Source organism: Ixodes scapularis, unplaced genomic scaffold (assembly GCF_016920785.2).
Source record: "Ixodes scapularis isolate PalLabHiFi unplaced genomic scaffold, ASM1692078v2 PGA_scaffold3__209_contigs__length_174095766, whole genome shotgun sequence".
Taxonomy (NCBI): domain Eukaryota; kingdom Metazoa; phylum Arthropoda; class Arachnida; order Ixodida; family Ixodidae; genus Ixodes; species Ixodes scapularis.
In genome coordinates this window covers 38,034,704-38,177,544 of record NW_024609868.1, presented here as the reverse complement: position 1 = coordinate 38,177,544, position 142,841 = coordinate 38,034,704, and the positions used below count along the sequence as shown (strand labels likewise).

General features: G+C 45.8%; 6 protein-coding genes and 1 long non-coding RNA gene across 11 annotated transcripts in view; 3 read left to right on the top strand and 4 right to left on the bottom strand.

The window, feature by feature from the left end:
* Window positions 1-19,351: 19,351 nt before the first annotated feature.
* LOC121837049 lies at window positions 19,352-21,241 on the bottom strand. Its single transcript, XM_042292378.1, has one exon. The coding sequence runs from the start codon at window positions 21,166-21,168 to the stop codon at window positions 19,384-19,386; it is 1,785 nt and encodes a 594-aa protein (XP_042148312.1). The 5' UTR covers window positions 21,169-21,241; the 3' UTR covers window positions 19,352-19,383.
* A 12,692-nt stretch (window positions 21,242-33,933) lies between these two features.
* LOC121837173 (valacyclovir hydrolase-like) lies at window positions 33,934-37,990 on the bottom strand. Its single transcript, XM_042292704.1, has 4 exons — window positions 37,961-37,990; window positions 37,644-37,797; window positions 36,793-37,048; window positions 33,934-34,135 (listed from the first exon to the last, which is right to left on the bottom strand). The coding sequence occupies exons 1-4, from the start codon at window positions 37,988-37,990 to the stop codon at window positions 34,045-34,047; spliced, it is 531 nt and encodes a 176-aa protein (XP_042148638.1). The 3' UTR covers window positions 33,934-34,044.
* An 8,959-nt stretch (window positions 37,991-46,949) lies between these two features.
* Window positions 46,950-48,213, bottom strand: LOC120846583 (valacyclovir hydrolase). The gene is made up of 3 exons (XM_040503847.2): window positions 48,071-48,213; window positions 47,846-47,943; window positions 46,950-47,149 (listed from the first exon to the last, which is right to left on the bottom strand). Exons 1-3 carry the CDS (start codon window positions 48,163-48,165, stop codon window positions 46,950-46,952), a joined length of 393 nt encoding a protein of 130 aa, XP_040359781.2. The 5' UTR covers window positions 48,166-48,213.
* A 4,155-nt stretch (window positions 48,214-52,368) lies between these two features.
* LOC120846589 (RNA-directed DNA polymerase from mobile element jockey) lies at window positions 52,369-56,318 on the bottom strand. Its single transcript, XM_040218413.3, has one exon. The coding sequence runs from the start codon at window positions 56,194-56,196 to the stop codon at window positions 52,462-52,464; it is 3,735 nt and encodes a 1,244-aa protein (XP_040074347.3). The 5' UTR covers window positions 56,197-56,318; the 3' UTR covers window positions 52,369-52,461.
* A 9,300-nt stretch (window positions 56,319-65,618) lies between these two features.
* On the top strand, window positions 65,619-113,863 carry LOC120846581 (rac GTPase-activating protein 1). Its single transcript, XM_040503848.2, has 13 exons — window positions 65,619-65,775; window positions 66,030-66,124; window positions 74,430-74,571; window positions 75,547-75,607; window positions 82,419-82,540; window positions 85,477-85,648; window positions 94,942-95,137; window positions 96,993-97,246; window positions 100,980-101,228; window positions 105,357-105,465; window positions 109,177-109,415; window positions 110,923-111,058; window positions 113,817-113,863. Exons 2-13 carry the CDS (start codon window positions 66,037-66,039, stop codon window positions 113,861-113,863), a joined length of 1,815 nt encoding a protein of 604 aa, XP_040359782.1. The 5' UTR covers window positions 65,619-65,775; window positions 66,030-66,036.
* A 12,381-nt stretch (window positions 113,864-126,244) lies between these two features.
* LOC120846588 lies at window positions 126,245-138,583 on the top strand. 5 transcript variants are annotated; one of them, XM_042292382.1, is made up of 6 exons: window positions 126,245-126,532; window positions 129,984-130,179; window positions 131,258-131,471; window positions 132,260-132,329; window positions 132,622-132,807; window positions 138,449-138,583. In XM_042292382.1, the coding sequence occupies exons 2-6, from the start codon at window positions 130,134-130,136 to the stop codon at window positions 138,560-138,562; spliced, it is 630 nt and encodes a 209-aa protein (XP_042148316.1). In that variant the 5' UTR covers window positions 126,245-126,532; window positions 129,984-130,133; the 3' UTR covers window positions 138,563-138,583. The 5 variants fall into 5 exon arrangements, 4 of the variants coding, with proteins under 4 accessions (XP_042148316.1, XP_042148318.1, XP_042148317.1 ...); XM_042292384.1 differs by lacking the exon at window positions 126,245-126,532 and adding an exon at window positions 126,580-126,985 and having other exon boundaries at window positions 131,345-131,471; XM_042292383.1 differs by lacking the exon at window positions 126,245-126,532 and adding an exon at window positions 126,585-126,838.
* Window positions 138,584-139,324: 741 nt separating this feature from the next.
* Window positions 139,325-142,841, top strand: part of LOC121837051 — a 9,971-nt gene continuing 6,454 nt past the window's right edge. The window contains exon 1 of the long non-coding RNA XR_006078081.1: window positions 139,325-139,378. This is a non-coding gene — a long non-coding RNA (uncharacterized LOC121837051). The remainder of the gene's footprint in view (window positions 139,379-142,841) is intronic.

Genomic DNA, 142,841 nt, shown 5'->3' with positions numbered 1-142,841 from the left:
TCCTCTTTGGTGCACAGATATATCAATATGAACAGAAAAAAAAAAAAACACAATTTCAGGTTTTAAACACAAAGCAAACACCACACAATATTTAAAGTTCGGCAACAAGCACTTTTACTTGGTTCCTGAACACGTCAATGTCACTGTATATAATCAAGTTCGGCATTTTAATATTGATAAACAGAGATTGTGTCCGTGACAGAGGAGATGGTTTACAGATGGTGTGAACACTGAAAGTACTGCGGGTTCTAATGGAACTAGGAGGGACATGAAGGTTTACATCACGTAAAAGCGAAGCACTGTCAAATACGCTATTTACAATTTTGTACAGAAAAACTAAGTTGAGCTCTGCTCTTCTGTTGGTCAATGGTATCGACGAAATCTTATTAGGCAGAAAAGTGTGGTCAAAATAGAAACGGCGTTGGGAGTAGCGATCATAAACAATACGTATTATTTATTTATTTATTTGTACGTACTGCTGGCCCGTGGGGCCGTGGCAGGGAGGAACAAACACACACAAAAAAAAAAGAATACGATTCATATTTCCAACAGAGCTATGAACAATAAAGTGGTTACAAGATTAAATACAAAACGCGCCGAGAGCGCAAAATAGAAAATAAGAGCACTAAATACACGTAAAAAGTGATAATAAATTTAACAATGACAATATACTGACAAAAATTATCACCAATAACTAATAACTGAGGGCACGTGCCGTGTACAAAAACACTACATACAAAAAAAAGCAGTACAATGTTCAAAGTATCACTTAATATATACATATTTAACCCCAAAAAGAGAAAAAGACAAAATAACACCAGGGGCGATATGCTCACTCTTTAAACAGAGTAAAAAGTCTAAAGGCGTCCTCAAACACTGAAACATCGTTGTGATCTACAATATGTTCGGGAAGCTTATTCCAATCGTTAATTGTATTTGCAAAAAAGGAATACTTGAAAACATCGATTCTGGGCAGATACGACTGCAATGCTTTGGAATGATTTAATCTAGCTGATCTATTGGTAATGTTTCTAAGATAAGTGTCTCGGTTGATCTTTACTTGTCCATGATAAATCAAAAACAAAAACTTTAGGCGTGCAATTTTTCTCATAACCGCTAAGGGTTCAAGCCCGCAAGCATTCAACATTTCTGTCACAGAGGACGTTGATCTGTAATTTGAAGTTATGAAACGTGCGGCCTTCCTCTGCATTCTCTCGAGCTTGTCTATGTCAGTCTTGGTTGCGGGGTCCCAAACGACCGAGGCATATTCTAGAGTGGGTCGTATTAGAGTTTTGTAGGCCGTACGTTTTATTTCTTTATTGCTATTTTTAAGTTTACTTCTAAGCATACATAATTTCCTATACGCAGCTGCGCAGATATTGATGATATGTGGCTGTAATTTTAAGTTTTGGCTTATCGCTACCCCTTATTAGTTTGTGTTGCACATTGTGTTCTTGGTAACGAAGTCCAGGCCAATGAACCGAACTCAAGCCTAGATATAACTAGGGCACAAAATAAACGAATAATGGAGGCCGGGTTCTTGAATGGCTGAGAAATGCGGCATATAATACCCAACATTCTCGTCGCTCTACCTACAAGAAACGACACGTGAACAGTAAACTTGAATGCATTATCGATATGTACGCCAAGGTTTTTTACAACAGATACACACTTGATTGTCACTCTGTCTATAATGTAATCTTAGTGTACTATACTGCGACGCCTGCAGAAAGTCAAAACATTTGTTTTCAGGGGATTCAGTGATAAGCTATTTGCTGACCACCACTGGACAACAGGTAAGACATCATGTTTCATAACATGACAGTGAGCAAGAGACTTTACACTCATAAAAAGCTTGATGTCATCGGCAAACATCAGTAACTCAGCACTATCTACACAGGCCACTAGAACGTTGACGAAGTTTAAGAACAAAAGGGGGCCAGGAGCAGATCTTTGAGGGACACCAGATCTTGAGAAGAAAAGGTCGGAATAATTGTCATAAATGCGAACACTGTTAGGACGAGATGATAAGTAACTTTCGAACCAGTTACAAAGCTCTGATCAACAATCGGATGTCAATAATTTGTGCAACAACAACTCATGATTTACTTTATCGAAAGCTTTCGATATGTCGAAATATGTACAATCAACTTGGGCTCTGTTTAAAACAATGATGGTAGAGTAGATTAAAAAAAAGAGCAAAGATTGGTTTCAACCGACCGTTCTTTCTGAAAACCATGCTGACAAGATGCAAACTTTTGGCGGAAATAAAAAAGAATTCGGGAATTCAGAACCCGTTCAAAAACTTTCGAAAACCCCGACAATAAATATATGGGGCGATAATTACTTGCGGCGGAGCTATCGGCCTACTTTTAAGATATTTAGCCATAACCAGACTTGTAGGGTAAACGTTACAAGTAATCAAATTACCTGTAATCGATTACATTTTTAATGTAATTTTGTACTCATTCGACTAATTTTATTAGGAATTACAGGAGTAACCTGATTGCTTTTGGAAGTACTGAAATTATTTGTATCCGTTACAATGTTCCTCCTCCCCTTTCTAATAGTGCTCTTTGTCCCTACAAGTTACCTACCAAGGAATCAGTCTCCGACAGAAAGAAGGTTTTTCAAAATTGGCAAATTGAGAAGATGAGTAGTCCGTAATTCGGTGATTCTAATAAAAAAAAGATAGACAGTACGAACGACCCGAGTTCAAACCGGCATAAACATGTGTTGTTTTCAAATTCTGAAGCCATCGGAAAAGTAACAGTTACTTTTGCAAGTAACGGCCCATGAATTTTCTGCTCGAGCAATACGGATTACCTCTTTACCCAACAGTATAATTGCAATTGTAATCGTAACACATCAAGTGGTTGGTAAATGAGTTCGCGATCCTGACTAAGACCATGCACGCATGCACCCTTTTGCGCCAGGAAGCGGCGCGGGCTCGTTGGCCTTTTACCCGTGTTTCCTTTCCCTCGAGTTATTGCCCTTCTTCGTTTCAGCTTCGGTCCAGACGCAGCCGATGCTACAAGCGCGAGCATGTGGCCCCGAACAGTACTTGCACTGCACGAGTGCGCGTGCTTGGGAGGGACACTGAGAGCCAAGAGCTCGTGTTTGTATACCATCGGCTGCGTTTGGACTTGAGCTGCAACGGAAAGTCACCCCAGTTGGTGTCGGTGTTGTTCCCCGACGCAGCTTTCGTGTGGAAGGGGGAATAGTACTTCTCTCAGTGACTGAGCGGCTCGGTGGAGGCCACGCGGGTGACACGTCGCTACCGAAATTGGGTGCGCAGGAAAAGGCTGTATGCACAGTGTCTCCGGTAAAGTCGCGGTCACCCTGCTAATACATCATACAAGGGACAGGCTGGAGACACTGGGGAAGTTTAGGGAACCGTTTTCGCACATCCGATGCGGTACGATGGACACTCCGGTACGAATTGCGCATGCGCTACCGCAGAAGGCACTCCCATGCGCAGTTCGTACCGGACGCCTTATCGCACCGTATCGGGTGTGCAAAAACGGTTCCCTAAAACTCCCTAGTGTCTGAGACGTTTCTTCCTTGTATGCCGGTCCTGTGACGTTGGTCATGCAAAAGCTGCCAACAGAAATGTTTAAAGCATACCTGTGTACGAGGTGAGCATGGTTCGAACAAGGCGTGGCCCCAAATGATTATGTCACAGTGTCTGCGTGATGAACAGACAGTGCGATTGCGGATTACGTCTGTACTCGTAGAAGTTCCTCGCGTTCCCGTTTTTCCTGTTACAGGTAAACCATGGGATTGAGTAAGGAGCCACGGCTCCCCAACCTGAAAGCCGTGGCGTGTGCCGACAAAATTTGGAGCATTGTTCAAGGGGCATGCAAGCAAATTTACGCGAATGTGATCCGGAAACTGCTGAGGACAGTGAAGACTTCGTTATAAAGTGCGTATGCAACAGAACGATGGACACGCTAGTATTCTTGTTACACGGGCACACTTAACTGCAGTTACGCTAAGCCACAGTTAGCGCACAACAGTCTGCGACTATGCAGTCAAAGCTATACGGGCGAACGTGCGCTTGTGCACCTTGAGCACCCATCAAAGCAGTGCACGCGCGCTCTTCACTTCTTCTGAAACAGCTGTCCGAGAGTATAGCGCGGTAACTGTGGTGCCGCGTAACAACAGTTAAAGCTGAGTTAACCGCGGTTAAGCGTGCCCGTGTAGCAGGGGTATTAGAACAGGTTCTGTAACTCGTACGCATTTCTCTCCTATGGTTCCAGAGTTACGGGACATATTCTACATAGTCTCAAATTTTGAGCAATTATTCCACGATGACACAAAACACGCAATAAAAAAAATAAAGAAACAACCAACTCACTGGGACAACAGCATTTACCCACAAGCACAGCATATATTAAGCATGCACAAAACCCCGGTCTTTTTTTCCTTTTTTTTCTTGTTCCTTTTCTTTTTTGTGATGCATTTGCTCATATTGTTTAACAGCCTGCGCCACCACACCTGGATGAGCATCGTACTGACATGCGTCATACCAACGTGCGGTAGTGTACCACCACCACTGCGTGGACCCCAGACCGGCAGTGGCACTGGTTAAATTTCTCATCTACAGCGGAGACCTAAGACGCCCAATGGTGCTGGCCGAGAGGGCTAGTGCACACCAGCTCGGAGCACGTGGAGCGAAAGATCCTGGCTTCAACACCCCCCCCCCCCCCCCCCCCCCCCGGCCCGTTTCGATCGATGAGAATCGTATCGGCATGCGGTCGTGTATGTATCACTACTCCGTGATGCACGTTAAAGACCCCAGGCTAGCGGCTGTACTTTACTGGCTAAATTTCTCATCTACAGCTGGGAGACTTGTCGCCCGTTGAGGCGGACCAAGTTCTAGGCTGCATAAACATACACACAACCCATTTTTTTTTCTTACAAGTTTCGACAACCACTGTTTTGAGAACGTGAGACACGTGCCACGAGCGAGTGCTGCGCCGCCATTTGCCTCCAAGGGCGGCTCGAGGCATGGGCCTCGTGCATTGGCGGATTTGACAGACAGACAGAAACAAATCAATGGGGCTTCTGTTGGTACAGTGTTGTAGTAGCCAAAAATGTGGCGAGAACTTTGCAACTGTGATTCTCCTCTTTAATGCACTAGGTAAACCGTTTTGCGTTTACAGCTCCTTACTAAGTTTAAGGTAGTGTAGTGTGGGCTATATAAAAAGTATGATAAATATACGATTTTATGTGCCTGGTTTATTTATGACTCGTCTTAACTTTCACGTCCAACATCAGGAGCGACCTGGCCCGCACGCTCATTGCATTGTCCGCGGCTGTACCGCAAGTGGCCCCGAAACTGATGATTCTCAAACAGGTGACTGGTTGCGGTGCTCGCTGTTATTAATGATGCTAAAGTGAAATGTCGTGGCTCCCAGAAAAGTGTTGACTGTGAAAAACAAAATTTGACATTAAAACTAGAATTACTATAGCTACCCACCGTATACGTGCAGGCTAACAAATTTTAGGGTGGCGGTATTTCAACAGCAGAGCCCATTGGAGAAGCAAACTAAAAGTGTTCGAAGTTGTGCCACTAGACGGGCGCTTTCTTCATCTAAACTGAAAAAAAAAAAACGCGGTCAAGTTTTGTTTTGTTTTTTCTCAGAACGGAAGGTTTCGAGACGAGCATGACCGGCCAGGATGAGAACCATGAGTGGTGTCACAACTGTAACATCAACCGCCGACGAGTTGACGTGTCTAGTCGAGCCCTGTTCCACGTTCGCTTTGCTCCGTCAAGTCACGGTCTTCGAGAGACACTAAAGTGGCTTCCGAATTCACAGTCGTCTGTGGACATGCTGCTGGTGGCATCCTTTCCAGAGATGCCGATACAGTTAGGAGTCCAACTCGTGCACGACGCCCGCAAACAATAGGGGAAAAATATGTCGGTAGATGTTTAGAAAACATGACCTTGATCTTCTAGTATAGCGACACTGTTACTCGGTGTAAATAGCAAACAGCCATTGCGACCTAACAAAACCATGAAAAGTGGGCGGACTCTGCCTTGGCAACGCTGTCAAAATGTAAAGACCAAAAAAAAAAGAATTTTAGTAGATTGTCTTGATAACTCCGTTAAGGATAGCCGATACTGCGTCGACATTTTTGCGCGTGCACCGTATCCAAATATGTTCCAAAAGCCAGAGGTAGTCATAATGAAATAAGTTTACAGTGGCTTAACACACAACACAAATATAACAACAACACAGACGTTTCATCACCTGTCCGGGTGGCATCATCAGTATGAACTAGCCCGGTGGTGGGGAGATTCAAAACCAGTCGACTCTAATCTAACAAGTCCCCGTAAACATCCGGTAGGGGGCCCCGGTTTGTGTTATCGGAGGTATCAGAACGATCTAATAAAACTAACTATTGCTGGTACAAAGGCGGCAGCAACCGGTCCACAGTGTTGCCAGATCGGGCTATATATAGCCAAATTGGGCTACATTTTTTTGCAGTTGGCGTCAAATTTTTGTGGTTGGCTATGTGGCTATTTTGGGCTATTTCTAAGAATGCGGCGAACTTTTGTCGAACCTCAAGTTCGACGCCGAACTTTGAGGTTCGGCTAGTTAATTTTCGTACTTTTAATCAGTTTCGAAAAAAAAAAATTGTTTGTCTTTTGGCTAGTCGAGAGGAGAGAGAGGAAGGAGAAAGGCTTCAAGCTTCTACAAACTTCGGAGTTTTCACAATGCGCAGTGAAGCAATGACTGCAGAGTTCATGCGGTCTCCCTACAGTGCAGTGGAGCAAACCAAACAGGTTGCACTATTACCACAAGCCCGGTAGCGTGCCTTCATCCCGGACACGTATTGCTCTCCCCGGACGTAGGCTGAACTCTCCAAATGCTACTTTGGTACCCATTGTGCGAATTCTTAGGCACCCAACTTCGCAAAAATGAGAAGTCCGCAGTTTTAGCGCGAAACAATTGACTGCCTTCCGGTCGTTGTCCACCCCAAGAAAGGACAACACAATAAAAAATAGCGTGAACATGAATGGGTGACACTAATAGTCTCCACAAAGAAAAAGAGACGGGTGGGATATTGGTAAGGACCTGAGATATTGGGGTTCTGGTTTGAAATACCCAGTGTTCTGACTATTCGGCTTCTGTATTTTGTTTTTTTACTGTATGATCATATCTCCCGGGCTTCACAATAAAGCTGTCTCTGTTTTGTACTTCTGAAAACCTACGAAGGAAGGTCCAGTTTTGTACAGATTTTCATTCTTTCGAAGCTTTTCTTGAAAAATTCATAAGTAACATAATGTACACCAAAGGCCGTGCATCTGAGGGTGAAACAGAGGTTGTAACGTGTATTGTATGAGTGAGAAATTGTCAATATAAGGCTTAAAAGTCATTGTTTTTAGTCTTGGCTATTTTGGGCTATATTTGTTTTACGGCTTTGGCTACATTTGGGCTATACCTCCCAGTAGTTTGGCGGTTTTTTGATGGGACCATCTGGCAACACTGCTACCGGATAACGCTCTACAACAATCACTTGACTCTGTCGCTATACGGTCGGGTGGCGGTTTTAGAATCGCTCGTCGAGTGATGTAGAAGAGAACATTGCGAATGTTTCGGTTATCTTTGTATTTTAAAATGTCAAATGCCTTTTCGACAACATAAAAACAAAAATCTTGTTTACAGTTTTTCGAGATTTATATATGCATATACATACTTCAGACTCATGTGGAGGTACGTTAATAAGCGTAAAACGGACTTGAGGCATGTTTTTACACTCCCGAAGACTGCAGTTTTCGGTGAGGGAGGGCCATGGGTGCGTGCCAGATGACACACATCGCGGTGACGAAAGTTGAGAACACTTACCTCCAGCAACCCAGAGGATCAAGAAGAAGGGGACGACTCGATACAGAGGCCACCACACAGCCATGCGTTGTTGTCTGTGCTTGCAAACAGCCACAATCACGGCGGAGAGAGAGAGAGAGAAAAAAAAAGAACACGGCAAGACACTCGAGTAGGAAAACAATATAAAATAAACAAACACTAGCGACACCGTGCCACGAAAAGTTCACTGGACTTCTTCAGACGATCAGATGACCAGCACCTCCCATCCGACCTCTGCTGCCCCAAGTTCGCGGGTCCTCGCACACCGAAGCGTCACTGTCGCGACCGCGCCAACTTGACACCGGGCAGCACAAACTTTCCTCTCGAAGGAAAAAAGAAAAAAAAGTTTTTCCAGATAGTCAAGAAGACGGCGACGGAGTCTGAGAGAAGAAGCAGGAAGCTCGGCTGTTGTCGTTGATAGGGCGAGCAGAACCGGGCGCAAAACGGACCGATAACTACGGCGTGGGACCCGTCAACTTGACGTGACCGAACTGGTCGGGAGCCGGCGAGCGTCTCCCGGCGTCGACGGAGAGCGAACCCCTCAAAAGACCGAGGGTTTCGTTCCCGCGTTGCTGTTTTGACTCCGATCCCTCTTCATTTTTTTTTTTTTTTTTTTTTTTGTCGTTTGGGAAGACGCGGGGGCGTGGTGGTGGGATCACACGGCACGGCGGTGGAGCGGGCGGATGAAACGGCTTTGCGATCGTGGCGTTGCTGCTGGTGGCGGCATCTGTCGGCGAATCTGAAAAGTTATAAAAATCGATGGGTGGATAAAATAGCTCAGCAAACGCCCATTGAAATGGGCGGCGGCTTACGCTACCTAGTAAGCAAAGTATGTATAATAATACAATTTGATGAGAAAAAAAAATTTCTCGTTTAAGAGAAGCGTTTTTCCTTAACCGGATGGGCGCGCCTTCCGCCCTATACGTTTATTTAGGGAGGGAAGAAGAAACTCACCCTTCCTCTGTTATGCCACGAATCTCATAAAATAAGCTTGATGAACCATCTCCATCTTCCGGAATGACTCTTCTTTTGGGCTTTACTAAATAAGTTATGCTGTGAGCAGTGTGCCTGACCCAACGAGGTAGAGAGCCCTGACCCCAGTGCCGAACTTGCCGCAGAAATAGGCGTAGACGAAGAAGGAGATAACGAGAGCAAGCCCTCAGCCAGTCATCAGCCATGACTAAACGATCGGTTTAGTATTTTCTTTCATTTTCATTCATTAAACATTTTTCTTGCTGCACAAAGTCTCTCGTGTGGCGAAGTCGAGATCTTTAACCTGGTCGATTCATCACCAAGCAAGCCTAGCTCTGCCTTCCATGCCCCTTTTTTATCAGAACGCCGTCAAACACCGAGCCAAGTTATAAGCCTACAAACCCTTTTCATCACGTATTGACATTCAGTTAACCAACAATGTCGTTTATCAACTGGAGTATTGCCACTGCTCAGGATCTTGCGAGCTTGAGTATTACACTCACCAAAGCTGAACTTCAACTCCGAAAGCTCTGCACAACCGGCAATAAAGACAAGTTCATTGACCGGATTCTATCCGCTACCTCTTCAAAACTGCCAGGTCTACCAGCCCTAAGCTCCTTAACGTCATTCCTAACGATGCCAGACTTCACCACAAAGAGCGCGCAGAACATGCAGCGCATGGCCGCATTCCTCCCCCAGAACATGGCTGTCATGGTGACACTAGTCAGTCATGCGAACCCAGTGCAAGATGCAACACTGCATGGACGGTCCACTTCACTATCACCTTCAACGTAAACGGCAAGCTTCAAGCATTGGATAGAAGAGCTCCAGCGTGCTCAACAACTTGCACGTTGGGAAGACGCCAGTCTTCTTGCCATCGCCAAAGGAAAATTAAGTCGTGTCGCAGCAGACTGGAATGCATCAACAGGGCGACAACTTACTACATGAAGCACCTGGAAAGCCGGACTCAACAAACAATTCGGCGAACAACTTTTGCTCATTCAGTGGCACCAAAAAGTCACTGCTCTCACGCAGGCAGCCGACGAGAGCTCACAACAATACGCCTTCGCAAAGCTTAAAATAATTTCCCGTTGTCCAGTCTTCGTCATTGACAAAGAACGCATCGAATACTTTGTTCAAGGAGTTTGTGATTGCCAGGTCGCTACAACAATCGCCGCCCAGCGACACCACATTGTAGACGAATTTTTCGACATTGTATCCGAAGTGGACCGAGCATTGCAACATACCTGCCTGGCTGGCTCTTATAAAACCGCAGCACAGATTAGAACGCTTTTCACCAAGCAACTCAACAACATACATAAGATTGAAAGAATAAAACCTGTGCTGTCCTCTGTGTTTTATTCTTTTAATCTTATGTATTCATGTTCAAACCGCTCGCCTTCACCAGTCAACTCAACAACATAGTCTAATACCACTTCTGTTCCGTCGCAAGCTGGCCGCGCGCGTATCGCAGATCTACCACACGAAAAGCAAGAGACCAGATACAAAATGATTTTGACAAAATATGGTTCTCCAGCGTACCGACCAGGACAGGACCTTAATGAAGCTATCTGCTACAATTCCAAAAAGCGCAGCCTCCTCACAAGCAACACCTGCCACGCGCCACGACAGCTTCTATAATCACACCAGACCGAAAACATCACAGAAGCTAGCAGCTCTATAGTCGGCTAAGTAGGAGACGTTTAGCTTGGTTTCAAGTTGAAGTGCCCGATTGTCTTCGCGCAAATAACTGGACTTGGAATAGCCAGACCCTTTCCTGACAGTGGCTCCAGCGTAACGATAATCGCTGAAAGTCTTGACAAAGACCTTGCCTTACTGCCATGTACAAAACCATCCCTGCTCGTCGTTGGCGGAAGTTCTGTTACGCCATATAGGTTGGTCCTCCTCCAGATTGCGATTGGACCTGCGTCAGCCACAGTTGCAGTTGCAACCCTTGCAGAAACACTGATTTCGTGCTGCCCAGGTATACTAACCTCCAGACTTACCTGTCATATGCCGAACAGCCAGCAACATCGTCGTGCATTTCAAGGAAGAACTTTTACCGAAGATGGCCAACGCCATAATCCTCACAAGATCAGCACTCTCACACTTAGACTTGCCGCGCTCAGCAGTTAAGCCTCTGCAGACGAAGCATGAGCCTGATGAGAACGCACCTTTATTTGAGCAAATTGAACAACGCTGTCTGTTGTCAACAACCGGCGCCCTCCTTACCAACTGAATTAGCTCCAAATGAACTTGGTGGAACTACACTTCAAGGGGCCTTTGTTGGTTCTCAACCTCAAATGACCACCAAGCGACATCATGATGTGAGTCGCATCTTGCATGACCCCATCGACCTCTTTGCACGCGATCCTCTAGACCTTGGCCTTTATGAGTGAATTGAACATCAAATTAACCTCGTGTCAGACGCCAAACGTACGGCCTACAGCCCTACCGTTACACATCAACTGGCGTTTTATGCCTAGAGATGTGCTTCATGTATTTTATGCCTGCAGCTGAGATTCCTTTCAGTTCAATAGACTTCAGAAAAGAAGGCCGACCCGAGCGGACGCAAATTCTATCAGCTCCGTTGGGTACGGTTTTTTCTACCGGCTCTGGTGACCCTAGGTCTCCACTGCCGGCGGTCACCGACAGCATGGCCTCCCTTAAGTGATTTAGAGCTCATCGGTACCGCTTTCGCGTTGGTGAGTGCAAGTTCACTGGACTTACGAATATTTTTCGTGGCAGCCGCGTTAAGCCTAGCAGAAGCCCGGCGCGCCGCGAGCCGGTTCCATCCCGGAGGCGGCCGTCCTGCTCGGCCTGACGATGGTATGTGCACCCGCCGCACCGGTGGCTTCACAAGACCAACTTTCGGCGAGGCAGGAGGACCAGAGCCGCAGAAATTCGATAAGAGGGTACGATCCGGCGGCTCCTTGGCGTTTCGGGGAGGAAGAGCTACGAACAAGCTTTTACACGGTCTCGTCCCCCGGCGACGTTGAGGAGCAGCGCGTCAACCGGTGTCCTCCCCTACCCACGGTGAAGCCACCGAACACCACCCTGGACGGCTTGCCCGGACACTTTCCCGGGTTCAGCCATACTTGAGACCAGTTGAAAGAGAAACGTCCCAGCGAGCAATTCACTAAACAACAGTGGACCTACATCACCCGTAACATCATCCCGCCACCCTCGCCGACAAGCTCCATTTCAACATCGTCAGCACCTCTTTGTCATCTGTACACAATCTCATCCCATCGTCCTTAGATGCGGCGCCGCAGGCCTTCCCGGTATGGGCTACTTGCCTTTCTGCGGCACCGCGGTTCTCCTGAACCAAAATAAATATTATTATTATTATTATTATTATTATTATCTGGTGGTTTGCAAAGCAGTTCAGGTTTTGCCATATCAATGGCGGAAATAAACTTGTATCGGCACCGTCACTTTCGCAAGTCAACGGCAAGCGAGGAACTGTCCAGTGTGAGTTCTTTGTCGATCACTTTCAGTTCGATGGTTACCAACAACCTGCATTCGAAACAAAACTCCAACCCACTCAGATGCCTCGAGAAAATTCTATACACCAAAGTGCTTCAAAGCCGATTGTGTGCCGCCCACAAATTGACTGAATCTGAGGTATTAGAATTAAACGCTTGCGTAGCTCTTGTGTTCCATTCCTACGTCGCGTCGTACTGACCGTCCGAATGGCCTCGCAAGATCCGCTTAGGAGTATCTTCAACGTCTTCCTTCATCAGTCACTAGAAGGCTGCCATTGGTATGGCACAGATGCTGTTTCACAGATGATGATAGTGATCAAAGTGGCCAGACTGAATTTCGGAAAGCGACCACATTACGGTGCCTCCAACTGACAGCAACAAAGACATCCTGAATGTCTTCGCCTTCAGCACTAAATATATTTTACCAGCTGCCGTGCCCGCGACTTCAACGAAAAACGTACTGAAGCACCTTCATTCACTGTTTTACCAATTTGGAACAGCAGACGATTGCCCTTGGGAACACGCAAAGACGTTTGAATATCACCAGTTCAATGCTCGTTAATGGCGTGAACACGCATCGTTATGTAACCCATCATGCCGCCAGTAATGAAATGAGTCAACGTGCAAATGGCGCACTAGTGGCTGTGCTTCAAAAAATTTGCAATGGCGACCAGTCCCTCTGGGTCAAGAAATTAGGCGAAGCTGCTTTTGCAGTAAACACCACACATCATGCGTGTAGAATATTTTCATCCTTTGAACTTTTGTTTGAATTTTCCCCGAAATCCGGCAGCACAAATTTCGCCCTAATCAAGCGTACAGTCTTAGTGAACATTTTCTCAAATCCTCAAACATTAGAAGTGAAGCCACCATTAACTCAGAACAATCTCAAGAAACCCGCAAGACGATGCATGACAAAGCTCATCGAAATGCCTCGCTCGAAATCGGAGACATTGTTTGGATTAGGCGACAGCAGCCTACGCCTTATGTATCTGAAAAACTTACACCGAAATTCGAAGGCTTATATCAGATCACACATTAACGTAACCTCGTCACCTATGACGTTCGCCACATCAACACTTCTCTGACCGCAAACACCGCAGACTCACGTCGTTCATGCAAGTCATGTGAGAGATTATCACCCATCATATGTGGATCCTATCCCAGTCCAGCCACTCTCTCCGCCGCCAGCAACCCCTTACGATTCTAATTTAACAATAGAGCCCAAGACGGACCCACGCGATACCCCGCCGGACCCCGTTCTCTCGGACTACGTCCCCTCAAACTTCGTCCTCTCGAACCCCGTTCTGCGAAACTCCTTTTCCATGTCAAGCCCAAACGCTGCGTTTAAATTATTGACAAAAAGAAATTTGTGAACCATTAAAAAAGGTGGTTGGGGGGGGGGGGGGGGGGGGGGGGGGGGGTATGATGTGAGCAGTGTGCCTGCCCACAGCGACGAATTTGCCTCAGAGGTAGGCGTAGACGACGAAGAAGGAGAGAACGAGAGTCAGCCCTTAGCCATATCAGTCATGACTCAAGGAACGCTTTAATATTTTCCTCTATTTTCATTCATTCCGTTTTTTTTTTTTTTCTTATTCCACATACTCCCACAATGCCTTCAGCGACTGGGGGCGGAAGCTCTTTAAAAAAATAAAAAAAAAAAAACCTCAAGTGTTGAGACGACACGCCCCACACACTGTGTCACTTTCCTGAGACCTATCTGATAATGGGTTCAATCCCCGCCCCCGCCCGTTTCGATCTGGATGAGCATCATACCGGCGTGCGGTCGTGTATCACTACTGCGTGGCGCACGTTAAACACCCCAGGTTAGCGGTTGTACTGCACTGGCTAAATCGCTCATCTACAGCTGGGAGACTCGTCGCCCGTTGAGGCGTATCAAGTTCTAGGCTGTATAAACATACACACAACCCAATTTTTTTTTCTTTTGAGATCTATTTGAGTCTGCTGCAATGAGATGTACTTTGTTACGAAGTAAAAAAGAAAACAAAAAGAACAATATTACCTCATTCATAAAAACAAAAACACACACTAAAAAAAACGTGATAATGGTAAAAAAAATTAGTAATATTCGAGTTCAGTTGAATGTAACTGATATTACTTGCTTTACGCTTCAAACATAGCAACATAGAAATCTGCTTATTCAGAAACTTCAAAAGAACGGCATTCGAGATAAAACGGTTCGAAGGCTCCCACGACGCCAATGACGTCATCATAGTAACCTCGTACTACGGCAACGGCCTGCCGTAGGACACCTTCTGACAACGTTCATGCCCATTGAACACCATGCGCGCGCAACCCTAGCATGAGACACTACCGTGAAGATGGTTGTACCGCACTGGCTAAATTGCTCATCTACAGCGAGTGACTCGTCGCAACTTTAAATGGCAGACCAACTACACGCTGTATAAATATGCCCACAACCCCGATTTGCCGAGGACACCTCACGAACTAAGTTGCCAGAATAAACACGCGTAAATAAATAAATATGCCAAGTGTTTCACGGAACTCTGGCTAAATTGCTCCTGCAAAAAGTACGCGTCGCACAGAAAAATAAAATGGTGTCATATTGGTCTTTGTCAAAGTGCTTATTTCGGAAAATCAGTAACGCTCGGTACAATTATATAGGCTTCTTTTTTTTAAAAAGTTCGCGCCAACGCCTTTCTGGTCGGCACAGCTCGTGTTGAAAACGGGCGCTACGTCAGTGTTCGGCGAGGACTCGGATCCAATCAATCAATATCAATATTTTATTTTATTTCACAAGAAAGATGGCAGCCGGGACAAAAAGCAGCAACAAGTGTAGCTTGACGACGCACCAGCTCCAACATGGCAGTTAGCATTCGTCATCAGTTAAACATGGAGTGACACACAGCCCCAATACAAACAAATATATGTATATATATATAAAAAGGCGTACTTTTAGCTCAAAGTACGAAACAAAACAAAAATTAACAAAATATCAATCATTCTTGTTATTTGGTACACCAGTTAACAATGCACAGCTGAGAAGCAATAGCAAATAATTGACATTCACAGAGTAGATAGAATATCCATTAATACTTCAAATGGCAAATTGTGAGAAAAAAAGACTCCCATTATTAAATGTGTTTAGTAAGAATGGTAGAGTATACCTGATGGATCCTAGCCCATAGTTTGGTTGGAGGGTGGGTGTATACCATTGTTCATTTAAACGCCTGCGATATATGTTTGTATTCTTAAGTAAGTTGGATATATAAAAATAATATTTTTTGCAAGTTTGTATGAAGCTAGGAGGTTATACATGTTTGTTATTCTAACAATCTTGAATCGTGTAAAGAACGTATCTGTGTTAAAAAAAAAATACGATTCATTCGCGACCCCTCTTAAGGTTTTTTTCTCTAGGGTTAGAAGTGTATTAATACTCTGTATGGTAGTGGTGCCCCACACCAAATGGCAATACACAAAATATGACTGGACAGGACCGTGGAAGATGAGCTGCTTAATAAACGGGGTGAAAATAGAGCGATATTTAGAGTACAATCATACGGCCGTTCTGACTTCGTGATGTATATAGTTTACGTGGTCATTCCATGATAAAGTATCGGAAAAGAGTATGCCCAATAATTTAAACGTTTTCACAATCTCAATATCTTCGTTTTCATTTTCGGTCAGTGCTAGACAATGCACTTCAATATTTTGTCGCCTGCTGTACTGTTCCAGATCGTTCGGTTCACGTCTTAGCTGCTTTACTTCGGCATCTTTACTAATCTCTGCTTCCATGAGCAATTTTTTTTTTCAACTCTTTATTTTTTTTTTTTTTTTTTTTTTTTTGAGAGTGCAGCTTGTACTGGTCCGACATGACCTGGACTGACTGCTTGATAGCTTCAGCTGTAGTTTTTATTTCCATTCATGTGTTGGGCCTTGTTGTGAAGTGTCATTATGGCCAGACAGCTCCTTCTTAATTTCTTCGAGCGTATTTTCGTCATTCTGTACGTTGCTCAGTTTCTGTTCTGGTTTTTGGGGGTTCCTTCTTGCCTCCCCCTTTTTACACGTCTGACAATTCCCCGTTTTGTTTTTCTTTTTTTAGATTCGGCATGTTTTTAATGTGTTTCCAGACACATCTGCGCATGTTCCCGAATGATTACTAAAGTCACAAACACAACAACATACGACTGTGCCTTATCCGGAAGTGGTTAATTATGTGCGATACAAATGGGACCACTTTCATCATTGGACATTGCGCCTCAATTCAATAGACAATTTGTCTGTGGCGGCAGCAGCAGCAGCAGGATCAGTAATCTTTACTTAAAGGGATACGGAATCGAAACTTGAAATATAGAGAAAACATCAAGAAATGAGTTCAATATGATCAGCTAAGCCTGTAATGAATAATCGCACGATCGTATTTTGAGCAGATGGCTATATTTTATGCTCTAAATGCCGCGATTTTGGCGAGCGCTTCAAAATCAGCCATGGAGGAGCGCGATGCATCTCGGGAGATCCGGCAGACGTCTTGACGTCATCATGCCTCGGACGACCAAGCGTACCGTAGTGACGAGTTTTGCCACTTGGAGGCGTCAACGCGTTACAATCTCGCTTTGTCGAAGTACCCAAGGGCTGTAGAGATCGCGGGGCCAGCACGCGCACCAAACCTGAGAACAACCGAAGCACGCGTTTGCACGTCGCGCGAGAGCTGAAACCAAGGTGGCTTACTTCGTTTTGGCTCTTTCCACCAAGACGCCTCGGTATTGCGTTCAGGCCTAGGCAATCTATACCAGTGAGCGGACATACCGCTGCGGCGCTGCTTTCAGAGGCATGTTGTCGTCACGACATTCCATTGAAGCTTCATAACCAACTACCAGGTGGTTTTTGATTATCGTTTAATTCACTTTAAAATATGTTTTCTTGCGTTTTCTAGTGCAATATTTATGTTTCTGTGGTTGTGCTGCTACCTGCGTCGTGTTGAAACAAAGAAATGAGCTCCAGAATTTGGTTTCCGTACCCCTTTAAAGGTTAAAAATGCGCCAACCTGTACGTAAAGACGCTGCGTTAGCGCGAGGTTATGTTGCTGCTGCCGCTGCTAACTATCTGATGAATCACGCGCTTCATACCAAAGTAATGGCGACTGCCGACGTTGCCTGATGGACTTTTGAAAAGTGTCCACTACTTTTGAATAACCGACTCTTTTATTCAGTAAATTTAAAGGCATGGTTTCGAATGGAAAGTTTTTGAGACCCGTCGAAAATTACTATATCAGCGCACTTTACAGAATTGTAAGGCAGCGCAACATTTTAAAGCGTTAAAAAAAAAACTAAATTTGAATGCATTTCTAAGTTTAGGTTTTCCATCAAGACAGATCGCCGCTCCAGCTCTCCTGTACCTCCTGGCCAAAGCGCGCTACTACCGCTTCGCCTCCTTCGACAAGGAGGCGTGGGGCGAGCGGGCGAAATGAAATGCTGTGCTGTTCGAGTAGCATTACAAGAATACGCTTTGACTTTTGGGGTTCACCACAATCGTGCAAAGAATGCGCGGGTTCTCACGTTAACTACGCGCTTTGGCCATGGGGAGCAGAACCGCGTTTCGATGAAAAATCGAAACTTAAAAAAAGCGTCCATATGCTGCCGTTTAATTGAAACATTGCCTTTAAATTTACTCATTCTAAGAAATGAAAGACGTTTTCAAATCTCTGTAATGCCGAATTAGAGCGCAGCTCTTGAGGAGGAGGAGGGGAGGGTACGCCCCTCCTCCACCTCCGTACCCTCCTTCTCCTCCTCCATACCCTCCCTCCTACGCCTCCGTACCCTCCCCTCCTCCCGCATTTCTCCTGATAAATTCAGCGGATAAATGGACGCGACGTGAACTCAACACCGATTCAGTTTCCCCGCTAAGTTTAGTAGGGAAAACGACGTCACATGACTTCGTGTCACGTCACGTATGAACAAATTCAGTTTTTCCGCTAGATTTAGCAGGAAAACTTACATCAGGTGACCTCAACACCAATTCAATTCCCCGCTAAATTTAGCGGGGAAAGTGAATTGGTGTTGAGGTCATCTGACGTCAGTTTTACCGCTAGATTTAGCGGGGAAACTGAATTCGCGGTGTCGCATTATGGGACGTCACAGACGTACACACCAATTCAGTTTCTTCGCTAAATTTAGCGGGAAGTGGAGTTGGTGTATAGGTCTGGGACGTCCCATAATGCAACGCGCGCGGTTACGTCGACGCCGACGCCGTTATACGTGGAAACAAGCGCCTAAGAGCTGCACTCTAAAACGTCAATTACTAAAGGGTAATGAAGATCCTACTTACACCAAACGCTACTCATTTTTCTTCTTTTTTTTCGAGCGACGCTTAGTTTTCACAGCAGCGATTTCACCACAGCATTGCGTGATCGAAAAACACTGATCTGGTTTCTGCGCACGCGCAGTATGGTGCCTGGAACGCGTCTCCCGCTGGTGGCTTTCGACTTTCGTCCGATAACTTCATACAAGTGGCACGCTATCGCCGGTCGCGATCCTGGCGGTGTCACAGCAACGGTTGTATATGTGGCGGACGCCTGTTCCGCTGCAAGTCGCTCTTCAGCTTGACAGTCCGCGGAAGCTTCGGCAGGTAGGAGTTGAGACGCCGTGACGACAGCGACACTCGCGTTTGCTCGTGCTTTTTGCCGGAACTTTTAAGACCAACCGCTAGGATCGCAACATGCGACAGCGTGACACTTAGGCAAATTTCGTGACGACATTTTCTGCCACCTCAAGACCGCTTTCAGTGCATGGGCGGAATAGGGTAGGTAGGCGTTTATTTAAACAATGATGTCAACCAGCGCCTGGTGCTGGTTTGCTACATTGTGAAATGAACGGAAGCGAAAATCATAAAGATAGAAGAGAGAAAGGTAAACAGAAAAGGATAGAAGAGAGAAAGGTAAACAAAAAACGATAGAGGGAGAAAACACGCAAAACCAAAGTATTAAAAACTAAAAAAAAAAAAAATCTAAAAAAGCTAGCGAAAATGTTTCACTGGAAATTGTCATCGGCCATTGCTGTTCATCTACTCCCCTACAGTTTCTTCTGTAAGCGAGTAGCTGCTAGAAATTTCAGCAGAGCTTTCGTAGCTTTATACCCCTCAGCAGCAGAGATCCATGGACCAAGCAGAGTACGAATGCTTACGTCTTGTTCATTTTGTAGCCTCAGGTCTGTCTTCATAAGCTCTCTTTCACGGCTGTAGTCCTTGCATTCACACAATACATGTTCGATGTTATGGGTGACTCCGCACGAAGCACAATCAGAAGACTCAGCTCTACCGATTTTATAAAGGTAGCTGTTGGTGTATGCCACATTCAGTCTCAAGCGATGTAGGACCGTCTCGGCTGCCCTTGGTAGTCCCCGAGGTGCCCGAAATCTAAGTTTGGGATCGATATTGTAAAGATAGGAATAATGATATTGAGGATTTCTCCAAAGGGAAGATGCTATTTCTTGGCCTATATCTCTAATTAAGTTATTTGCATCTGATTTAGAAAACGGGATTGACACAGTAATATCGCTCTCATGAGCGTTTCGAGCGGCTCTGTCAGCGATAACATTTCCGGTTATACCAGAGTGACCAGGAATCCACTGTATAATAAACTGGTGCCCTTTGCATGAAGCTTGGCGAGTTGCTTCCAGAATATCCTGTGCGAGTTGCAAGTTCGGGCTACATTTCTTCATCGTAGAGAGGGTGAGTAGAGCAGTTTTAGAGTCCACAAAGATGGCCCAAAAACTAGGACTCTCGGCTCCCACGCGAGCAACAGCTGCTCGAATTGCTGCGAGTTCCGATGCTGTTGACGACGTAACGTGGCTCAACCTTGCTTGTATGCATGCGTCCAGAGACGGAATATAGGCTCCCAGGGTCGATGATGCTGTCATTGTAGATCCGTCGGTGAAGACATGTCTAAATGAGGCATACGTTCGGTTTATGTATTCCAGCACTGTCTGCGTAATCACGGGGGTGGGCATTGTTTTCTTCGAAGCGATTCCCGGAACACTTGTTCTTATTTCTAAGTGAGGGTACCTCCATGGTGGATAGCTTGGAATTACCGCAGCTTCAAAAGAAGTTGGGATGTAATCCTCCAAGAGTGCGATGACTTGTGCAAAGCCAGATGATGGTCTCTCTGTTACTATATTTGTGAGGTGATGCTTGTATGTACGAGATTTGTGACGAAGATGGGCTCTTAACGTTTCTTGCGTTCTTAAAATGGCTGGTGAAATCGCTTGTGCTTCCGCAAGAGATCCCAAATTAGAAGTGCCTTTAGGAAGCCCTAAACATGTGCGAAGAGCTTGTGCTTGAATACTCTCGAGTTCTTTTAGAAGAGTACGTGAGATGTTATGCATAGCAGGCAGGCTGTAGCGCAGAAGTCCGAGAAATAAGGCATTATAAAGGGCAAGGAGTGCGGAGACAGAGCATCCCCATTTGGTTCCACTAATCATCCTGATTATATTGATGAAAGAGGAGAGCTTCTTTTTAAGGCGTTTTACATGGGGGCCCCAGGTCAGCTGCCTATCGAGAGTGACACCCAGGAAGGTATGTTGCGTGACATATGGAATTTCCTTTCCGTCTATTTCAATTGGGTATTTGTCCGTGTGCTTTTTTGTGAATGCCATCGCTGCTGACTTTTCCGGCGATATGTGCAGACCTCGGAGGTGTAGGTACCGTGCGGTAATGTTAATGGCTTTTTGTAGTCTTGCTTTGTTGATATACAGAGATCTACTGCAAGTCCAGAAGCAGATATCATCCGCGTATATAGACACGTGAACGGTTTTTGGGAGAATTTTCAGGAGACCTATGAGAGAAATGCTAAAAAGCATCGGGCTGAGGACGCCTCCTTGTGGTACTCCCCTAGTAATATGATGAAGACCGGTGTTGCCGTCCTGTGTCGATATGTAGACTTCTCTTTCTTTTAGGTAATTGGCTATCCATTTGTATACACGTCCTCCAAATCCAATGGCCTTCATATCTTGAAGAATAGCGTCGTGTTCTACGCAATCAAAAGCCGACTTTATGTCCACAAATACAGCTGTTGTTTTTGTATTTACTACCTTCATTTGTTCAATACTAGTTACTAAGTCAATAACGTTGTCAATGCTGCTTCTTCCGCGTCGAAATCCATTCATGGACGAAGGATATAAATCTCTATTTTCTAGATCCCATACCATACGGGTAAGCAGCATTCGCTCCATTACTTTGCCTATGCAACTTGTTAATGCTATCGGACGGTAAGAGTTAATGTCTAAAGGAGATTTTCCAGGTTTTAAGATTGGTAGAACCCGAGCAATTTTCCATTCCTTCGGTACAGAACCCGTTTCCCACGAGGAGTTAAAAATATGTAGCAGTGCGGTCCTCGCCCCCTCCCCCAAGTGGCGTAAGGCTGAATACCGTACACCATCCGTGCCTGGGGATGACCTAACGTTAGACATCTCGAGCGCCATATCAAGTTCCTTTAAGGTAAAACATGCATCGATAGCCTTGCATACACTTACGGATACATGTCCCTCCTGTGCACTGACTTTGTCATGAGGCCTTGAAGAGCTGGAAGTGATCTTGATACAGAACTCTTCAGCGACGACTGTTTCTGTTACTTGGCGACTCAGACTGATGGCGCAGAACGGGTGAATTTGCTGTGGCCTGGCACGTAGGCTTCGCATTATTTGCCATGTTCGATCGAGTGGTTTTCTCGGGTCAAGGTTGGAACTAAGTGACCTCCAGCGTCTTTTGGAAAGTTTGTCCAGGTGGCGTTGAACACGCTTTTGCGCTCGCCTAGAAGCCCGAACATCCTCAACATTCTTAGTCTTCCTTGCCCGGCGTTCTGCTCGTCGACGAATGGCCCGAAGACGCTCATATTCACCATCGACTGCAGTATGAGGTTTTGTCATGTTGACATTTTTTGTCGCCTGAGAAGTTGAAGAGGTTACAGCCTCTGCAAGACCTTTTGGCTCGGTTACCGCGATACATGCGGATTCCATTTTGGTTTTAAAGAGATCCCAGTCAGTATAACACATTGTGGTACGTCGCTTCGTGCAGTGCATTCCTTGAATCGTAGTGTATGTAGGAACATGATCGCTACCGTGTGTTTCAATATCAGCAAACCACGTTGTTTCCCCAGAGAGGGTTGAAGATGCGAACGAAACATCTAAAGGACTACTCATAGATGCCCCTCTAAAATACGTCGGACTTCCGTCGTTGAGTACTACAAGATCATGTTTTAGAGTGAGGTCAAATAATGCGTGTCCTCGAGTGTTATTCTTTTTACTTCCCCATGATGCGTGGTGACTGTTGAAATCGCCCGTCAGAATATGAGGGGATGGGGTTTGCTGTAGAATAGTATCGAGCCTTTGAACGTCGAAGGGTGCTCGAGGGGGTATGTAGCCAGCAATAACTGTGAAGGAAACTTCTGCTTTTCTAATAGTTGCTGCGATATACTCATTTGTAGGGTGTGGCGGGATGTTATGTTGAACAAATGTCAGATCCTTCCGAACGCCGAGTAAAACTCTGCTGAGTTCATTTCCTCCGTGAGAATGATACAGTTCATATCCTGATAACCTGGTGTTGTGAGACACTCGCGACTCTGAAATCGCAATAACGAGAAATTGATATTTAAACACAAATTGACGAAAGTCCGCTAGTCGGTTTCGAAGACCTCTCGCGTTCCATTGAAGGACGGTGGCTTCACCACGAAGCTTCTCTAACGACACCATAGCTTGATAAGTGGAAGTATTGCATCGATCACAGTTAGTAGTGCTTGGGATAGGGGAGACTCCCATGTACAAAGGATACTACGGATGACATTGACGATTGTTTGAAGCTTGTCCCCTGTAACAGACGGTTGATCTTTGGCTGGTGCCTTGGATTTGTCCTGCCTGGGTTGCCTGTTTTCTTTGACTTCTACATCAGATTTCGAAGCTGAATTGGGGAGTCTCGGAAATTCGTTTTCATTCTTCAACTCCAAGGTGGATACTTGGGCGTCTCTTGGCTTCACATGTGTTTGGATTTGTCTAGCGTTTGACAGCTGTGTTGACGAGGAGGTTTGTGGATCTTGAATTCCCTCCTGTAGAAGTTGGTGAGCTCCCAGGTCTTGTTTCGTTTTTGTACCATCTGTTTTAGAGCGACCTTGGGACACTTTCTCCTTCGATGACAGTAGGGCCGCTTTTGCTGTTGTGTACCCAACTTTAGCTTCGCTCTTGTACTGATATATTTTCTTTTCCCTTTGGTACACAGGGCACAGATGCGATGTCGAGTCATGTGCTTTACCGCAATTTGTGCAGAGCAGGTCAGCCGCTTCACACTTCATACGGTCGTGTGCTCCTCCACAGCGAGTGCAGCGCACGTCGTTTGTGCAGGCGGTTTGGACATGTCCAAAACGACCGCATTTCCAGCACTGACGCGGTTTCTCTATGTACGGCTGCAACTTGAACCTTGTGTATCCCACGGTGACATATTCTGGTAGTGTGTCCGTGCTGAAGACGACTTTGACAGACTCAGATTTACCCAGTCGAGAAATGGAGATGACGGGTGCAGTGGCACGGACTGCCGATTGTAGCTCGGCTTCGGTAATGTCTGCTGGTACCTGGTAGATCACTCCGGCCGCCAATTCCCGTGGAAGTGGTTCATAAGCGATGACAGGTATTCCACCTAATGAGGTGAGTCCAAGAAGCGCTTTCGTGGCTTCAGTGTTTCTTGTGTCAATCGCCAGCACGTTGAGTCTTCGATTGGGCCTAACCAAGATGACCCCATCTGGAGCAGTCATTTCAAGTTTCTCTGTAATCTTCATCGGGTTAATTGTTGCAATCATGCTTACTGGATCTTTGGGCTTGATTATCACTGTAAGGCGGGGATGAGCCTGGGTCATGGTTTTGACTGTCTTACTGCTGCAGTCTGAGCTAGTAGATGGTTTGCGTCTCTTTCGGCCCAGGACCATTTGATATGGCTCTGAATTCATATCTTGATCATCAGAGATACTTTCGTAGTAGGATATGGTGCTTGAGGAGCTCGACATACCCGTTGAATCCTGTTCCATTTCGGTTGGCGTGGCAGCTTGGCCGGAAGGAAGGCCCTCCGCGGCCATGGTCGGTGAGCGATGCGTCAAATTAGAAGATCGTATGGTTTTTCCCTGGCCCGAGCAGTGAGAAACTTGATTAAAATCAAAATATAGCGAGACGCCCACAATAGCAGTGAAAACAGAACAGACTTATTCTTCTTTTCCATGGGCGGAATAGGACGCTAAACACCCCAGTCAGAGACGCATTGCGAGCACCGTACGTGCAGTGCCAATGCCTGGTCAATTCAAACAATCGCTCAAGCTCGTTGGTGCAAACGCAGACGTGTTTGTGAACAGCCTGCTCCTCGTAACGCGTGTGTACTGCGACCACACAAGAGCCAAAGCGAACAGGCGACACGAACGCGCTCTGCTTCAGCGGCAGCTGACGCGGGACGCACTGCCGCCGTCGCCACCTGCAGCAACGCCGACGAACGCCATTAGCAGCGCGGGCCGCAATCGTAATTGAAGCGGACGGGCGGAACCCGTACGGCCACGGTCAATCAACTACGCGAAGCCACCTGGGAGCCCGAAACCCGTCCAATTGTTCGCCTACGAACGCGGCGTTTTGCAATCAGGTCGCTCGTAGGTTTTCATTCGACGTGCGCGCCGCCGTCGTCATTACGTCGGTCGGCCTGGAAAGCGCCCATTGTCAGCCCGGTGGTTAGCATTCGCGCGGAATTAGTTGCCGTCCCGAAAGTTTGGGCCACAAAAGCTATACTCCGCATGGCGCGCGAATGGGCTTGATCAATAGGGCTTGCACAGCGGGTCTGCAGGATGCCTTGCGCGCTTCGTCAATACGACGTTATTATTGGGATCGAGTTTAGAATACACCTCTTTCTCACTCTCATTAGCTGCCTCTTTCCCCCTACTATTTGTTTTCTATCTACTTCCTTTTGTTCTACTCGGGCCGTGGACGTCAACATCGGAAAATGTCACAGTCAACCAGTCCGTTGCTGGTCCTTTTTCAAAAGACGAAACTGGACCGAATACAAATGATGCTGCTTGCTAAACCAACTATTAGCGGCGAGATGTTTTAGTGGCGCCCTCCTACGGTTCCCCCTTGTGACGTCATTACCTTGCAAACAACAAGTTCGATGGTGTTTGTAAATATCATGGTGGAAGCTTGAAATCATTGCGCTCTCAAAGAAACACTGCCAACACCGTCAAAATTAAAGTTCTTTCATTCCTCTTATATCCGTCGACGATAAACCTTTTTCTGACGTCATAGTCAGCGTTCGGCCAATCGTGGAAGGCCGACCACAGCGACGCTTTCGGTCGCACACGTCGCCAATAGTGGATATTCGCTGGAGGTCGCAACCGATTATCTGCTCAGCATCTGCTGACAGCGAGCTTTCACGGTGCTACTGCAGCGTGCATTCCACACCATCAAGACTTCTGGTCTTGGAAACCTATAGACCTTTTCCACAAGGGCGCCGCCATCTTGAATTGTCGTCACTTCCAGTATGGGCGAAAACATTACTTAACCGTCACCACGCCAATAAAAGACATTTAGGATATAAGCCTAACCGTCACACATTCTCGTTTTGGCTCCCCTCTATTTTTTTACTAGTTACAGGTTGAAACGTTTTACTATTTTGTCGTCGCCCATACTGGAAGTGAGGACAACTCAAGATGACGGCGCTCCCTTGCATTGACGTCACATCGCATACTTTTGAACACCAAGTAAAAGGAAGAGAGAGAAGCTGCTTTTTTAAGAATTTTGAGTGACAGGTTAATCTATAATCTTCTGGGAGGAGAATAGCGACGCCTGTGCAAATCCGGGAGGCACAAAAGGTGATCCTGATAATAGGGGGGGCTCCTTCTTTCCCTTTTCTCTGGAGGTCATCGGAAATGACGTCATGTGCAAGCCACGTATTCGCGACTCCAGCAAAACGGACGCCGCCAAGCGGGAAAACCGGGAACCAGCCGGTCCAGGTCGCTCCGCGCCCCTACGCGTCTCTGGTGGCTTTCGCGGAGACGTGTTGTCGGCGCGGTGGCGAACGATGTAATTTGACGAAGGTCCGAATATTTCTTAAGTTTGTGAGTGATCATTAGTGTGGTGAAGCCTCAGTAGATTTTTTCTTCTATTACGTGTTTGAAAGCCCGTTTACTCCACAGCACACGGTCGCGTGCTTTCGATTTCTTGGATGGGGAAGAATCACGGAAAACTTTGTGATTTCTTGTCTGTCTCGAATCACATTCAAAGCGACACTTGGTAACTGATACTGGAGGGAACGTCAATGTTGCAGTCAAGTGAATGGGAAGGTTCGATAGCTGCTTTTCTTGAGTTTGGTTGTGTTCGGTTAGCTTCAAGTTTGAGCCACCCACGCCGGTCGGTGCGTTGGCTATTCATCTTGGCTGCTTTTCGCCGAAAAAGCCTCTGGACCACACTGAAGGAGTTGGTCTGATTTCGAAATTACTTGATTCAGGAAAACTTGCTCACTGCAAATGATGAATGAGGGAAATTATCTGTTTTCAAAAGGTGGGAGACATGTCTCGCAACGTTAGTTGCTGTCACGGCATTTTGACCTATCGCGCCTCCAATATTTATATTACGAGGACGTCGAAGCCAGCAGCAATATACGTTTACATTGGTCAGGTTGACCGGCCACAAAAAAAAATACTAATTTTCTCCTTTCAATGCAGAGAGGTTCTGGGCGGATCTTCAGTGAAGACTCTCTTCAGTTTGTCCCCGTGCTGCCGGCTATAGAACCATTTGGCTAAGTTTAAGTAGTATGTCTCCGTCTGTCGAATATACTTTTATTCAGCAGCTCACCTAATAGCTAGTCAACTAAGCTCATATTTCAACCCGAAGGGTATACTAATATCGCTTTAGTGGGACCCCCCCCCCCCCCCCCCCATAGTACGTAATATAATACATAACCCGCTCGTCAAAATGACTTCTCGATTGCTACTAAAACCTGAATTGAAATACGAGTATCAGCTGCTTAGTGGGGCGCCGTCGGGTTAACACGGTCCTTGGCTCAAGAGGCGGTTGCTTAATTTTCGTAATTTTCCTGCAGCCTGTGTTGTTGGCCGAGCAGACGACTGGAGCTGTTTCGTAAACGCGGATACGCACAAAAGCTCGATTTCGCGGACAGATAAGTCGCATGGTCGAGGCATGCGAGTTAGCTGAAAAGTTAATCTCTGTGGAACAATTCTGTAGTCATCGCCGCTTTCCTTAGATGATCAAAACTGATTAGTATATTACCGTCCCTCCGGAGCCCATAGTTTCGGTTTTGAACGAAATCTCCGAAACGAATGTTTGACACGAAAATAACAAAAAAACACCGGCAAAACAAAACTATGCTTTGCAAGTTTATCTGCACCGGCTACACTTAACCGTCTCAGTTCAAATACCTATAAAATTGGGCATTAAACAAAAGAAAATCTGTTAAATTGAACGCGCCACCTGTTCAGGCGGCCCGGCCGAGCCGCCGCGACCTAGACTCAGCCGCCATGTTTGTCTGGTGGGGGCGCCCCCTATAGGTCGCTGGAGTCGCGAATAGGCTCCTTGCATTGACGTCACATCGCACACATTTGCACACCAAGTAAAAGGAGTAGACGGAAGCTGCTTTTGTAAGAATTTTGAGTGACGGGTTAATCTTCTATAATCTTCTGGGAGGAGAATAGCGACGCCTGTGCAAATCCGGAAGGCACAAAGGAGGGTCCTGATAAGAGGGGAGCTCCTTCTCCCCCTCTTCTCTGGAGGGTATCGGAAATGACGTCATGTGCAAGGAGCCTATACGTGGCTTGCACATGACGTAATTTCCGATGCCCTCGTGGCTTGCACATGACGTCATTTCCGATGACCTCTAGAGAAAAGGCGAAGAAGGAGCTCCCCTATTATCAGGATCCTCCTTTTTGCCTCCCGGATAAGCACAGACTTTGCTGTTCTCCTCCCAGAAGATTGAAGATTAACCTGTCACTCAAAATTTTTACAAAAGCAGCTTTCCTTTCCTCCTTTTACATGGTGCTCAAAAGTATGCGATGTGACGCCAGTGCAAGGAGCCTATACACGTTTGCAAGTCCGGCTTCAGGGCGCTGCCATCTTGCCTGTCTGGGGTGCGCTTGGACCAGTCATAATCCGATTACGAAGCCTTGCTAAGGCGTCGTAATCGGATTATGGCCGCTCCCGAGAGCGCACCCCACTGAGGAAGATGGCGGCGCCCTGAGACCGGACTTGCAAACGTGTATAAGTTCGAAATGGTTCTGAGCATGCCCATTGAACAGTGCACTCAAACATGGCGTCCAGTGCAGTGCCTCCTATATATCTTTGCATCGGTTATCACCCGAGTGAAAAATGCTCAGTCACTGAGCTGTGGACGTATGCGCAGGGTCTGATATACAGCACAACATAGCTACACTGCATGCTCAGAAGGCGGTCCACAGCCCAGCAGACAAAGATGGCAGCGTGCAGAAGGCGATTTTTGCAAAGGTCTACAGACGTGTTCTGTTTCCTGTCGCTCTCAGTCACGTGGGTTCCGTATCTGGTATGCGGGACGAAAAAATAATAAAACATTTTAACCTGGAATATAAAAAGATATATAGGTGAGGCAATGACAATCACGCATTTTTCATAAACACCTTCCAGCGGTGTGGAGAAATCAAAACGATGTTTTACCAGAAGTTACGACATTAAAGATGGCTACGCTTGTGCAGAAAAGCGAGCAAGGCGACTGGCCGCAGCTGTATGTCACTGCTCGTGCGGACAAGCCCGTGCAATTACAAGTTTCCCAAAACCGCGTTCACGCGCAAGCTGCAAGTGCTTGCACGAAATGGGGGACCAGTCAGGGTGCCATGCTCGCAATTGTCTATAGACCATTCCAGAAACGGGCTTCCAGTCGGTGCCATTTCCAAAGCTCGTGCGCATGGAGCGTGCTTCGCTCGCTTTCCGAAGCGGTGACTTTGCGCGTGCTGGGCTGTGATGTTCCCACGCTGACCTGTGATTTTGTAAACATTGAAGAGGTGTATACTCGGTGTTAACTAATTTGCTTTAGACTCTGAAGGCTTCCACGGTGCTCTGAAGGCAAAACACAAAATCACGCGTCCTCGCAGCAGTGCGCGATTGCTGCACAGTAGAAGCTGCTCTAGCCTTGACAATGTAGCAGAAAATATATGACGCACAGAGTCTAATGCTGCCAAAGCCTATTCACGCTACAGCGTGTGCGAATGACAGAAGACAATGCAGAGCTGTTGCTATTCTACGAATTCGCGCGGAATACCATCTTCACATTTCCAATGAATTTATCTCTCTCTTTATCTTTCTCTCTCTCTTTCTCTGTGTGTCCTCCAAGCTCACACACACGCAGGGTGTGTCACCAACAAATGAGAATAATTTATTAAGAAAATTGCGGGACGATCACACGACGTAAGGCGTTTACACAGCGACAGCTGTGCTGCTTATTCGACGAAATGACAATGACGATCGATTAACATGGCGCCGATGGTGCGTCATACTGGGATATGATTTTGAAAGGACGTTTCGTTGATTTAGCGTCGACACGTTGCTCATGAATGAAATATTTTAAGGTCGTGATGTGTTTTCTCGCCAAATTTAGCGGAGAAAACTGAAATGGTGCACAGGTCACGTAACGTCAATTTTTACGCTAAATTTAGTGGGGAAACTGACGGCGTTTACGCCGACGCCGTCGAAAAACAGGGGAACGAGCCACAAACAGTTGCGGCTGTAAAAGAAAAAGAGCAGTTGAAATAAGAAAATTATTTTTTTCGGGATAACGTTATCGATCATGGTAGACGTCAGGTTACGAGTGTGCAGTGATAATTAGTGAAATAATTACCTAAAGTCTACTCATTATGAAATACCTGCCTTAGCTTGCACGGTCCAATTGAAAATCACCTGCATGTCGTCAACATATGACACAGCAGTCGGAATTCAGACAACTGCATTCTGCCCCGCTCAACTCTGGCGAAAACAGGTTTTGCGCATGGCTCATCCCTGCACATAATGCTTATAAAAAAAAGTTGGAAAAAAATGAGTAGGTTGCGTTTGAAGGGTGTGCGGGTATTTATAAACGAACAAATAACAAAATGTGCGTACAGGTATATCTTAATTCCTCAACTAAAGGGCAAATTTAGATATGATCCGCGTGGAGCCCAACTTTTTGTTTTTATTATGGTCCTTGAGGTGAAGAAAAAGATAGCTGGTGTTCTATTTCGATAATTTCACTGGGTGACCTGCCACCTCGGCATTCACCAAGTTCCGTTTTCCTTTCTTTCTTTCTTTTTTTTTAATAATAATAATTGCTTTATTTATCATACAAGTGTGGTGGAAGCTGAGGACAAAAGCTGTACAAGCAGCTTCAGCATTGGCGAAATCATTCACAAGAATTTATATAACACAAAGTACTTAACAACAAAACACAAGCAGAAGAAAACAAACGGAAGCAATAATCAGCTAGCTCATGAACAGCAGTAACAATCGCTTAATTTGAAAGGAAATTGCCCTTAAACTCACATATGTTGCAAGATTTTATATCCAAATTGGAGCCCATAAAGATGTTCAATAATGTTGGCAAGATTGTTTTAACCATTTGGAGGTCTTAATCTGTTCGTGATGTTTCTACTGCCAAAACATCCGAGTGACGGAGAGCGTGAACAACCTCGTTCTAAAATAGTGTTTTTTTTTTTGTTTTTTTTTTTTTTGTTGTTGTTTTATTTAGCACGCGGCTGAGCTGCGGAAAAGTGAGGCACGCAGGATCGCGACGTCTACCCCACAAGTGTCGCTTCTCCACTATGCATTACCAGGCGCCGAGAAGCGCACTCAACGGAACGAACCAACCCGCCCGAACAGACCAGGAATAATGATAAATATAATATTGCGGAACGGTCCAAGTTGCTGCATTCGGCACGGGTTATACCGATACCAAACCAGGAGTGGAACCGCACATGGCCGCGGCGTACAACAACCGGACAGCGCGCTGGCGTGTCTGTTATATCGCGCTATACTGTCACGTGCGGTTCTGGGCCACTATCTCATCACTGATATCATGCAAGTTCAGTCTTTTTTTTTTTTTTTTTTTTTTTTTTTGTGCGAAGATTAATTTAAACAGTGCTTCATTCGAAGTGATAATCAAATGTTTTGGAAATTCGCACACGCCTACCGTGATAATTCGGCAGAATGCCCGAGCTGTTAGGTACTACTGAGAAAGTGAAATTAACTTTTGGTGCAATGTTGGTGCAAATTCCTCGCGTTTTGGTGAAACGTGAAGCAGGGTGTTAAACGGCGAACGCTTTGGCATAGCAAACACGTCCCTGAATACCTGTGGGCACGCTACCCCGGGAGCGCACCAGCTTGTGAAACACCAGCGCAAATACAATAGGGGACACAATAAGGAACTCCTCTTCAAATGTCCCCAACATGACTGCGAAGCCTCACGGAGAGAAAGAAAGAAAACAAGGCTTTAGTGTTTTTCTTACTTCAAAAATAAACTTCGCATCGCCGAACATTCAATCTCCGCGGTTCGATCTACCTGACAATGTTAAGTTTTGCCGTTATCTGAGTTATAAGCGATCTTAGAACATTTTCAGCGAGAAAATGGTGGTTGATCCCCATTGACTCCTTGAAAAATTACTAAAACCGCTTATAGCATTTGAATTAGGTAAGGCAAGTTCTGAAACATTGGCACCTTGTCCGGGCTGTTAGCAATACATTTGGGCAGAAACTGAACGTTGGGCGATGCTTCCTTTAACTTTAGCGGTAAAAGAACACAATAGTTAATTTTTCCCCTATGCACCCTGCAGTTGCCTGCACTACAGTCATCGATGCAGTAACAAAAAGAATAATCGCAGGCACAACCTCAAGCGCAGAAAGCACGTGGGTAAAAAAAAAAAAAACGTATACTCTTGCTTCCATTGAAATTTAACCTGCCACTCCAATGGCTTTTAAGGACCAAATTCTTCAGAACCAGTGGAAAGATTGTGATGGCAAAGACGGGGGTGACCCACCGGTTGATTCCAGGGGCAGTGCCAAGGGCACTCAACTTGGAGATAGGTGATGAAAATTGCACAAAGACCCAGAGAGGCGGCTCTTCCTAAGAGCTCTGGCCCGAAGCCAGCAGTTTTCCAAGCCGTTTCAGGATACCAGGTCAGCGGCGGCATCTGGAATTGCTCTGTTTACTGACAGAACCATCCAGACTGAAGGTTCTGGCGAGTTAGTGAACAAAGTGAACAAGTCAACTTGTCAGGTCCGGATTCTGAAAATATGGTGTACGGCTTTCGCTGAATCGGGACATGAACTACCCTTGTGGTATCTAGCCAGGATGAAGAACCTCGAGGCCCTTCACTTTTTCCACTTTAGCAGAGCAAACGCTGGAGAAGTGGCGAGTCCATTGACCTCCTCTCCAGTGTTCACTCTGCTAAAGTGTAAGGAATGGAGGGCTTTGAGGGAGGAGCTTGTTCTGCTTTTTTCTTAACCTGCAAAAAGTATAAACCAAATACTTGTATGCAATCAATTTTTTCCAGAACATGCTTGGCTGTAAACATCAAAGCGTACCCTGGAATACTAGGTGTCATATAATTTGTACTAAGGCCAGTGGATTACATTGTACATTTGTTAAAAAAAAAACACGTCTTTCACAATTCATTAATGCAGGTAGATAAAGATTTAACTTTGTCAAATAAAATCTGTGTGTTCTACGTGCCAAACCAGCAAAGGGGACCTGGCGTGCCCCAGTGAAGGGCTCAGGATTAATTATGACCACCCAGGGATCTTTTGATATGCAACCAAAACCTCGGTAACATGGTGCCTTCTCCCCAAAACATATTCCGTCAGGTTGCTGTCACCTCAACAGAAGTAATTCAGTCAACAGACTTTGCAAAGCAAAGGATAATGGAACAATATTAGTTTCCTATTGTATTTTGTTCATAAACTCTATCAAGAACCCAGGCTTTTACAATTTCAAAAATATTCTTTTTTGTCTTTGTTGTTAGACTCTTTAAGCACCTTGACTGTGATAAAAGAAAACAAACATATGCAAGCTTGTTCCCTAAACATTCTTTCCTCACCCAAAAGTGTTTTTTATTTGCACTCCGGCATAGAAAACATGATGCATTACACTGCAAACAAATGGTGCCTGCATCCATTGAGAAAGTGGTTAATGTTAACAAAGGAATACTAAAATCAATAAGGTTGGAAACCAAATCTACAACAAATATTTACCATACTGCTATTTTTCTTCGTGTGGAAGTAATTTATTTAGCAGTGTGTTTTTATGTTGCAATACCCTCTAAAAACTGAGCAGCCTACTAAATGACAACAGATACACTGAATTTCTGTTTCCCGCTGCCTATGTTAGAGCGAAAATGCAAAACTTATTTGGATGACAACATGGCTAAATATTAGTAAGCTCCACTGGAATTTATTTTTTTTACATTAAGAATACCAAAGGAACATTGGGAAAACATAATTATTTTATTTAATCCGCAACTGCTGACGCATATGCAAAGGATCTCTGTTAAAAAAAAAGTTGGCGCAATGATGCCATATATTTTCTCACAGAGTTCTCAAAAGGCACAGCAGCAATAGGTGTCATATACACCCCAACCTTATCCACTTTTATTGATCCTAAAACAGTTTATCATATAATTCTTAATAGAACTGCACAAGCCTCACAACGAAATGCACACATCAGCCAAGGATGAAGTCTGTCACGAGCTTGTTGAAGTCGTCCGGAAACTTCAGGTGGAGATTGTGTTTTCCTTCTGGTATAACGCACAACCTGCAAACGAAACAAACGAAAGCCATGAATTTATTTTATTTGGTTCCACGAAAAACAAGAAATAGCTGCAAAATCGTTGCTCTAAATAATCCAACTAGTACAATCTATGCTAACACTTGTTTAGCCTCCAGAGTACACGCATTGAAATACTCAGCCTTTTCTAGAACAAGGGCCCACCAACGATGCTTGATATCAGGTCTGGCCTATTATTACTTTATTTATGTCCATGCTGTTATCAAAAGGCTCAGCAATAATTCTAAAGCGACTAGAATATAATTAAAGACAACCCAGTGAAGTGCAAGATGGGTCATCTGAAAGATTTATTTTTTGCACTGGGGTGCAAGAGGTGGAAATGTGAACGTACCAAGATCAATTAGGCAAGCAGAGAGGAAGGAACATAATTTGTATTTCCAGAGACATGAAAACAAAAAATGGAATCGACGGCATTAAAACCGTGTTGACATAGAGGGGGCGAAACCCTACACGACATTCTGAGCTCGGCATTTCTGACATGTCTATCTAGCTCTGCTTGTGACCGCATTCAGCATCCTTCAAGGATTAGAAATCCAGTCGTACCCCAAGCAGACACGCACTTTCATCAGTTGCTAGCTGAGTTCAGTTGGAGGCTTGCAGTTCTACTTACTTCTTGGCAGTATGGTCCACTCTCAAGGGAATTCGCTAACTGCTGCTGGTTCAACAGCAACTGAGGGTGCCCATTCTAGAGCACTGCACGGGCCCGGGCCAGCCCGAAAGCCCGAGCCCGGCCCGGCCCGCGGGCCGGGCTCGGGCCGGGTTGCACGTATTTTCTCGGGCCCGGGCCGGGCTCGGGCTTGAACAAAAAGGTTCTCGGGCCGCGCCGGCCCGGACCGGCCCGGGCCGTGCCTGGGCAATCTTGTGCCGTAAATCATAAATTGTTGTTGATAGCAAGAAGTTTGCTCATTAACCTTTTAGGCTCATTGAATACAAAAAAAAAAAAGCGAAGTGCAAATTCACTACAGCGTCGTTAAAAATAATAACTAAAATACGTCTTGAAGCTAGAAAGCCTTCAAGCTTTTTCCGTGTGAGCGAGGGTTCAGTGTTATAAATTGTAAACAAAATAAAGTCCCTGTCATATGCTTGTCAACCCGTCTGATTCATCGCTTTCAAAAATATCTAGTTCACTATTAGGAAGATTTAAAAAAACGTACGCAAGCGCTTTGGGTACCGTAAAAATAGCGTTGCGATGTAAAAGCTATGGCGATGCTAACTTTAGCTTGCCCAAAGTGCTTGAGTACGTTATTCTAAGACTCCCTTATTGCACAGAGCGCGACACTATATTAGCGCGAACAAGTGATCGTCGTGTTTTTATGTTTATCTCATAGAATGAAAACGCTGTTTTCATAATTATTAGTGTCTTTAGAAGTGTTCATCTGGGCCACAGACCTAAGCGGTATACTTTGGTGCCTACTAACACCATTTCGAAGTAAAATTCGAAAAAATAGCCAACGTCGTGTTCGCGGTATCAGTGTCGCGCAGTGTACATAGTCCGTTCCGCGCTTGCACGTTTTGGGAACCATCTTGAAAAAAACGTTTTAAGGGGTTAAGTAGGAATATATTAAACTTAAGCTTGCCTGAAAGGGTTGTATATTTTAAGAACACGTTGACATGTAAAGCTACTTCAGAACATATTCTTAAACAGAAAAGGTGCGCAGACCAGGCTTAGAACGATGGAGACTTTTTGCGAAGAGGTTGCGATGGTGCAGGGCCTTATAAAAGTAGGTTGAAACGGGACGCGTTCAAACGCAAAAGGTGTTTCGGAAACTGGTTCAAATAAGAAGGGCGTTTAGGGAATGGGTCGAAACAGGACAAATTCAAGCGAGAAGGGCGTTTAGGGAACTGGTCGAAACGGGACGGGTTCATATGGGAAGGGCGTTTAAAGAATGGGTCGAAACAGGACGGGTTCAAATGGGGAGCTCGTTTCGGTAACGGGTCGAAACGGGACGGGTTCAAACGGGAATGGGTTGTTTCGGGCTACAGCCATCGGGCCAAGTCGGGCGGGGCCTAGAAATTAAAAATTTTGTCGGGCTCGGGCCGGGCCCGGGCCGTGTCTCTTCCGGGCCGGGTCGGGCCAGGCCAAGAAATTAAAAATTCTGTCGGGCTCGGGCCGGGTCCGGGCCGTGTCTCTACCGGGCCGGGTCGGGCCGGGCCTAGAAATTCCGGCCCGTGCAGTGCTCTAGCCCATTCATCTAAGATATTGGCAGATTGTCCAGTGTGTCTACCAAACTGCTTATCTTAGATCTCCTAATTTTTCCAATTTTTCTTTGAATATTTCGATTAACCTTCCCGACTACTAGAAAATAAATAAATGTTGAGGATGGGCTTGCAGCGGCTCTTTGGGCTGTACCTCTTTGATCTGGTGAATCAGGTGGTGACTTATGTTGCCTGGCGATGCTTCGGACAACTGTTACTAAGCGTGACGGCCATCCACACCACACCCTCCCCTTCCGCAGCGAGTTACTGCGCCACCCACGTCGGTCACTTTCCCTGAATAAACCAATCTCCTGACGATTTTCCCAGCGATTCCTTGACTTTTCCAGATGCTTTAAAATTCCCTGACAATTCCTGGTTTTCCAGCTTGGTAGACACCCTGCTGTCTAAACGCAGAGAAGGGGGCTCACTTGGATAGGGCAATGTGGCGGAGCAAGTAGGCAGGATGTTCCGGCGTCACAAGGGGGTCTTTTCCTCCATGCACGATGAGGGTTGGGCAGCGAATTTTAGCTAGCTCGGCTCTGCACACGTCTCCACCCTGGTTGTGCAGCAGACGCTTGTAGAAGTCGCAGTAGTCCCACCAGAGTTTTTGAAAGCGCTCGGGTCCGTAGAGGGCCTCCATTGGCTCCCGCATACGTTTGCTCCACTGCTCCACATTCCTGGTGGCTGTGTGAGAGAGAGCGTGTCGGTGATTGTACAGTCTGCTCGACCTTGACCTAGTTCAAGCAGAGCTCACAAACTGTAGCCAAAGTTTAAAAACGTTACACCTTGGCTGGAGTCTTGGCTTAGGTGGTTGCCACCAGTTGTTGTGTGCTTTATTTTGTGAAAAAATATTTGGCCAAAACATTCTGGAAAAAAAAACTGAACAGACTACTGAGCCCCCTAACAAAATGGCATAATTGACACCAGAAAACACCTAACCCGTGAGAAAGTACAAAAACCTCTAAAAAACACCCTCAAAGTTGAAGATTAAACCCCGAATACATGAAACCCTACCGTAAGACACTGGGAGCCGCCCACCACACTTTCATTGAAAACTGCGTTTACCTAGACACGGGCACTTGTTCAGTTAAATCGGGCAATTAATGTATAAGTTGCAGAATTTCAAAGTTTGAGAAATGTTAGTAGTGGGAGCTTGAACAAAGTGGGCACTTCGGGGTATTTTACGGCAGTTATAATCCACGCTCAACAGCAACAGACTTTTGAACCATGTCAGTCGAGGACACCCTAATATACAGTAGGAAATTCAAAACGACCTTACCTTCCAATAACTGCACATCGATGTCTTCAATGTAAGAATTCCCTCCAAAAGCGACGAGCTTTTCAATGCGCTCGGGGTACGTGGCTGCAAGGATCATTCCTGTGTTGGCTCCGTCACTCCAACCCAGCACGTTGTATTTCTTGTGGCCCAGTTGCTGTGGGGGAATACCAGAAATACCGGATGTGAGCAAAAACCAGCAACGAAAGGTGAAACTGCGCCCCCATAACGATAAATGCGAGACCTGGAAACATACATAAAAAGAGTTGACGGTGCAAATAAATGTGAAGCTGTTGTGTGTGAATGTCTTTTATTTTTACTTTTTTAGCATTCTTTAAACATTTTAACATCTTTAGCATCAGAACAAAGCGTGTGGGAACACAGTGGCGACTAATGTTAAAGAGTCACAGTCAAGGAGAAAAGGTGGTGAAGTAAGGCTGAATTCAGAAAGAAAGAACAACGCTAAACAATATGCTAGGCAGCCTCCCAAGACTGCCCTCCCGATGTTACCTCTTCAGTGAAAACGGAGTAGTGATTCCCACAGTTTCAATAAAGAGAGCAACGTCAACTTCATTAAACATCGGACAAATAGTTTAACGCACGGTGCACCAAACATTATGAGCAAAAGAGCCTCGGTCACCGTTGGGTACCCCCGAGGGTGACCAAAACAGCTGCTGGGTCAGCTCTCCTTTTTGTCCAATGGCGTCTCTTGGTTTCAGTCATCGTTGGGGGCGTGTCCCTCCACACTTCTGGCTTCACCGCTGGTGGAGTCATGTTGACTACAAAAGCTCAGGGGTGGAAGCGGGCTAGAGCCTTTTGTATCAGGGCTGGGAGCAGCAAAAGTCCCACTTTGGAGCAGTTTTGGAGCAGTAAAACGCTCGCTTTAGAGCAGCTCGGGAGCAGCAAAAATAAGTTTTGTAGCCGTCGAAGTAGGTTTTGCAGCAGGTCACGGAGGTCAAACAAATGTCTAAAAGTGATTTGTTGTTTCTAAATGTGAAAATGTAGCAAAAATATATGCATGCACATCCCAGAATAATTTTCAAGCAACATACATACACACATTTCTATTTCTATTGCATTGAAATATGGAATATTGGCAATTTATGCAAAGGAAAGGCTTTGAGAACCATTCCGGCAGCAGGCAGAGTCATGATAGACTTTATATGGGAGGCCCCGACAATAAAAGCCTAGCTTGAGCCACGCCAGTACAAAACCGTCTACTTAATAGACCAATTGTAAACATGTATCCATAAAACTAAACCACTGCAAGGTGTCAGATAAACTACCTTCGCTGACTACAGTTTTTGTTTAATAAAGAATACACATGTTCAATCACTATTTAAAAAGCCCTATATCAAGTTTAGTAACAAAATACAAGGCTACTGACATTTGACAAAAATTCAGATGCAAAATAAAATGTGTATTTTTTATCTTTAGACTACCACAGTCACTCGTACATATGCAGCTTTAAGCATCGACTAGAAGAGCAACGCAACCTTATGTACTCCATAAAATGCTGTGTATTGCGTGTCTCCATAAAAAAATTAAGGTACCACAACATGTCTCAGAATAAAGCAGTCCTTGCTGACCTGTTTTCATTAAATACAAATGTTCTTAATCCCTGTTCATAAAATACAGTAATCCCTACACCCAAGTTAACATACAAAGCTATATCTATATTACTTTGGATGGAAAAATATATTGTCTTAAAGATATCACAGCCACTAATACATATGCAGCATAAACACTGACTAGAAGAGCCCACAGGCTCCATGTTCAAAAAAAAGGGGTTGTGACTAAGCTGAATCTGTGTAATTTAGGAACAACTGAAGTTCACCTTTTTTTTCACAGTTTGAAGAGCAGAGTCAATTTCTTTTATGCGCTCGAGTACTCTGGGCAGTTTAGAGTTCACATCTCTTAGCAGGAGGTGTCCACTCCCCACATTGTCCATGTCCTTAACTGCCTCACCCTTGCTTATGAGTTCTTGTGCACTCAGTAGAAGTGCTTTAAGAGAAGACAGTTTGAACGAGACTGAAAATGAAATGTAGCTGATCAGGCGCTGATCCCTGCGGGGCAGGCTGCCTTCTTACGTGACAAAAAGCCCACCAACTTCTCTCTACCCTACCCTACCCAACCCAACCCCCCCCCCCCAACCAGATACACCTATACCCGAAACTTATACGAGTAGGGTGGCTATAGCAAGTTAAGGTACGTTCTTGACAGGAATCGGCAGCGCGGGAGTGTTGTACGGCATTTCTGATGTCACCCCCACTCCTCCACGCTAAAGGAAAGAAACAAAAAAGTGTGTAGCACTGCCAATTAACCAACTCGCTTAAGATCGCGGGTATTGTTTTCGCTAGTGGTCTGACGGCGGGAGACACCGCACGACAGCGTGCACATTCGCGCACACAATGATGGTTTTGGTTTCGTTTTGATAAGAAAAATTGAGCTCGAAAACGGATGTGCCTGTGCTCGCGATTCTTCACGGCTAAGCGTCCAAATATGGTAGGCTACCAAATAACAGGTAAAGCTAGTAAAGACCACTTACTTCTGCTCATGTTAATGGCCAAGGTAGCCCACCGGTGCCGAGGCACCAACTCCCACGATCACGGCAAATCGGGACCACGGGCAACTGCATGCGCGCTCCAACCGCGCCAACCAAACTATGCCCGAAACCAAACCGATGTGTTTGTATATCAAGCTCTTTGTAGTAAAAAACGACATCGCACTCTCGATCAACTAAAATCGGCGCCTCGCCCTGAGGTTAGACATGGTTTGGAGCCCCAGTCGAGTTGGTACGAGTCACCCGCAGTGACACCTAAGCAAAAGTACCCACCACATGGAGGCACGTGTCCAACCGTTTTTCGCTAAATTTAGAGAAAACACTAAAAAAAAAAAAAAAAAGTTGAAATTGGCGTTTTGGAGCAGGCTGGCGCAGGGAAGTGAATTGGCGCAGGGTGGCGCAATTGGCGCAGCGCTTCCACCCCTGAAAGCTTCCTACCTCCATGGTCACGGGACACATCTATGTATCATAAATCAGTCCAACTGCATGTACTATCGCGGACAATATGAGCTGAAACAGCACTCCGGCCTGTGCACGATACTACCTGCGCCGCCTGTCGAATCGCTCCACAAAAACGGGGCACCCTGAGGCCGAGATAAATTATCACTTCCACTCCCTGCGCCACTGCGCCCTTCCGGCCATCTGCTAGCGAAAATATTGGTTGACAAAACCATCATCATGATGCGTGTGCCGTGCAGCCCAATGTTCATGTTTCCAGCTAACATGCATTTCAGTGCATTTCAAGAAAGCACCGAAGTGAAAAATGCATTGTCACGCTCGTATCTTCTCGAGTAGTGCTGCCTGACGGAGCTACCTTGGCCCCCGAAAGGCGCCGATCTGAATATCATCAAACATGTTTAGAGGCGCATCAAGGTAGCCCTGTCACTGCGTCCCCTCTACAGCACCACTACCGACGAAATGTGGGAAGCGGTGAGACGTGAATGGGGAGGCTTTGGGCCGAGCCAGACTTCGTGGCCGCGCTCTATGATTCACAGAGGATGACAGCCGTGGTCACGGGCTAGGGGAAAATGATGCGGTATTAACTTCTTTCGTAAGTTTTACTGCGCCTCAGGACCCCTGAACCGGACTTCTGGTGATTGGAACAAAGCTTGCTAATATGGTTGCGACACACTGTTTGACACCGTTAACCAGTGCATACCTTTGTGTCGGGCATCTATGATCCTAATCTTCTTGCATAATCCAGTTGAACTTCCTTGGCCGACTACTAATCTCTCGTGTCTGACATTGACCTCTGCGAATATTCTTTCGATGATGTTTCAAGCTCCTTCACCTGGCAAATATATGACTGTTTGTCACACTTTATTAAGACTAGGAATTCATAAATAAAACACCGGTGTGTTGTCAGCAACTTGTTTGTTTAAAACAAACACGTGGGCCCAGTAATAAAGAATTCATATTTTTGAAGCTTTTTATACCCATCAAGGTTACAAAACCTTCGCAGTAACATGTGTGGTTACCGTTTTTTTTTTTTTTTAGACAACTGTACTTAATGAAAAAGAAAAAAAAAAGTAAACACCTTGGAGCCGGCCTAAATCTGGTATACAGATTTTGGCCTATATTTTACGATGTCCTACTTTCTGCATGCACTTAATAAAACAAAAACAACCTACAATGTCTTTTGATGTGCCCTTCAAAAACGATAATCGCAGTTGCAATTTAAGATACCTCAAGATTTTTTCTTCACCAGGAAGCGTTTTTTCTACGTAATTCTATGCGATAGAATGCAATAAAACAATTGCAAAATAGGGACAACTGTAACCTTCTGTCCTTCCCCCCTTTCCGCCCTATCGCGCACACGCCCGCTGTCGCACACACGGTCTCGCTAACAAATGGCCAGAAGAGCGCAGTGGCGCAGTGACCGCAAGAGGTAATTTATCTCGGCCTCAGCGTGTGTGAAGCAAGGCGACAGGCGGCGCAGGTAGTACCGTGCGCCGGCCGAAGCGCTGTTTCAGCTCATATTGTCTGCGATAGTACATGCGTAGCACAAGGCTGCCAAGACTGTGAGCTTTTTTTCTTCAACTCTAGAACTCTTGTCGCCTTAGGGACACAGGAGGGGAAGGGGGGCATGCTTGCCAGAGAGCCATAAACCACACCTGGACCCACAAAGAGCAACAGGTTGGTCACCCCTGCTCTTAAACTCTCTTACGAGAGAACACACTGGTATGCTGGCACAAGGTACAAGGTGATGCTAGAACTGCATTTCACTAGTAGAGCGAAGGTTTTCCGGTATCTGCGAGGTCAAATGTACATACCGTAAAATACCGCAGAAGTGCCCACTTTGTTCAAGCACCCACCATTAACATTCCCCAAACTTGGGAATTTTGCAGATCATACACCAAGTGCCCGACCTTGCCGGACAAGTGCCCTTGTCTCGAGCAGCCCAGTTTCAGTAAAAGTGGCGCTTCCAGGTATTTTACGTGCTACTTATGAGAAATGTTCATTTATAGCATTGCAAAGTGTTCCACAGCCACCCAATAGCTGGAGTTGGCGTCGTAAGCGATTTTAAAGGGACACTGACACTCTCCCAGGAAATGTTTTTATCTTTTGCCAGGCAATCCTTTATGCTGTCAGAAGACTACCCCATCAATATTTTGCTACAGTGTCACATACATTTTTAATAAAGTAAAAAAACACAACTGCTCAAAACCGAAACCAAAACTCGACTGGGGAGGAAGAAGAAATAGTATAGAGGAGATAGTTACCAGAAGTCACGTGACTGTGCAACTTTTCTTTTTTTTTTTTTTTTTTCAATCAACGTATTTGCAGTGTTTTTACAAACTACAAAAAATTGGTATAATATTTTTTGTCTATTAGCTTTGAGCGTGTGTCTTTGATGACCCACGGCAGTGATTATCATTGGTGGTTGTGTCCAAACTACAGAAAATGGCACATGACCACAGAGAAGAGAGTGAGCGCGACTCAAACCGGCCAGTTCTCAATCGGCGGTTTTCGGGAGGAAAGAAAACGAATTTCAAACAGCAAATTGTGTTCTGGGTGGTTGGGCTCTCATTTGTCATGTAGAAATAAAAACCTTGATGAGCATAAATACCCTGTTGGTGTCCCTTTGAGAGGTTTCCAGGCACACAGTGCCATTAAGTCGCAAGTGGACTTCATATTCGTAAAAGAGTATTAGCCTGCCTGTTAAGTAACGAAGGATTTTGTTAGAAATAAGTAAGATTTGTTTTAGAAAAGCCTATCTTTCTACAATTGCGTCGGCATCGTTTTTTTATCTGCCTGTGTTTGTGTCCACATTTTTGGGCGTTTGCTCGCAGACCCGCGGCAGGGGGTGAGAGCGTGAACGGGGAGTCGTCTTGTTCCCTCAAGCGCGGGGGGCTTCGAGCAGCCGCAGGGCTCGGTAGAGAAGAGTCAGACCCCGGTCGTTAACAAACGGATTAGGTTTCAGTTGGGGCGCCGGAACACCCCTGTCTTGGGCTTCTGTCCGCACTTGTGGCTTTTAAGCGGGTGTGCTTGCGTCCGGCGTATTTCGCCGCTTAGTGTAGAAAACTTCGCATTTAGTCGACGCAATAACTTAACTTGGTGGCGCCAGCCAGACGGCTGAGAAAGCATGTGGTTACTCTACAGAGAATTTGGGTTTGACCATTGAAGTGTCGGAGGGGGGTCACGTTGACAGCTCGCTGATCATTGGTTAAGAGTGTACCACGTGACAATGGGCAAATTTGAAGTGATTGGCTTGTCTCTGGAGGGAAAAGAGGCCCCTAGGAGTCCAGAAAAGGGCTGCCGAGAGGATTCTCAGAGATTCGGCGTATGAGATCAGGCAGATTCGGCTCTTGAGACTGGGAACTAAAGTATAGGTTTTAATTTTGGGAGTTCTGTAAATTATTGCTGACTTGTTGTCGTTTTGTTTTGAAAATAAACGTAGCCACACTGGTTATCGTAAACCAACCATGTCGTTATGTGTCCAGCAGGAGCGAACAACTGTTAGTATTTTTTTTATTATCAACTTCCCGGGAAACTTGCATCGGGCGAACATCATCATTGCTCGTCACCATCCTGACTGGCCCCCTCTGCCCTCCCTTGGAAAGTTGACTCTGCCTAAAACCAGTTATGGGCACATTACTGCTAAAATGTAATGGAGTTAAAGTTACAGTTACTCAGAGAAAAAATGGAAGCCTGCTACAGTTACAAAATTGAAAGAGTAACTTGTTACAGTTACTTCGCTAAAGTAATGCTGTTACTTCCTCGTTAATTTACAAAAAAATATTAGAAGACATTCAAAAGGAAACGTCCTTAACATGCCTTTAAATTAGCATGGATTTTTCGTAAGACATTGTGTTGCTCACGGTAGTGAATCGGATTTTTCGAGAAAGTAATATCTTTCCCAATAATCAATATTAACCTGCTTGGTTCTTCCTATTTCAATTTTTACCACAAGTAGCTCCCTGAACAGGATCATAATTTAACAGTAATTGGGTAAATCCACTACTGTGGAATATAATACATCCGCCCATTCCACACAAAGCCCCAATTCCAAATTTGTAAGATCTGAAAAAATATGCAGAGTAAATTTATATGTAAAATTGATGACCAAACAAGCGGCCATCCCCCATTTTTTCGCGATTATCTCCAAACTTTGAGTGGGCACTTTCCCACTAGAGCTTGCAGATACCTGGTGATGATCCATGAAGAACTTTAAAATAAGCGCCGTCACCAGAAGGTATACAGGAACACAACAGCATGCGTCAAGATCTCGGGTGTATCCAATAACGGTGCGAGTTTACAATCACTCAATTCTAATTTCAGATTTCTTTGGTGGGGTGAAATGGGACGGAAGCAATAAAAATGGTGCAAATGTAAAGTCAATGATAATATAAGTTATACCTTGCAATCAGCTTTGTAGATGTTTTCTTATGTCACTTCAATCCACTCTATGGTTGAATCGTTTTCTACTGCGTGGATACCCTTTTCCATAAAACACAAAGCTTTTCTTGAAAACTTTGAGAGCAATGTTGAGGCAACATTCCTCCGTCAAACCCGCCGAACACGGCAGCGGTCCAAAAGAAGCACAGATCGAAGTAGAAACGACTACGGCATGTAGAATTTCAAATGGCTGTTGCGATCTTTCCTCCACCACTTCCTAACCAGATCGGACATGTTTGTGCTCCACCACATCACCACCCCAACTAGAAGAGACCTTCTAGTTGGGGTGAGGTAAATTATATCTATAGATATTCACGTAATGGGAAAGCCCATGACGTGAATATTTATAGATATAATGATGCCAAATGCCCCCGGTCCTGGCTAAGGGCACTCTTTCGATTTCAAGAAAACACACAAACAAGCAGAACGACACAGAGGTTTCAAGTGAAGACTCTTTCTAAAGTAACCTGACCCAAGAAGCGGAGCAATGGGGGACAACAAGCGGGTGACGGGAGGCAAGGCCGGCTATTGGGTTGCAAAAAAAGGGAAGGGAGAGCAAATGAGCCTGAAGTCGAGAACACGGAAGAGTGCATCTGGGAGTTGGACGATTCAAATTAGAAAGGAAGGAAATGTATGCTTGGTGGCAAAAAGACGAAATTCGGAAAATCGGTTGTGCCTAAGCCTGCGGACGTTTGGGGCGACAATCATCAAAAGTTGCCCTCCACCAATTGCTCCATTCGCCGGAAGAAAAAAATGAACGCTTTAGGGATGGATGCCGCTCTTCGTTACATCTGCGTGCGCTCTGGGAGATGTACCATACAAAGCGGGTACAATCGCAAACGTCCCCATGCTCCCAGTTGGCAAATCCACCTTGGCCAAGCAGGGTCACCCAAAACCTAATTGCTTCTTATTGTTTTAGGGGCGAAGCTCCTTAGGGTCTCCTTGACCGGCGTCCGGGCTCACATCGATTGCCATCCCATCTGTCTTCTTGAAAAAAGAAAAAATGTTTGCGCAGTCGACAGGATTCCGCCCTGTGCGGGGAGACCCCAATGGATTTCTAGTTCATCGCCTTAACCACTCGGCCACGACTGCTGGACGAGTAGGGGGCTCTGAGATGTGGTAATAACTCAAGAGCTGGGGATGTCATGGATGAAACGTCCCATGTAGCCGCTCAACGTGTATACAGGAGAGGGCGCTTCGGTCAAATGCGTATATAATCGCGTTAAACTTTGCATGCATTGGCTCAACGCTTATAGACGAGAGGGCGCTGTGGTCAAATGCTCAAATGCGTATATAACCACGTTCCATACCACACATTCCCTTTTTGACATGGATGAAAACGAACGAAAAGCTCGGCATGCTGCAGCTCAGAGTATCAGCACCACCAGAGCTTCACCCCAATCAACATCATTCACCGCGTAATGATGCGGTCTTTTTTTTTTTTTTTTGCATGCTTTAGACGGTTTTTGCAGCAGTTTTTGCTGTGCCCTTTTTGTATAAGGACTTTGGACTCTCTCATGAGTTGCGAAACGATTTGGTGGTCTTGTCTACAATCTTTTTGCACATAAATCTGAGAAGTAACTGTAACAACCTTACTCTTTACAGTTACTTCCAAAAAATGATAATGCTATTACAGTTACAAGTTATTTTCATTAAGCAGTAATGAGTCACAGTTACAAGTTACTGAAAAAAAGTAACTAGAGGCACCTGGATGTCCACGACTTCGAGAACAGGGGTGGTGGTGGTGGAGGAAGGCGGGGGGGGAATACATGTGCACAACATAGGGTTGACTGGATTTTCAGAGAGCGGGAGGGGGGGGGGGGGGGGGATCCAAAGACTCACAAGTCTCACTGGCATAAGCTACAAGGTGGGGTACCTGCCTTCATGAGCTGTGCCACCACCCTGGCATCTCGGTGGTAGAAGTCCACAGGAAAAGTCCTTTCCGGCGGCCGGCTGAATCCATAGCCTGGTGGATCCCAGGCCACTAGTGTGAACTGCTTCCTGTCCAATTTCTCTAGCTGGGGACTAAAGTCTGTCCGTGTAGATCCTAACAAAAGGGAGAAATGATTGTTTAAACTCCGAGCAACAGCAGCACAAAAATACCGTTTAGACAACTCGTACTGCAGAAAGTGTGTCAACTAAAGCTGACATTGTCCCTGAAATCACTGTAACGACAGCTCATTCTGGAGATAATTGGTGTCAGTGACAATAATTAGTAGCAATTTGCTGCAATTGCTAATTAGCTTTGCAATTGTACCAAATGTTTGCGAAGCAATTATTTGTGATGAAAGCTATCTACAAGAGGATGTGTTCACACCTCGAAATGGTTGCATACAAAAAGGAGAAGTTGGTTTGTAAATGGTTCATCTTTTGATAGCTGACTGACCGCTTTATTTTTCCAACACACACACACCGGCATGGGATTACATATAAATTGTGTAACTATTTTCTAAGAACAAGTTTTTGCTTCAACTGCTAGCACTGTATTTGCAGTTCTTACATCACAGACCATGTTCGTTTAACAGTTCCGTTTTCCCCGTAACAATTGTTTTCCCCCTTTTCTTTACTGAAGCTCACGCATATGGTAATTATTATTCAATTTCAGATGTGCGCCTAGGTTGCGTGCTTCCACGAAACGAACTGGATCGTACCAGTCGTCCGTAATTGAGTATTTCGACATAAATTTTCGACTCTGGGAAAATGCTCCTTCCTACTCGCCATTTGATAGTCTCCGAGTTCTTACCGATGGCTCCCGGCAGTAAAACGAGTACCTTGGGTCCGTTTCCGACTGTTTCAAAGTGTATACGGTAGCCTAGAACGTCCAGAAGCTTCCCTGGTGCTCTGCAAAAGCAGCCGACATGCAAAGTTCGGTCACTCTTTCAAGGTGAAATAGGAGCATTTTCTTTTAAACAGTCTTGAGGGAAAACGCGAGTTTGCTCTAAAGAGAGAGAGGCCAACGCTCCCTTACTTTTGTGCCATTTCTTTAGAAAAGCATCTAGCAGAAATGGAGGGAAGTGACTTTGGTGTAGAGAAAACACATTGCCGAAGGCTATGTGAAATCATCTTGCCGATGCCACACGCACAACCCCACCAAAAAGCAGCCAGCAGCGGACTGACTTACTGGATCGGATTGGATTACTTTTGGGCTGTGTATTGGCCAACCACGGCCAACCAAGCCGAAAATAATCCCCAAACCAGAGACAGTTCCAAAAAGAGCATGAAGGTTAAATATAGAAACACATCATGGTTAAAATCACTGATCACACAGAGATATGAGGTTGAAATAGGGTGCACGTGATGTTTTTTTTATGATCACCAAATGATCACTGATTTTTATAAGAATTGCTGGATCGCGCATCCCCGCTCAGGCTCTGTCCCCGCTTCCCCGCTTGGTCGCTGTAACGCAAGCACTGATCTCTATTGTAGTAGGCTGGATCGTGGATCGCGGCCTCGGCGGCCTCGGCAGCTGGGGCCGAGTGTCGCCACCACTGATCTCTATTGTAGTAGGCTGGATCGCGGATCGGGAGCCCGTCGGTGTCGCCACCGGCAGCCATTGCTTGACACCAGGGAATACACGCAAGTCTATGGGAGAAACGCACAAAAGGAAGAATATTGAAGCATGTACGCTGTGCTCGGAGGCGAGTATTTTATGGTGTGCTGCGGACCTTATGTCAGATGTTTTGAGATCGAATCAGTATTTGTCAAACGTTCGGTCGCCGACCAAAAAAATCAAACGTACCGGAGCACCTACGGCTGAGCCGGCAGGCTTGCGATCGTAGTGGAGTAAACAAAGGAAGTAGCCGTCAATGAGACCGTCCTCAGGAAGCCCAGAAGTTGATGAATGACAAAGAAGTTCCATCTCGACAGCGGCTTTCCGGGAGTGAGCGAATTCCGCGTAGCAAAGCCTTCAAGCTTGTCGTCTGCTAAACCCAACTCAACGAAACCGCCACCGACTCCGCGGTAATTCTAGGTAACTCTCGCCTCATTGAGCTGCACTACAGAGGAGTCACTCTCGACCACAAAATATTTATTTATGAGATCTGCGAGGGCTATCAGTTTTAATGTTTGCAAGCAAGCTATTTGACGGGCTTATCGAAAAGCATCCACAAAGTTTTAGTGCCGGCAACAGCTTAGAAACGGGGTGGTGGTGAATACGTTTATTTAAAGAGAAAAAAAAAAAAAATATATATCTCTGGAGACTCGAAGTTTTCATGACGCGGTGGCCTCAAGGCTTGGCATCGTCTCCTCGGTTAAAGGTGTTAGATGGAGTTTCCCAGGTCTCCCTCAGAAATATATTCTAAGAGAGATCTGAGGATCCTGAGGCCGGATTCTCAAAGCGAACTTACGACGAAAAAAATGCGTACGACAAATTTGAGAGAAAATCCGTATTCTCGAAACGAAATTGTCGTAACTTTTGCGCAGGTTACGACAAAATCCTACGACAGCTCCGAAGCTGTCTTACGCACTTTCTACGATCAAATGAACATGGCCGACAACGTCGCTTAGTTGCGACGACCCAACGGACATTTATTGTTCTACCTGCTCTTCTTGCGCGTCCCGACTTCAAGCAGCAAGAAAAAAATGAAGTACTTGAAACCGACCACGACGAACATGAACGCTGGATCCACAGACACCCGGAAAAGGCAACAAAGGCGACGATCCCACCGACCAAGCGAGCTCGGCAGAATATATAGGCCTAGCAGGCACTCCGACCCGTTCCAGCGCAGCATTACTCAGACGGTCCTTGGCCAAGACCGTCTGCCCACGACCGGCTGGCTTGCTGAATGGAATATGCCCGCGCGACCCTTGTGGACCCTCCCCGTGTGAATAGTTTGATAACTGAACTAAATTTCAGAGATCAACCGATTCCCCTTATCATCTCGATCACCTTGTTTTCCGAGGCAGCGGTGACGAACGCTGTCGTCGAAAAGGGACTCCTCGATTCTATCTCCTTGTTTTGTGTGATATAGAGCTCAAATAAACGCCGTATGGATTACCTTCGCAACACGGTATGTACATTTTGTTATTAGTATGCCATTTTTAACTGTCGAGCTGTATCAGTTTGTGGGAGCTACGTGATGCCGGTCCAACCTTTCTTTGCCGAGTGTCACGTCAGTATCGAGTTGCAATCGTAGAAGATCGGTCCCGAAGCACTTACCGAAGCGCAGTCTGAATCCAGCACTTCGATCAAACGCACGCGTCCGCTCCGAGTGTGAACAGGTATTTGCGTGACTCTTGCTGACACTCTCGTAGTTCAAACGTATCTTTTTTAACGTCGGCTCACTCCTGCATTTCCGAGGCCGCGAGAAACGCCGCGGCGGTTTGTTTCCTTCTACGTCGCTTTGCAAACGACTGGCACGGGGCTTTTACCAACGATGACAGTTGTGTTGACTTCGTAGCGATCGAGTTTGTAGCAGTCAACGAAGCGTTTAAATCGTGTTAGCGTCGATATACCACTGCACGGACACGAACCCCAGACAAGCGGTGGTGGAAAGGTCGCCCGTGTTTATGAGAATCAGCTTGAACACTACACATCTACACACAGATAGGACAGGACATACACAGAGCTGTCTATCAACGAGTGGTTAGCCTGTGTTTGTTATTAAAAATCCACGTGCTCCGAACTATGCCTAGCTTTCTAATTGGTTGTCCGTTTTGCCGAAAACGCCGTTGCCATAGCAACAGCACCGGAAGTCATCGTTTCTCCGAAAGAGGTCGTAACTTTCCTCCTCTCACTTAAGAACGCGTTTGTGAATACCGTTCTCGCCTCATCTTACGATGATCGTAACTTTACGAACTTCGTAGCTAAGTTGTCGTAGGTAAGAGGTTTTTTATGAATCTGGTTTCAGAGGCCAGATTCACGAAACGATCTTACGCCAAAAATGTGCGTAAGACAAAACTTAAGAACAAATCCGTATTCACGAAACGAAATTTTCGTAAGTTTTGCGCAGGTTACGACGAAATCCTACGACAGCTCCGAAGCTGTCTTACGCACTTCTTACGACCAAATCAGCATGGCCGACAGCGTCGCTCAGTTAATCGCGACAACCAACGGATGTTTATTTTTCTACGTGCGCTTCTCACGCGTCCCGACTTCAAGCAGCAAGAAACAAGTAAAAAGTACTTGAAACAGACCACGACGAACGAACAAGAACGCTGGATCCACAGACACCCGGGAAAAACTCCAAGGGCCACGAGTACGGACTCCGACCGATCGGCCGATAGGCCTAGCAGGCACTCCGACTCGGCGCAGCGATGATCTGACGGTCCTTGGCGAAGACCATCTGCCCACGACCGGCTGGCGTGCTGAATGGAATATGCCCGCGCGACCCTTGTGAACCCTTCCCGTATTATAGTTTCATCGCTGACCTCAATTCTAGATTAAGAGGTCAATCTCTTCCTCTTGTCATCTCCTTGTTCTCCGAGGCAACGGTGACGAACGCTGTCGTCGAAAAGGGGCTCTCATCGATTCTATCTGTTTTGTGTGATATCAAGCTCAAATAAACGCCGTATGGATTACCTTCGCAACATGGTATGTACACTTTGTTGATAGTATTCCATTTTATTCTGACACGACTGCACCTCACTGTCGATCGCTGTAACAGTTCGTGGGTCGCAATGCCGGTCCAACCTTTCTTCGCCGGGTGTCACGTCAGCATCGAGTTGCAATTGTAAAGGATCGGTCCCAAAGCGCTTATCAATCCGCGGTCCAACAGCGCAAATCCAGCACTTCGGTCAAACGCGCGCGTCCGCTCCGTAGTGTAAACAAGCATTTACGTGGCTCTCTCTTACACTGTCGTAGTTCAAACGTATCTTTTTTAACGTCGGCTCGCTCCTGCATCTCCAAGGCCGCAAAAAACGCCGCGGCAATTTGTTCCCATCTACGTCGCTTTGCAAACGACTGCGGGCCGTCTTTTACCAACGATGACAGTTGTGTGGACTTGGTAGCGATCGAGTTCGTAGCAGTCAATGGGGGTGGTTACGCATCTCGGCCTCGACATTCGGGCGAGTTTAAATCGTGTTAACGTCGACATATCACTGCACGGATACGAACCCCAGACCAGCGGTGGCAGAAAGGCCGCCTGTGTTTGTTATGAAAAATCCACGTGCTCCGAACGGCTCCGAACGGCTCCGAACAAATGCCGAGCTCTCCGATTGGCTGTTCGTGCTGCCGAAGACGCCGTCGCCATAGCAACAGCACCGGTAAGTTTTAGTTTCTCCGTACGACAACGTCGCTTTCCTCCTCTCACTTAAGAACGCGTTCGTGAATACCGATTTCTCCTCTTCTTACGATGTTCTTAACTTACGAACTTCTTAGCTAAGTTGTCGTAAACTAAGAAGCTCTTCGTGAATCTGGCCTCAGGTCTTGCGTGAGGTGTCGCCCGCTGGGTGCGTCCAGTCCTGCAGTTTTGAAGGTCTTTCGTCATTCGCCATCTTACTGAAGATGAGTGTTCTGAGGGTGGAGAGGGCCACACATTCCCAGAGTATGTGTTTAAGTCTGGGAATGGATTCCTCGGCTTGACACCGCTGGCATCTGGGGTCGGGAGGGACAGCGTAGGGTTGTTGTTTCTTAAGTCTTGCCAGGTCCATTTGGTATCTGAACCTGGGTGTGACTGCTCCTCCTGTGCGTATGCGGCGGAGGATCACCGATTCTTTTCTCTTGAATTCTTCCCTAGGGAGAGGATGTTGTTCTGGGGTCCATGATCTTGCCAGAAGATGTTTTCGTGTCTTCTGGGCTAACCTGAGTTCCTCCCTTGGATCGTATGGGGGAAGCTCAGAGTCTTGTTGCTGTGGTGTTGAGCCTGCCGTGGAGGACTGAGACAACAGGGACGGCTGTGTGAGATTCCTCATCGCCTGCTGTGCAGCCTCATGGGCTAGCTCGTTGCCCGAAATGCCTTCGTGCCCGGGAGTCCACTTGACATTAATTTGAATTTTCTTGGATCTGTATAGTGAGATTGCGAAGGCGAAGATAGCGTCAATGGTGGGGCTAGAAGAGGACCTGTATTTCTTGAGTTCTCTGATGGTGTCTTGCGAGTCGGTATAGACGATTAGCTGTTGTTCGTCTTGTAGATGGGGTACTGCCCCTCGGATGGCTTGCAACACCGCCTCCCGTTCGGCGAAGCCCGGCGTGTGGTGGCCTCGAGGGTTACCTTGAGTCTCTGTCCAGGTCGCATTCCCTTGGATGTATGTGGCTGCTGTTGCCCAACCCATAGAGGAGATGCTGGCGTCCACATAAACGATCATGTTTTTTTCGTCCTCAACAAGCTTAGCCAGCTCCTTCTTGTGCATGCGAGCGTAGTGTTCTCGTCTTTTCTTGTGTCGCGCAGCGTCCATGTTTCTTGGGAGAGGTTTGCACCCATGAGTTACGTCAATGAGTTCCCACGGTGCTTTGCTCGGCGATATGGGGGCCTCTTCTTGTATCTCGATTCCCATGTACTTAGCAATTTTTCTTCCCTCGGTTGTATGTTGTAGACGGGATAGCTGAGCCTCCTTCTGTTGGTTCATAAGGTCTGTGAGTTCTGGGAGGAAGATGCACTTGCTTACTTCCTCTGCCGAAGTGTGGCGTGGGAGCCCAAGGATGGCTTTTCTTGCTCCGTTGATCATGCTTTTAAATCTGGAAAGATGGGTTTTCGTGAGCCGGTAGAATCTCGCCGCATAGGCTATTTTGGATACTAGCACTGCAGTCACGAGTTTTTTGGCTGTTTTTTCCCCAGCTCCTCCCATTTTCGTGGATATTCTTCGGACGAGATTGATACCTTGTTTCCATTTCTTGGAGATCTCGGCCAGCCAAGCTTTGCTTATTCTTGGCTTGTACCCAAAGTTAATTCCAAGGATTTTAACGGAGTCTGCTTTTTGGACTGGGTCTCCCGCAAAGGTAAGACCTAGCTTTTTGTTGTCTTGATTGCGGCCGTAGATGGTATATTTAGTTTTTTCTGGCGACGGGAACATTCCCACATCAGCAAGATATTCTTCAATGGTGTCGAGTCCCTTCTGCAAGGCGACAACTTGGGCTTCAGGAGGCCCTTGATGCGTCCAGATCGTGATATCATCTGCGTAAATCGTCGCCCTGAGGTTGGGTATTTTATAAAGTTTCCAGAGGAGTGGTGCCATAACGATGTTGAAAAGTGTAGGTGACAACACTGCGCCCTGAGGAACTCCAATGTTATTTTCTTGAAGGGTTCCTTCTCCACACTCTTTGTCATATCCAGCTCGGATTTTGTAGACCCGTCCCGAGAGAAATGATTTCACAAAGTCTAGTTGTTTACCCGTGAGGTCTTGCTGCTCCATCTTGCCAATGACTGATTGATGGGGGACAGAATCGAAAGCCTTCTTTATATCGATAGATACAATCACTCGCATTTGTTTTTTTCCTGGGTGCATGTCCACGACGTCTGTGTATATCATCTGCAGACTGTCCTGTATGCACAAGTTCGGTCTAAATCCGGTTTGCGTTGGATGAAAGATGCCGAGGGTTTCAGCGTTGTGCTGAATCCGTGCGAGTACCATTCTTTCCATAAGTTTTCCCATGATTGAGGTCAAGGAAATAGGTCGGACGTTTTTGGGGTCAGTTGCTGGCTTCCCTGGTTTTGGTATTGGTGTGACCAGGGACACCTTCCATTCTTCGGGAAGTTGCCCGCTTTCCCAGATGTCGTTAAACCATTTGAGGATAACAAGACGGGTGGCCAGGGGTGCGTTTCTGAGCATGGGCACTGTAATTCCGTCTTCTCCAGGTGCACTCTTGCTTCTGCACTGTTGTATCGCCGCTCCGAGTTCCCACTCTGTGAGGGGGAAGTCTTCCGGCTTGTGTGCAGGTCCCGAATGGGTTGGGTGGTAAATGATTTCCTCCGGTTTCGTTGGGGGTTGTGGAAAGAAGATGTCTCCCAATTTGTTGAGAATTTCTTCAGTTTTTTCATTGGAGAGGAGTGCGATGACCGGGACAGGGCTGACTCCTTTCTTTTTTCCTGACATGGAGTTGAATGTCTTCCACACGTCTCTAAGGTTGGTTTTCTCGTCGAAGGACTCGCAATACCCTAGCCATCTGTCGATGGATAATTTGTTTGCGTATTTGCTTGCTTCTTCCGTTAAACGGTTGACCTTGTCTAGGTGTTTTTTCTCTTTCCCTTGTCGGTACTTTTCTAAGGCTCTGGTCCTTTTGTCCCATAATGCGAGGAGATGGTAGTCTGGTTCTGGCGTGTCTTCATAGACTTGCCTTACTTCTGTGGCAATCTTTGTAGCTGTTGCGAGTAGTGCGGTGATTTGACATGGTTCCAAGACATCTCCTTGTTCTTTGAGGTTTTGCCTATATTTGTCCCAGATTATTGTTCTCGTTGGCCTTTTTTGCTTAAGATTATTGCCTCCAATGGCGACGTCCATAATGATGGGGAAGTGGTCGCTGCCCCAAGCGTCCTGCGTCATATCCCAGGTTATCTTGCGAGCTGTTGTCGGTGTGGCCAGGGTGACGTCGATTATGGTGTCTAACTGACAGCTAGTTAGAGAGTGTCTCGTTGGTCTAGTAACATCGTTGATGAGTTCGAGACCTCCGGCTTCTATTGCTTCCATAAGTTCTTTGGTCCTGCGGTTTTGCTGTAGATTAGCCCAGTCCTCGATTCTGGCATTGAGATCCCCTCCCATGATGAGGTAGTCGTCTGGATATTGATCCTTGAGATAATTAAGCCATGAGTGATCATATGGTTTCGAGGGACAGGCGTATGCAGATGCAATCGTTAGTCTTCTTTGAGTGGTCTGGAGTGCGACTCGTACTGCTACCACCTCTTGGTAGTCAGTGCACCAGTTGTCTGTATTTATGACAATGAAGGCTAACTTTCGACTGATAAACACATTAACCTGAGCCTTCACCTCCTTTTCCCCATCATTGTTACGTCGCCCCGCAGGAACGGCGCGTTTTATTGCTGGGTTTGCTATCTTGTGGTAGCCAGAGAGGTCAATTTCATCAGTGCGTGTTTCTTGCAAGAGTAATATGTCGAACTTGTAGTCCTCAATTCTCTTAAGTAGTTCGGCTTTCCTTCTTGAGAGGCTGCGACAGTTCCATTGTAGAACTCTCAGAGGTGCTTCTTTTGTTCTTTTAGTGGGCATGTTGGGGTAGTGTCGTATTCATCCCTAGCTTCTGCATTACGAATTGTTGAAACTGCTGTGTTTCTCGCATCTGCTGTTGCATCAGCTGTATCTGTCGGAGGACGGTTTCCCAATCGCTTGGGCTTGCGTTCTGTGTAGGGGTAAGTTGAGGTTGGGGTTCCTCTTCTGTTGTTGGTACGCTGCAGACAATCTCCTGCCTGGAGGTGTCGCGTTCTTGTTCTTTCTTTTCGCGGGCTGCCTTGCGCGCTTCCATAGTTTCCTGAATGCGTTTTGTTATGACTGCCTTTCTAGCTTCCCTCTTTTTATTGTCTTCTTCTTCTTTCCTTTTGTACTTGGCAAGTTCCGCTTCAAGTTGAAGAATCATGGACTTGCCTGATTTGGCCTCTGCTTCAATGGCTCGGATTTCCTCTTGCCATGATTTTAGTTCGTCGTTTTCATCTCTGTGGTATCCCTTCTTGTTTCGGTGGTGTAGGGCATGTGCGTAGTCGCCAGGCCTCCTGCTGCTACTACGGCGGTGCACTGAAGTCGACCGATTGTGAGACACCTTCTTTGGTTTGCGCGAGAGGCTTCTTGATGTTTCTCGAGCCGACGGCTGCTGCGATGCGCGGCTCGCGCTCCTGCTTCTTCCTCTGCCTGGAGTAGAATTTGGGAGTTCAGGGTATTCTGTTATTGTGACTTCCGGGGGTCGACTCTCAGCTGTGGCTCCGCCTTTTACTCCTGTCCCCTGGCTGCCATTGCTTTTCATTCCTATGGCTTTAGCTTGAAGTAGCTTGTTGGCTTTCAGGCGTGCCGGGCAGTTGGGATCTGTTGCTATGTGGGCGGACGAGCGGCAGTTGGCACAGTACTTGCGTTCGCATACGTGTCTTTCGAGGGTAATGCACCCGCAGTCTTGACACCTTGCTTTTCGCGTGCACACATTTTCTTTGTGTCCCAGGCCTTGGCATCTTCGGCACACCATGGTCATCGGTATGTAAAGAGTTACTCTTTTAACCATCCCATGATAGAGAACTTGCCGTGGTGGCCTTGTCCCAGAGAAGGTGACGAGCGCTAAACCTCGACTTCCAAGAGGTCTTGCGTGCAAAACTTCGTGTGTTCTGCAGACGATTGTTTCAATAAGTTCTTGCGGTGATTCCGTCGGGTCGGTCTCGTGGACCACACCTCGGCAAGTATTTTCGAGCATCGTTTCGTGTGCCACCACCTCCACAGTCTTGTCGGGGGCTCTGATGGACGTTATTGCCAGTAGCGGTGCCACAAGTTTTCTGTCGTATACTTTGACGGATATTGTATTCGCCGCCTTATTGGAGCGAATCGATGGTCTTTGTGATGGCGTGCATGTTTTGGGATTTAAGCCTAGCTTCGGGTAGAAATTTCTTTCTACCACAGCTGCCGGTATTCCCGCTAGATCGTAAGGTTCCTTCGAGCGATATACAACGTTGAAAGAATCTTTTTTTTGCTTCAGTTGAGGGTTAGCTGCCGCGGCTTCTAGAAAACTTGAGAGATTTCTACTCGCCTCTTGTTTCTTGCGCCTACCGTAGACCACAGTCTGCCAGTTTATGGGATGCTCGGCGTCGTTGGTTTCTTCTTCGGCTCTTGAATTGCCGGTGTCCATGATGTTGTCGGTCCTTAGTTCCGAACATGCAGACTGATTCGTGCAAATGCTGCTCGTGCTGGGTCGTCTCGATCTCTTCGAGGCGGTGTCTTCTTGGTCGTCAGCTGCCGGTGTGGTGTCCGCTGCACGTCGGCGGTTCTGTTTAACCGTCGGCTCACTCTGCAATGCCGGTTTCATGTACCGGTGTTCGGCGAAAATCACCGATACTTCTTCGTTAGCGTCAGGAATGTTGTGTACGATTCCTTGGTCAGGGTAGGCTTCGGGAAGTTGAACGAGTACAGTTTGGGTCGGCGCCGAGGCCGCGGGGCTCGGTGAGGCCATGCCGCCAATGCCGCGCCAAGCCCGTCCCTAGGCTTAGCTTTCAGCTCGCTTGCCGTTCTCAAAAGGGGGTCGAAAACACGAAAAAAATCCGTCCTCTCTGTGAGAGTACTCACTTGGCTTGTTCCTTGGGTGGTTAGGAACATCAAGAAATCATTCCCGTGTCAAAATGATCCGTTGGCATGTAAAAAAAAATGAGCGTGCGTTCGTCGTGTGCGCGCGAAGCGCAGCCTAACAACAAGAGGCGCTCGCCCCTTAGAAACGGGGGAAATGGCACTTTTTCTCGTTCTTCCCATAGAGTCCCATGCATTGGCTGGTGTCAATCAATGGCCGCCGGTGGCGACACTCGGCCCCAGCTGCCGAGGCCGCGGTCCGCGATCCAGCCTACTACAATAGAGATCAGTGGTCGCCACCGGCGGCCATTGATTGACACCAGCCAATGCGTGGAGCTCTATGGGAAGAACGAGAAAAAGTGACGCTTTCCCCTGTTTCTAAGCTGTTCTCGGCACTGAAACTTTTTGGATGCTTTTCGATAAGCCCGCCAAATGCGGAGGGCAAGTTCGTCTGCACCTTGCGCAGGGGGTAGCGGTGACGTCAGAACGCCGAGCCCTGATTGGCTGATAGAGCCCCCCTATCTGAGCGTCGTCTGCTTCTTTGCAACGTCGTCTGCTCGCAACGTCGTCTGCGTCTGTCTTACCTTTCCTGCGACTTTCGGGAGTGCAGAGGCCAGATTCACGAAACGATCTTACGCCAAAAATGTGCGTAAGACAAAACTTCAGAACAAATTCGTATTCACGAAACGAAATTTTCGTAAGTTTTGCGCAGGTTACGGCGAAATCCTACGACAGCTCCGAAGCTGTTATGCACTTCTTACGATCAAGTCAGCATGGCCGACAGCGTCGCGGTCGCGACGACCCACGGACGTTTATTTTTCTACGTGAGCTTCTCACGCGTCCTGACTTCAAGCAGCAAAAAAAAAGTAAAAATTATTTGAAACAGAGCACGACGAACAAGAACGCTGGATCCACAGACACCGGGGAAAAGCTCCAACGGCGACGATTCCACCGAACGCGACCAAACGAGCTGGGCAGTTAGGCCTAGCAGTCACTCCGCGACTCGGCGACCGTCTGCCCACGACCGGCTGACGTGCTGAATGGAATATGCCCGCGCGACCCTTGTGAACCCTTCCCGTGTTATACTTTGATCGCTGACCTCAATTTTAGATTAAGAGGTCAATTTCTTCCTCTTGTTATCTCCTTGTTTCCCGAGGCAACGGTGACTCTCGCCGGTGAAAAAGCGGCGAATCTCCGAGAGACGCAGAAAAGGTAAAGCAGCCATCGCTTTGACTAGCAGACGTAAAGCAGACGACGTTAACTGCGCCAACCCGCCGGCGCCGTTAAAGAGTGAGGGGTCTCGCCGCACACGAATGGAGGTAAAAAGTATTTGGGAGGGAACTTGCGGACACAAAGCAAACAAACCTCGGCGCCCCGGGACACCTCGCCAGTGAGTCCTTTGACTTCCCTCCTTGATGCGCGTCTGCTAGTTGTTAGACGAAAACAACGTACCGCTCGAGTTATTTCGTCTCGAGTTCGCTCCGAAAGTCGCAGGAAAGGTAAGACAGACGCAGACGATGTTGCGAGCAGACGACGTTGCAAAGGAGCAGACGACGCTCAGATAGGGGGTCGCGATCAGCCAATCAGGACTCGGCGTTCTGACGTCACCGCTACTTCCTTTCTCATGCGCAGAAGACGAAAATGAGCCCACTTGCGAGGCGTATAGCTTGCTTACAAACATTAAAACTGACAGCCAACGTTACTAAAACACTCAGTTGGGAAACTCCCATAGAGACAGCCCTAAAAATATGGCCCCAATCTGTCTCCGAGCACCGAGCTAATGACGAACACAACGCCACCATTTCTCCCGCAGCGGCCACTCGAGAAACTGCACGTGACTTCTATTTTTTTGGCTTTGACAGGGTGAACCCCCGTCTCCACGGGGACGCGCCGCGTTGAACTACTGAAGTTAAAATGCACCTAGGTCGGGACGCGCTACCTGAAAGGCCCGCTGAGGCATGGTTTTATAAAAACAATATTAATTGTTCCGTAAAACCTTGCGAACTAAAGATGATAAAAACATCATGCGCCCATCATTTGGTACTAAACTCCAATAAATTTCATACAAAAAGAGTCTTCCGTTTGTTTTTACGCAAAAAACAGGCTTTCAAAAAGCTCAAGGTGACCACAGTACAGACAAATGATAAAGAGTGGCGCTGTTGTCGCATTTAGCTCGGTCTCGGTGGACGCCAGCGGCCCAGGTTTCGACGGCGAGTTTCCCAACTGAGTGTTTAATAGCATCTTCGATCAACTCGCACCGGAATCGCCCTGAAACCAGCACAGTGCACAGCGCTCCTCGGTCGTGCAGCGCGATGTCGGTGCAACATCTAGGACAAACTGCGCCGCGAGCTCCACTGGCTCCACCTTGCGTCACTTCGCGTTTTGTTCGTTTTTTCCTGCGTAGGTCAGCGCACGGTGCCCGTCTGCTGTCAATTTCTCCTATTTTTTTACTCGCGGATTTGACGGTCCCACAGAAATAAACATCGTGGACGTCATTGTCGATGGGGTCACGATCGAAGCGGGTGACAATTCCACATGTATATGTTGGCCATCATTATTAGTTCAAGAAAACGAAAAACCTCGCTGTCATCGAAACGCCTCGCGCCGCTTTCCACGAAGTTCGTGCTTTTTGGGCGCTCCTTGCCACCGCAGCAATCGCCAGTAATCGCAGCGATGGTGAGAAGCTCGTCGTCTCGCCGTCAGAAGACCCGAGGAAATCATCTAGTGCAACTGCGAGGCGTGTTCGTTTTTGCAAGATCGCCATCTCGATAGTCTGCGCGTCTGCTACTCCCGCCATCTTCTCGATTCCCGCTCCTGGCCGCAAGGCCTGATGGGACTGCCCCCCGGCGCACCGCCGATTTTCTTGGTGCGCGTTGGGGCAACGAAAAGCCGCACCGGGGGGGTGCGCTTCGTTGATCGAGGACGTCCGGTGCGCACCGGTGCACTTGATCGAAGATGAAGGGGCGCACCTCAGTGCCCCGGTGCGCACCGGTGCGGATGATCGAGGATGCTATTAGTAACGTTGCCTGGTGTCAAGCAATGGCCGCCGGTGGAAAAACCGAAGTGGCAGTGCGGCAACACTGCCATTGATGACTGCGCGCTGCTTCTGCTGCTGCGCTGCGCGTGAAATAGGGGTGTCGCGAACTTTTGTCGACCAGATTTTTTGGTCGAACTTTCGGGGTTCGACTGGGTCGAACCGGTTCGACGAACCTTCGAACTTTTCACCAGAATCGACCGGTTCGACTTTGTGGACAGTGTGGCCAGACCTTGATACAAGCATGTCTACTCGTGGAAATGGAGCGTGCTGGTTAAGTTACGGTGTTTGTGGAGAATAACATAGAGGACGAAAACAGGACGACACGTGTCGTCCTGTTTTCGTCCTCTATGTTATTCTCCACAAACACCGAAGCATGTCTAGGTTTGGAGAATTTCTTTTTTTATGCAAAGGGTTATTTTATTGTGTGAACAGCTGCAATTAAAAGAAACTAATTCTATTCACTGAAGAAGTTGATAACTTAAATTTTAGTACTGTATTGACTAAAATAGCCGATCAGCGCTGCACTTAATTCATCTCTTAGCCATTACCATCCAATCCGAAGCCAACTGGCCAACCTCTCGCGCATGCGCACACGAGCCGAACCTCAATACAAGGTTCGTCGAAATTTCCACTAAAAGTTCGAAAAAGTCGAACCTGGTCGAACTCGAACCTCGGCCGGTTCGCGACACCCCTAGCGTGAAACAGTGTGTCAGTTAAGGCCCGTTCACACTTGCGACGGTCGCTGGAGCGACCAGCGACTAGCGACTGTTTTTTAGTCGCGGAGCGACCAAAACAGGTCGGTAGCGACCGATTTTGGGCAGTCGCTCCCTGACCGATTTCTCAAGTCGCAAAACCGAGTCGCTGGACGGCGGAGCCAATCAGAGAGTCTCGTCGTCTCGTCGGAAGTGATGTGTGCGTTTGTTTACATCCGGCACTGCTACCCGCGGGAAATAGCGACGCGCGCACCACGCGCACGGCGACGGTCACTGGCATGAAGTTCTGCGCGGAAGCTCTTATTAATGCTGTCAAAGAGCACCCCGACCACAAGGATCGGGGCAAAAAGCTGCAGGCCTAAAACGAGATCGGCGACATTTTCGGCGTGGCAGGTACGCACGGTTTCCGAAGCACCATTACGTTTTCTTGTTATTTCCTGCCGGCACCTTTGACCAGAAAAACCTTTCAGCCGGCTCGAAAAGGTGTTGATTAGTTGGCAGCGAGCCTGGCGACTCGTCGGTCGCTCAATCAGGTGTGAACTCTGGTGGTCGCCAGTCGCTTGTCGCTAGTCGCTCCAGCGACTGTCCCAAGTCGCAAGTGTGAACGGGCCTTTAGGGGTGTCGCGAACTTTTGTCGAACCAGATTTTTTTGGTCGAACTTTCGGGGTTCGACTGGGTCGAACCGGTTCGACGAACGTTCGAACTTTTCACCAGATTCGACCGGTTCGACTTTGTGGACAGTGTGGCCAGCCCTTGATACAAGCATGTCTAGGTTTGGAGAATTGTTTTTTTATGCGAAGGGCTATTTTATTTTGTGAACAGCTGCAATTAAAAGAAACTAATTCTAATCACTGAAGAAGTTAATAACTTAATTTTAGTACTGTATTAACTGAAATAGCCAATCAGCACTGCACTTAATTAATCTCTTAGCCATTACCATCCAATCCGAAGCCAACTGGCCAGCCTGTCGCGCATGCGCACACGAGTCGAACCTCAATACAAGGTTCGTCGAACTTTCCACTTAAAGGGATTGTCCGGTCAAAACCGGAAGTACTTAAGTTCTTGCGCTCGTTACGTCGAGGGAGCCTTCATATAGACAAACGTCATTTTTATTTTGATATATGATCTCCCGTTATTAAGTGAACCTTTCATGATCCTATGTACGAAACTGCACCCCGAATTTCGCCAGTGTCAAGGGCTGACATCCGTAGGTGCTGCGTGACGTCAGAAAACGCAAAGGTTTGTCGGATGGTCGGGATAACAAGCGTTGGTCGATGGATGTCTTGTATTTTGTTTCGAATTATATAGTCTCCTAGGCACTACCCTACTGAAATACGGTTCTTTTAATGCAGTTACCAAGCACGTGCAAAAAAAAGTCACGCCTTTTAGCAGGATGTTACTCGCAGAGAGCCATAAGCTTCGAGCAAACGTTTGCCGTTTCGCGCAAACACAACTGCGACGGACGCCGATCGAACTAGGGGCGCTTGCAAAGCAAAAGATGCAGATTTCGCCTCTGAAGCGGCGCTTAGGTACACGAAGCGGCATCTGGGTACACCTTTCGGCGGATCCACTGGATCGGTGATGAGGCTGCGGGTCATTCCGTCAGTGGCGACGTCCGCGTGTCGAAGGCAAACGGCGAACCGTTCAAATGCATGTCGGACTCGTCACTTGACTTGGACGAGCTTGGTGAATCGTAGCTACGCTCCATTTTCACACGCGGGTCAAATAGATATCGGGCTGCACGCGTGCTAAATACAACCTCTGGTATCATTTCGAGATGGCCAAGCTGTTGGTTTCGGTTTCGCTGCATAATCAAGGTCTGTTCGATTCGGCCAGGAAGTTCTGAACTATAGTCGGTTACAAGTCAAGAAGGTAGCGGGAAATGCCCCTCAAAGGGAATCTTTGCATTTCGACGATAGGTTCGCGGCATCAGGATGATTTTGCGTCGGGAGTCACTGGCGGCAGCGCGCGGTCGGTATACCGGTCACCTCGAAGGCGAAGGCCTGACGACAGCGTACGTCTTGGCCAAGACAATTATCGACCGTAACTTTGGCGTCAAGTTGAAGCGAGAATCGGCAAAAAAATGCCGATTCTCGGTGTTTTTCCCAGGCCCGTTAGTGGGCGTCCACAGATACCAACGGACAAAGCATGCAGTATTATGCTCAGCTACGGGGACATGCGAGTGCCAACGCACTAAATCCCAGACCTCTGCAATGAATCGGAGTCGTCAATATGCATCCAAGAGCAACTGAAGGCGGAGACTATCAAGAGGGCAATACCTTTCCCGTGTCTGTAAGTAAGAATATCAACACTGTGGATCCCAACATAGCATCAGAAAGAAACAATTTACGTGAGCCAATATTTCAACACTCACCACAGGGAGCCAAACCTACGCGAGCAGGTGCCTAAAACGCTTTTAGATTATCATAATCAGGCAAATTCCTACCCTCGGTTAGGATCTCAATTCCGCGTCCACCGCGGGTACGTTATTATCATAAATGAGAGGAAATGCAACCTCCGTATCGGCGTTACTGTTAAACATCGCAGACATTTGAGCAAGCGCTGCGAAAAATGGCACCGAGAGCAGAGACGGACGAGGAGTTCTGCTATCGCCGTCTGCTCTTGCCGTCTGCTTCTGCACGGACGCTGATCCGAGTCCGGAGCCGGTGCAAGATTTTGAGGAACTGGGTCTGAACTCGTTCAGAACTGGGATGAATCGGACGCGCCAGTGCAGCGGTCGTGCAACTTACGGTTGAATCGAATGCACCAGTTCCTGCACTACCGAACTAGTTCAGCCAGTTCAGGCGAATCGAACAGACCTAAATTGACTGATCCGATTTGGGCGAGGAGTGGGCGGACGTAGTTTAATATCGTTGGCACAGCATCACACCTCAGCTTACAAGCAGTCTGTCCGCTGAGAGCTCAGCTCGTAGCTTTCTTCTGTGAGATGAATGCTGCATAAACAGGATCTCGATCTCGACGGGAACCCAGTCCCTACGCACGACGACGATCCACTTTGCTCGTCACTGCACGTCTCGCGGAAAAGTGTGGAACGTCATGTCTTGGCTCGCATATGCTGCCCGGTGGTTGTGGCACCCAACCGCGCAACAAAAATCTCACCCAACCACGAAACAAGTCGAGCACAACAACAAAAACGAAGCACGCTGAAGCGTTCACTCGCAGGCAAACAACGAGACAAAAATGCTCGCTTTGTGTTTTGTGACGTCAGAGTTTCAATGTTGCCAACGAAAGCAGCGTTTACGCTAGAATGCGATATGAGCACTATAAATTCAATTACTCACGCAGAGGGGCATATAAAATTCGGATATTGCACGTACGATGCTTCTCGAGGCAATAACAATGATATTCAATTGTTTTCTCGAATACAAAATTTGACCGGACAATCCCTTTAAAGGTCGAAAAAGTCGAACCTGGTCGAACTCGAACCGCGGCCGGTTCGCGACACCCCTAGTCGCAAGCAGTCGCAAGAGTGTGAACGGGCCTTTATAGTTTTAAAAATCTAGTAAAATTCCCCCAGCGACGCCTAGTGCGTCTACTACTGACTAGGTATCGCTGGCAGCCGTCCAATTTAAAGGGAGGCAATAATTTCTCAGAGCCGTGTATATCCACCCATTCATCCGGCTCGCCATAAAAGCAAAAGGAGGAAAGCGTGAAAAGCCGGTAAGTTTGGAATTCGAATTCGCCAACTGTCATTGAACTGTCCCGGGGAATGCTTTAACAACAGTGGAACACAATTTTAAACATTCGGCGATCTTGACAGCGGTGCAGGTGAGTTATGTACAAGAAGCCATTTAAAACTACTATGATGTGGCCCGCTTTGGTCGGTGATTCGAAATGTTACGAACCCTTCAACTGTGTCAAGTAATTTCATCCTGTCTGTAGCATTCATCATTTTTACGGAGAGTGCTGGTTGGTAGTTCGACGGTAGTGTATGCCGTTTTACGTGTCGTCTTCCTCCTTCCTTAGCTGTTTATGTTGCGTTTTTGTTTAACGCTTAACCGTCATTGTCTGTTGCTGTTTAGCTACGTCATGGCTCCAACTTCCTCCAAGCTTTCCCTTGCCGCCCAATTTGACGATTATTGCCGACAGTCCGTCCAGAAAAGCAACATCGAGACAGGTAAGAAATAAAAGCTACTACATAAAAAAAAAAAAAAAAAAGTTGTGGCAAATTTGTGCACTCCTGTCAACCAGTGACGGCAGAATAGAAAAAAAGGGGGGGGGTGCAACCCTTCCCCCCCCCCTCCTTTTCACATACTCCGAGTAAATGCGTAAATGCTTTTATTTAAAGGGACCATGAAATGATCTTTTTACTTTTGCCAAATAACTTTGCATTTAACGTTCGACGTTCATTGAATGCTGAACAGGCATCCGTTTTCATTTTGGTTTATGAACTTCTACATGAAAAATTGTTGAGATAACGAGTTTTTCTCCCTCCAACTCGCTGCAAAGGCCCGCTTCAGATGGGGCAATTTCTCCCAGTAACTTGACGTCGCAACACGTGTTGCCAGCGTTCACACGCAGCAACCAATTGCTGCAGTTTGCTATCGTCATCATTTAATTTTATTTTTCTTGCACTATTTAGACACAGTTACATGCTATGAACAGGTTTTTATAGACCAACACGCTGTTTACAAACAAGCCCGCATTTGCCCACACAAGGTGTGGGCACTGCGCGTGCGCAAAAACCAAATTTGGGAGGAGTGAAGTATCTGCGCATGCGCAGTGCCGTCGACAGCGCCGCCGCATCTGCGTGACGCCAGGGCCGCGTGTTGGTCTATACATTTAGATGGCGTTGAGAATACTAGCTTATCTTTCTGAAACGGTTTATTTACAGAAACGATCAATTTCAAGCCAGAACCAAGTTTTTCATTGTCGTCACCGGCATGGGGTATCGCATGAAAATAACTTGTTCCTGATTGGCTGCTGCCGCTTCAAATGCCTTCGAATTGCTCCGAATCGCTCGTTTGTTTTGAGCCGGACCTAATCTCAGCAATTCGTGTTGATCTAGGGAAAGTTAGGGAAGAACCTGCCAGCAACCCCAAAATTGCTGAGAAAGTTGCCCTGTCTGAAGCTTGCCAAAACAAGCCACGACCTAATTTTGACGGTTCTGACATGCTCTGTCACCGGAACTGGAAGTTTTCTCGGCAGTAGGAGAATGGGAGCGTTAGCAGTGAGCTGCCGGTGTGCCGGTAGGTTTTACCACAGAGTTTTGCTGCGCTAATGGCGCCGATGCCATCGACATATTTTCTGAATCGGTGCCTCTCATTACCACGATAGCCATGGACACACCACAGCTCAGCGAAATTCAATTAGATACGTTGCGCTACAGCGACAGCATGGGGCTGGTCCCATACGCCGGTACACCTGTTGGAAAGTGCGGCGACTCTTTCGACCAAGACTCCAGTTTCTCGTCGGAATCGGACGACAAGGGGTGGCAACTCTAATGTACGGAATGTTCGGAGTATACACGGATGACCTTACACCTGGGGTCCCTCAAACCGATGAGCTGCACCAAGTGCTTCGATGTGGTTCCTTGAGTGGCAAGCGGTGAAACTGCAGCCGTTTCTTTTTAAGCTCCAGACTGCACAAGCTGTAATTCAAGCACTTGCAACGAGCGTGTTATTCGTCTGTTGTGACCGGAACGAATGGAACAACCGCTGTCCGCCGCGCATACACACTCCTGCAACCACTGCAAGAAGTGCTGCAGGTTGTGGGCACAACAGCCGCTTCTCCGACGCCGTCAGCCGTTTCTGCGGTATCGCTAAAAAGGAGACGCGCTGTCACTCACTGGCGTAGCAGAAAATGCGCAGAGTTTTTTCTATTAGCTCAAGCTTTATTAACCTTTATTTTTCCGGATAGGCTCACAGGGCAGAGTGGATGAAAAGAAGAAAAGGAAAAGATGCAGTACGCCTTGTTGGACGATCACGGTTTTAAAACACGACTTCACAAACGGTATGAGTCTCGCCGCGCGCTATTTCTATGATTTCAAGAGACAATGTAATCTTAGCAGAGATATAGCGACATAGAAATATGATGTTGTGATCACATAGACGTTGCGATCGTTCAGGAATGCTAACACTAATCACTTTTCTCGGGTGATGAAAACGCGTCAAAATTCGCTTCCTTCATACACGCCTTTAAATACAGTACGCATCAGTAATGCCTTGATCATGAGCACACGCATGGAATGCGCTAAATAAAATCGGGGCAATGCTCAAGGACACGAATGCTAAGAAAGCACCACTGTAGCAGAAGTAAACAAAGACAATGGCACGAGCGTTTCTGCTGTCTTGAGGGTGCCACCACAACATTGTCGCTCGAGTGGATGGACCTCCCCTTCTGGGACGTGCTGGGTTATTGCGACACATGACGAGAATTCAGTCAAAGATAGCGCTCTACGCGGAATGATGAACTTCCACCACGCCGACCACGTCAACGATCACCATCAACGACATGTTTTTCACCAGAGAGCAGGAATCTCAAAACGGCGCAGGCACCGTCTTATCTTTCTCTTGCTTTGTTTACCACACGATAGATGGCGCATAGCTCTGAGCATTATAAAATTCGTCGATTTCCATCACATCGCTAATTATTCAATAAAATGTGGATCAGAATATTATTTAACAAAACTTTTAAGAAACATTCGCTGGCTATTTATTGTTTATGATCACAGTACTGGTGAGGTAGGCTCTTATCCAATAGGCTACGTGGATTCGGCTGACGTGCATTGGCTCTGCGGATGCATCGCAGTGAAAAGGCTGAGAGCTTTCGAAGAAAAGAAGGTATAAAAGAGTCTGCCTTTCTTTTAAAAATTCAATAGCAGAAACATTTTTTTTTCTTCTGCTCGTGTCTTGGTTTTCTTCTCACACCTTTTACGACGTGCGGTGGATGAAATTCGATTTCAAAATCGTTTCATGGTTCCTTTAAATAAAGAGAAAGTAAACATTAACATCAAAATATAAACATGGTTGACGGCTGTCGGCACATTTGTTCTGCGGTGGCAAAATCTATAGGCACCAAGAGGCGAAGCCGCTCCGAGCACGACACTGCGGCGTCGGTTGCTGGGACGCCAGTCGCTCAGAGCCTTAATAGCAAATAGCTGCTTAAAGAGGTACTCCACCGATTTTTTGAGCTACCTCAACTAACTATATTTTCTGACTCCCCGGCCTTTAGCCTTTCCGGTATGCTATTTAGCGTCGCAAAATTCATAATGGGTATTGTGAAATCGGCAAATGAAAATGGTGCAAAAGCCAATATTCAAATATTTGCGCACTTTTCAGTGCCGTGACGTCAGTGGCAGGCAGGCTTGCCAGTCGAGCAAGTAGTCTAAAAATAGAATATGCCAATCATTTGTTCTGTGCTGGAGCGCGGATACGGGAGCGAGCTTCCAAAGCACTCATTTGACACCAAGAAGCTGCTTCAAATCCGTTGGGAACAACTTCTGTAGTCCAAAAAGTTAACCCCTGCCTTCCACTGACGTCACTTTGTTGTTGTTGCCAGTAGAGACTTTCAGTTTGAAAAACATGGTGAAGACCAAAACTGTAAATTCAATAACTTCGCGAAAAAACAATATTTTGGGGTAATATTTGGGATACTGTTTTAGCAATGTTTGCTGGTTAGTTTAGCAAAATTTCAAGCAAATCGGAGACAATGAAAAAAACGGTGGAGTACCCCTTTAAAGCAAATTTGTTGGTGTGGGGTTTTATAGAAACATCAAGTCGCCCATTGTCTTCTTTGTCCTTTTTTGCTTTAATCATCTTTCGACCGGCCTTCGCTGTCTTTCTTTTCTTCAACTTTTCCGTTTCTATCAGGATGTGCATCAGTACTGCGTGACGCCCGTTAAAGATCCCAGGCTAGTAGTCGTACTAGCCTGGGTTCAGTCACCATAGCAGTGATGTGATTGCTATGCCATTTGCGCCAAAAGGCTTGCCCTGCTACACCGTGCTACATTTCACCAAAATGTGAGGAATTTGTGCCAACATTGCACCAGAACTTAAGTTCACTTTAATAATACGGAATACATAACAGCTGCGGGTCTTGCTACCAGGTTGGATCAATAAAGTAGGCTTGTGCGGGTCTTCAGGACTTTCGATAATCGCCTCAAATAACATACCATTCGATTTGATTTCGTACCAAGCACTGACAGTACTCGGAAGTTTCGCAACAAGTCTCGTGTTTGTGGTCTGTTTAGCTTTGTTGAGTGCACTTCTCACCGCACACTGGTGTGCTGAAGAAGTGGCGGTTGCAAACTAGTTGTCGCGGTGTTGCATGTCTTGCTTCGGTGCAGCGCACCTGCGTGTTAAGGGGAAAGGTATTCCTCCAGAGCGAGACGTGGTGCAAGCATAGGCGTAGACTTTGGGGGGGGGCATTCAAGGGGGCAGAGCCCCCTCCCCCCCCCCCAGGCTTGGGCCATCATCCTTACCGAGATGCTGTTTACATGCCATGTAACGAGCTTCTAGTAGCGGCATGTAAACAAAATAACGCCCATGTTGCCTTTATTGACAAAATTCATTGTTTGTTTGTTTGTTTATTTTATTTTTGACACAACTGTCAGGGAGGTTGGGACAAAAGGCGAAAACGAATCACCTGACTAGGTCCCCAACCCCCGTTACAGCACTCAGCAGCAGGGAAATGGGAAATGGAATCCCAGCGTGCTTTCGTTAGCTTCAATCTCCAGTTCTGTCAACAGATAACGCACACCTTCCCCTCTCCCCCCCGGGAAAATGGAAAGTCTACGCCGCTGGGAGCAAGAATGTATATATGAACTCTTTTGTAGGTTTATTACAGCGAAGCTGTTATACGCTAGGGTCTAGTAAAAAATGTGTCCACACATGTCGACAGAAAACTCCTCATTGGCGGTGATGTGATTGCTGCGCCAAACTGTGCCAAAGTGCTTACCCTGCTACATCCTGCTACATTTGACCAAAATGTGAGAAATTTGCACCAACGTTGTGCCAAAACTTAATTACACTTTAATGATACTGATACTTACAGCTCAGGCCTCACTGCTCGGCCGGGCCGTTACGATATGCTTATGCGAATTATCAGAACTTTTGGCTATCGTCTGAAATAAAGTACTATTCGATCGCATATCGTGTGAAAGGCTGACAGTACTCGGGAGTTTCGCAATAATTCCCATGTTCGTCGTCTGTTCTGCTGGAGGATTACTTAGTCTCGTTGAGTGCGCTTCTCCTTGCGCATTAGTGTACTGCAGAGAAGCGAAAACCGCAATGTAAGCATTGCGATTTTGTGTGTCTTGCTTCTTCGCAGCGCACCACTGTGCTAAGGGGAAAGCATTCCTCCAGAGCGAGACTCGACACAATTCCTGAATACTGCTTTGGCTCGTATGTATGACAGATTACGATATCCTGGCGGTACCTTTTTTCATATCGAGATTTAGCAAGGATACTTCTGACATGATGAACTTCTGCAAGGATACTTCGGTGTTGCAAGACCATTTATATGCACTCTTTCGTATGTTTATTTATTTATTTATGCCAACTAATTTGTTTAGCTATCACTTTTATATAGATAGGAATAAATTAGAACTAAGTTGGCAGGAGCAGTGGATGGAAGCTCGGGAACTCCCTTAATAAGTTTGGTAAGATTGTTTTTAAGTTTTTGTTTACATGCCGTTTTTGTAAATTGTAAATTGCTGTTTTGTTACAACCTTTAGAACTCGAAGGAACCAGTAATTTATGGGCTCTCTATTATTGTATTATTTCAGTGAGATTCAGTATCTAAATTATTGTATTATTTCAGTGAGATTCAGTATCTAAAATGACTGATGAAGGACAGCAGTTTCTGCTGTCCTTCATCAGTCACCCTCTTGTCACCGTGTCTGGTGCTTCTCTACGCACCTAAATGCTAGCTTTGTGTTTAAGGGACTCACTCCTGCTGTGCAATTGATGCGAGCTAAGGGTTGCACATAAGTTAGAAGGCAATGTAGACACTGCCTTTTAGTTAGACGTGCCGACACATTAATCTTCACAATGCCTGCATTGGTACGAATAAGAATGAGGCTCCAAAAGTTATTTTGGCTGCTCCAAGAGCTGCTCCAAAATGACTCGTACCAATCACATCACTGCATTGGTCGTGGCAAGTATGAATAAATAAAAACAAAAAGAGGGGTCAAGTATAAAGGAATAAAACCAAAAAGAGGGGACAACCTGCATGAGTCAGCCTTCCTTGGCATTATTAGATAGTGAGGACCTGATCCCTTGTTATCATCTCTAGGCATCGTCCTCGAGGTCGTCCTAGACGTCATCCTTGAGGTCGTCTTAAACGTCCTCGAGGTCGTCCCTAAAATCGTCCAAGAGGTTTACCTCTAGGCGTCATCCTAGAAGTCGTCCTTGAGGTTGCCCTAGACGTCGCCCTAGACGTCGGGTCAGAAGTCGTCCTCGAGGGTCGTCCTCGAGGGTCGTCCTCTAGGCGTCGTCCTAGCTGTCGTAAAGAAAACAGCTTCGCTGGTCCTTGATCTTCACGTGAAGTGGAAGGGCTCTACAATTTTTTAAACAGAATAGATGGGAAAAGAATGTCATAAAATAAATTTACAATTAAGAAAAAAAAATTTTGCAGCTATATTTACGGCGTGAAACAAGTTTATGTAAATCTGTTTCACAATAACTTTGCGTACTGGGGAGGCTACGGTCCCCGCGACCCAATCAGAGCGAGGCATGTGACACCACGTCACGGGAGCGTGTGTGTCACTGCGCCAAGGGACCAACTGTTGCCTGCTGGCCAAGAGTCATCAGCTGCGAAACCAACCGACTTCTGATGAATGTCCACTGCCGCAACATTGCCGTCCGCTAGAGTAGCAAGTTCTTCGGGAACAGTTCACGAGACAATTATACGCTCAATTTACCCACGAATCTGTGGAAAATGCTAATGCCAGGGCCAAGTATTGAGCGGAAGCTGGGATCGGCAAACTGCCACGGCGCTACAAAGAGAAACATGTCGGGAGCGGATCGGATGTGGCGTCACTTTTTTTTGGTTTACATATAATTGAAACGCATAAAATTGCTAATATTTATTCCTTACTTTTTATTAATTCTCGATAGACGAGAAAATGCGCGAGTTCAATTGCCGTGAAAAAAAAAAAAAAGAAACCTAGAACTACTTTTTTTTTTATGCTTTTTTTTTCTGAATTAAGAATTGCAGTTTTGTTACAACCCCCCAGAACTTGAGGAACGCATAAATATAGGTGCTCAAAATTATTGTATTTTAACATTTGTTCAGTGGTATTTCATACCTAAAATAATCATTCACGGCAGTTTGTGTTGTCTTTCATCAGTTGTCTTCTTGTTACCGCGTCTGGTGTTTTTATACGCAACTAAACAGCTAGTGTTTGTTCTCCTTATATTTTACGTCTCTCCTCCTCACAGCTGCGGTGATATAAATTAAAATGAAGTGTGCAGTTATGCTCCAAAAGCTCTTTTTGCTTCTCCAAAATGAACTTTGGGCTGCTCCAAGAGCTGCTTCAAAATGTCTACGACCAATCACGTCACTGCCATAGTGACAGAAATTCAAGAAATATAGGAATGTTCAGGGCCAATAGCATGCTTCATACTTTTTTTGTGTGTGTACTACCGTTAGTTGCTTTATTTATTTCAATTTAATATGAACTCAAAAGGGACTATGCATTTCCTCATCTAATAGTTGTAGGAATGCCTATCCATGAAGTTAGTGGGCATTTGACGCACTACTGTCAGTGCAGCATGGCTGAGAGGATACTCTGTAGCAAAAGCTTGTACCTTGAGGGGAATTTCAGAAGTTGCTAAGGATCCAAATAAATAATCTTCATTGGGTACCTCAAAATGGGAGTGAACTTTTTGTTCCGAAGCATAGCTGCATCTGGCACATTTGCTCACAATCAACTGTCTATCAGTCACACATACATGTTATCTTTTTAGTCCTGCACTGCACTAGTATAATGAAAAGAAGGTGAAGAAGTTTTTAAATCTCAAAATGCTGCAAATGTTGGAGCTACGGCAAAAACAGCAAATGTATTTCAATGTTATTAGTAGGGGCGACGTGCTTGCAAATGAAAATCTTGCCGTTGCTCCCCCCCTGCTGCCTGTCGAGCACAGGAGAGCCAGCATTGTACAGCTCTTGCTCACCTTTCAGCTGAATCGGAGATGTTCACGATGACGTCGCAACAGCTTCAACAGATAACAGGCCTGTGGCTCAGGGGTTTGCCTCATGCCTTGCAGCAATTCCTGTCCATTTTTCCAAGATAAAAGAGGTCTACTTTGAATTCCTCCTGATTTCAGTGCAAAAACCGAATTTAGGAGACAAAAAACTAATGAACTGCTCCTACTCAGTCTTTTTTTTTTTTTTTTTAACAGCACATACTTTAGCTTGTTTTCATGCTTCACTTGTCACCTGTTTGTCATAAACCACCTCCGTCCTTTTGCCCGCAGAGTTCCTCGCCTTTGTGAAAAACCAGGAAGAGTGCCGCAAGCGGTGGCATGCTACAGAGCTTGACAATGCTCGGCTCAGAACAGAGCTGGAAGCTCTCAAGGGCGCTCATCTGGAGCTTGAGCGCAGACTGGCCTACACCAGGTAAAACATGGGTGCTTAAAGAGGGTTCCTAGGAATTCGAGGATTCTTCAGAATACCTTCGAGGGTTCTCCTAAATTTCCTCGACCATCCTTTCTACTTCATAGTGTTGTTATTCGCAAGGTCTGCAAGCTTCTGCACTGCTTTATGGCATCAGTGCCAAGACCCAAAGGGGTCCCCTGTCTGCCATTAGAGGCAGATAGGTGTTCCTCGAGAACCCCTGAGGCGAAAGATGCTTGCCTCTCCTAATTTCCACGGTTGTTAATCCTTTAGCAATGATGTTTCAAGCTGCGAAATCGCTCCCTTCTGCAGTAATCTTGCTGACAATTTAGGCTGCCAGAGATATGACAGTAGCTATTTTATCGCGCAAGTTGAAGGAAGGTAGCCTTAGCCTTGAGCAATCAGGTGATTGACTCATTCAATGGCATACAGTTCAGTGCAGTGCAGTCAAGTATGGTTGCGAGCCACTTCCCCTTGTGGTATTGGAGAACTTCTGTCTGTAAAGGCCTCGATATATTGCTAGTGCAAAATGTCATTTTTTCTTAAACATTCCTCATTTGTTTATATATTTTCTGCAGTGATCTCTTAATTGTGAATAGGAAAGAAACTAAAAAAAAATTGGTTGTGCTAACATATATTATTCATACAAGGGGTCCAATAGCCAGTTTATTCTGTATATATTCCAAAAAGCGGTATTTTGATAGACGTACGACTAATAGAATCATGGACTTGATATTTTGTAAATTTTCCAAGTGCCAGTTTTCGAAATAAAGTCACCGTAAAAGTATACAAGTTTGCAGGCAACCATAGTTTAAAGAACTTGCTGGTTGTACCTGGGAACTCTGGTGAGCCTTTTGGGAGGAACAGTAGCTGTTTTTTGAACCTTCGCAGTTTAGTGGCAATCCCGGACTTCTCCCCAATTTTTCAGAAGATTGACATATGCGGACCCGTGTCTTCTTTTATTCCCTTTTTATTCAGGGAGGTTTTGGAGAAAGAAGTGCAGCGCAGAGAACGCAGCGAAGAGGAGAAAGAGGCCAAGGTGAGTGCGTTAGCTAAAGCATGTTTACCAATGACAAACAAGCACGTCGCAGTGCCATGCCCCGGCCGAAGGGTTGGCTCAGATTGGCTTGGCCAAGGGCCAATACATCCCCCTTTCTTTATTGAAAAAATAAAAATTAATAATGCAAAAACATGCATTTGTAGAAGCCACTCCGTTCGTTTGATGTTGCAACGTTGCACCTCTTGCCGGAAATTCTCGTAAGTCGAGCAGCATGGTAGGCGCACCTGTCGGGGTGCTCGCCTGGGGAGAGGTGATGATGGTGGCGATCCAGGGTTTAGACCAGTGGTACTGCTGGTCCTGTTGTAGTCTTAAGCTGCCAATCAAGGTGGTGTGGCAGGAGGCAGGCGGCAGACCTTCATCGTTGGCATCGGATTCCTTTCAGTCAAGCTTGTCCGAGGAAGTATGCTACTCTTGCGTTTTCAGAAGGTGCCGACGATTCCAGTGCATTTCTTGACCCTGTTCTGTGCAAACTCAATACGACCTCGGTCTCGCCGCGCACAACCCGCGCTTTTATGTCCATGATCCATTCGAAAACCGATTATTTCCTTAACTAAGGCTCGAAGCATGGTTGTTTTTGCTCATAAATTAGGAAGGAACTTGCCGAAGTAGTTAAGTGCTCCTAAAAGCCGTTGAACCTCGTCCTTGTTTGTTGGGAGTGGCAGTTCATGGAAGGCACTGCACTAGCTTAGGATTGGGCTTGACACCCTTCCAACTGATCTTGTCTCCTAGGTAGCGTATTTCATTTACTCCAAACCTACATTTTTCAGCGTTCAGTATGATGCCACCTAACTTTGCAGCTCTCAATGCTGCTCTTGGCCGTGAATCATGTTCTTCGTGTGAAGACCTCCACACGAGAATGTCAATCATGTAAAGTCGGACATATGGGAGATCATCAAAGATTTGGCTCGTGGCTTTCTGGAAAACTTCAGGCGCCAAAGCAATACTGAAAGGAAGCCTTAGATAGCGGTAGCACCCAAAAGGTGTTGCGAATGTGCAGATCTGGGATGTAGAGTTGTCAAGCTGGATTTAGTGAAACCCGCTATTGGCATCTAGCTTGCTGAAACGTTTTGCGTCAGCCAGCTCTGCTTCAATATCTTCCCTGCGTGGCAACTGAAAATGTTCCCTTTTTCAAGGCAGTATTTACGTGCTTGGGGTCATACATCTTGCCACTCTTCTTTTGTGCCACCGCCAAATGGCTTACCCAATCGGTTGGCTCCTGAACTTTCTCAATGATGCCGCCGGCGACCATCCAATCTAGCTCGGTCTTCAAGGGGTCCCGGAGAGCATGAGTAGGGCACATTGTTGGGCTAGTTGGTTCATCTTAGTGAAACATATAAAATAGCGCAAAAAAGACAAGGACAAGAAGCATACAGGACAAGCGCTAACTTTCAACTAGTTTTACTCAGGAAAAGCAAGCATATATATACACACGACAGGCAAAGCAGCACCACATAAAAGTTGATTGATTTTGTACCCTATCATTCAAAAACTGAAATTCATTAGTATGAAGTACAATAGAAGTGTTGCTGACACATGCCGTCCCACTTTTTTTTGATAAAGAGTGCTTTCAATAGCTCTCGAACGACCGTCTCTCGACTTCTCCCCAGAATCCTTACCTGCTGAAGTCGCGGAACACGGTTACACGTGTTGCAATTAATAGGCAAATGCGAGCCATATTTATTTTTTACTGATAATGCATGCTCCCGTGCTCGGTCATTGATGCACCGCCCCGCCTTGCTGATGTATACCTTACCACAACTCAGTGGGATTTCGTAGACCACATCCACTGTGCAGTTCATGTAAGGGGCGACTTGTTTCTTATCACATGGCGCTTTTGCCTTGTCGTCAGAAATGCTGGAGCACTACCCAGCCAACTTCTTTGTGGCAGAGAACACAACGGGAACATCATACTTGCTTGCAAGTTTCTTCAGATTGTGGGCAACCTTTTGGATGTATGGAATAACTTCTGGTCTTTTTGTTTTCTGCCTTGTTGCGACCTTCCTTTTCAACCCCTTCATTTCTTGTAGGGCGATCTCCGCCACAGAAACCAAGACCGAACATGGGAAGCTAGCCAATTCCAGTCTAGAAATCTGATATTTAAAGCTAGCATCCGCCTGGTGGTCACAGGACTTCAGCAGTAATCGTAATCGTAATCGTAATCTTTATTGGCTCAGGAGAGCCGTGGCACCGCGGAAAGGCGACAGCCCGTACCATGGAGGCCCGCGGTGCCACGTCTAGTGATGATGATTATGAGATGATATATACAAGAGGGGGACGACGCGGTCTTCTCAACATCGCAAGCACCGTAGCTTGAAGGTTTGGGGTTTGCCAAGACACTTCAACCAGCTGTAAGAAGTGTCTGGGCAAAGGGTGGTGTCCGGAGGCTTCACCGTGCGTTGCGGCTGGGAAAGCCTTGGTGGTTTGATGGTGTTGAGGACGACGTGCTCTTCTGATCCGCCGCACGAGTCTTGGAGGTTCGGCGGCGGTTCAGGCCAGTAGGCAAGCGAGCCAAGGTGACCTTCGGTAGGCTGTTCCATGAACGTTCTGGATGGTGAAGCCCTGGCGGTTGATGGTGCGCTCCCTCGCTTCGTTGAAGGCTCCAAGCATGAAGTTGCAATAGCAATAAGGCATATTTATCTTTTACATACAGATTTTGGTTATCATTACATTCTAGATATAAAAGGTCATTAATGTTTATAGTATAATGAACAACAGCTTTTCTTCTTTTTTTTTTTAATCTGAAATAAGATTTACAGTTTTATTTCAACTTTTAAAGATTCAATAAAACATAAATTTGGGTGCTCAAAGATATTCTATCGTAACATTATGTCAGTGGAATCTACAACTAAAAGGCTAGTTCAGTGTTCGAGGGGGAAGCAAACCTGCCGTGCAATTGATGCTACATACCTGCCAAGTCTCCAGTATTGCCCGGAAGACTCCCGAATTTTGACCAGTTTGTACGGTTGTACGATTGACAGAAAAATATCCTGGAAAATGCAAGTTACCCCGCCTCCCCACCCTCTTGCACCTTAAAAGGTGTTTTTGCTGTCGCAACAGACGGCTACAATAATAGCGAAGTCAATCTGTGTCTCTTTAGTTTGAGCAGTTCAATATAAATGTAATAAAGTTGTCTTTATGTAAATTTGTTGTCAATATTTATTTTTGCAACACCGGACCCCAACCCCTTGTTCAGAAATTTTGCTCGATTTGGTTTCTCGAACTTGGCAGGTATGATGCTAACAATTACATAGAAGTGGGAAGGCAAAGTAGACATTGCCTTTTATTTTGATAGTATAGCATATGAATCTCAACAGAAGGATCACAGCGATATGAATCAAAAGGAAGTGTGTGCTTATGCTCTAAACATTCTTTTTGCTGCTCCAAGGTGGTTTTTTGGCTGCTTTGTGAGGAGCTCCAAAATGGCTTAGACCAATGACTTCACTGAGAAAGTTGTCAATTTTACTAGAAGTGGTGCATTTCCTCACAAAATAGAGCACACAAAATCAAAGTTGGAACCACCGAAATGTTTACCAAAAACTACTGGGCATCTGTAAAAGTAGAAATTACAATATTGTTTTTTTCCCTGCAAAAAAAAGCTATGGGTTGCTGAATGCTCTGTCTCCACCCAAGTGAATCTCTAGCTGTCTCGACCAGACAACAAAGTTTCAGAGCTTGCCGTTATGAAATTCAAAAGTTGGAAGGGATTTTGGAAATTTCAAATAAAGAAAGGCGGCCTCGTAGCCAAAGGGTACAGGGTATGAGTGGTGCCCTCTACCAAGAATGGCCCCAATTTTCTCAATAAAAATTTCTAAAAAACGTTTTGAATCAGAAAACAGCAGTCGCTGAAATCTTGGCATCTAATCCAGACTGCTAGCATTACATTTGGGGGAGACCGAGCGTTCGGCAATGCATAGTTTATTTTTGTGGGCAATTAAGACATTATCTTAATTGCAGAGTAGTCTACAGACTGATCTCACCAGCCAGTTTAACTATGCCACCTAACGTCTGGTGAAATCGGTCTACTAAGATGTTGGCATTACCCCCCTTTTCAGCGGAGCTGTTAAGGGCTAGGTTCCCCAGGATTGTGTTCGGTATCAAACGCCTGTAAACACAAACCTACCTAGACAGCTACCGCCATCTATAAGCGACGGCGGCAAGCACACAACCAGTCTGGTTACCGCCGTCGCTCGTAGATGGTGCCAACCTTTCCAGCTATCGTAGAAGAATGGATAGTTGGGCGCGTTGGTGGGAACTCATCATAGGAAACGGCGCGAAAAATGGACGACTACAAAGAAGAAGCACCAGTAACGAGCGCAGCGCTCGTCACGTGTGTTACTTCGTCCTCATCTGTTTTGCGCGCTGCTTCCTACGCTCTTATCAGTTTCGGTTTGAACTTAGGATGGGTCAACCGCGCGCCCTTTCGGGGAAAGAAGACTGGCTGCAGAAGGAGCGGCGACGTACGCAGCAGCGCGAATGGGTTTGCAATCCCCGCCAAGCCGCTGTCGCGTTGACTTCCACTGCATCAAGCGCTTCAGATTCCCTTGCCAAAGAAGAGCACATCGCTTGCCTGGAAAGCCTCCGCCAAGAGCAGAACCAGCGATGTAAGGGGCACCGGCAGGCCAATACCACGCACGACAATCATGTTACGGAGGCGAAGCGCAAGCGCGAGGCCCGGCGACGACAGCACTCCGCGCCGGCTGAACAGTTCCCGGGTGCGACGGCGAGGTTCTGAAGGTAGTTTGTGGATTAAGCGCGAAACACATGTACGAGAAAACCGGCCGATCTGACGTGCGAACTGCCGGAATGACCTTCGGGGGCGAGGCTTTTCGTAGCACCGTAGAGCGTTGAAAACTCTTGCCTCCGACCGTCGTATTGCCTGATCGGACGTCAAAATGGACGGTTTCGTCGTACGTGCAGTGATGTGATTGCTGCGCCAAACTGCGCCAAGGGGCGAACCCTGCTACATCCTGCTACATTTTGCCAAAATATGGGTAAACTGCGCCAAGCCTGCGCCAAAAGATCAATTTTGGTCGTCTTTCAAAACCGAAACTAAACTGAGTACCGTAACTTAGCATGCATGAGCTAGGTAGCACAAGCGGCCGCCCAACAAAAAGTACCCTGTATCAATCGTCCATCCAGTATAGTTTTTCCCGCCACCTCTCGTTTCACGCGCTTGTCGTTCATGTGTCTCGTCTACACCGTGGTCTCGTCTCACGTCTTTTTAAAAACAATTTCAACGATAGACCTGGGCGTGTGTTGACGCGTCAGTGCTTCAGTCGTTGTACAAAGCGCTCTAAGTACATTTTTGACCCTGACTCGCAATGTATTGTTTTGACCTGACTCGCTCAGGTTCTTTTTCTCTGTGTGTTTAGCTTGTACCTCGCCTGCCGGCCTGGCAAGCACTTGCCGCTGGACTGTTTTTTGTCGTATGCTGGACAATCACATTTTGCATACAATTTTGGGAACCAGTTGGCGACGGAGCGGCGTGGCATGGTGTCTGTTTCGATCGAGCAGCCATCTCCGCTCGCGCGACGAAGCACGTGCAAATGCAAGCCTGCTGAAGTTAACCTCATGTGCATGCGAACATGACTGCACGACAGAGGCACCAGCCGGGACACTTGCAACCCATTGTTTTACATTTGCTTACTTTTGACGAAAATCTGGCACGTCGGGAACCAGTTAAACGGTGGCAAGCGGTTTTTCGGAATCGCTCGGCAACGGCCTCAGCACTGTTCACTTGTGGGATGTCTCAATGTCTCTTTGGAGACATTGAAAGTGGGAATTCATTACTAGTCAAAGGCAAAGCGAGGCTTGCAGCAGCCTTGTACTAAAAAGTTTTGAAAAGAAAAAAGAAAAGCTCCCTTGTCTTGTGTACAATTTCGCATTGCACTGCAGCAGTTACGTGTTTCATCAGTCGGAGACTGCTTCCATTTATTATATTATATAACTACGGTAGTCAACCTACTAGCATATTTACTAATAGACTAGCTTATTTACTAATAACGTGGTCATTTTCAATTAAATTTTAATATGTGCAGTTTGGTTCTTATTTATCAATAACGGTACATATATATGTATAATTTAACTGAAGCATTGCAAAATGTGTCATGTCATTGGCATTTCAGTTACATGTTGAAAGACACCCAGGTGGTTGAACTTGACCATAATTTGTTTATTGCGGCGAGTGAAGTGCCCTTTCTTTGTCCAGCACTTAAAACAAATATTTTTATTTTTCTAAGAATATCTGCTCCAAAATCCACTTTTGCTGCTCCGAAACACTGTTCTGGTGCTCCAAAAGCAACTTTTGTTGCTCCAAAACACTGTTTTACCTGCTCCAAAGGCCACTTTTGTTGCTCCAAAACACCGTTTTGGCTGCTCCAAAAGGTGCTCCAAAACGGCTTAGGCCAATCACATCACTGTACATGTGTTTCGCGCTTTACCCGTTTGGCGTCACGTGCACTGTGTGCGACTGAATCTCTTTTGTTGGAGACGACGTATTTACGATCGGCGGCGTGTCGGACAAGAAGAAGCGAGAAACGGACGCGTGTGCATTGCGACAGTGTATCGACTACAGCTCCGCTGGTCTTCCTTCTTCACGAGAGTGGAAAGGCTGAACATTCTTTTATCTTTCCATTCTGTGTTTTGCTGTTTCTTAATCAATCTCGGTTGTTACTATGCTTTTGAGCGTGTTGCTTAGAAATGAGTGCGATGAAGACACCAGGCCCAGATTTGATTCTTGTTCACCTTGCAGCAGCACCGGTAGTTTAGGCCTAGCCTTTTTCGCTTACAGTTGAAGCAGATCGAGCTCATCCGAGAGTTCATCATGAACGACGTGGAGCTGAGAGACGAGACGATGGAGAAGCTGCCATTCCTGCGGCCGTCCAACGCGCAACAGGCCAGCGGCCACAACAGGTAACGCCCCTTTTGGCACAGCCAGTTGCAAGGAAGGCTATGTCAAGTTACGCTCTCAAGCAGGGCATAAGGGACGGGACAATTCCAGGAGCTTGCCAGTATTGCTATACTTCAACTCAGCATAAGTCAGAGAGCAGTCAAAGGCAAGAAAACCTACAAACATGCGTACTAAAAGTCTGAAGTCGGGGCGCATTCCCCTGTGCTCGATCATTTTAGCCAGTAATGGCACACCTAGGAAAGATGATGATCATAGCAATGTTGCGTTTTTGGCATTGCTCAATTAGTTCCGTCGAATCATGTGTCTACTCAACTCCGAATGAGCAGCCAGAAAGGAGGAAACTCTCCCTCAATTCTTCCTTTCCATTCGAAAAAGAAGGGGACCAGCCTTCTTTCTGCAGCGAGTAGCTCAGAGACTCGCTCTTGTGGGGAGAGGGGCAGAGAAGGGTGCAAGAGGGAATGGAGAGAAGGAAACTGGAATCCGGTTTTTTGCCCAGTAGAGGACAATGCTGTTGGTCGGCCTCTAAAGCACTTAAAGAAAAGAGAGTTTGGAAAAGACTTGTATTTTCTTGTCCCGTGAATTTGATTATTGCACTCTAATTGTGCTAAAGTAAACATAAACTGCTTTTATTCTGGAAAAACGTGCAGGGATTGCCGCAGGGCATGCTGGGAGCCTCTGTCGCCCGTTATCTGTCAATGGTATCGGAACGTCGTTGTCGGCATCTTCAAACCAGCTTAGTTTCAAGCAAAGGTCATCAGACTCCGTAGATGACGTCGCTTTCACTAGTTTTACCCTCTGCTCATGATTGCCAAATTTTAATTCATTTACGGTAGTTCATTTCACGGGGTAAAATTTTTGCATTTACGCACTTCGTGCAAATGTCATCTTAGGTGCCAATATGACACGGCAAGGTACTGTGGCACGTCTCCACTGATGGAGGCGCACCCTGGCTGGCTGGTCAAGGGCGCGACACGATAACCATGCTTTATAAATTGCAAGCCTTTTTAGGGCACTTTCGGGGTGCTTTTTGCCGAAGGAAAAGCGCTCTACGAAGCTCACTCAGCACGAAAAGCAACACAACCGTTCTTAGGCGATAAATATTGCTAGTATCCGGCGGGCACGCTCGGGTATAATCCGCGACTACATGTATAAGAACTCGTACGAAGTCCGACAGCCGAAGCCTGCTCGCATGGATCAGGTTTCGCCCACGGAGACAAGAACTCGTACGAAGTCGAACGGCTGACCCCCGAAGCCTGCTCGCTTGGATTAAGTTTCAAGTTTCGTTCACGGAGAGGCTACCGGACACTCTCACTCTCAGCCTACAGCGCAGCGTGCACCTCGCTGTGCCGTCTTGTTGCGGATTAAATATACAGATTTACCCAGAGTATGTGAAATTAGGCCTAATGGCTTTCACGATTTCACTGTCCAAAAGCGGACCACAGACGACGGCTTGTTTGTTGACATCAGTGCATCCCATAGGTGAAGAATATCTGGCGCTCGGCAATTCCACGACCCAAGCTTCGTCAAGTGTGCGCGACACTCGGTTTCACGGTTGATCACTTCCATAACTACCGCAACTGCGAACTTACGGCCATTACGTGAGCAGCCTGGCCTGGCTTGGCTTGACTTGGCCTGACCGCTTAACGGCAAAAGAAAACTGGCTTGGTGGCTTGCTAAACTAGACGCGATTCGAGACTCTCGGATCCGAAAATTGGAGGCGCGTTGGTTACGGGAGGGAAAAAAAAAAGTCAAAATATTGATGCTCATTGTGGATTAAATACGAGTAAATACGGTATGTTTGGAATTCGAATTTTGTGAGGTGTGCCAAACGTGTCAGTCCTTACGGCCGCACCCTCTATGCACCTAGGGTGGAGAAAGATGCGAAGGGAAACGGTGAAAAAAAGTGAAAGCCGTTTGCAACTCCCTGTAATGCCGAATTGGAGCGCAGGTCTTGAGGAGGAGGAGGGAAGGGTACTGAGGGGAAGGTAGACCTCTCCTCGTCCTTCTCCTTCTCCTCCTCCCCTCATTCTTTAATATGCTCCGGGGGGGTCACCTGACCTCGGGGGAGGGGGTCACGTGACCTCAGGGGGGGAAGGTGTCACGTGACCTTGGGGAGGGGGGTTACGTGATCTCGGGGGTCACATGACCTTGGGTGGGGTCACGTGACCTTGGGGTGACCTTGGTTACGTTGACTTCGACGGCGCTCAAGCCGGAAACAGGCGCCTAAGAGCTGCGCTCTAAAAAGATGCATCGGTGCATCGGCGTGAGTTTAGAAGGATATTTCGATTCTTTCTAAAACTATACTGAGGTCCAATTAGCGGGAGTATCGCACTTGGAACAAGTCTTCGACCGATGTGTCTAGCATCCTATTTCACTCATACATTAAAAGTGGTCCCGACGTGGCAACAATTGTCGTCGTAGAAGCCAGAACGTCGTGCCGCCGAACATCGCAATCTTGGCGGTTGGGCATGGATCTGGCGAAAAATACGAGCGAGCTTTGCCGTCATCGCAGCACCTCAAATTTTGGCCGACAAAGCCTCCCCGGTCTATCGAGCCGTAGAGCGCCCTGCAGCAAAAGAGATGTCTGCCACCGTTGCTGCAACTCCGGAAATGAAGGGGCCACTTTTTAGGGCACAGTAAACACAGTTCGGAGACATGTTCCAAGCACCACAGCACGAGTGCGTCGCTTTGTTTATGCGCTTCTTAGCATCGAAGGTCGATGGCAGCTTAGGTTACGTATTGTCTTGTTTCTGGGCCCAACTGAGCTGTGCTCATGCAGCTTTTTAATGTTTCTATCTCTTCCTAGCGTCAATCGATAGGTCTGCTCTGAACGTTCGTTATGAGCCCGCCCTGTCGTTCAGGTTCTCTTCTCTCCGCACAATGTTTATCTCGTATGTAATCTCGCGCTTTTCTTCTGTTGCCGCTGCTGCGGTGTCAGGTTGAACACAATCGACGAGTCTGTGGGCTCGGTCCTGTCTGTGTCTCGTGAAAGCTTGGACGACCACAGCGACGGCGGCGGCGCACGGCGCAGCTCAAGGTTGCGAGAGAAAGGCAGCTCTGGCAAGGGGCAGCTCGAAGATGGAGGCAACGCACGCAAGCGCAGGTCTCAGGTTCGTCACCCTTAGTTGTTGTCATCGTCGTCCCTCCCTGTTTGTTTCGTGTGCTCGTGAACAGGTACAGTAGGCTCGCGATAATTCTAACTCGGATATTTCATACTTCTGGTTAGTTCAAACAGATTTGAAAATTTCGGTTGTCCTGCTATGTTTTTAATGTGTTCATAAGCCGCTTAATTCGAACGGCGTTTTCGCTTAAAGAGAAAATAGGGTGGTTTTGCATTTGAGAAAAAACACTTGAATTGTGTTCACTTGGCCGTTAGAATAACAGATATCACAATTCTGTTTCAATGTGACGCGCTGGAGAGCCATAAGAGGAATTTCAAAATAGAACTGAGGCCCCACCTCCCTAGCCTTGGGCAGCCAAAAAATCCGTCGATGACGTCACATACACTGTCTGGCTGTGTTTCGCGTTTTTTCGCGTTTAACAATACTTGCGCAGCAAGTGGTTTGGGTATTCGGGCTCACTGGGTAAAAATACACAAAAATTCACTTCTAACTCATTTTTTTCAAGAAGCTCTGTAGCTTCCCTTTAATTCATACTTTTTTTGTTCTCGCGGTCCCGTTGAGTGCGCTTTTTTCCGAGCACCGGTGCACCGCAGAGAAGCAATACCTGCGGAGCTCGCTTTCGCGAGTGTTGCTTCTCCGCAGTGCACCGGTGCTCGGAAAGAAGCGCACTCAACGGGGCTCAAGCGGGCAGACATAAGCGGGAAACGGTGTTCACATTATGTGCTTCAAGACTAGCAATGATGACCAAGACGACATCGAGGATGAGGAACAGCTCACTGGCATCATGCTTTTTGGCCTTGAAGCACATAATGTGAACGCCGAGCTGGCAGAATATGCTAGTCTTGACGACAATGCGCGTGTTTGTCGTGATGACTCATTAGAGGACATAGTACTGGAAGTAATGCCAGCACAGTGCAGCAGTAAGAGTGAAGATGACAATGAAGAAAGGGATGACCCACTGCCAACTGTCACAGCCGCAGAGGCCTTTAAGCACATCTCTCAGCTCCGGAAGTTTCTGTCTGCAAAGGAAGAATCCCGTAAAGAGCTACTTGCGTTGGCTGGTATTGAAAATTTTGTTTTGGGATCTCATGTGCTGACTAAACAGTCCACAATCGACAACTCTTTTGCCGGATGAATAAACTTAACGTCACAGTTCTTTCACCAATGTGCCATGGCTGTACTTGCTTATAATTAGGCCTATGTAGGGGAAACTGGCAAAAATCTGCTTTGTATGTGTAGGTATCCATGTAACATCATAATGTTGTCTAGTATCATATTTAGATGAATTTATGATAATGCAGACTAAAATCTGTGACTTCCTGGAGTTTAAATTAATGAGAGTCTACTGTAATTGCCCAGATTATGATGCGCAGAAAAAGCATTAAAGATGTCGATGCCCGCTCGATGATGTCGTTATATGTTATTTCCCGGTCATAAAGCCCGCTAAGATTGTGTAATTAACGGAGGAAGTAGCGGTAAAACTCAATAACAAGTAAAGAATGTAAATACAAAATAACTTGCAGCCAATATCTTGTTTAGCAGGGATGATCCAGCTGTGCAATTTGTGCCCCTTTTTAAGTTTCCACTCACCCTTGCCTTGCTATGCCCAAAGGGAAAAATCGCCCTAAACTGTGCCAAAACATTTGTATGTAAGCGGACTAGTTTTTGGAGGTCTGTCTGTTTTCATCTGGTATAACATGGTGTAGGTGTAACAGCATGTAACAGTGAAGACTAAGAGAAGGAACACACAACACAGGATGAGGGCTCTCCTGTGTTGTGTGTTGGTTCACTCAGTCTCAGTTGTTTCGCGCTGTTACACCTACATTATGTTAAACTTCCACCAACTAGCCCAGCTCCCTAATTTGTTTCATCTTGTAACTGGGGATCCCAACAGGGTTTTGCCATCACAATCTAATTCGATTCAGGTTTCCAACTCCGAGACATTGTTTCACTCCAGTTTTACCTTCTTATCTTACAGCCCTAGCACTGTGCATTTTCAGTCAGTTTCGGTGGCATTTCGGAGTGTACTACTGATGAAGGAGTGCAAGTGCTTCGTTACGGCGACAGCTGTTAGTGGGGACCTCCCTGTGGAATTGCGTGGTCGTCCTTCGCAAAAACTTTCAGCGACTTGAACATGCACGCGCAGCCAGAGCACGCTCCCCGAGGTGTCAGTGCATACGCACGACCGTCCGAGCAGACAAACTTGCTCGCCGTATGGCTATATTTGGGGTCCGTAGCATAGCCGATCCGAAGAATGCGACTCTCAGTTAGGACGTGCCGAGGAGGCTAGTTGTAGGAGTATGGTTCAGGCATGGGAGTGTGATCAAGAGTGGAAGCAAAATGACGTAAAAGTCTTCAGATCCGTACTTGGGAGGATGCGCAGAAAGGACAATGCCACAATGATCGCGAATTATGCTATTGTTGTGCTATCCGAGCTGCTGTCACTGTACACACATAACGCAGTAGCGTAAATGCACTCCGATTTTTTCTCTGCGTGCATGCATTAACAGGCACGAAAATGGGCTTGCACGTGGCTCCCGCTTCGTTAGCATGCCCAGTCAGGATTGCTTTTTGTTGAGAGTTGTTGCCTTATATTCGTGTCAAATTATGAGAATTATTAATCGGCCTTCTTGTGCGGTTAAAAACGTCTGTGCATTAGGGAACACACAATATCAATATTGTATAAGCTTTTGTGTACTAAATCATATTTCTCTGGCAGCTTTATCGCAATCACTAGAGGGTAAAAGCAGATTGGACATTGAACATTCAAGGAGTGAGAGGTCGTCAAGAAGTGCCATCATAAATTAAATGTTTGTCACATAGCCTGTTGTCTTTAGGAAATATGAGGTGCAGAAAATTTAATTTTCTTGTCTCGTGAGAATTTTTGTGTACTGCCACTTTACTTCTCTTTATTATATAGAGAGGGTTAAATTGGTACTCTACGTCGAGTTACTCATAAAGATGGTTACCACGCTCATGGCTGCTAACCTTTGTCCACTAGCTTTAATGGAAACAAAACCAGGGACTCAAACCGAAAAATATAACGTTTCGGTTACGGTTACGGTTACCGCTTCCTGTTGATAACGGTTTCGTTTCGGTTTTTTAAGGTTTTAATTTTTACGGTTTCGGTTACCGGTTACACGTTCATAAAAACCGGTTTATTTCGGTTTTTCCAATAATTTGTCTAATTGAAATGCTAGACAGCCATTTTAGAAAAAACTGTTTAAAGTAGTCTCAGATATCCAATAACGTGAAATACAAGGAACCTAGAAACGTCTTAATACTTCTAATTGGTCAGAAGTTGCACACGTTCCTAGCTCCAACTCTTGTTCAATACATCTACCTACATTATTTAGTTTGATGCCCGAGCATGCATGTTACTTCTAGTACTCGGGGATCATCGCGTTCTATATAATAAAAATTAAAATAAACACCGCTACTTTGTTGTTTGGCACCATTTATAAACAATTACCCTAAGAAAGTTCCCACTTGATGGTGGAAGAACCATTCGCACTTTATCGTCGCTACAGTTGATTTCAACCTCATACATGCAGGCGAGTCTTCGCTTCACTGAAGGAAGGAACAGAACTACAGCCATCCACTAGTAAAATACTGCTAAGTGGAATGAAGTAATAGAATTGAGAGCTGGGCTGGGCGGGCCGTGAGGCAAGAAGCCTTCGTGCGGTGGAAAGTCCGCCGTAGTCGGGCGGCCCGTGAAAACTACTTGCCTCACTAAACACTGCCCAGTCGACTTCAGGTGCCTGCTGGGTCGAGTGGACTGGCGGTGTAGGTCCCGTCGCTTTTGACTTGTAGGCAGTGCTACCCAGGTCCGACTGAGAGTCTTCGACGACGCTTTGTTTGTCTGTAGTGTGTTCCTTTGTGTTGGTGTGGTTTTCCTCCTTGCCATCGTACGTGTCGAAGGAGCCGTCATCGGCGTGGGGCTCAATGACTGTCGGTCCTGCTGAGCCACTCCAGGATTCGCTCGGTGGCGGTGGTTGTCGAGTCGGGATCCATTGGGTCGTTTTCTTCGATCCAAGATCAAGCTCGGGCACGGTCGGCCGAGACGCCAGCCTCGCAAAGAGCATGGGCGAGAATGTCCTCGGCAGGAAAAACGCACAGGAGCGTCGAGGAGACGACTGTGCCGTCGATGACGGCACTGGTGGGTTTCGAAGACTCAGCGTAGCTGCCGGACTCACGATTAGGGGGCCTCTTCGACTTGGTGTCTGGGCGGCAGCTGGTGTGCGCGGGAGCACGAGGCGTGTGGCGTCCGCGTCGAGGCTGGTTGGGTAGCTGGTCGGGGAGCTCTCGGAAAACCTCAGACTCGAATCCTCGACGTCTGGGATAGGACTACCGTCCTACAGTTCCCTCTCGCGACGACGTGGAAGAGTTCCAGTCTATCGAAAATGAGGTGCTGGTGTTCGGGGAGCATGTCATCCCAGTAGAACCGATGGCGGGGGAGATGCCTGATCTCATGGACATCCCTCGTGGAGAAACCTATGGTGTCCTGGGCGAGGTCGCTCAGAATGTCGTAGGCATGACGGACCCTCGCTCCGGCATGGGTGGTGGGGGCTCTATCAGAGGTAGTTGGATTGCGCTGGTGGCTCTGGTAGAAATGATTCTCGTAGAAGCCATACCTCCGGCGGTGGCAGGGGGAGGCCTCCGGCGATGCTGGAAGCGATCTCTCGGCGCGTCTGTGGATGTTCGAGCTCACCGTGCCGACGTTCGAATAGCTCGCGTTCACAGTTTTGCGAGAGAGACTGTTGAGACTGCTGGCCGTGTGGGGCGAGATTGGCCAGGCCATCGACGATTGGAAGCAGGGCAGCTCCCAAGGTTCAGGCGAAGGAGGCAGAACTTGCATCCCATGTCTGTTGGACGAGGGTGGCGCGTTGGCGCGTTTGACAAGGAGGCATCCTTCTCCTTGGCTTTTTCTTTTGTCATGTTGAGAAGCTGAGAGGCGTGGCAGTGCCGGCGACGGTAAAGCCCCTCTATCCTGGGAAAAGTGGCGCCGTTCATTGTTGTTAAATGCTCGAGGCACGTGCGACGCGCTACTTCTGGGAAATTCATGCCGTCTGAAATAGCTAAGTGTTGCGCTGTGCCGCCATGATCTTCCCAAGGGCTGCACGTTGCACGTGCCTTGTGCATCGACGAACATTGCGCTACTTTTGAAACATGAAGGGGCTTTAGGCGGCGGGTGCCACTCGGTTTGAAGAAGGGTCTCGGCGTGGGAAGGAAAAGAAAAAAACTCGGACACCCTTCTGACGTTTCCTCGCTCCTTCCACCACTCTCAGCCCGAGCATATATATATATATATATATATTGTATATATAATACAAAACGCCAATGTCAAACCCCTGACTTTTTTTTTCTTTCTGTGTTGTTTCAAAATCGTCACTCGCGACACGTTTCACACTAAATAAACAACATAAACATTATTAATGAACAGCAGGGCCCATTAAAGCCCCTTCATGTTTCAAAAGTAGCGCAAAGTGCGTCGATGCACGAGGCACGTGCAACGTGCATCCCTTGGGAAGGTCATGGCGGCACAGCGCAGCACTGAGCTAGATTTCAGACGCCATGTTCTTTCCAGAAGTGGCGCGCTGAACGTGTCTCGCGCGTTTCCACTACAATGAAGGCGCCACTTTTCCCAGGATACAGGGGCTTTAGGGCCCGTTTGCTCGAAGCGCTAACCGCGGCTAAAGTTAGCCGCAGTACCTAGGAGAGGGATTCTGAGATCATGTGACAGGGATCGGTAGGGATGCGGGAAAACATGGCGGTGCCCCGCAAAGTGAGCGCCGCTCGCTTCGGAACTAATAAGTCGTTGTAGCTGCAATATCGCGCGCGTTAGTCAGTAACTAATGGTGCAGGAGGCTTTCGCTTTGCCTTACCTCACTTAAATCGTAAAGCATGAGCAATGACCTCGCCGCATTTTTTAGATAGTATTTCGATTCTGGCCATTCTTAAGCCTAAATGAACACGATAATTGTCGGCATGCATGGAAACGTCTTTGGAAAGTGGATTGCCTTGACTCAATCGGCCTTGTATTGATAGCACACAAATTTCCCAAGCACCGAGGTGCATCCTACGAGTGTAGTTGCAGGCATTGCGCGTGCTGGCGTATGCAGTAGGAATATACCCGTTGCTCTGGGCAGGGGGCGCGAGCGCGTCCGGAAGACTTACGCAAGACGCGACCAAGTTTTGCTGGCTGCATCATCCGTGTGGCGCTGTAACGTTCGATTTTGCACGTGCCACGTTCGAATACAAGCCGCTGTCAGCATCTGTAGATGTGCGGTAACAAAACGTCTAAAAAAGTTTAAAAAAAAAGAACAGAATTATGCTGCTTGCGGCCGCAGCGTTCTATTAAACATTCCTTTCATATTTGCTTTCTTTCACAGCTTCCGCGAGCACGTATATTTCACTTTACGTGATAGTGAAGCCGAAGCTACTCGGAAAAGCGCGTCATCCTGAACGATGCTCGCACTGCACGAGCGCGCGTGCTTGGCATGGACGCGGAAAGCTCGCAGCTCGCTCTTGTAGCCTCTGCTACGCTGGAACTTAGAATGGAACTGAGTAGAAAAAACTCTAGTGGGGAAGCGTATTGATGCACGTTCGAAACGCGAGCCAAATATTCTATTTTGCTCGCCTGCAGCGCTGCTCAAAACTTGTGAGCTACGGGCCTATCGTTCTAAAGGAAAATGTCTAAAACAAATTTTGCCTTGCACGCGCGTTCGTCCAAGTCTTATAATGATTATTTACTTCGAATCTTTTATAAGAGGAAGGACAGCGAGCGCGGACCATAGAATTACACTTCCAGCGTTCTTCTCGATGCTTGGGTAATTTAGAAAAAGGTCTGTCGGGGCGGGACGCTGGTCTTCTTTTGTGTACTATTAATATCCGGTCGATTGAGTCAAGGCAATCCGCTTTCCAAAGACGTTGCCATGCCGACACTTATCGCATTCATTTAGGCTTAGAAAGGCCAGAATCGAAAGACTATGCAACAAATGCCGCGAAGTCATTGCTCGTGCTTTGCGATTTAAGCGAAGTAAGGCAAAGCGAAAGCCTCCTGAACCATTCGTTCCTGACTAACGCGCCCGATAGTGCAGCTACAACGACATATTAGTTACAAAGCGAGCGGCGCTCACGCACCGGGGCGCCGCCATGCTTCCCGGCATCCCAGCCCCCAGTCACGTGATTTCAAACTCCCTCTCCTAGGTACTGCTGCTAACTTTAGCCGCGGTTAGCGCTTCGAGCAAACGGGCCCAGGTTTTCTTTTCCGCCATCTCTGCATGATGGCCAATTTACCTCGTTTCTTTATACTGGCTACTGCATGTCAGGAACATCGGTGGTTTTGATAGAACCGAGTTGGATGGACATCTGAGAATTCGAACTTATTAGCTAATACACTGAAAGCGACACGTACTGAATACATGTAGCGATGTAGGAGTGTGGCAGATTTAGAAATATAGAATTTTTTTAATTATAAGCTCGACCACTAATTCAATCTGCGTATTCTTAATCCTAAAGTCAGATTGAATGGAAATATGTAACCAGATGCACCACTCGCTGACAGTAAGTCTGTCAAATGGCCACAACAATTTAAGATCCCTCCTCCAGGTCATACTTCAGAAAAACTAATAGTTTATTTTTCGGTTAATATTGGTTAAAACCGGTTACCGGTGAATAATTTACGGTTCCGGTTCCGGTTACGTTTTTTATAAATATCAAATAACGGTTTCGTTCCGGTTACGGTTACAGAAAAAATTTCGTTCCTAAACGGTTTTCGGTTTCGGTTACGGTTACGGTTTGAGTCCCTGAACAAAACACAAATTTGACAGTTTGTGCCACTGTTTCACAGCCGTAGCATTGCAATTTTGCAGTACAATATGACTGCTATGTTGGGGCTTTTAGTGGGCATCGCGGAGTAAGTGCAATCCACTTATAACGATAATGAAAAAAAAAAATTTAATCATTATAACCAATTATCGCTGTGTCTGTACTAGAAACTGAGTGTTTCTAGTCTAGAAACTCTAGAAACTGGTCGTTATAAGCAGCACATTGTTATATGTTGTATCGTTATAATTGGATTGCACTGTAGTGATTAGACACAAATCATCGCTATCACTGATATATGGTACTGCTCCAAACTTGTATGTATGTGATGCTCCAGGGCTGCTCCACATACCACATTTTCAAATACCAAGTGCTACGAAAAGATTTTTTTTCTGCTCCAAAAATTGCTCCAACCTCGGAACTGTCTGGAGCACCGATGGCTTAGGATACACAATAAGTGGTTAAATATTAGACAGAGAAGATCTGCCGTAAAATACCGAGAGATGCCCCGCACCCGAAAGATAGCCCACCTCTAGTAATAGTAGTGGTAGGATCAGTGATGGCCTCGGCGTAAATGCGGCTAGTTCGCTAGGGCGGGATATAAGCAAACGCTACTGACTGGGAAGTACAGTCATCTTTGCTTCGTTGCCCCTCGCCACCATAAGAAGCTTGGAAGGGACACACCTAAAAATAGCAATTTTGTAGAACTTTTTTTGATTGTACACCGAAAGTTAGCCCACTCCATATTTTCAGCCGATTTACTTTTGATGTTAGGTGGGCTATCTCTCGGAATTTTACGGTAGACATTTGAATGTTTGTGTTGACGATATTGATACTGATTGAACCAAACATGTTATAAGAATGTTGTATGTGGTTCATGGTACTGGTTGGTCCTCCGGGGCCCCGACAAAAATTAAGTTTCAAACTGAGGTCGGTGCATGAACAGCGTCTGACTGTGATGTTTAAAAGATGCTGGTCTGAGGGACGCTGTTGGATACAGTGGCGTCACTGAGGTCAGCAACAGCCAAGACAATGGCCCGCTCCGCCCCGCCCCCCCCCCCTCCCCCCCCCCCCCCCCCCATGTCGTGGCCCTCTGCAATACTCCCCCCCGCTCATCACCCACCGCAACATTCCTCTACTCGTCGCCCACCGCGACACCCCGGAGCGCTGCACCTAAGGCAATCTGCCCCTCCCCCCCTTTTATGACTCCACTGGTTGGAAACAACCATAATTTTGTTGTTGTGACCATAGCAAAACACGACAATCTTCCGACCCTGTAAGGGGCATGCCGATTCATACCCCGAGAATTAAAGAAGGTAGCGTCGGTGTCTTCCCTCAATTAACGCTGTGATTGGGAGTGGATGCTGTGAACGATTGCTTTGAAGTTTGTGCGGTGTAGCACTTGTTGGCCATGCATCTTGGTTTTGAGTGTGTGGGGTCCCTTCACGTTGCAGGGGACACAGGAAGGTGATGAAGTAGACCCGAAGCGAGCCAACGTGAGAGCCACCACGACGGTGACCATGATGGACGGCAAGGAGTTTGTGACCACCTCACGCTTCTTCGCTCCGCCGGCATCAACGGTGCCCAGCGCTCCCCCACTGCCTCGCTCGGCGACTCCCGCTGCTGTCACACCCCCTACCCTCACCAGAGGTGACTTTGCTTTGCATTGCAGTTTGTTGCCTTAGTTTTCCTTTTGTTTTCTTTTACATCAATAGCCGTTATGAGCTCTTCCCCCCCACCCAAAATGACGTGGGACATTGTAGTTGTAGGGCATCCGTTGATATCGTCACGTGACACTGTGACATCAGGATATCACACAATGTCACGTGATGTTACGTGATGCGATGGTGTCATGTGACTGGACTTACGTGATGTGACGGTGTAGCGTGTCATGTGACTTGGTGTCTCATGTGACTTCACAATGTCATGATGTTTTTGTTCCTGCACTGTGTTTTTGCATTTTGCAGTGTCCACTGGGTAATCAGCATATTGGCAGTCAGCAGACAATTTCAAACGCTTGTTTTCAGGCATTGTTTCAGGCATTTTCAGGCAGCTCACGAGTAAAATTTAAGCCGTTCTGTGTTCATGAAATGTTTGTAGTTTGTATTAAATGTGTTTGTACCATTCCTGCCCTGGCCTCACGGCTGACAGTACATATGTATGAAAAATATGCACCACGTCTAAGGCGGTGCGGTCAATAGAGATAGTTTGTTATTGGCATTGAGCTTGGGCTTTGCATGCCATACATTCGGCACTACGTCGTGTAGTGAGGACAAATATACTCGCTATAGCTGCTCTCAAAAGTCTCCGAACATCGGGGAGTCGACAAATTGAATCTGCATACATCACAACTCTTGTGATATCTAGAAAGGGGCTTCTGGGTGGCGAAATTGTTTTGTTGCAGAATGGGGACAATCCTATTTTTGACTTGTATGTTTGTGCACAAATGTGTTTTGTCTTTTTTGCCATCGTGATAATAGCTTTTATTGCACCGATATTTTCTTTTTCGGCCTGACATTGTTTCAGAAGATTTCCACGCTTTTGGTCTTCATCCGACTTGCCGCTTACAGTGTCTTAATCAGGATTGCTTTAGCTTTCACAGCCCACAATAAACCAACTTCACATATACTTGCACTTGTTTCCAACAAACCTCTCCAAGCGTCGGAGAGTTCCTAAATAAATCAAGAGGAATAGATCTGCCGTGTTCACATACATTTCGGCTCCCTCAGATTGGCGGGGCATAGAGGCAGACGTCAGTGGTTCGGATAGTTCCAGATTGTTGGCAAGGCTGTAATAAACCTAAAGCAGCAGCGCTATGTCGCTCGCGAGATCAGAACCTAACCTTTTGCCGCTTTTTTCTTGCAAAAAAAAAAAAGCAGCATCGGGCATTGCATGAAGAACCACTTCAATGTGTCCTGGCAAAACAAACGTGTCTCTACTGTTGTGTGCTCTTTTTCAGATTTCCTCTTGCTTTCTCTCCCATTCTTTCTTTCAGGAGCACCAATGTTGACGTTTGCAATTTACCCCACTCCGCCAACACCGCCATAGTGCCAAATTTTCAACGTTGCCTAATGAGGCGAAAATTGGGCACGAAGTGGACACAAGGGCTGCGTTAACATTTGGCTGAAGGCGAATCCTCGGCCAAACGCCGACTCAGCACTCGCATCCAATCCGTGCCCGTGTTTGCCTCTCTATGAGTGCAGCTGACGCCGTCGTCTGGTGCAATCAATCAAGTGGCACCAAAGTTGCATTGTCACGGCTTTCCACGTTTGCTAGACGAATCGCGCATAGTGAATGCACCGTGATTCTGCTCTTTTTCTGTGCACAATTGCTTTGGCGACGATGGCAAACGCACAAAGATGGCAAGCGTCACAATGATGCACTTTTGGCTCCGTTTGATTGGCTCCGTTGAATCGTAGCATTTGCTACACTCGGGCCTGATGCAAAACAAAGTATAGGAGCAGTTGGTACCCCTCCCGCCTCAATTCCCTTGCGGTGCATGCAGCCGGCACACCCGCCACCCCCACCACTCCCGCCACGACCCCCGTGGGCCAGCAGCGCTGCTTCGGAGGTCCGGAGAGCACTCCTAGGCGCACCAACTCGGCGGGCAAGCTGCAGTCGCGGGTGCATGACTTTGTGTCCAAGACGGTGATCAAGTCCGAGGCGTGCGGACCCTGTGGAAAGCGCATCAGGTTCTACAAGACGGCCCTCAAGTGCGTGCGCTGCCGCTCCACCTGCCACCCAGAGTGCAGGGATCAGGTGAGCGGCTGTTCCCACAATCTGCAGCTTTGTCGCCGTTAAGCCTGATTCGGACAGCTGCACTAGTTTCGTTCGGAACGGCGACGGAGCCGTCTTGTGAAGCATTCACCGCGCATGGCATGGTGAGCAATCCAAAAAGTAGCTTCGTGAAGCAATCGCAAGTCTCAATTGTCCTGGTCGTTGCAGTCGTTTTGGTTTCTGGAAACGCGGTGGACAAAAATGTGAGAATCAGCCTTCGGTGCGGGGGGTTTCTACGTCATTGTTGTCCGTATGACTTCGGTTCGGGCAAAACGAATGTGTAGCTCGTACTATGTTGGCATGATTTTGGTTTTACAGCGAACCTGTTAAGGGCTAGTTTCCCCAGGATCATGTCCAGTACCAAAGAAATGTCGACACCCGTGGTCGACATAACACTCTCGTTGCCGCCGTCGCTCATAGATGGTGGCAGCTGTCCAGAGTGTTGTGTTTGCCAGTTGTCTGCTTGTTGCCGTCGCTCGTAGATCGTGGCAACCTTTCCTGAATCGGCAGCCAGACAACTGGTTGCTGCTGTCGCTCATAGATGGCGGCAACGTTTCTTCGGAGGCAGAAAAGTAAGAATGGAACGAGTGGCAATGTGCGCAGCAGCGTGAATGGTTCTGTAACTGCTGCAAGGCCACTATTGCATAACGTTCCACTGCGTCGAGCGCTTCAGATTCCATTCCAAAAGAAGAGCAGATTGCTCGCCTGGAAAACCACCGCCGAGAACAGAAGTTACAGCTTCATTGCTCTTCCTTCTTCCCCAGACTGGAAAGGCTGAAAGTTTTTTTCACAAACAGTTTTCGGAGCATCCAAATCTTTTCGGTCACTGTGCTCGTTCTCGCACTTGGAGAATAGGGTACTTACTCCTTTAGCTTCAGCAAGGCTCAAGGATGGCTAGCTGCAAATGTGTCTATCTACCGTAGTCCCTCGTTATAACGAGATCAACAGGACGGCAAAAAAAATTCAATATAAGCTGTAGAGTAAACTTTCGTTAATTCGACCTCGACGGGACCTTGAAATTTGGTCGAATTATCCAAATGATCAAATTAAAAAAAAAGGACAGAAAAACGGTTAAAATTAAACTTTCTTCTATTGTTCAAAAGTACTCACGGATGGTCTGCACTTAAAACGTGTGTCCAGAAGCATGCTCCGGAGAGCAGTGTAACTAAGCGTCACGTCCTCAAAAAATTGCGTACAAAAAAAAAAAAGAAAACAAACAAAGTAAGTTTTACTCTGGCGCCGAGCAGCCAGACCGTCGGCGACAAAGAAAAATGACAAAAAAAAAAAAGGAAAAGAGAACCCGCGCTTTTCGGCGCGCAAGATGGACCGCTCACGATGCTACAAAAAAGCGTTTTGAGAGCGCGCACTGTCTCCGCGCTACTCCACGCCAGATTGGTTGCGCTGGCTCGTGTCATTCGCTACGGTCTATCTCAACGGCGTAGCGGAGCAGGCAGATATTTGCGCACGTTCGGTTTTGCAGCAAAGGACCCGTGTTTCGCCGTATGTTGGTGGTTTTTGTGCCGTGGTGCCTGTTCAATATGAGCCCGCGCGCATTTGCTCGGGACGAATTATCCGATGCGGAGTCGTCCCGAGTTCAAACTTTCGAACTTTCCCTCCCATAGAAATGTATGGGCGCTCGCCGGGACTTTTGAACAGGATCAAATTAAACGAAAAGTCGAATTAACCGAGGTCGAATTAACGAAAGTTTACTCTAATTCGCTAAAAGCAGGAGGGCCAGGAAAACAGCAACAGCAGCGTTAAAGGGACACTAACACCCCCCCCCCCCAAATAGTTTTCTTTTTTTTTTTGCCAGGCGATTTAGTATGGTGTCGGAAGATTACCAAATGAATATTTTGCTACCGAGTCACATATATTTTTAATAAAGTAAAAAAACGCAACTGCTTGAAACGGAAACCGAAACATGTGCACGAAAGCTCAGAGGAGAAAGTTGCCGGAAGTCACATGGCTATCGCTCCCGACTCAGTTTTTTTCCCGTTCCTCCACTTCTTGGGCGTGCAAAACAGATAACGACAATGAAGACGTTGCTTGAACCGTTCGTCGTACATTTTTTTGCACATGTATCCCTTCCCCTCGCTCTTCTGTACTTGAAGATCGATGGGCCGGTACCACAGTTCCAAAGTAGCGGCCCCACGTTCGTCGCAATGTTGATTCGTCGTGCGCTGCCATCGCGCATGACGTCACCATATTGAGAATGACATTGAGAATGACACTTTGTGCGATCTGTGCAACTATTTTTTTCGATCAACGTATTTGCAGCTTTTTGGATGTCACAAAAACTAGGGTTCCTATTCTTTCCTATTTTTAATATTGAATATGTGCCTTAGACAAACCACGACTTTGAATGTACTATTTGGCATGCATCAGTTTGAACGACATGGGACCGTCCGTGGAAAAGAGAGTGAACGCGCCTGAAACCGGCCAACTCTTGACCTGTGGTTTTTAGGTGGAAAGACTATGAATTTCGATCCTCAATTGTGTTCTGTGTAGTTAGGCTACATAGGTCATGAAAACATTGGCATGCATAAGTACCCTGTCAGTGTCCCTTTAAAGGTGGATGGGAACACTGCGGAAGACCCAAAACATATATTTAATCAAACAAACCTTGGTGAAGAACAACTCGTGGCACCTTTACTTGGGTGTAAAGAGAAATAATTAAGTAGAGTTTGCAGATATTTTTTTACGGACATCAGTCCTCCTCAAGTTTCTTGGGACATCGCAATAGCACTGTCACTGCCGCTGCACTCCACTTCGTTCCGAAGCAGCCGTAGGATGTTTTGCTTCTTTGCAGTCTGTATTTCTATAAATGCCTCTCCGACGTTTTTTTGTCTTTACCTATGCCACACACAGTCTACGATCACAGGATTCGTGGTAGGAGCAACAATAAGAATGTCTGCATCGACAAATGCAGACGAATCGAAGTTATCCTCAGTGGCTTCACCAACGTGTTTGCACGCACTCCTGTGGAGATTGTTGCAGCTCTGGAGATCACATGGTGGCTGGGCAAGCACGCACACGCAAGCAAATCCAATGTGGTCAAAGCAGTTGGCAGTTCTCGAACCCGTCCAGTATGTCTCGCTTGTTGTGCAAGATAATAGACAGTGTTGAACAGTCATTGCCGGAATGTTGAATTCTTTGGCGATTTCAGACTTGGGCCGAACCCTTTTCTCAACCTCGCAGATTGGAGCGACTTGCGGTAAACACTCCCATTCGACGCACGTGTACTGCATGTATGGTGCAGGCGTGCCCATATTGGGGGCTTCCGGAGGGATGTTTTCTCGGCTCCTTCGCTTCCTTTACCCAATTCCGACAAAGGTCAGGCCACGGGCACCGTGCATAGCGTCTGAGCGTGGATGCTGCTTGTCATCGGAAGCGGTGGTCCACCTTCCATGCCTCGGTCACTTGCTTGCTTTGTTTTCTATTTACCAATACCCAGTTTGCTTCGATGGAAGGAAAGGGAATGCAAGGGTCTCCCGCACGTCTTCGTCTAGGCTCCCGTGTTTTCGGCACCTCGGCCTTTGGTAATGAGCATGGTCGGCCACCGATACACTTGGAATAATCCAGTTCAAAATGCATGCATTTTTACTGGGATCATGTTGAACTTAGATGAAAGCGATAATCTGAACAAAGCAGTTTTGGTGTACTGTTAACCGCTGCACCCGCTTGATCTCACGAAGGACGTCTCTCCTTTCCCCAGGTTCCCCTCCCGTGCGTCCAGGTGTCCCAGACGCCCACCCAGGGTGGAACTCACACGTGGAAGGGAACTGTCGTTGCAGACCATGTGCCCCCCACTGCACCCATGGTTCCGGCTGTCGTGGTGCACTGCATTCAGGAAGTGGAGCGCCGGGGGCTCTCGGAAGTGGGCCTCTACCGCGTCTCCGGCTCGGAGCGCGAGGTGCGGGAGATCAGGGAGCAGTTCCTGCGCGGCAAGGGGGTCCCAAACCTGGTGAGAATGGCCCTCGCCTCTTCGAGCGTGGAGATAGTCCCTTAGCCCTTTAACCATACTTAATCCCTTAATTATTCTGGAAGAGCGTAGCTCGTCAATGTGGAACCGTCCGCAAACCGTTGAGCATGAGTATAGCTTGTCTGCTTTCCCTGATTCACGCACTTGACCGTTTTGGATGAACGAGGCTCGCTCAGGGATTAGTTTGAGGCTCTGCCAAAAGATGGCATTACTGCTTTTAGGGGCGAAGCTCCTTAGGGTCTAGCCTTGTCCGTCCGTCCGTCCGTCCATGCTCATATAAAAAGAAAAAAATGTTTGCGCAGTCGACAGGATTCGAACCTGTGCGGGGAGACCCCAATGGATTTCTAGTCCATCGCCTTAAACACTCGGCCACGACTGCGGGAGGAGTAGGGGGCTCTGAGATGTGGTAGTAACTCAAGAGCTGGGGTTTCTGTCATGGATGAAACAATGCATGTAGCCGCTCAACGTCTATACAGGAGAGGGCGCTGTATAATCGCGTTAAACTTTGCGTGCATTGGCTCAACGTTTATAGACGAGAGGGTGCTGCGGTCAGATTCTCAAATTCGTATATAACCTTGTTCTATACCACACATTCTCTTTCTGACATGGACTGTTGACTTAAGGGGGTACACCCCCTGGGAGGGTCAACTTTTGAACCCTTAGCTTAAGATTAATGAAACTTACAGGGTAGGCTGGTGGTTTCAGGTCTGTCGGTTAAGTGGGAAGGAAATTAAGGCAGCTTCTATCAGCAACACCCCTACATTGTTTAGTTAATCTATCGTCGAAAAACTATCACAATATTCAAGATTTTTATTCTCTAGATATGTAGCAGAATGCCCAGGAGGTGTGCCTATGGAAAGTTTCCTGTAAAAAGTAATTGATTTCTATCAATTTTCTCTTCTGCAAAATCGGTCAACTTTTTGGTCCTCCGTGCCTCCGACAAAATGTCAACATTTTTATAAAAGACATCCATAAAGTGACAAACTGCATAGGCGCATTCCTTATTAAATTTCAGTCAGGAAAGTGAAGAACAAGCCTTCCCTGTATTGCCATTATCAAACGATAGATTGACTAAAATGGAATTTATACCAAAAAATTGAACGGAGAAAAATGTGTTCGAAGTGCTCCAAACCATACCTTCAGTGAAAATTTCTGGGAATACTCTCTGGATGTAGATGGATGTAAATATGTAATTTTTCAAAATCAATGTTTTTTGCAGAATTTTTTTTTTCTCTGGGTAGTGTCCCCCCTTAAAGGGTAACAGCAAAGAAAAAAAAGTTTTTTTTTAAATATCCTAATTGGGACAAGCATGTCAAAAAACAATTTTTCCGCGAGAAAAAACATTTTTCACAGCAATATTTATTGCGTGAGACTCATTTTAGTTTGCGGCTATTTCGTCCGTTTTAAATCGCGCGCCACGAAGTTGTGATTATGTGACGTCAATCCCAAAAGGTTCTCATTGGCTAAGAGTTTGATTGACAGCTTAGATCTTGGTTGTTAAACCTTTGTTATATGTTGCAATTTCCTTTTGAGCGGCATATTTTTACGTTTAAAGAATAACCCATGTGATGAGAGTTATTATTCTTTACAAAAGGTTTACAAGACGGGCACTTCCGTTTGTATTCATACAAACAGAAGCTTCGCCATTCTTTCATGGCCGCCGAAGTGTCTGCTCCCGCTTGTCTCGCCTACCTCGACTAATCGTTTCGCCTAAGTGATCAGTGTTTCGTCGTTTCGTGCTGACCCAGGTACTTCTTGAAGCGAAGTAGTGTGTGTTTAGCAGCTGTCGCAGGTGTTAGTGATAGGAAGCGACGCGGGGTTTTGGCTTTCATAGCGCGGTTCTTTCGTCTTCCTCTTTGCTTGCTTAGCGTGTTTTTTTTTTTTTTTGTTTGTTTGCGCGTGCAAATGCTGACTTTTCGGAGATGTCAGATGCGTGATCACGACAGTGAGCCTTCCAGCAGCCATGTCGCCCCGAAAGGAATGCTATTTGGCTGGAGGCAATCGGGCGTTCGCGTAGCGACCAACGTGCCTAGTTACGTTCTCGTCATATCGCTCTGGAGGCCGTCGAGATTCGCCCCGTGTGCACCTAACGTCCGCGACTAGACAGAAAATAAATAAGCACTATGTCCACTACGTAAAAATGGTCTCAGTTCATGCATCTGTAGGCAGGTACGAAATCGTGCCCAAATTTATTCACACCGCACGATGCAACACGTCGCTGTGCAAACGCAGTCCAACACGAAGCATAAAAACGGCAGATTTAGGACAACAATTCGGAGTCCAGTGTTCAATTAAAACGACGTAATTTTGTTGAAAACGCCCGCAGCTTTATACTCACGGTATGCGTCGGGAAACTTCCACATTTTGAAACAGAACGAGGCAGATTTACTTTTAAAAACGTTCCCAGCGCCCTCCCGGACCAGTTTGACTGGATCAGCTGACGACGACGGGACTTATCTGGTTGAACGTCAACCCCACAACAACCAATTTGCGCTCCGTGTTAGCACCGTATTACACACACCACGAACGTTTCAGCTCTGTCGCATCGCCGTGTCGCCGTGTTGCACCAAACAGAACGGGATCGCCGAAACCAACGCAGCGCTGTCGTGAACCTTGGCTTGTGGTTGCGCACTCGTGGATTCTGTGACTCCCTTCGCTTTCAAAGCGCGCACGACGATTACGAACGATACTTTCCGTCATCCGGGAACATCACAGGGGCACTTCTCCGGTCACGTCTTCGCTACATGTGCTCGCAAACCGCGTCAAACCATAACAACCAAAACAATACCGCGGCCTGGCGTAGTCGGCGTAGTTGCCAGATCTTGCCGGAAGTCGAGACGCTGCGCCGTTCAACTCCGCAACGCAAGGAGAGTGAGGGGCGGGGCGTACTCCTCTTCCGCGGAGGTCGAAAGAGCGGGAGTTTCAAATGTGGAGAGGTTCTGACTCTACTAAATTACGTCCTGTGGCGTAAATATTGATAAAAAAAAATAATTTTTTTCGCGGAACATTTGTTTTGTGACATGCTTGTCCCAATTAGGCTGTTTAAAAAAAAACTTTTTTTTCTTTGCAGTTACCCTTTAAGCGGTGGAGATGCGTTCCCACGGCTTCTAGCGGATCCAAGCTGATCCACTAGAAGAACCACTGGCTCTGCATTTCACTGACCATAAAGCAGTATGGCCACCGCCCCGGGTGCCACTGACCCTAGCGACGCCACTGGTATTACATCATTATATGTGGTATCATTATAAGTGGATTGCACTGTACTGTCGAGACCGGTTATAACGAAGTGAACGGGAATCGGAAATCACTTCGCTATATTCGCTATTTCGTTATAACCGAATTCGGCTAATGAAGTGCAAAAGAGAATGAAACATTGTGATTGCTTCGCTGTAGCCGCTATTTCGTTATAACCGACTTCGTTATAATCGGTCTCGACAGTATACTGTTTCATAAAACAACTTTAATGTCGTGCAGATACTGTTTGGTGCTGTTTTGGTGGTTTTTCGTGCACCAAAAACCTTCTGAAACATGAAGCAGCGCTACTCTATGGCGACGAATAAATACGGCAGTTTCGGTTTCGGTAGTAGCATTGCCGCGAAGTGGTGTAGGCGGGAACCGCATCCTTGTTTCTCGGCCGACCCCCAAGTTCTGATTTTAATTTTTTTTGTAAAAACTATCGGCGGCCTAGATACGAGTAAATACGGTAAGAAAATAACAAATTACTGTTGACTTTGTCCACTTTTAGTTTAGCTAGGCAAACAGTAAAGCCTTGCCTATATAGTGGGAATGAATGAGTGTTTTTGTAAAATCACAATTACGGTATACTCCAGACAGAAGTGTGAAGAAAACTAACGTGCAGAGACAACAGATCAATCAACACACACAAAGACCTATGTGTGGTGGTCATTTTGCTTGTGCATACCTTGGCCTTGGAAATTTTCATTGGTATTGAAAATTTACGTGTCTCCTTGCCTTTCTAACTTGCAATTTATTGACTGGGGTTGTGCGCTTATCTGTTTTATAAGGCTTTGGTGGTGGCTGTGTAGCCGTCTTGGAGCTCCTATCGGTAGGGCACCGCTTTTGAGTGATAGGCATTTCTTTTTCCCCCAGTCCAAAGCGGACATCCATGCCATTTGCGGTGTGCTGAAGGATTTCCTGCGTTCCCTCCGCGAAACCCTCATTTGCAAGTCAGTCTGGAGGGACTTTGTCAAGGCTGCAGGTGAGTGTCCCGTCTTGTTCCACTGTTGTTTGGCCTCACCCTCACGTCCACAATTGCACAAACATTTCTCTCGTAATATCTCGGGGAATTCGAAGTCACTGAATTATCTGAGATTGCCCCACCGCATAATACCGGTATAAGGTATACACGGGGCTCAATAGAGAAAATGAAACCCAGCTTTTTTGGCCCGCACAAATAAACTACCGTAAAATACCGGGCAAGCGCCCACTCATACTTGGGAGATAATCGCAAAAAAATGGGGGATGGGCGCTTGTCCGGTCATCAGTTTTACATATAAATGTACTATGTATGCATATTTTCTCAGATCTTACAAATTTGGTAATGGGCACTTAATGTGGAATGGGTGGATGCGCGGTATTCTACGGTACGCATTGCAGAAAGCTAGAACTCTGTCTGAATATAATGCCAGTGGTGGGGATAGGATGGCAAAGTTGGAAGATACGACTATTCCTGGACCAAAAGATAAAAGGGAAGGACAAAACTTCTCGATGAGCCAATGTCCACCTAAACCTAATTTTGTCGAAACAAGAAGAAATATTGTGGGCACTTGTGGCATTTATTTCAGTAAAAGACGCTTGTCAGCAAGAAAGGCAATGTTGTTTTCTTTCTTGCTGACAAGTTTGTTTGACTTGAATACGTAAATGACACAAGCGTCCACAAGGCCATTTCTTGTTTTGACGACCTTGTCAAGTTTTGGGCCGCCATGATAAGGTAGCACGTTAAACACTGATGGCCCAGACGTTAAATGGCTTGCACTTGGAAGTACTACTAGAAAATACAAAAAATGCCACATTTTTATAGCAAAGCTGTATATGACTCGTTGGTAGGGTTTTTTTCGTTTCCGTTGACAGAACAGTAGTTGGAAGACAAAATAGTCGACAGAAAACCCATACGTGTGCCTTATGACCGTTTGCGAGCGCTTTGTCTCTTATCATGTGGTTTTGACACTTGTTTCGGTAAAAAGACCACAAAGCAAGTGTCAAAACTATGTGATAAGCCTCCTCGGTAGTTACGAGGCAAAGTGCCAGTCTACAGATCCCCAAGTGATGAATTAGAATCCCGGCCGAAGTGTCGGCAATCTGACGGAGGCTTATTGCAAAGAAGGCACCGTGTAACCGAGCTTTCGGTTGCGCGTCGAAAGATCCCCAGGTGGTCCAAATTAATCCCCAGTCCTCCACTGGGGCGTGCCAGATGCTCATCGTTGGTTTAGCACATAAAACCCCCAAATTCGACTTAAAACCACGTGACAGATAAGCACGTAGTACTCCCAGCATGCATTTCTCAGTAAAGATCGCAGTTGCAGAAACTGCTGCGGCAATGGCAGCGTACAGTCTTTCATATACAGTCTAAGCTCATTATAACGGACCTGGTTACAACAGATATTTGGATATAACATACCGATTTGTGAGGCTCGGTTGGTTTTCCTTTATGCACCATTGACTCAACTTCATATCTGCATACAACATACTCCTTCTACAACAGACCAAAATCTTGGTCAAAATCAAGGTCTGTTATAACAAGCTTAGACTGTATATGTAAAGGTTTTGGTACAGTGCTTTTACTTTTTTTTCGTCAATCATTTGTTATAGACCCGTTTGCTGTTTACAAACATGAACTTGCTGCTTGCGTCCCAAGCGACTTCCGGTCACACCATCTTTGCAAGCCTGTTGAGCTTGCTTATGTCACAACTGCTAGAAAGCATAAATGCTACACCGACAATGAAGCTGGAGATTTACATCTTGGAGGAGGCAAGTTGGTTTACAAGAACACTCTAAACATTTTAACAGATCTCCCGCTCCTTCATTCTTTTGGCATTCACCTGAGGAATTGGTGGTTAAATGTTTCATCTACATTTTAAGCAGTGGTGTTAAGGTGGCCTTTGTTCATTTTTTTAATAAACCGGAAATTCTCTGGGTCGTCAAAGTGTGGAGCATCACCTGGTGGGGTTTCCATAAAATGGGCCTATTGTGCAGCGGGCAATCATTGCAGGTGATACCACAGCTTCGCTGTCCACGCACTTTTTTATTTTATGTTTTTGAAGATTTACAGGTACCTACCGTAAAATACTGGGGAAGCTTTCACTGAAAACTGGATTAATCTGGACATTGGCGCTTGTGCGGTTAAATCGGGCACTTAACATACAATTTGCGGAATTCCCAATTTTGGGACATGTAATAGTGGGCGCCTGAATGAAGTGGGTGCTTCTGCATTATTTTACAGTGTCATGTTCCTAAAGGGCCCATGAAACAAATTTTATACTGGGATTTTACTAATAACACATCGTTCAGTGAGCCAAAAGAAGAAAGGTAGAAAGTCAAAAGCTTGACTTTCGGTAAGAAAATTTGAAAACACAGCGGACTATTTCGTACCTCCTTCCCTTTGCCTTTTCACTGTGATACATCCGCAGACCCCGCAGCGCGTCACCGGGCCCCCACAGCACGCCACTGGGGCCAAACGCACATCACACGGCGCCGGACCTCACTTATTCCCTTCACCCCAAGCCAACATTGGGGTTGAAGCTACGTGCTTGCCGGACCGATCGGCCGCCTTCCTTTCATCACCTGACCTCATTCTCTGCGGGTCGGTATGCGCGAGAGAGCGTGATCACGTGGCAAAAGTGTGGCTGGCCCAATGAGCACGTAGCTTCCACAGCGCTGTCAGCTTCGGGGTAAATGGGGTGGGGAAAGCAACTTTTTTCTGAATTTTGAGCGACGGGCTAATCTTCTAGGGGGAGAATGGCTGTGTCCGGTTACGCAAACGACAGTCCGAGCAAGAGGAGACTCCCCCCTTCCTGTCTCTTGTCTCTTATCTTGAAACATTGATTTGCAAACATAGTGAAATCAGTCTGTGCATGTTTTTGTGTATAAGTGAGGTATTCAGCGATGAGTACAAATATGTTAAATATGGCGTCAGTCTTTTTTTTTCTTTTTTTTTTAGATTCCTTCTGTATTTTTTGTGAGAAACAATATTGAAAATTTCTGAAGCAATTAAAAACTTATAAATAATTCTATAACTGTCATTTATACCTTTTTCGATTCTGCAGTCCTTTCAGTTTACTGAGACACGTTGATTTTTTTATTTCAGTATTTGAATTTGTCACAATTCTACCCATGATCTTTACAAATGAAACTGTCCATATTAACAAAGCTGATTGAGCTACATCAAAGCAAAGAACATATTTATAGTCAGATTGTGAAGGTAGGCGAGCCATGCATTTGTGCTGGATCACAATTTTTAGAAGAAAAGCTTTAGAGTGTTCTCCTTAAATTTCGATGCCACCTCAGCGTTTGCGCCATTAAATGTCGGAGACTTGAAGCTACGCTCAATTTTACAACTTCGCGAAGGCTCCGGTCCCAGTGAGCCAATCGGAGCGTCGGAGAAAAATGCGTGACAGCACTCTCTCGCTAGTTGCGCGCAGTGCCATCAAAGCCGCTGGCGGAAGAGAGAGAAAAGCCGCTCTTCCTCGAGTTTTGAGGGACGAGCTAATCAACTAGGTGGAGGGAAGTGACGTTTAGGACACACAAAAGAGGGTTCGTTCCTCGAGGACGGCTGTCACATGCTTCTCCTCTGTCGCTCCTATTGGCTCAAAGGGGTTGTGGCCTTCGCTTTTTGTCAAGCTATGGTGAAACGAAGCACGGTGGCGTCCATCCTCGGCGAGCGTCCGGTCATGCTAGGGCGTCCCCTACGCAGAGATGGATCCGGGCAACCGCGTGTGGGCCACCTGGCAGGCGGTGACCCAGCTCCCGCCACCCAACCGGGACACCCTGGCCGCCCTCGTGTTGCACCTCCAGCTGGTGTCGGAGACCCCGGAGACCAAGATGCCCATCTCGAATCTGGCGCGTGTGTTCGGCCCCACCGTCGTCGGGTACTCCATGCCGGACATCGACCTCGTGCCAAACGTCCACCTTGAGACCGAGAAGCAGGCTCGGGTGAGGCAGCGCGACCCTGTTTTAAAAAACTGGCGCTACTGGTGAGATTTTGCTGCAGATCCCCGGACATGTTTCCCGTAGGGTAGTCGTGGCCGGGAAATTTCTCCGCTTAACGTTGTGGTGCGATGCCATGTCATGTGACCCTGTAACGTGATGCCGTGATCTCTCTGCATGTGATGCCGTTGCATCACATGACACCATTTTGTACTGCCTACTATCTTGTTTCTGTCTCTTTTGCACTATAGTTTACATTGTTTCTAAATCTACACTAACTAGCTCAGCAATCTACTCTACCATTAAGTCGCACAATGTTGTTACATCGTGGGACGTAATGCTCGTGGTGACACGCGCTCACCACATGCACACCCCTCCCGGCAATGCAGTGCACGTTGACGAACTCCCAACTCCACGCAAAGTAAAATGAGCGTACTCGACGTGGCAGAAGCCCGACGGACGAGCACTCTGAGGAAAGAGACAAAGATGAATGGACAGTTGTGGAAGCCTCAATACCTTCTGAGCCTAGTCCAAGTTCACGCCCCCTTCGGCAAGTGGTGCGACGCAAGGAGGTGAAAAAGGGGAGCAAAACAGACTACTGCTGGGCAACCCAACGCGTTGCACAGGGTGTTGGATTGCAGTTTTTGCACATAACGGCCGGGAGGTCAAGGCCAACAAGCGGGAAATTAGGATGTGTATTGTAATATTCAATATGAGTGCCCACCCATTTTGAAGAGACAAATAGTGAAAAATTTTGGGAGGGAGATCTTTGGGAATAAGACAGCAAAAGTTTATAAAAGATGACCGACAAACACCAAGGTACTTGCTATCAGCCACATGGCACGGGAACTGATAGTATAGATCGCGGACAAGGCGAATTCGAGTTTCAGTGTGATAAACACGCGAGACCCCGCTACAAGCTCGTGTGTCGCAGGAACTGATATCGCACACAAGGCAAACTCGAGTTCCATGGTATGATAGACACGCGGGAACCTGCTCCAAGCTTGGTCTTCACATGTACCTATTTCGTAAATCGCGCTATTGATTCGTCAAGAATCAAGGGTGGGCAGAGTTTCAGAATTTGTAGCTTATAAATAATTAGCCAGAAGAACGAGGTGTGCCAGCTTTTGGGGGAGGGCGTTCATAAGGGTATTTTTCTGGGTGTTCAACAGGACCAGTGTTCATGAATCTGACAGCATCTAGAACGTAGTGACCAAGAATACATCAACGAAAAAATACTTTGTGTAATGTTGATGTGGCAGGGGAATTTTAGCACTTTTCAAGCGACATGCTTGCTAAATGCAATTCCCATTCAAATGTTTTAATGTTTTCTGAATAAGAACCTTGGGAAGATGTTATAAAGATATTCATGCACAGAATACTCTGTTGGAAGTTCCACAGCCATCCGCTTGTCGGTATTTATGCTCACAGGCTCGTGCACAATCGTGAGTATTAGGCGTGTCCAATCTAATGTCTACTACAAACTCTTTTTTTTTTGTGTGTTGCTCTTTAGGTGATGGAAAGCATTCTCAACATCCCCTCTGAGTACTGGAAAACATACATGGACGTCGAAAGCGACGACGACATCAGGACTCCGGAACTCAAGCCCGGTACGGTGCAGTGCAGTTCCGCTTGTAACGATACCGCCTGTAAATGGTGTCCACACCTTAGGCTGTACCAGATAAACCCCAAGGCTAAGTGCCGGCCTAAAGATCTCTAGCTGGCGGGTTCGAATCTCAGTAAAGGTGACCGCAATTTGGCGGAATCTCGCTGGACGGAAGGCGCCGCATGACTCAGATTTAGTGTTGCTCCTGTTTTTGGAAGCATTGGCGCATTGGAGCCATGGCCATGGATGCGCTTTTAAAGTCCAGTTCAATGCAGGTCCCGGAAGCGCCATTCTCGGCCCCATCCACGGCTCTCTGGGAAAGAAGTCTGGACGCACTTCTATGAGGTATCGGCAAGGAGTGCCAATTACTTTTTTGACTCGCTAGTATGCAGGCACATATGGCGCCACAGCCTGCACCTCTAACCCTGCCGGCTTCTACGCAGTAGTAAATGCAGCAGGCATCTTCGATGGCCTTTTGGGTCTTTATTAGCATTCACCTTCGTTGTGTTTTCATTTGGAAAAATTCCCCAGACTAAGAAGAATGGTGCGAGTCCATTGAAGAATATAAATGGACGCTAATCATGCATAACTGTAAACTATGCATCGGCATAATTAAATGTATTGTTCTGTGTGAGGAGTCGTGCTGTGTAGGGATAGTAGAAGTGTTATGATCAATTTGGTTCAACTTTGCTGGTTGTAGGAAAGAAAGAGTACCGTGTTTGCACGATTGTAACACACAAAATTTTTTTCACCAAAATAGGTGCCAAAAAATACAAGCGCATTACAATCGAAACCAGAAACCGAAACTCAAGAGAAAAACGCAATACTTGGTTTAAGGTGGCTAGCCCCATCGCCATCGTGACCATTTGTTTACATTCACCATTTTGGTATTTGTATCGCACGTATTCTCTCGCGTCTAGGACTGGTGCCTGCCATCTTAAGATGGAAAAAGTAAGAGAAAAATTTGATTAGGAGGCATTGTTTAGACGAAAGGCCATCATGCTGGGAGGAAAAGTTAACAACGGAGCAGCACCACATGGCCTTGCAATCCCAGCGACCCGACAAGCTTGCAAAGTTGTTTGGAAGACGACCTTTCCAGAGGCGACGGTCGTGCACTCGTACAAGCGCAAGAAGTACGGCACCTAAAATGCTTCAGACGAAAGCACAGATTACCTTTGTGGTCAGCGAAGAACCATCATGAAACTCTGACAACGGCGACAACTGCACGGTGTTTATTTTTGTATTGTGCGTTTCATAAAACCTGTTTTATGAGGTATGTGTTCAGCCTTCCTTTTTTTTTACCTGCGCAGTACAATCGGCATCAAGTTATTTTCCGAATATTTGAGCGCTAAATATACCTGCGCGTGTTACAATCTAGGGCGCATTACAATCGTGCAAACACTACTATCTAAAACAAGTTTTTGAATGAGCACATTCAGATAACATCTGAATGTGCTCATTCCAAGTAGTTGATATTAGAAAAAAACAAATGTTTTGCTTGATAAATTTTTTAAAAGATCGGGGTAGCATGTATACAAAGACTTGAGTTTAATTTTTTTAGCTTTGTTAACTGTGGTCACAGTGTAGGGAGTGTCTGAACGATTAAGAAATGCAACGTCACATCAGTGTTAAAAAAAAATTGTTCGCATTCGCTTTTTTTAATATCTGGGTGCCAGTAGTAACTGAGACCATGCAAGGCCACAGGAAGCCTTACGAGTCAAGTAAGGTACATCGCTTTTCGATCAGCACAGTGGGGAGTGTCACGTTTTATGTGTGTTTATTAATATTTTTTCTTGCATGGCGCTTGTTTTGGTTTTCGTGTGAACCTGCACGACATCTGTGTGACCCAGTATGAACAGGTAGTAATGAAAAACAAAATGCGTCACTCGCCATAACTTGAGAGTGTCGGTATAGTGCACCTTGTTGTGACCAATACGTCGCTGCTTAATTGCGTCACCGAAAGTCGGACAGTCTTAACTATCGGTATTGTGTATGTCCTTTTAGTTTCAGTGTTAACTTCTTGAAGATACCAGGTCCAACACAAAGAGTAAGATGGCTATACAGTCGAACCCAGATATATTGAATTCAAAGGGGATCGTAAAATAGCGTGATATATCAATAATTTGTACAAAAATATGTTAAATTAAGCTGGAGTTGAAATTTCCTGGCGTCTCTGCTAATACCGAAGGTCGCGACAAATGAGAGCTTACCATACAGAGCATCTAAGAGCCGCTAAATACAGTAGAGCGTAATTGGTGGAGACCGCAAACACCCCCGCGCTTACAAGCGCCTGGCCGGGACCTCCCTGCAACATAAACAACAAAACACGAAAATAATAAAAAAATATTTAAGAAAAACTGAAACTTTGCTATGCAATGGATAGCCTTCTACTGTCCTGTCTTGCATACTAGGTAGTCAGTCTGTGTCAAATGATGACATAATCTACCCTGCAGTAAGTGTTAAAAGTAGTAAGTTTTCGTTAAAATTAAGTTTGTAATGTCAAACTGTTTGTGCAGTTTGACATTACAAATTTTCTTCAAAAGCATAGTTGGTGACTCTTCAAAAGTACCAAGGAGGTTTTCGTTGCTGTGTGACTGCTCATACTACAAAAAGCTCCTCTCGGGGATGTGCGCTTGTGTCTAGGTGTCAGCATCCCGCTCTGAACACCTCTTTCTATGTCATTGCAATTGTAATTGTGTTCCTCTCATGGCAGTCATCATCTACAACCTCTTTAGATATGCCATTTGCTTGCTTTATCCTATTGTAATGTTGTGAAATTGACTACAGATTTCCACTTTCAGATACAAACTCGAAATTCATACCAGTCGATGTACTACATATATCCTAAATCAAAATTTCATGTTACTCAGTTAAAAGTGCAGTTCTTGTACTATCTCTGCTGATGTTCTCAAAAAAAGGCAATCTTCATTCACATGTCTTAACAACTATGGTCTCTGTGCTGTCCTTTTCTCAACAACTAAAAAAACTGAAAGAGCAAAAAAAAAAAAAAAAGTAATTTTGTTTTTGTTGTAATTCTGGTGTCGCTTTGTCTTCTGCTATCTGCCATCTTATGTGTGTGAGCTTGTCTTTTGTTTTCTTTTCCTGCGTTCAAGATTCACACCAACTAGTCGCACAAAGATTACTCTCACCCCCAGTGCCACTAACCCCAGGAGCCTGCCAAAAGGGTTAGTGTTTTCTCAGTTGGAATGCACACACATGCACGGGTATAGGTGGTGGAAATTAGACACACGCGGATAGTGTTAGGAACCACTGGAATGCGCACTCCAGGGTGTCCAACAATTGGGAAACCAAGAACAATCAAATAATTTGGCAAATACGCTAGGAGTCGAGAATTTGTGAAAAATGTTACGCTTCCTTGGACCAATATTCCAAAGGCAAAAAAAAAACTTTTTTTTCGTCTACCTGTATATCAGTGAATTGGTCAAGAATAACACTGACGTAACAACGAAAGCTCCAAATACAAATCTTGTAGAAGCTCTCTGTCATCAATATAGATGGTATAGCAAGCATTTGTTTCCTCAAAATTATAGATGAGCAATCTTGTCAAACACAGCTGGAAAAGTTGGGGAGTTTGGGAACACAGTTGTGGTAGATGCCCTGTGATGCAAATGATGGTGTATTGTTTTTATTGTTTGAATTGAGAAGTTCTGTTAGAAAATTTGAAATACTTTCTAGGTTGTTTGGGCCAGATTAGTATCAGTATGCACGGAAAAATGTGCATAAAAATATTAAGATCAAATAAGTAATGCACTATTTGTTGTTCTCTTCGATTTGAATAGCTATATTTGGACATGAAAAAGTATTCTCCACCGAAGAATAGTGGTACTAAGATCAGAAGACCCTGCTAACGTGTGCAACTTGATTTCAAATTGGGCAGGAAAAAGGGGTCATGTTTCAAAACCTTGTGAAATTCTTTGCCTTTTGGAGCTTTGCCAGGCTTAGGTACCTTTCACACAAAGAAAAATTCTTTTACATGGTTTTATGAACATTTATTTAAAGTGCCAAATGTTCATAAGAATGTGTTTTCATTTATTTTTGTAAGAGAAAATTCATATTGTGTCAGGATATTGATCTGCATTCATATCCCGCGAAGTGAACGACATTGTAGTCATTTGAAAACCAAGTTTCAGTAAAAGCTAAAATACAAAATTATGGTTTAGCTGATCTAGTAACATGTCAATGCGTTCGTGTTTATTTCTTAAACTTTCTGCATTCAAATGAAACAAAGAAAATTGCTGTTTATTTTGCAGTTTATTAAGGTATTAAAAGAAAATGAATCATCATAACTGCATTTTGACTGTGAACCAAGAATATCGTCAACCTCACCAAAAAAGAAAGAAGCGTTGGTAGCCATTGACACAAAATAGAAATAAAATTTGGCGAGTTATGAAACCCATAAATAAAACTCAGTCTATCCACGAAAATACTGCCACCTCTCTACTGCACATACATTTCAAGGGAAGGCAGGTCAAACGCCGGTGACAACTGGAGCTTCCACTGAGGAGGGGGGGGGGGGGGGGGGGCTCATCAAGGACACCCCAACAGGTTTAACAAAGCTTAACAAAGTCATCAGCACTTCTAGTCGTTTCAAGTTTTTTTCAACTCAAGGTTGTGTGAGAAGGCTTCATGCTTGAGCAGTCTCCCCATGCCACTAAGTGCACCTGGCTCTCAGCACATGCTGTCACAGTGCCCTTGGCCCACTATCCCGACGCGAAGAAAGGGAAATGGAATGCTCCAAGTTTGGTCAAGAGCATTTGATCATGCCACTTATGGACGAAAGCTCAAAGCGAGGACGGGTTTCCTCAACGTTATGTTAAACAAATAGCTAAGCATCAAGTGTAACGTTGCAACCCAATTCAACGGCGCTTTTTGGTTACATAAAATATTCTTGTTAATTTGTGTTACCACGTTACCAGGCATATTATGTAATTGTATGTACAAGGTGTCCCCCCAAAGCATTTACAGGTTTTTTTCTCTGTAAGAATTAAATATGAGTCTCCGAACACTCAGTATCCGCCCAAAAATAGCGCCAGAAATCCGAACCACATGCCAAAGTTTCAGCACGAACTGATATCTTACTTCATCAAAGTTTCATATCAAAGTTTCAACGGAAAAATGGCGGCCGACAGAGCTCCTATACACATAAAGCTCTGCGACACCAGAAACCGAAAACGGGCAAAAATGAGCCCCATTTTCGCATTAAAATTTTCTGAAAATCACTTAACTTTTTAATAAGATATCGATTCGTTCATGCTGAAACTTGGGCATGTGGTTCGGACCTCTGGCGTTACCTTTGGGCGTAGGATGAGTGTTCGGCGATGCATAGTTTATTCTTGTGGTGGAAAAAAACTTTTTAAAATTTTTAGGGAAACATTCTGTACTTCCCTAATTTTTGCAAGTTAATTTTTTTTTTTTTTATATATAAGATGAATAACTATAATTGGACACGTTTACACAAGTCTACCTTCTCACAGTGTGCATAGAGAAGTGGCAGTTGGAAAAGGTTGCAATTTTGGTCTAGGGCAGTCAGCACATGGAACATATTTTGTTTCCCCCAAGGACTTTATTATTCTGCATAAAACTTTTGGAAAGAAGTATATAAGCTTTTAGTTTTCATCAGATGAATGAAAAAAATTTTTTTTTTGCTTCATAAAGTGGACATGTCTAAGAAAACCTTAATTTATTAATATGCATATATGCATAAGCTTTACATTATTTAATTCTGTAGTAAATTGAAGCCAAGGTCCCATGAATTAATAGGCATACAAATGACAAGAACCATATTGCACATCTTGAAATAAAACTTGAAATATATTGTCTTTTCGATTGTACAAATTTAATGTCCAGTCCATATAGTATTACTGCAATAATACTTAAAAAACAAACGAGCTGGTGATGATTCATGGTAATATGGTTTTATTACCATATATTACGTCTGAATTTTTAAAAATGTTTTATGCAATTTGAAAAAACTTTTATTTAAATAAATGTTTTTTATACAAAATTTTAGTTAAACTCTTCACTTTTACAGTTTTTTCTCGTATTCAAGGGCGTTTCTCGTTAAGGTAACTTTATTTGAATACAATAATTTCTTGAATAGGTTTAAGCCAGTGTGGGTAGTAGTTTATGTACATTGTACAAGTACCACTTGAAGCAGGTTTAGAAAACTTGTACTTTACTTAAATACATTCTCTGATTATGTACTTGTACTTTACCTAAAGTATTTTTTCTGGTACTTTCTGAGGAAAGCACGTCTCCTGACTTCAAAGTACAGTCTCCTGCACCATGAAAGACCCGCTGGGCGCGCGTGGCCGAGACGATGGCGGGCGGGGGCGCTGCATGTGCTCCGGACGATTCCATTCTGCCTTGAGGGGTGGGAACTCACTCGGCACCAAACAGAGTCTGAACGTGCCTAACAGTTTTTGGTTTCGGTTTAACAGAAGAGTGCACTTCATCAACAACAGGCCAGGAGATATGGCCACGAAGGCTCAAAATAGTCATCACTGTTTTTTTATTAGTTGTTTCAGTTGCAAAATCTCGGAACTGGCTCTGTTAAATAAACAAATATTACAGTTATACCCGAGTCTTATGTTTAAAAGATAAAATGCATTGAAGAGCGCATTCTTTTGTGACAAGGATGGCACGGATCTTAACAGAGACCATAATCGCTCTGGCTCAGGCCGGTCTCTCTCGGGCGGCAATTGTGGCATTAGTAGACATAGACGTGCATGACACTGACTAACTGCATTTTGCTGCAAGATCAAAACCAGAATCTGATACGCGTGCATTGTGCTTTAAGTGAGCCAACCTCACCTCACCTCCTTGGAGCGAGTCCTCCCAACGGGGCGCAATGTAATCGCCCGGAAGGTGCGCAGCACCCCCGTCAGCGACAGTCTCGGCCAGATGCTCCCAGTGGGTCTTTCATATTGCAGGAGACTGTGCATTACCTAAGTTTGATGTTGTTAAACTTGTAGTATTACAAAATGATGCTTTGTTAACTCTGAAGAAATACTGGGAGGGATATTCTACTCGGCGGACGACTCATCAGTTGATGAGGATGAGGAACAGCTCGGTGAAATTAAGCTCTTTCAGTCATCGTCCTTAGCTTTCCCAGTGCCATCCAAAATTTTAAAAAAAATGGCATATTTTCACGTGAGAATTTTGAGATGTCATCTGGGTCATTTCTCTGAGTGAAGTAGTGGCTGCTATAAGATCAATTCAAATAAGTGCCTTATAAGTTGATTGTGTTAAATAGATTGTCGGCGAGCATAAAACAACTACTCTGGCCACTTGACTTTATCCAATATTTGCCGCCATTTCCAAAGATGACTCATGCACCCCCGATGACCCTTGGTGTCATGCACACCAGTTTTAAAAAATACACTGTATGGAGAAATAAATGGGCATCATGAAAGATTGTTAGAAAGTACTTGCACTTTGCTTTCAAAGTACATTGTATTTATAGTACTTTACCTCAAGTACATTGCACCCCGTGTAGGTTACTATTTTACTTGAAGAACGTAGCCGTTCATTTACTTTGTACTTTACCTAAAGTACTTTTTAGATGTACTTTACCTAACACTGGTTTAAGCTTTCATTTGATATATAATTTGTCATAAAATTTATTGTAACAAAAGTTATCATTCAAACCAGGTATAGACGTTTGCAAGTACGGCCTCTGGGCGCCGCCCATCTTGGTGCTGGTGCAGGTAGATTGTCTGATAGTCGAGCGTTGCTGAGGCGTACCCACGGTTTTTAGACTGGCGCTCAAACAAAGCATTTTCCATCCACGGTGGCCAGCCTACCTCTCGAAATGTGGCTGCTTGCAAACGTCTATAGAATCGTATAAAAAACCAGGTTCTGGACTAAAACAAAATTTAAGAACACAATTCTATGAACATTTTGCTCCAATTGTTTACAAAACCATGTACATCAGAAGTTTCTTTGTTGTGCGAAAGGTAGCTGAGCATGACAGTGCTCCCAAATATGCAACCTGTGACGATTGCCAAAATCCCAAAGTTCACCTTTGGTCTTTGGAACCCAAAAACTTGAGAACTACAAATATGCCGCATAAACGGTTTTCAGTTTTGTCCTGGAAAAGAATTTTCCCAACATATATATCTTTTTCAAAAGCTTTTAAGACATGACCTTTTTTCCTTGCACGATTTGAAATTAAATTGCCCATGTTATGCTTTTAGACACTCTACACATTTTCCCACTTGAAAGTATTATGAACAGATCCACCAGCCATGGCCAAATTTTCTACTGTTGGTCACATTGTTTAGTCAAACCGACTGCAGCACTGGTCCCAACCCGATCTGGAACGCAATGTTGGCAGACTCTGGGGAGCTCAGTTTCCAGCCAAGTTTGAAATCAGTGGCACTAAAGTGAGACACCTAACAAAGACGACAGCCTCACTCCATCCTAAGAGTTCTTTGTCCACTGCATGACACACTTCTATGTCGCAGGTTTGTCAAAGAAAGTCTAGTGTTACTTTTACAACTTGCGTTTTGTTTTCCAAATTTTAGAAACATGTGACGACAGCCACCGGAAGTTCGAAATTTGTTGCAGGGGCCCTTTAATGTATGACTGTAATTGAGTGGAATATCTTCCACTAGATTCACTGTTCTGACAATTTCATTTGGGTGAAGTATGCAACTTGGGGAAATTAAGACAGTACTGCAACTCTCATTCAAGTACACATTTTCTTTTGGGATGCAATAAGTATTTCTATGCATGCTTGAGGAAAAGCTTTCGTAATTTTTTTAAAAAGTGAAGCTGCATGCAATAGTTTGATGACCTGTAACTTTATTTGATAAAGTATTTTCATAACTTAAACTCTTTTTTTTTGAACATGCTGCACCATGTTCAAAATGCTTAATTGTTGTTTATGTTGAAATTTGTGCAAAATGAAATACTTTTTTTTTTTTTTTTTTTAATTCAGGCACTTGACTGGGACCCGGAGGAACTACTTCACATCACCGGCCCTGAAGTAACTGATGCAATGGAGAACGTGACTGGCTATTTTGTCATTGACAGTGCATGTTTTAGCATCTTAATAAGACCCATACATCACGTATCAGTAATTTCAAGTTTCTATTGACCTCTGGGCAGTTTTAAAACGAAACTTAATAAATTTTTAGTTCGGAGTGGCTATGGATATTTTTCGAGCTTCCAGTGCAGTAGACGGTTTTCAGAAACGGAACGATCCTATCGGCATAACGCTGCGCAAGGCATCTTGGATACTGGTTGACCTTTAACTTACGGTTTTGATTGGCCAAACTGATTTCACGACATTGCGCCAGGACCAAATGCGGTGCTTTCATTTTTAAATTTGGCACTTTTCTTAAATTTAGAATACTGTAGGTCTTGCCTACCAATGTGGATGTAATGCTGGGGCATGTTTTTCTGGCTTCCTCCATGCCGGAGTTTGTGCACATGACTATGGCACGTGGGAGAAGTGCACTGGGCCGGTTGTTCTGTTCCTTTGGCTCCTCAATGTCTTAGGCTTCGTAAACTATTTGTGAGCCCAGAGGGTCATGCTGTACTCCGGAACGGTACCCAAGCCGCCAGAAAGATATGGGGCGCGCAACAGGTCATACTCCTTGCTAAGCCTAGGCAGGCCCTTACGGCCACTGGATACCTGCATTTTGTTAGCGGCTCTCGCGAAGAAGAGTGTGTGCAATGCTAATGAGTGCCGACCTTATTTTCATACGGTGCTGGGACACACTAGTTCATCAATGGGGCATTCGAAACCATGCCACTTCCCTCCATGGTCGACCAGGTCCCATAATGCAATGCGTGCAGTGTTGCATGCAAGGAATTTTTTTGAAAGTCTACTGTGGCGACCAAGACCCTTAACAGCGTCGAAGAACAATTACTTTGGGTCCAGTAAGCACTGTACCAATGTCGATGGCCCCTTGCAGCAGAAACTTGTGGGACAACAACGTGCAAAAAAAGTGTAGGGCGATGTACTTCCGGTACGTATTAAGATAGGGCCAGAAGCCCACCGCTCTACACTTTTATGCACCGGTGCGAGAGGTACAGAGAAAAATAATTAGCCTAGTGGTACACCACTTCGTTAGTGCGAGCAATTAAGTTTAATTTCTATGCATGCCTTTGTCAATGTGATTAACCCTTTTAAATTTATTGTGCGCACATCTGTGTCAAAAAGTTTTAAGTTCCTTGGTTATTTTTGCTCTCACTTCAAGCTGTTTTCAAGTGCCATTCGAATGAAGAAGTCTCCTACGAAAATTGTTCTGATTAACGTATCGGGAATCCTGAACCAGGTGGTGCACCAAGAATGGAATCTTAGGAAGCATTTTATGCTGCAAATGCACAAAGTTTCATTTACATATGAGCTTCCTCTATGTCAATGTGATAAAACAGGGCAACAAAATAATAAGGGTTGTGCAGGAAGCATACCGACAGACTTTTTTTGTAATCAGGAAGCTATGATGAATACAAATGCTGCTTCCGTGCGGTGTTATCTACTTTAAAGAGGTACGGAAACAAAAATTTAAATATTCAAATTTCGTTCGGAAATGAGTCAAGCATGATGGATAATAACCGTAAATGATAATAGCATGTTTGTATTTTGAACGATTGGCTATATTTTTCGTTACAAACGGTGCACTCGAGCAAGCGCTCAAAGAGAAGCGAACGGAGAGCGCGATGCGTCATGGGATATCTGACGCAAACAAAAACAGAAGAAAAAATTTCCCGCGTTCTTGAAGTAGCAAGGCTGGCGTGATTATGAGCTTTGCTGTTGGTGGCGTTGTCAGTGTTGTGGTGGTGTCAATAGCGTCAACGGGCTACAACCGAGCTGTTCAAAGTACACGTGGGGTGAGGAGCGTGTAACTGGCCTAAAGAACACGTAGCTTCCACAACACTCAGCTTAGGGCTGAACAGGTTGGAGAAAACAACTTTTGTCCGAGTTTTGAGTGACTGGCTAATCTTCTAGGGGGAGAATGGCTGTATCTGGGTGCACAAACAAGGGTCTGAGAAGGAGGGGAGTCCCTCCTTTCCGTCTTCTTGGACTGTTTAGTTCAATGCGCGATTTGTGAGTTGTGGAGGAAAGCTAAAAAGGAAAATGTTAAAATTCCAAAGAGCGGCGCTGCTCCGAAGGAATCTGCTACGTCATGACTACGTAGCAAGTTCCTCAACGTTGCTAGATTACCTCCCAAATAGGCTCCGCATGCATCCACCAGGTGCACATTGAAAGATTGTTTAATTAACTTTAAAATTATTTTGCTTGTGCCTTTCAACGCAAGACTGGTGTTTTTGAGGTTATGCTGCAACATGCAACACATTAAAGCTAGAAAATGAGTGCTGGAATTTCGTTTCCCTACCCCTTTAAAGGGATACTGAACCGAAATTTGGATTTTGCGAAATAAGGTCACAGAAGCGTTGAACGGGACGCTACAAACTCAACATCATTCGTACATCAATATCTCAAACGGGTGACCATACTTTTGGAAAAGAATGGCGCGATCAAGTGAGGTCTTTGACGTCATTGTTTTCCGGGAGATTTTGAGAATAAGGGGAAGCGGCTTCGCTTCTCTCCTCCTCGCTTAGTTCATCAGCTCCACGCGACGTAGCGAGGAGGAGAGGGAATGGAAATCGTGACTTGCCTCGTCTCGTCCGCTGTGTTCAATCACGCACTTCTTTTCCAAAAATACAGCAATCCGTTAGAGATATCGCTGTATGGGTAACATTTTTGGGTTTTGCAATGTCCCGCCTATCCAACCAGCCTTGTTTCGTGAGCTCAAAATTTCGGTTCAGCACCCCTTGAATGTATAATTACACGGTTTAAAACAAACTCTAGGCCAGTGTTTGGGCCAAGCAGAAGAGAAATCATGTGCTCAAATATCGGCATGTATATTTGCACAAAGAAGATAACTTCAATATTTATTAACTTATTTTACCTTTAAGGCATACAGCATGATAGAGGGGAGTCGTTTTACAAAACCACATAAGTAGAGCCCTGCATATCTGTGGATTACCCGCGGATCATCTGCAGATATCCCCAGTCAACTGGTGAATGCAGATAATAATTAATCAGATTGGGCGAATTGCGGATCGGATGTGGATGTCGGGCTGCGAATGTGGATCGGATGCGAATATCGCGGGTCTGGATCTACATTTTTGCTGAGGCAGCCCTTAACCGTGTGCGACTGCAGACTCTAGAGTGAAAAGGTGAGTGGTGTGGAAACTGGTGCCAGCACGAGTTTCTTCACCTCACTCTTGTGGCGCAGTTCGTGCATGCCATACTAGCATCAAATGCACCAGCGGCAGGAGACGATTCAGCGGATCGTAATTTTAAGCGAGGTGAACCAGTCTGAATACGCCCATGCTAACAATATTATGTTCCTTCTACACAGCAACCTCGACGAGTAAAATGTTGCATGCATGTTTTGGTTGGTGTTTTTTTTTGTTTTTTTTTTTTCGACAGTTGGCAATCTTTTTTTTTAAGTATGTGGTTCTGAGCATATGGTTGAGGTTTCATGTTTACAAGTTAAACCGACAGGAGGTGTTGACATTATTGAATTATTGTGATATCGTCCCTGTGGTGTACTCCCACCTTATAGTACGAGTACTTTGCTGTAGTGTGATCGCCTTTCCTCTCCCATTTTTGTATCGTTTGGCCTAAACGAAATGACACATAGTGCTTTGTTAATTTTTAAGTTTCGAAAGTATGCATCTGCATGAAATGAGTTTTACAAAGAAAGAAGTAAAATTTAAAATTCCTTTCCTTTAGAGCGCATCTTCTGGACACTGGACAGTGTCACGGACTCCCAAGACAATCTCATAAATTGAAGTCATCTTCCCAGTGATGCAAAGTGTCTCTTGGAGAATGATCGCTTATAATTTAAATATGATAAAACAGAATACAATAAAATTAGTTTTATTGTATTCTCACGCAAAAGTTTATTTGTAAAAAAGTAAGCAGACAGCTTGTGGAATACCATATATATATATATATATATATATATATATATATATATATATATTTAATTAATATTCGTGCTTGATTTTATTATGCAAAATTAATGCGCGGATTGCGGGGCGGATACCGTACCGAATTTCGAGGATGCGGACGTAAATACCAAATATCCCAAACAATGCGCCCCAATTTTTTTTTTTTCTTTTAAAGATGGATTGGTTTTTGCCAATGAAACCAACTGTATGTTGTAACCAACTGTATGTTGTTAGCAAGCGTCTTGTGAAAGTTGAATATTTTGTAATGAAGCTTAATTAATAAAATGTTAGGACTAATTACCTCAATTTTTAAAAAAAAGTCGAACTTCTGTACCGTTTGCTTGATTTCAATCAAATTTGCAGTGGAAATTTTTGAGTGGCAAGCCCATCCCTGCCAGATTCGATTGTCCTATGTCAATTTTGAAACTTGTTACGAATGTTACAATATGGAAGTCTGTGTGTTTGCTTAGGAAAACTATTGTTTTAAAATAAAATAAGAGTGACTTTTATCTGTAATATAGTCATAGGAATACCCATAGCACATACTCAGCTAGTTGTTTTGCTGTAATGCATTGTTTTTCATAAATATAACTCCTTAAGAATATTAATTTTTTTTTCATTTTCGTTTTTTTTATGATTGTAAATTTTTTAGCATAAACGAATGTTAAAGTAGAAAAACTAACCAGCCAGACATGTTCCTCACGAAATTCTGTCCCAGAAAACCACCTAAGAATAATTCTCTATTGTGTAATAGGGAAACGATAGCCTTTAGGAATAAAGAAAAATGCATTCGGAATTGCTCCAAGCCCTACCTTTTCTTTAGCATCGGTGAACTGAAAATAATTTATAAAAAATTAACTATGCAGTGTAAACTAATGAAACTTTCTCGGAATACTCTCTAGATGTTGGTGGATGTAGCATTTTTTTGGAAATCAATTTTTTTTTTTTTGCAGAAATTGTTTTTTTTTGGGTAGTGTCGGCCCTTTAAGAGCCGAAATGTCAATGGGAAAATTGTAGAGCTTCTTGAGAAACACCCAGTAAAAAAAGCTTGTGAAACACAACAGAATACCCCGATAACGCGCCTGCCCCATCATGGACTCGATTTTAATTGCCATAACCTTTCCTTATAGGCCAAAAAAAAAAAAAAAAAAACAAGACGCGTGCACTACGTTATATTCCTTTCGCAAGAAAACAGCCTTATGTTCTGTATATCGGGTGTTTCAGCGAATTATTTAAAAAGTTGCTAATAGGATCATTGAAAAAAAAATTTTTTTTAACCAATTTTTAGCTGTGGGGGACGCCAGGAATTGCAAAAGATATAAAAATTCGCTATCTAATTAAATTTTTATTAGCGACTTTTAGGTCCATTATGCAATTCGAATTTTGAAGGCTACCACCATGGAAGGCTAAAGGAATTTACGGAAAGTAAAAAAGGCAACCGGCTTGGAGATATTCGCCGCCAAACTGCGATGTAATGGGTATGATAAGACAGTTGCGTGCAGCAGTGGTGTAAATCCAAGAAGATATCAGGGAGTCACAAACTTTACCATGGCAGCCGTCTTAATTATTGAAAATATGAATTTATTTTACACACAAATCAAAACTGTACACTAAAACAAAAAACGTGCACACATGTTCATATCTAGCGTTATAATAACGATTATACTTCAGCCTCTGTCGCACTTACTATCAAGTTCACAACTAAGGGTGTCGCGAACTTTTGTCGAACCAGATTTTTTGGTCGAACTTTCGGGGTTCGACTGGGTCGAACCGGTTCGTCGAACCTTCGACCTTTTTATTGTGGACAGTGTGGCCAGACCTTGATACAAGCATGTCTAGGTTTGGAGAATTTCTTTTTTATGCAAAGGGTTATTTTATTTTGTGAACAGCTGCAATTGAAAGAAACTAATTCTATTCACTGCAGAAGTTACTGACTTAAATTTTAGTACTGTATTGACTGAAATAGCCGATCAGCGCTAGGGGTGTCGCGAACCGGTCGCGGTTCGAGTTCGACCAGGTTCGACTTTTTCGAACTTTTAGTGGAAAGTTCGACGAACCTTGTATTGAGGTTCGACTCGTGTGCGCATGCGCGACAGGCTACGAGCGATTCGGAGGAGGAATAATGGCAGGTCACGTGACCCGACGTCACCGGAAGTGACGTCACAAATATAACGTCACGTGACAAAGAAATTTTGTTTTGCTTGTTTTTGTTTGTTTTGTTTTCTCTGACGTCACGGTTTTTAGCGAGGAAACTTTTTCTTATTTTTACTTTGTTGACGTATTATTTTTTTTTTATTTTGTTTATTTTCTTGCTTTTTGCAACCGCGGGACCGCGTTTCTGCGCTTCAGATTGCGTTTTTCCGACTCCTTTGTTTGATATCGTGTCGTGTCGTCGTATTTATGTAGTTATTGGGAACGGCAAGGCCTACGTTGTTGCGTCCTTTACCTGAATATCGTGACCGAATCGAGTGTCGTCGATTTGAATCGTGTCTTGCGAACCATCGTCGAACAAAAGGTGAGTGATTTGCGTTTTCCTGTGATGTGATTTCGATGTGTTCGTTCCACGTGTCCGAGCTGCTTCTTCGTTTCAAATACATTTGGCGCCGCTGCCTATTGTTTGAGCCTGTGCTCACGATGAAAACACGCATCGCAGAAACCTGAAAGCCCGCCAAAAGAGCTCTAAAAACCGCATCCCAGACCTGCCGGCAGACTTCCGAGCTAAGCCTGATTAAACAAAAACGTTTGATCCGGCGGAATAATGTGTTTGATATTACATCCCATGTCAACAAGGAACTGCGCTGTCTGTCTTCGCCCCCAACAGGTTTTATTCTTCCGGGTTTTTCAAATCTTTACCAACCCGCGTCCGATCGTAATACCCCGATCACAACAAATAGTTGATCGTGCTCCGATGGCTCCAAACATCAGCCGGCAAGGAAGTTACGTTTTTCGCTTCTATATTTTGACCCAAGTAAACTCATGTTCTCAAACTATGTCATTCTGTCACCACCTCCAGTTGCACATTCTGGCGCACTTGCAGCCTCGTGCACCCTTGCGAGGTTTCCTGTTATCGTACCCTGGATATCATGGATTTCTCGCCGTACGCGAGTGCTCACGGAGGCGTGCTATAGGGCTGTGCGGCTGAAGTTTCGCTGCGCATACGCAGCGCCACTCCTCCCCCTGGCGAGGCGCGCCGATACTTGTTAGAAGTACGAGGAGCAGACGACGCGGGAGGCTGGTGCGCTTGTCGTGCTGGCCTCGCGCTTCCTAAAGTAACGTACCGAATGCAAAAGGCACCCAAATGTCACAGCATCGTATTAAACAGAAAGGTATCCACCTCCCGAAAAGTTTTGTTTAGTTCCTGGGAGGTGATTCAAGAAAGATCGCCAGAAGCATGAATCGCCAGCTGTGCGGAGGACAGGTTTAATTATTGTTTCTCTATCTGGTCGCGTGATTCAGTAATGCAGCTACGCTTGCTTGTCACATTAATAAGGAATTTTCGTAGGTCACACGCGAGAGCATGCAGGGGTTTTGCGTTGCTTGGGGGCGGTATGAGCTGGCGCCCGTGGGGCCCGCAATCCGACACTGACGTTCTACGATAAGTGCTTAATGTAATAGCTACGATGGTTCCCCATGGCTGTCTACAAACGAAACCCGAATACGCAGTTACCATTTTTTTTATAAAATACTTTAAATTTGAGAACCAAGCTCACTTTGCTTACCCGCCAACTTTGTTCCCCGATGTTAACAAGAGAAAGCGGGTCAGCGGTAACAGACTTGGGGAAAAATTATAGCAGATAATCGTAGCCCCTATTCCGTACTGGCTTGAACGCATAATTGAAAAGAAATTGATGGTTGTATTTTATTTTTTCTATATAATATTAAAATGATGTAGTTAGCCCACAAAAGGCATAATTACTTCCTAAGGGCGTCACAAAATTAGACACGAGAATCTCCCTGGGTCGACGAATTTGAGCGTGTTGGCGATGTCAGATGTTCCTAATATAACAACTAGGATGGTTCCCCGTGGGTGTTACAAAATAAACCCGATTATGCAGTTACTATTCATTAAACAAGTTTAAATTTGAGAACCCAGCTCACTTTGCTAACTAGCCAATTTTTCATTTTGATACATTAGTGGAGACTGGGTCGAGAAAACTAGAAACATCAACTATGGACAGAAAGAGGCATCTCTCATACACGGTTAATATTTTTAGATTTTTCGCCGCAGTCTCGGGCAATTCATCCAAATTGTTAATATACACGCCGGCTCGCCTGCACTCTCACAGTAATTTCTATCAATTTTGTTCCCCGATGCATACAAGAGAAGGCGAGTAAGCAGCGAAAGACATGAGGGCCAATGAGGCAGATAAGCATAGCCCGTATTGAGCACTGACTTGAGCGCATAGTCTAAAAGAGATTTACACTGTCGGCCGTACTCCAGTTCTTTTTTTATATTATTAAAAAGATGTAGTTCACCTATAACAGGCATAATAACTTTCAAAGAAACTCTAAAACACCAAACCCGGACATTCCTCGGTCAACCAATAAGAGTGTGTTGGCAATGTTAGATGTGTAAATTAAAAGCTGCATAAAAAGGACGAGGACAGTGCACGTCACAGAGGCCAATAACTAAACATTCAGGGCTGAAATTTAAAATTAGGTAATTTTTTCTTGCAGAGAGAGAGAGAGAGTGAAGGAATATTGACGATGCTCTCCTGGCACTCAGACTCAAGATATATCAAGTTTAATTGTACCTAAACAGCTAACAAAGCAAATAGTGACGCAAATTTTTTTATTTGTTGTGCACCGGAACACTGTTCAAAATTATCATTTTGAGGTCACATAACATAAGTTTAAAAAAGGGGACGCTTTACAACGCAAATGCAAGTCGATTGGAGATCCCTTTCTTCACTATTAAAATTAAAAGTGGGTTACTGACGCGCGTGCATGAATTGCAATTCTACCGCTTTGACGGTAGCGACAGATACGCGCAAACACAGCAAGGTGTTGCGGCGTATAGTAATATATATATATATATATTTTGTTGGACCCACTTAAAATAAAAGCCGAGGCCTTATTGACGTACCGCTTCGGTTTTTTATTAGAACTTGACCCAGTGTTGCGATCAGGCTGTACGTGCCTCGTCATTAACTTCATTCGGATGAACTAGAACAGGCGCGGCATGCTTCCATCAGCCGGTAACTCCGAGAAGTGACCTGAGTTCAAGGTGTGTATGCGACAGCGCAGCTGTGCGCGAAAATACATTTTAAACAATATTACATTCTCATCTTTGACCGAATAGTTCCGACTTTGAAGAGCTAGCGAAACAATAAAGAAAAAGAGTATTTATCTCGAGGCGGATGTTACAGTCGACGCTTTCTTGCACTTGCGAGACACACTTCGCAAACGACAAATATTCCTATGCCTGGATTATTTGCTCCTACCCGGAGACCTGACACACAGGCAATTTTCTTTGCGAAGGTTCGCCTCCCTAAAAAATGATCAGTTTTTTAACGGACAGAAAGCTTCAACGCGGTGCCCGCCATTGCAACTGCCAGCGCGATGGGACGAGCGTACGGCTAAGTAGGGCGAATTCGGGCCACGGCGCGGCGCCACTGGTATCGCTTCAGCGCGCCCCCTGGCCCAGCCGAACGGTCCCATACACTCTGTATCATAAGTTGTGTGCAGCAGAGGCGCAGGCCCGAGCACATGACAGTAAAAAGCGCCTTTTTTGCACGAGTACCCGCGCAAAAGGACATTCTGCAGAGCTGTGCCCTCGCACCCGTGCCTTTGCTGCACACAACTTACGAGGCAGTATAATAACCGAGCCGTTTTTGTTTCTTTTGCACATTACTGTGAAAGAAGTGTCATTGCTGTTTTCTTCTCAAAGAAAACTCAGAGACGTTAGACAAAAGCAAACAGATAGGAGACTGCACATTCATATGTTTTTCCCCCTTGTGCTACAGGTGATGGCTGGTCGTGGTTCATCAGCGTTTGTTTTGAAACTGATGGGTACCACAAGGCATGAAGGAGGTGACTTGCAGCAGCAAGGCACTGCAAGCCTTCGCAGCAACTGGCTAGCCAGTGCTGCTCTGTTCTGAACTGCACTGCGTGTCATGCGGAGGTTTTGTGCAAGCTCTCTGGGCGGCGACGCTAGCCACGGTAAGTGCATTCTATGCAGCTTCCTTTTAGGGATATATGTGGCTCGCAGGCCATGTCGTGCCAGCGAAATATGTGCCACCCGAGTGACAGCAGTGCTAGTGGCAAGGCTGCGCTGACAGTAATCAACACTGCACTGTGTTTTCATTCAATAACTAGTGACAAGGAACCAAATACTCCCGAGAGAGTCTCGGTTGTGCTTTGATAAACTCCAGCTCGCTTATGAACAGGTGGATGGCACAGATGGCTTTTCCTGGTGGACTTGGTGTCCGTGTTAACATTGCAACCAGACTTTCTTTCAGTTTGTGGCGTTTTTTCGTTGCGGGTGACCAGCATTGCAGTAGAAAAAGATGCAAAATAGTATAATGTTTGCATTCGTTACCTAAATTAATGGCAAGAACAACTGACATACATTTCCACCGACTGCATTTCTCGGAGGAATAGCCTGGACTAAAAAGCTCGCTACACTATGTCGTTCCCTTTTCGCCTGTACAACTCTGCGTCTTCCCTCGATCGTCTTATGTGGCTGCTTCTGTGTCTGCCTAGGCACTCGGTTGAAATGGGGAAAGCTGTCTGCGTTGCACATAACCGCCATTAGAGCCAGCGTGGGCGTAGCTGGGGTAGCCCCCACTATGGCTTCTCCAGCTCGACACAAGTAACATTCCTACCGCTGTTGTGTTAGCAGAAAACAGACCTGCTTAAAACGTACAGTGCACATAGCACACAATGGAGAGGTTGCTCGCCAATCATTTTCTTGGAAGTGTGAGTTGAGCCCTTTCGAGGCAGTTTGCTTCCGCACCGTGCACTATAATCCGCCCGAGAAGAGAAAACAAGATGAATAACCAGTAGGATTTCTTTGTTCCAAGGCTTCTTGACGCAGAAAAAGACTAGGGAGCCAGTATTGTTGCTTTTTTGCTACCCCGTGCGAGACTCAAACCCGACATGCAAGGAAGTGGAAAGGCCTCTTCCTTTCTGCTTTCTTGTGCCTTGGGTTTTAGCTGTGTTCAGAATTCACAGCTCGCCTGCATGCCTACTCTTCTGTTCACTGTGTTACTGAAGTTTTCTGTCGTTGCTGTCCCAGATTGGCTTCGTGGATGCACAGAAATACTCAAGGCGCTTGACGTCTGTGGCTCATCTGTATTGTTTTTCCCGGTACCACGGCATGAAGGAGCTGGCCTCCCTCCCTTCCATCAGCTGCGAGATACTACAAGCACTGGGCTACAGCTGCAGCTAGCCCATGGGTACCGTTCTGCGTCCTGTACTGCATCTAGTTCGAAAGGCCATGTGAAAGGCAGGTGTGGTCTTTATGGGCTCTGTCACTATGTGCATTTTCTGCAGCTTTTTCGGGGCAACTTCATATTAAGATTCAATACGGACTCGAGTGAGAGGGGGGCATTCTGAGAAAGCCAGCCTCTTTGTTAAACCATTGGGACTGGTATTATATCTACAGAGTTTATTTACACCTTTTGTTATGTACTTTTTTATTTATTTTTATTTTACTAGTTACTTATACTTCAATCTGACACGACAGCCACCAAAAATGGGGAAAGGACAAAAATGTTGACATATTGGCCTTTTTGTTTTCTGGCAGTTTGTTTGAACAGCCAATGTTGGGGGCCGTCATTCGTGTTATTTTTCCCACACGCACGTCCAGCCTATGTTTACGTAAAGCCCCAATGGCCCCTTAGCAACAAAAATAATTTATGCGACAGACTAGGCGGCAGCATTGTGGACGAAAACAGGCCAGATTATATCTGCCATGTTTAAAAACTACATTCGGTGACAGGTTATGAATTCAGTGGCAAGAATGCACACCGCCTGCCAATCACTGCTGTCAGTTGTCGTGACGTCACGTCCTGCTAAGAAACTAGTATATATTTTTTTTAAATGGCAGGTTTTGGTTGCTGATGCCTCGTAGCACGTCAGCACTCTAAGCAATTCTTCTGCTCTTGGCCTCTCCGGTTTTACTTTGCAAAGTCATGACGGCGTCTGCTTTTGTTTGCGGTATTTCCCGTGTGTCGACGTGAGAAGGCAGCGATTGTATCGCCAAGGAAGTAGCGATCAATCTGCGCATTTATTCCAGCGGCACAGCGTTTACAAACCGGACTTTGCCCTTCACCGAGGGGAAAGTCTACCGACTGGCCCTACAGTTGGCGAGCATTGTGCAGCCGTGAGCGCGTAACTTGTCTGAATGCTTTCGTCTGTATACAGTGACAAAATGACTCGCTGAAATGCGAAGTACCATACAGTACCATGCCGTACAGCAAACCATCGATCACTTGCTGCAGCAACTTTGCGTTTTAAGTCGTAATAATAAAGTGATTTTTAGGCTAAAATCATTTTTTCATACTGCTCAATTATTCGGAATTCTGCACGATCCCCATCGGGTCTGCAATATCGGTCGGTGGCTGTATAACCTTTAAACACAATGGTTACACACCACAGGTACCGGGGACCATGACATCAGTGAGCTGGCTTTCACCTTGTCCAAGGCAGCAGCGGAACACTACGGGCGGGACCCTGGATCACTGCACCATGGATGCCGTCCTGTACCCTGCACGGCACTGCGTGTGGCTTAAGTGGCCAAGCAGAGGGTCATTGCATGACTTTTATGAGGCGCCGCTAGCCATTGTAAGTACATTTTGGACACTCATGTCTGGTGATGTACTTTTGTGCTCTACCGCAGAGCACATTTGGTGGCGGTTCAGTCTTGCCAATTACACCATTTTGAAACGGAACACATTTAGTGGTGGCTCGGTTTAGGTTTCCTGGCTCGGTGATCTTGCAACAGTGTCTAGACTTAACGTAAACCTTTTTGTACTTCATTGTCAAGGCTAGTGTAATTTCTGCAATGCCGTTGAAGCCACTTCTGCACGCAAACAAGATAAAAGTCGAAGCCACATGCTCGTGCACAGTGTATGACTACATGTATGCATGGGCACTCGTGCCCATGCGTACCCACTTGCAACATGGAGCATGTTTGTTTCGGCCGACACTCCACGCGTTCATTTCGGCGTCGCCACTCCACACGTCTATGCACTCGCTGCACCTTGAGAATCAAGTGTGCACCAGAATGCACTCCCGTCATGCATCACTCGGGAGAGGAACAAGAGCAGACGACTGGGGTTTTTCCGCCATAAGGAACGAGAACCGAAAAAAAGGGGATTTTCTGCTAAGAAACTGCGTCCCACGGGCAGCAAAATCGGACGCGAGCTGGGCTATTTATTCTGTGAAGCAAGCAATCGACAACCTGTGCTTCATTTTCAAGTTTTCTTTCAGTTTGTTGCCACACACTTTTTTATTTTATTTATTTATTTATCAATACTGCCGGCCCAATATTGGGCCAAGGCAGGAGTGGGGTGATACAGTGTCATACCTGCAAATTATAAACACAACAGTTCTAAACAAAAAGCAATCTTAGCACTGAAAAATATCTACGACTTAATCGAAAGAAGAAAATCAATCAATATCAACAGTAATACAGTAACCAAATGTAAGGCTAGTAATAACAGTAGCAGTAAATGTAACAGCAGTAATAACTAATAAAATAAAGACAGTAAAAATAATGTCATAACAGCAATAAATGCAATCTTAGCACTGAAAAATAATATCTACGGCTCTTCCGAAAGAAGAAAGTGAATCAATATCGATAACATCACCGGGAAGGCTGTTCCAAAAATCAATTGTATGCACAAAAAAAAGATTGTTTATAGCTATTTATTCAAGCTTTAATAGGGGCTATGGTCTGTGAGTGATGCAAGCGGTCCGAGTAAAAACTTTTTGTTTTTAGGTAAATCACGCTATCAATTTTTATACTACTATTGAAAATCTGAAAGAACAGCTTCAAACGTTGGCTCTCTCTTCTGTTTGACAGCGGGCTTATATTGGCTCTCCTTTTACGTTCGGTCACAGACATAGTTTGTCTGAAATCTGAAAAAACTATATGCACTGCTAGCAATTGAATATCTTCGAGTTCACTGACCAGAGAGCTCTGCCATGGGCTCCACACTCCAGACACATATTCTAACACAGGTCTAATAATTGTCTTATAAGCAAGAATTTCAACGGAAGGGGGAGATTTACCCAGCGTTCCCCTCACGTACCACAATTTGTTAGTTGCCCGCTTCTTAACATACTGTACATGCCTTTTCCACCCAAGGTCACAAGACAAAATCACTCCCAAATATTTGTAACTGTCTACTTCAGTCAATCCTATGCCAGCAACCTCATAGCTAAAATTTAAGATAGTTCTTTTTGTTGTAATATGCATGTACTGAGTTTTGCTAATATTAATATCTTCATGTTATTTTCATGACACCAAGACGCAATGTTAGCCAATGCGTCACTCACTTTTATCTGGTCTGTAAAGTTTATATTCATCTCGTCTCGTCTCGTGACATGAAGTCGCTCGTCTTCGGGTCTGTGCTGACGGCGTTGTCGCCGATTGCCAGTCAAGGGTTTTAGTGATGTCGGGATCATAGACTTAGGGTTGAATAACTTGGCTTAATATACAGGTGTTATACACAAAAATTACAGCATAGTTAGAGTTCGCTAGTTCTCAAAACTCAATGGCCTCTGCCGTCTAACTCTCTAAGTGACACCCCTGCACTTTATCCACTTGATTTTTTTCCGCATCACTCTTGATGGGCCTTTTATCTCAACTCCTGCTGCATCGCTCTCGATGTGTCTCCTCTCAGTCTCTCAGTCAACTCCCTTTTCTCAACTCTCCCGCTCCCAACATAGCTACCCTCGTCTCTCTCTTTCACTCTCTCCCTCTAACATGCATTCTCGTCCCTGTGGTAGGGCTACACATATCCCGACAAGCAAAATAATAAATGAGTTCAGTTGGCGCTATCCAAAACAAAACGGCCCTCCGCCGCCGACTCTGTAAACATTCCAATCATAGACCCCTACAAACGCATTTACAAGTCCTTAATATACCTCTCATGTTTACAATAGCCGATTCCCCGTACAACCTCGAAAGGTCGACAACACGGAATGGGACATGCCATCAACGGCATAATGCGGCACAATGTGCGTCAAGGGCAGCTAAAATAATACAAAGTACCTTTGTAGGCAAAGAAGTTATATGCGGAGTTCTATATAAACAGGTGTAAGGTTATAATGTTCACGTTGGCGCCTCCACTTGGGGCCCATCGACCCCAGGAGGGGGCACGCAAGGTGTAGTAAAGATGCTCGAACCCCCGATGAAGGCAAAAAGATACAAAATTACGCAACACGCCCCTTTAACCGAAATGATAACATAAAAAAACAAGATTTGCGAGCCTCTGCTCACGAAACGCCCATTGTTTTCATTGCACAGTGCAACTCCTCCTGTAATACTGCTTTATAAAACTAAGCATCCGAAGCAGACACGCACAAGTGAAATGCTCTGAATACAATAAACTTTTTTTTTTTTTTTTTTTTTTCACATTCTCAATGTTTAGGTTTGTAAAAATAAAAGAAAAATCTTTGCGACTACATGTTCAGTGGAGAAGCAGATCGCAAGCCTTGGCAGGGCACTACATTCTGATCATAGTGCCCATAGATGCGCGACAAGGCGTCCGCATTCGAATGCAAGCAACCCTGTTTGTAGTCTATCTTAATCTGGTAGGCCTGCAGCAACAGGCTCCAACTTTGTAGACGGTCATTGTTCTGCCTGCTGTTGTTTAGCCATCGGAGCGCGTTGTGGTCCGACTGGACTGTGACATTTTGTCCATCAACATACACATGAAAATGTTTCATGGCCCACACAATTGCCAGACACTTCTCAATTGTTGCATACTTCTTCTCACAAAGAAGTAGCTTACGGCTGGCGTACGCAACGGGGTGCTTGACGCCCTCGCTAGTTTGAGCTAGAATGGCCCCGATCACCCTGTTGCTAGCGTCTACTTGGAGTATATAGGGTCGACTCGGGTCTGGGCTCCGCAGCACTGGACTGCTGCATATTCTCTCCTTCAGTGCGCTGAATGCGCTCTCGCATGACAGCGTCCACACTACTTGCTTAGGTTCAGCCTTATGTGGGAGGTCGGTCAGCGGTGCGGCCAGCTCCACGAAGTTTTCAATGAAATTCCGGTAGAAGTTAACTAGGTCCAAGAAGGAACGGACTTCTGTCTTCGTGTGGGGCCTCTCGATCGCCTGGATGGTCTCAATCTTTTCAGGGTCAGGTTGTGCTTGCCCATCCCTAATCACGTGCCCCAGGTAGTGCACTTCCCACCTCCCAAACTGGCACTTGTTTATTTTTTAGAGCCAGGCCTTCCTGACGCAACTTCTTTAGGATGGTGCACAAATGAAGCAGGTGTTGCTGAACACCTGCCACGTGTTGCTGAACACCGCTATGTCATCTAAGTATGCCTGAGCGAAGTCTCGGTGCTCTTTCAGGAGGTCCGGTCGTCCACCAACCTTTGGAATGTCGCCAGTGCTCCTTTCAGTCCGAACGGCATCACCGTAAATTCGTACAAGCCGGTGTCCGTACGGAATGCTGTCTTAAAAAAAGCTTCCTCTGATAAACCGATTTGCCAGTAGCCTTGGGACATGTCAAGGGTGCCGATTATTTTGGCTCTCCCCACAGTCTCAATCATCTCAGGGAGTGAAGGCATGGGGTAGGCATCATCCTGTGTTGTCGCGTTCAGCTTCCTGAAGTCGACACAGATCCTCATGCTGTTGTCTTTCTTCACGCATACTATCGGGGATGCCCACGGACTTGTCGATGTCCGTATGATGCACCATTTCCAGCATTTCCATCAGTTGTTCCTGTACCCCCACCTTGATACTGTACAGAACCCTGTACGCTTTCGACGCAATCGGGTCGGCGCTCTTTGGGATCTCGTGGTTCTACCTGGCCTATCGTCGAAGACATCACCGTAGGACCGAATCAACTCGTCCAGTTCTTGAACCTCGTGAGCCTGAACTTCAGCGTCCATGTTCAGCCCTCCGCTTGACCCGTTCTCTCGGGTCCGTACATCAAAACACGCCATTTCGTCACCGATTTCGTCGGGTGCTTCCATTACAAAGGACATCTCTCGGGTAACGTTTTCGGTCATGACCGCTTTTATTTGATACGGGTATTGAAGAAGTCTTGACAAGATCATTAGAGAAAAACTGAGTGACTTGCGGGAGCCACTGGTTTCCCTCCCCTGAGAAGGTGTAAGCTGCAGACATTCCGGCCGGAGTCGCCTGGCTTCGAGCCTGCTCGTTCTGTATCATGTCGGGGAGAGTATGCCACCCTTCTGGCCCACTCTCACACTTCCCTACACGTTTCCCGTTTTCAAGGGACCAGCCAGATCACACGGGACGGTCCCTCCTCCGAGTGGACGTTGCCCGGAGTCCTGAAGTGGACTCCGGGCGACGGGTAGGGTGCGAAGAGATCCTATGAATGCTATGCAATTTAGAACATCTTTGGGAAATGCCAAAGAAAGCTATTTTTTTGTGGATGTGGTGCTGTCTGTTGGATTTTTCGCTAGCCATTGTTAAACTCCCAGAAGTCTGTGCCGAAAAACTGAGGGAGAGGAGGAGACAAGAGTGCGGGGACGTCAGAACGCAGAGCTCTGATTGGAACGATTAGTGGGTAGACCTAAAGCTAGCTGCCTTTGTCTGTTCTGCACATGCGGAACGACGGTGTCTGGCTTTTGGTTTTTGCATTTGAATGCGTTCGACGAGTGCAGTGGAGACAAAGATAGCTTCTGTCTCTGCTGCAGTCGTCGAACACATTTGAAGATGGAAGGCCGGCATCCAGCGTTTTGTTCTCTCATTCGAACACGTTAGAACGCGGAACGCTGGTGTCCAGGGTATGGCTTTCACATTCAAACGCCTTTGATGAGTGCAGTGGATACAAAGGCAGCTAGGTCTACCCTCTAATCATTCCAACCAGAGCTCTGTATTCTGACGTCCCCACATGCTCTCGTCTCCTCCTCTCCCTCAGTTTCTTGGTGTATACTCAAGTGCTCTGCATCATGTGCAGATTTTTTTTTGTGGGGGGGAGTCACATTCCCCCCCCCCTTGAGGTTAACTTCTTAATGAAAAATCAACATACTCCAGCTTTTCTTAGGAAGAAATTATTAGTTTTTGGTGACATAACAAATATTAGGTCAACAAAACACACCTGGGCAACATTTTGCCCGTGATATCATCTTGCAAACCGCCCCCCCTCCCACCGACCCCCACTCCAACCAGCCTGACAAATTCGCCCCTGCTGTTCATTGCCTTGCATGTTTGGGTCAGATATTGTTGCTGTTGACCTGATGGACTCCCTTGTTCTCTTCATTCATCATAGGTTTCAAACCGTCCTGAATCACGGACCAAGCCTTGCAAGACCTCACTCTTATGCCCTCTCCTTTTTGGTGGATCGGGTCTTGCCATCTTCCCCTCTCGTGGCTCCCTGTCATAAATAAATTGTATATTTTTCTGATGACGGTGTATACCTCTTGCTACACTTCACAAAAGGAGTGTGGTAAATCCATGCCACAGATTACTGTGAAACATGTGAGGAGGTAATTATTAAAAAGATGAAGCTCCGAAAAGTTTGATGGAAAGAAGATGGATATCCCTGTTTAATTTTTCTTGCCACCTTAACATGCTATGTCCGAAGTATTTCAGCCTTTCGTAGCATTGGCTTTTGACCATTCACACTTTTAAGGAAAGGCTTATAGCAAGAAGTTCCCAAGTCTGTGTTTTTTTTTGCAATTAATTACTGAGAAAAGGTTCATGTGGAGCGCAGGTTCGTCTGCTTGTGGTTACGTCGAAATGCGGAGCTCTGATTGAAAGATGGTGGGTAAACGATGCTAGCTGCTTAAAGGTCCATCCACTATCCTTAATCACAGGTTTAGCTGCTTTGAGGTCTATCCTTAAATCGGAAGTTGGCATTCTTGCATCGCCACAACCCATGCAAAAGAAAAACTCGCTCCACGTGGACATTGCCAAGTGTATTTCAAAACGTCTATTACCATTATTTACCATTATTTTAACGAGGTCTTGCTAGGGTAAGTAAGTTTTCCAAAGTTTTTGCAATTGCCATACATAAATCTGAAGAAAAATCAGGAAAAAAAAAACATTGAGTGCATTTGTCCTCAGAGTTTTTACAGAATACACATCGCTATCACCATCACTGTTTTTATTTTTTCAAGATGGCCGTTCCGTTTCGTCTTTCATGAACGTTCTGTGATTTCGGCGATTTACGTGATTTACGAACAGCACTGCCCAATTGGTACGTTAATTTTGGTGGCTATTTATCGCGTAATATTGTGGGTATCTTGTATTTGTACTGAAAGTAGTATTTGAGGTTTAGATTCGTACAGAGCATTAGCTCGGTGGGTCGTCGTCTCCTAAATTGCTTGTTTGCCTTTTGTCCACGTTTCTTTCCCTTACCAACCCATCACACACTCGTTCATTTCCCTGTTTTCAGTACCTACAATTTTGCTAACGACAGTCTGGTTATGTATGAATCCGGATACGTAGGAAGTGACCAATGTCGCTGTTCGCTAAAATGCAATTCGCTCATGTGATACGGATCCGCTCTACCTGCACTGTTCTTTTTATGCTGCGCAGTTGCAAGATACGCTTTTACTGTTTTGAAAATATTAACTTACGGCGTTCTATAATATCGTTTGGAAGCCGAGTTATACCCCTGTCAGACGGCAGCTAAAATGGCATTTACGCCAAATGACATTCAGGTTTTCAAATGACATTCAAGATGGGACCTGCCAGACGACAACTAAAATGACATTTAAGTGATGTCTATTACGATTGCGATCGCAAATTCGTCTCGTGCACATAGAACACGTTTTCGTCAATAAACAATTTTAACACGGCAAAACACTTGTTTTTGTGTGTGTTGTCTGCTGGGAAAAGAAAATATAACAAAAAACTGGGATAGAAAGTTGCGCTCACTAGTGTCTGACGAAAAAATAAAGCGAAGCGTGGGGCGAAATTCATTAGCCAACCTAACGTCGTCATAAGCCGATCCGTAAGCCGAGCCTCCCGCGCTTTGCCAGTGCCACTACAGCTGACAGCTTGCTCGCACAGTGGCACAGTTCTTTCGTTAATTTCGGTAGTGCTTGCTTGCTCTGGTTGTCCCTCACGCTCGATCTTCGGCTGCCGTGTTCACTTCTACGTCTGCGAGGGATCCTGGATGCCGTATTGCGCTTCCGCCGTCACTATCACGGTGGTATGGATTGATCTTGGTTCGAGCGTCTCCGGCTGTTGAGAAGGCCGTCCATCATCTTCGTCGTAGACGCATTCCGCGAGCTTCGGTTTGAAAACAGGCTACCGTACCTACTAACGTACTGCCTCTTCAAGCAGGCGTTTGGCTGATGCCGGCGACGTGATCAGGCACCTTGTGAATGTGTGTCGGTGTTACATAGAGTACTTGGTTCGCCAGGTGACTTGCGTGCACCTAACCACCCCAGTGACAAAGTGAGTCGGCGCTGCAAAGCCATACTCTCCTGCGGAGGACAGAACCATCGCCAACTCGCTCGTCGTGAGGCAAACCACTGCCAAGTGATCGCATCCCTCCGACGCGTCTGGCCCAAGATCGTGAGCGCCGCCGCGACCGCTGAACGGTTAAACACACACGGGATAGCCGAACTGCCTCAGGATTCCCTCAGGTCATAGAGAATCGCTGTAGGAATGCCACTTAGGACATCAAGTTTCAGCACCAGCGGCTACCAAAGCATAATAAAAATAGTAAGTACCTCCTTTTTTTGCAAAAAAACAAGAAAAAATGTTTGAACTAGTAGAAATAATATCCCTACATGTTTTTTTAGCTCTTAGAAAATGCAGGCAATCTTGTTTCAAACTCACAAAATTAAAAAGAAAAAAAAATTCACTTGTCTTCCTTTTACTGAATGTCACTCAAAACTAACTGATATAGCTCCTGTCAGCATTCTAAAGTTATTCGTTAATTCGCTTTAATGTGAATAAAACAACTGGATTGATCATCTTCCCAATTGTGCATCCTCGATGAGGTGAAAATGACTGAATAACTGTTTCTAAATACGAGACAAGAGTGCCAGCTTCTAGCATTGTAAATAGTATGTTTAGAAGCTATAGAATGTTTGCCATTCTGTGAAGTTTCCGAGAAATGTTCCAAGCTAGCTGTTTGGTGAAATTTTGACTGCTCTGCTTCCCCATTGAATCTACAATTTTGAGAATAATATGTCTAAGGTGTAAGATATTTTATGCCTAGAGGACTGATGCATCTGTTGCAATGTTTCTATCCAACTACAGCGATTCCTCTGGCTCTCCTAGACCACTGCTACCAGTTCCAGTGTCTCAATGTTGGGATGCTGAGGCAGTGTTGTGACTATGTTCAAGAGGTTGGCACTGGCTAGCACTCGGGAAGCAGTGACACCCCAGGCACATATGGCCACAGTCAATGGGACCGCCATGCCCCCACGGATCCTGTGTAACCAAGTGTTCCTGATAACATCCAACATGCTCGAACCTTGCCCAACCCAGGACATCATCTTGCAGAAAACTGCACGTCGATCAGTCAATTCCGTACATGCGACGACCCCCCCAGACTTCTCAGCATCACTCCCAACTTCTTGTAGTGATGGATAAACTTCAGCCTACTACTGACTTGGAGAATTAGAGTGGATACAGGGGCTATGGTTTCATTTACTAAGCTGAAGCTATGAGCGTGAGCATGTTGCCCTGAACGATGCTACCACTGCATGATCGTGCATGCTTGGTAGCGACATTGAAAGCCTGGATCTTGCGCTTAAAATGAAACGGAATTTTGCGTCGTGAGTGTTGTGTGTGTGCATGTGGCAACATCGGCGAGTCAGCAGAAGTCGAGCCAAGGCGAGTCAAGCTGGTTTTACCGAACCGTTTGTCATTCTGGGGACTCGTCGTAAACCACGTGTCTCTTGTCTAACTCCTCTTTTCTGCACGGCCATGTCGGCCGCCTGAATAAAGCTTTGGGCAACAACGAGAATGAAGAAATTTAAACTCCGAGGCACGCAACCACACTTTTTTGAGCAACGACAGCTTCGTGACAACTTGGCAACGACGAGAGCATATGGCGAAAAAGGACGAGCCTAACGTTGTCATCATGGGGCGGCTGAGACATCTCGAAGAGTTAGACCCAAAAAGATTGAAGTGTGGCCCCTGTACCAGGAGCGACTAAACTTTTTCTTCATTGTGCACAACATCGTCGAGGAGTCCCCAATGTATGCAGTCCTGTGTAGCGTTTGTGGACCGACAATCTACTCCGTCGTATGCTCGTGTGTGCCAGTCGACTCCCTATGCGGACATTGTGTTGGAGCTCACTGCCCACTTCACACCGTGCCTGTCAGTGATTGTTCAGTGCTTTGCGTTTCATAAGTGCAGCCTACAGCCTGGAGAAAGCATCTCGAATTTTGTCCCCGCCCCGCACCGCTTCTCCGAACACTGCAACTTTGGTGAGGCCTTGTCAGCCATGCTATGGGACCGTCTGGTGTGTGGTATCCTGGACAAAAGGCTGCAGCGTCGTCCCCTGGGCAAACCAGTGTTGGAGTTCAAAAAGGCGTTAGAGGCTGCAGATCCTTCGCCTTTGTAGGATTTGCAGAAACGACATTGATTTCCGTCAACAGCTTAAAGGGGCACTCAAGTGGATTCTGAGATCGTCTATTTATTGGCATAACTCAATCTATGGGCTTTAAGCATCCTAAAAAAACCAAGATAGC

Excerpts from the sequence above, each read along its gene's own strand:
- LOC121837173 (XM_042292704.1), bottom strand. The coding sequence starts at position 37,990 with ATGTTAAAATGTTTAAAGAATGCTAAAAAA. Across the intron at positions 37,798-37,960 it reads GTTTAAAGAATGCTAAAAAA|CAACTGGGCCACAAGAAATA; the intron begins GTAAAAATAAAA and ends ATTCCCCCACAG. Across the intron at positions 37,049-37,643 it reads CGATGTGCAGTTATTGGAAG|CCACCAGGAATGTGGAGCAG; the intron begins GTAAGGTCGTTT and ends TCTCTCACACAG.
- LOC120846589 (XM_040218413.3), bottom strand. The coding sequence starts at position 56,196 with ATGCCCACTAAAAGAACAAAAGAAGCACCTCTGAGAGTTCTACAATGG.
- LOC120846583 (XM_040503847.2), bottom strand. The coding sequence starts at position 48,165 with ATGATTTCACATAGCCTTCGGCAATGTGTTTTCTCTACACCAAAGTCA. Across the intron at positions 47,944-48,070 it reads TCTAAAGAAATGGCACAAAA|AGCACCAGGGAAGCTTCTGG; the intron begins GTAAGGGAGCGT and ends CTGCTTTTGCAG. Across the intron at positions 47,150-47,845 it reads TTTACTGCCGGGAGCCATCG|GATCTACACGGACAGACTTT; the intron begins GTAAGAACTCGG and ends CCCTTTTGTTAG.
- LOC121837049 (XM_042292378.1), bottom strand. The coding sequence starts at position 21,168 with ATGCTTTTTAGCATTTCTCTCATAGGTCTCCTGAAAATTCTCCCAAAA.
- LOC120846588 (XM_042292382.1), top strand. The coding sequence starts at position 130,134 with ATGCGGAGGTTTTGTGCAAGCTCTCTGGGCGGCGACGCTAGCCACG. Across the intron at positions 130,180-131,257 it reads GGGCGGCGACGCTAGCCACG|ATTGGCTTCGTGGATGCACA; the intron begins GTAAGTGCATTC and ends TTGCTGTCCCAG. Across the intron at positions 132,330-132,621 it reads ACCGACTGGCCCTACAGTTG|GTACCGGGGACCATGACATC; the intron begins GCGAGCATTGTG and ends TACACACCACAG.
- LOC120846581 (XM_040503848.2), top strand. The coding sequence starts at position 66,037 with ATGGCTCCAACTTCCTCCAAGCTTTCCCTTGCCGCCCAATTTGACGAT. Across the intron at positions 85,649-94,941 it reads CACGCAAGCGCAGGTCTCAG|GGGACACAGGAAGGTGATGA; the intron begins GTTCGTCACCCT and ends TTCACGTTGCAG. Across the intron at positions 95,138-96,992 it reads ACCCCCTACCCTCACCAGAG|CCGGCACACCCGCCACCCCC; the intron begins GTGACTTTGCTT and ends CGGTGCATGCAG.